This window comes from Rhineura floridana, chromosome 1 (assembly GCF_030035675.1).
Source record: "Rhineura floridana isolate rRhiFlo1 chromosome 1, rRhiFlo1.hap2, whole genome shotgun sequence".
Taxonomy (NCBI): Eukaryota; Metazoa; Chordata; class Lepidosauria; order Squamata; family Rhineuridae; genus Rhineura; species Rhineura floridana.
The window spans coordinates 145,711,703-145,855,881 of NC_084480.1; the positions used below are offsets into that span (position 1 = coordinate 145,711,703).

Below are 144,179 nucleotides of genomic sequence, written 5' to 3' on the forward strand. Positions count from 1 at the left end.
ACAAACTGCACTTCTCGGGATTCTTTGGGGGAAGCCATGACTTTTTAAAGTGGAATAACTCTATGGTGCGACTGGGGCTTCAGTGGGGCTTATTCCTCTGGAAATTTACATTTGAACTGCAGCCCAACAGCCTAACTCCTACTGACTTTAAGTAAGGTGGCCTAATAATTACCGCCTTTAGCACGAAGTCTCCCATTCTCAAAGGCAGCAGGCAGTCCCGTGCTCACTTGGAGGTAATCAAAGGCTGGCAAGAGTTATCCCGTCGCTCCTGGATCTACCAGCACTCCTAAGTTTGCCGCGCGCCCGCTCGTGACAGGCGGAGCGCTGCGGCCCGAGAGCGAACGAGGGAGGGAAGTTACCCGGGCAACTGAAACAAACGGCCGCAAGGAAAACTTGGGCGCGCCGGCAGAGCGCGTGTGTTGCTGGGACGAGCGGGAAGATCTAGAGCAGAAGCCTTCCGTGCTTCTTTTGTGCCTGGCGCGCGCAGGATGATAGAGCCACGGACAGGTGCGTGAAAGGAAGGCTCGACAGAGCCACCGGTTTCTCCGGGAGCAACTTGCCACCCCCTACTGCGTTAAAAAAACAACAGAAGGGAGTAGAAAAAGAGGAAGGCCAAACAAGAGATGGATTGATTCCATCAAGGAAGCCACAGGCCTGAACTTACAAGATCTGAACAGGGTGGTTCATGACAGATGCTCTTGACAGACGCTGATTCATAGGGTCGCCATAAGTCGTAGTCGACTTGGAGGCACATAACAACAACAACTGCTTTCAAAAATCCTGGCACCTCAAGATGTTTGCTTCTTAGTGTGTGCACACTGTGTTTCCTCCAGAAAGCAAAGGGTGGGGGGTTTTATTTAAAAAATGGCCTTAACACAGAGTGAGCATGTGCAGAGTGCATTTATTGCTAACGGAAGTAGTTCTGCCAGCAAATCGCTCTGAGTATGTGCAGAAAGTCCTCTTTTCTGAAGTAAGGCATCTTTTTTCCTAGCAAACACTGCCTATGGAAAGAACAGCAACACTGCAGTTATAGCTGAAACAAGAGGCAGCTTTGTGCAGCCTGAGTGAACTTTGTGGAGCAGGAAATAACCTGCTTTTCACTTTCCACTCCTGTCCAAGGTGTCATGGAGGGGGAACTAGGGTGGCCAGCTACAAAAGAGGGCAAAGTTCCTGTAATACTGGTGTAGAAGAGGGAATTTGTGCAGGTGTAGCTAAGGTGATGTTTGAATTTGAAATGTAGAATTGTATTCTAACTATGCATCTCATTCTGGTCTACATTCAAGAGAGATATTATGTTACAAGCAATCAGAACAAAGAAAAATCCAAACAGACAAGTTCAACTAAAGCCATCACTTCACTTGAATAAGATAACCTTTAATTAGGTAGAGAAATTCCTTGTTAGTGAAAAGTCAGTGCATAGGGGTTATTTCTTCTTTCGGTAATTGCAGGTAATTTGTGGTTAATGATGGTACAAAGCACACAAGTTACAGACATTAAAACCCACCTGCTTTTTTTCCCTTCCCTTGCAGTTTCTTCTCCTGGTTTTCCATTAAATGAAAGGTAAGAGAGAACGTTTGGGGGGCCCACAATTCCAGGCAGCTGTGGTGTTACTTTTTCCTTGGTTGCAGCTCCTCAAACAGCTAATGGGCATTTCTCTGAGTGTGATCTGAACTTTTCCTTATACTTTGTGAAGCACTTACAAACTTCATTTTACCGTATCTAGCCTGCAAGTGCCTTTCCTTCTAATGCGAGAAAGTAAACACAATGGTCTCACTTTTTTCTTCCCCAACAAAATCCTACTAGATGTCTATGAATATTAACATTATTCCTGACGTTCAGCCATGTCAGTCCATTGCTGCACCACCAACAAAACATGGTACCTTAAAAATAATTTTAAAACATTTATTTACATATATGTCTCATCTTTCCTCCAAAGAGCTAAAAGCAGGGCACATGATTCTCTCTCTCCTTTTATCCTCACAACAATCCTGCGGGGTAGGTTAGGCTGAGAGACAGTGACTGGTCCAAAGTCATCCAATTATCTTCAGGGCTGAGTGGGTCTTTCTAGTCCTATTCTGATGCCCTGACTGCTATACCACAAACGGAGCAACACATTTATTGTCTGTTCTATCAAGAACTGGTCCCAATGTAAAGAGATTGCCAGATTAGAACTGGAAGGAGGCCTGGGTTCAAATCCATGTTTGGCCATGAGGCTGTCTCTGAGCGGTTGTTCCACTACTTTTATACTGATGTGTTTTTAACTTTTTGTTTTGCTTAAGCTTCTATACTGGTTTTAACTTTTTTATTGATTGTACATTTCTTTGGGTTCACTTTTGTGAAGAAAAGTGACTAACAAATTCAATAAATAAATAAATATGCCCCTCTGAGGTCCTTGGAGTAGGTTGGAATGAAAATATATAGTTGTGGCATAAGCTTTTGTGGACTAGAGCTGTAAGCTCTTGCTTATATTTTTTTTTCAATTAATTTTTATTCAAATTTTCAAAACCAAAACAATACAAAAAGAAAAAACACAAATCAATAACTAATACAATAAAAAAAGAAAAAAAATATAAAAATATTGACTTCCGATTTGTCGTAGTTCAGCTATAAATCTATAATATATAACAAGCCTGTCTCTTAATAGATTATAAAATCACCTTCCTCCAGCGGTTATCTTAATTGGTTTCAAATCTCATTAACATCATATCATTTTATTCTTCCACAAAAAGTCAAAGAGAAGTTTCCAATCCTTGAGATATATGTCCATCAATTTTTTTTCTAGATAAACATGTCAATTAATCCAACTCATCAAGTCTACTAAGTCCAGTAATTTCAAATCGCTCTTCTTCCATTATCCGTATTGGTTCCATCTTCCATCTTTACGCACCCAAAGATCTTGCTGTCATAGTCATATAATAAGAGTCTGATAGGAATTTCCTTTATCACAGATATTTTCTTGCCATCAATTCCGAACGTATCACTGAAGTATTGTTGCAAAGCCGCATCTCTGTTCCTCTTTTTTACATGATACACTAGCACATCTCTTGAAGATTTTTCCATTGACACAAAACAGGGATTAATTCTATTAACTTTCTCCATTTCAAGTTCCCTCAAGTCCTTCCAGTCCAGGAATTTTTTTGAACCGATAATATCTTTATCTCCAATCTCTTCAATTCCTTCAGGGACAGCGCTGAGTTCCAAACCGTAATATTTGTCTCCAGGATCCATCACTGCCAGGAAATCCAAATCTTTTTCCATGTCCATATTTAATCCAATCTCCATAGTTTGAACCTTGCCTTTAATTTCTCTTTCATCCTTTTTTGGTTTTCCAGATCTATCTTTATTCTCCTTTCTCATAGAATCCTGAGTTTCTTTCAGCTCCTGTCTCATTTCGTCAAATTCAATTCTCCACGCTTGACTATTATTTCTCAGTTCTTGTTTTATTGACTTAATCCCATTCATTATTTTCTGAAACATGTCTAAAGATAAAGTCCCTTCTTGTACATCCATGATCTTCTTAATTGTCATTCTTAAAGCCAAAGGAACAAAACTCCTTCAATTTTCAATGTCCCAAGCAAAGAGCAGTTTATTTCTTTATCCAGTTACAAAAGAGTTAATCTTTCAAACCAACTGGCATCACACTCTAGACAGCCCTTATCTCTTATATGCCCAGAAGTGCAAAAACAGCTTTAGTTCACAGCGTCCAATTAACTAGTAGCAGAAAGAATGAGCAGATTCGTCAAAAAAAAGTAGATCAGAAAAAATAGTCCCAGACATATATTACACAAAAGTCTTATAAATCAAAAAGATTTTTCTTTTCTCTTCCAATCAGAAACCCCTCATCTGTTGTAATCTTTATAATGCTATTTTCCATATCCGCTTTTTGCAATAAGAAAAAGATAGGCTATTTTTATTTTCTTCCCCCTTAGTTCCGTAAGTAAAAAAGAAGTAAAGTTTTGGCTCACCCAGGTTTTTTTTTAATTGCTGGTTCTCTGACAAATCTCTTTAGCTGTATAGATAAGAAAGTAATAAGCATAGACAGGAGGATGCTTGCCTGTTAGTCCGTTCTTCTTTAAAGAGAAAAAAAACGGGTCACTTATTCAGCTGAGCTAGCTAGAAATCCTCGCTCCGTCCGAGCTGCTGGAAGACCTTCTTTCACAGACAATTCTGATGAATTCCAGTCTCCAACAATCACAACAAAGCTGTGTGGAAAATCTCACGTTTCTTCCTTATCCGGAAGAAATTATCCCCTGTCAAAAAAGACCCTTCTGACTGGATTTAAAACTGAAAAAGTTTCATCCAAGACGGGAGCCTGTCTCAGAGCTGCACAGGCGGAGGGATCCTCCTGGGAAGTCCGTAAGCTCTTGCTTATAGAAGCTCATTGCACAATAAGTTTGTTAAGGTGCTACAGGATTCATTATCAATATTGCAGTGAGGAGTTTGGAGTGTGGGGGAGGCAAATAGGTACAGTGGTAGGAAATGTGGGACTGAGAATGACTCAGTTACTTTTAAAAAAAATAATGAATGGGTGGGTGCACAATAACATGCTTCTGCTCCCATTAGGAGCCAGCAAGCAGCCTGGCTACATGCAATACTCTTCCTGTGAAAAGTAGCACCAGGTAAGCCAGGCTTTGAATGTTCATAATTCTGAAGGCTCACCTCGAGTCAGGAAGAGAAAACTGGAGGGGACTGTAGAGCAGCTGGGTGCTTTTCTCCACTTAATCTTCTATGCTAATCTGTGTTTACCTCCCCTTTGGCAGCTGATTGTCAATGAAAGTTGGGAGGAGGAGGGACAAAAGCATGTGAACACTAGTCAGTTACATACTAGCTTTTCACTGGGGTGTGGTACTGCAGAAAATGCATATGACAAATAGCAAAGAATCTGGATAAAGGGAGGATTCGTAGTATTAAGTAAGAAAAGGGAGTGTCAGAATTCTTCTGTCAAAGTAATTATTTGACAGTATGTTTGGATTTAACTCAGATAACTTCATGGTAATACACCAAGGTCAGCTCTTCCCAATCATATTGTCCCGCATAAGAAAATAAGAGTATTTACTCAGAAATTCAGTGTGGCTTATTCCCAGATTGGGAATAAGACTTTCCCAGTGTCTCTTGCAGCTTTCGTTTCCCTATTATGTATCTCTTAACATTTGAGTTAGACTCTTCCTTGGTACCACTCAAGGGCCATCTGTACCCAGTTACAAGTGCTTCATGTCTTTCAACTTTCACAGTAGCGGTGGAACCGAACCTGGAAGCAAAACAGAAAGTAATAGGAAAAGATACCTATTATCCGACAGAGTTTTGGGGCTACCTTTGCCAGTTTTGTAGTTCTAGATTATTCCATGCTGATTTTAAAAGTTCATCAACAATCAGTACAAGGATCACCACACAATTGGTGTCTGGTTGGACTGTATATAGCCAGACATCTGGCTTGAGGATGTCCAGCATACTGTACTGAATCAAGATACTGGTCACCTGCAAATCCTTTGGAGAAAGTGAACAGTAGGAAGGATCTTCGGATTTTGCATGGATCTGTCAGAGACTGAACCACAAAACTCATGATTCATAGCTGGGAGTCTAGTGAACTACCTAGGACTGTCTTTGCTAAGGCCTTAAGTGCTCTCTCAGGGCACAGAACATGGGTGTGCAACATCAACTGTTCTGTTTGACAGGCAGTTTGAATTACTAGGAAATGTTAGGAGCTTGACCTTTTACCCTTGTCAGTTCAGCAGAGCTGTAGTCTCAGAGACTCTGAGATAAAGAACACAGTTCTAGACCTGAGCAGTACTTTACTTGCTTTTGACTGCCCACTTATTGAGCCAACTGCTGAAAAAGGGAACACAGAGCTCTCGGTCTCTCCCCCCCCCCTTTACCTCTAGCTCTGGGAGAGTTGTTTTTTACTCTCATGCTCCTGACTTTCAAAAAAAAGTCATTATAAACCTAACTTGGTTGGGAGGTTCTTGCCTTGTAAAAAGTGTTCTAGCTTGAAGAAAACACATCCTGACTTGAAGAAAAGGCCTCTGGCCCCAGGTGCATAGGTTCCTCTCAATGAAGCCTTTGCTTAGGAGCAAGTTTTATACATGATGGAATGACTTCAGAGCTTAAGTGTAATTAGCCAAGTCCATTATCAGGGATTTTACATCAAATGAACATAATAATCTGTCATCTTCTTGTCATTTTCCTATAAGAGCTCTCAGGGCAGAGCAGTAGGAACGTGGAAGGGGCATACAGGAACCCAAGACTCATAGGCAATTCTGAATCCTTTGTAATAACAAAATAAGCTCTTAGATTAGAACTAATAAGAACATTTCTTATATACTGTCTGGCATTCTGACCCCAAAATTTGCACTGGCATCTATGCTTGCAGTTACTGTCACTGGATCCCTGAACTGGTGGGATCTTGTCATTTTTTGTAAAATATTGCTGACCTGCTCCCTGGTACGCTGTATCCCACACAGTTGTTTTGTAGGGCCGCAAGTGTAAGGAATTTTTAGAACTGTCTAGAATGGAGATGGAGAACCCCAAGCTCGGGGATGGGGGTTGAATATGACTTTCTAGGCCTCTCTCTTCTTGGAACTCTTCTCCAGGCCGCAAACCTCATTGGCCTTGCTCTGCACCCTCCTCAAATGCTTTTGGCTGGCTGAATGTATCCCTGAGATGTAATAATAACTCTTGCTTGCCTGGATCGAGGTGTGTGTGCAGAAACCTCTGGCTTTTGCATGGTTAGAATGTAGCCTATTATACCAAGGTCACCCACTTTTGTCTCTGGCCAATGGCCACACCCACCACTGGCATGTCCCCCAAAATTTGTCTGCAAGGGAATGTGCCTGTCAGGCTGAAAAAGATTCCTTACCCCTGGTAGCAAACATGAACTTACATTCTCTGCACAATGGTTTTATCCTCCTGTGTGTTAATTTTGCAACTTGTAACATTTTGCACATTCCAGGTTTGAAGAGCTCGCAAAACCAAAGAAGGTAGAAGATGTGTGGAACTTTTCTCGGTAAGATTGTGTGGCTTAATAAAATATGTGAATTGTAATTATACTTTAACTTTTGGTGCTTTAAAGTGCTCAGAGCTCAGAATATCTTAGTTGTCTCTTTATCTTATGGGAGAGATGTACAGTAGGCCAATATTAATCACCTTTGTATTGTACACCAGTGGAATTTGAGAGGAGAAGCAGTGGTAGGGGTAGGCGCATGAGGCATAGGCCCCAAATATTTTTCTGACTGCTGCGATCATTTTCTGGATGGGTAATTAATTTTGGGGGAAACTGAATTGGAGGGGATCTTGGTACCAGGTTAGGACATTAATCTTGCGAAATTAGTTTAAGGTGACTCTATCTAGAGCTGGTATGAGGGAGATGATTAAAGGGGAATCTAACTGATTTGGAACAGGATCTGTTGGGAAATTAATTGGAGGTAAATGAAGAGGAATTGATTGGGTGAATTGGGGTACGATGCAAATTAAATGAGGAATTTATATTGGGTGATTTCAATGGGAAATTAGATGGCTTGCCTTCCACGACATTTAAAGCCTAAATATTAATTTTATTTATTGATTACATTTATATCCCAGCTTCCTTCATGGAGCTGAAGGTGCAAGGGTGCTGCCTCATGCATCTTCAAACTGTGCCCTTGACCCGGATTTAGCATTTATAGCCTGATGACTTATGGGTAGCCAGAAAACAACCAGAAGATGGATCACTGGTTATTCGAGAAGATATTTAGAGTTACAGTTTCATCTCTGCCAACTTCCCACTTGGCCATTGGCTGAGCTGCTGTGACATTACACAACATCTGAAAAGCTACCACTGGTACAGGGAGTGAGGCTGTTGGGTCTTGCTGCTCGAATCCCAGATTCAATATTAGAATCTTGTAGTGACCTTTTCCCCCTACGTGAAAGTGCTGGGTTACTACTACTACAACTACTATAATGATGAAGATGATTTGCCCGCCCTTCACCAATAGGTCCCAGGGTGGGTTACAAAATCTACTACTATGATTTCAGCATTTAGAAATTTTGCTTTGGAGCAACTGTACCCTTATTAGTGCATATGGCTTACATATGGTCCCAGGCTATGGTCTGAAGGCACATAAGGCCAACACCCTGGGTCAGGTCTGGTCAGTGCCCGGATGGGAGACTGCCTAGGAACCATATGTAAGCCGCCTTGGGTTTCCATCATGAAAAGGAAGGTGGGTGTAAATGTGATAAATAAATAAATAAAATCAAGGTCATTTGAGTTGGATTGTTCCAAGTTAAGTGCGCTGAGAAAAGCATAAGAACAGCCCTGTTGGATGAGGCCAAAAGCCTGAGTCTCAGCATCCTGTTCTCACAGTGGCCAAATCAGATGCCTGTGGGAAGCTCTCAAGCAGAACCTGAGTGCAGCAATGCTCTCCCCACTTGTGATTCCCAGGAAACCTTTCAGACCGTATATGGTTTAGGTCCAGGATACTTGAAAGACTCTCCCTCCACATAATTCTGCCCAGCTGCTCAGATCCTAAGCAAATACCCTGTTCCATGTCCCAACACTGGCTGAAGCTCAGCTGATGGGTGCATGGTGCACGGTCTTCTCTGAGATAGTACCCAGACTTAGAATGCCATGTTCATCTGGCTCTGTAACTGTTGGCTTTTTTTAACCTTCTGGGCCTTCAGCATTAGGCCTTGAGTCCTGAATTCTGGTTTTGCCCTGTGTAATTCAAATTATTTTTGGTTCTGCTTCTTTATTTTGACATTTTTTAAATATTGTTTTTATGTCACATTTTTAGCTGTCTTGAAGATCTTATAATGGGATAAATAATTGTCACCAGAATCAGTGAGCCACAACCACCAACGTAGTGACCCCTCCAATATAAAAGCACCGTTAATGAGTTTGGTCTTAGCAAATGAAGGAAAATTATTTATGGATGATATAAAGTGAAACCACTTATAATACCATATGTGTGTCTACTTTATATAATATAAAAATATATTCATAATATTATAGCATATAATTGTTTACAGGAGGGTGTAACCATGGTTTCAGTGATGCTTGTGTTCTTTATTCACAACAACAGTAAATTAGTCTGGGGAAATCAAGAGACAATATGGCCCCTCTCCCCACGTGCTCTGACAAGTCGACCAAATTCAAGAATCCTAGCACTGGCAAAACCCAAGACACCATTAGAAGGAAATCTCCAGCGCAGGTTTGTCATTCTTTCTTTTCCTCATTTAAAAGAGTGCAGGAGCTGACTGAGTGAGGCAAGATCAAGGGTTTTGCATCTGGTTTCATAGTGCCCAAGAACATAAAACATAAGAAGAGCTTGCTGGATCAGGCCAGTGGCCCATCTAGTCCAGCATCCTCTTCTTGCAGTGGCCAACCCAGTCTGCCTCTGTGCTGGAAATGCTTTTTAATATGTTTTTAAACCTTTTTTAAAAAAACACCATAATATATTTTTAACCTTTTTTTAAAGATGTCTTGAAACCTTTTTGAAAATGTTTTTAAAGATGTTTTGTTTTAATGTATTTTAAAGTCTGTTTTTATGATGTTTTAAAGCTTTTTTAATGCTTTTGTTTGCCGCCCTGGACGCCTGCTGGGAGGAAGGGCAGGATATAAATCAAATAATAAATTATTTAAAAATAAATAAATAAACCAGATACCTGCAAGCAGGACCTCTCCCCACTTGTAATTCCCCACACATCTTTAGAAACCAAAGGGAGTAGGGCACCTATAAATCATGGATATTTGTCAAATGCAAGGCTGCACAGAGGTGAGCTGCTAATTAACAGATACCAGCCGCAGGCCAGACCATAAAACTGCCAGGCAGTGTGTTACCGTTTGGGAAGTGCTGAAGGAGAGTCGAGTCCTTAAGGTAGTCTGGTGTTCATAAAGCAAGAGATTCATATCAGGCAGGGCAGGGTCCAAGGGTATGGGTCGACAGGAGAGCTGGAGTAATGTCTGCAGCAAGGCTTGACATTGACTCTAGCAAGGAGTCTCCCTTTCCTTCCAGTCTTTTATACGTTTGGTCAGGCTTTGTATGCGTTTGGTCAGGCTTACAAGGCCCAGGTGCTTACAATCAGCCTGTGTTCTTGCGAGCTCTCCTGCTCCTTAATCACGCTGATTGCCTTAGTTGCTACAGGACCTCATAGAATCATAGAATAGTAGAGTTGGAAGGGGCCTATAAGACCAACAAGTCCAACCCCCTGCTCAATGCAGGAATCCAAATCAAAGCATTCCCAACAGATGGCTGTCCAGCTGCCTCTTGAATGCTTCCAGTGTCGGAGAGCCCACTACCTCTCTAGGTAATTGGTTCTATTGTCATATGGTTCTAACAGTTAGGAAGTTTTTCCTGATGTCCAGTCGAAATCTGGCTTCCTGCAACTTGGGCCCATTATTCTGTGTCCTGCACTCTGAGACGATTGAGAAGAGATCCCGTCCCTCCTCTGTGTGACAACCTTTCATGTAGTTAAAGAGTGCCTGTTGGTGTCTTCTCTCTGCTGAGGAAGGGGTAGCCTCTTGGTCGCTTCCTGACTCTGACAGGCAGGCTCCCTCAGGGGTTTGTCCCTGGTCTGGTGAAGGGTCTTGGGGTGTCTCTCTGATTGTCCCCTCTCCTGGGTCTGCGATCTCCCATTCCTCTTCCTCCTCTGATGAGTCCTCTGAGGGGGGCATGACACTATTCCCCACCCCAGGGCCCTCCTCCCCCCAACCCTCCGGCCCTGGTGTGGCCAGGTAAGGTGGAACTGGTGGATCAGACGGGGGTCATGCACCTGAGATGCATCTTCCCAGGATCTTTTGTCTGGGCCATACCCCTTCCATTGTATCAGATACTGGAGCTGGCCCCAATGTCTGCAGGAGTCCAGGATCCGGAACACTTCAAACTCCTCCTCCCCATCGACATTGACGGTGGAGGCTGCGGCTAAGCACTGAAGGGGTGAGGTGGGTGAGCCGGACTGAGCAATGACAGTGGAACACCAGATGGATATGCAGGGATGCCGGGAGCTTCAATTGGAAAGCCACCAGTTTGATCTGGTGGGTGATCAGGAAGGGGCCAATGTGTTGCACATCTAGCTTCCGGGTCAGCCCTTGGGGCCGGAAGTACCTGGTTGAGAGCTACACCCAGTACCCTACTTTTAATGGAGGGCCAGGCTGGCGATGATGGTCCGCAAAGTGTTTGTATGCTTCCTTTGCCTGGTCTAATTGGTTTTTCAGGACTGCCTGGATAGCCCGTAATTCTTGCAGCATGAGATCTGCGGCAGGGACCGGTGAGGGAGGTGAGACTGATGGGAAAAACCGGGGGTGATAGCCATATGTCACAAAGTAGGGGGTTTGTTGCTTGGATGCATGCAGAGAGTTGTTATATGCAAATTCCACCAGAGGCAGCAGATCCACCCAATTGTCCTGCCGGAAGCTGGTATAGCATCGCAAGTATTGTTCCACTGTAGCATTTGTGTGTTCCATCTGACCATCTGTTTGAGGATGATGGGCCGAGGACAAATGGAGCTGGACTTCTAGGGTTCGAAACAGGGCTTGCCAAAATCAGGAGGTGAACTGGACTCCTCGGTCTGATATCAGATGATCTGGAAGGCCATGCAGATGGAATACCTGGGCAAGAAACATCCAGGCAGTCTTGGGAGCTGAGGGAAGTCCGGTACATGGGAGGAAGTGGGCCATCTTAATAAACAGGTCTACCACTACCAGACTGACCACCAGGTTCCTGGGGGAGTCGGGAGTGGAAACAGGGGCCCCGGTGGCTTCCCGGGGCGACCGTTTGCCTGCTGGCAGGTATCGCAGGCAACTATGTAGTCCTTGATGTTTGCATGGACTTGGGGCCACAAGAACTCTCGCAACACTAGGTGGAGGGTCTTGTAGGTCCCAAAGTGCCCCACTGGCCGGCTATCATGGCACAGGCGCAGCATTTCTCCTCTTAGGACCCTCGGGGGCACGTATAACCAGTTCCGGTGGTACAAGGCGCCATGGTGTAGCGAGAGTTGACTATCAGTGGCTGGGGCTCCTGACGCAAGGTCTTGTAGGTGCTTCTGTGCATACGGACCCTTCTGCTGGTGTTCTCTCACCTGGTCCAGTAGGGATTGGGATTGCTGGGTGGCTGCAAAATTTTCTGGACGTAGGATGGGGCACAGGGGAACCTGGCTTGACTCAGACCGGTACTCAGGTTTGCAGGAGAGCACATCTGCTTGTTTGTTCTGACAGCCAGGAAAGTGGGAGATGGTGAAATTGAGCCAGGAAAAGGAAAGGGACCACCGGATCTGGCACTGATTCAACCAAAGGGCAGTCTGCAAGTACTCCAGATTCCGATGATCAGTCCATACTTGCACTGGATGACATGCCCCTTCTAGATGGTGGCGCCATGTCTCGAAAACGACCTTGATTGCTAGCAGCTCTTTTCCCCAAATAGTATAATTTTTCTCTGAGGAGTTGAGTTTCCGGGAATGAAATCCACATGGGAGCAAAGTGTGTCCCTTGGCTACTGGCTACAGCAGTACCGCCGCTACGACTTTGTCTGACGCATCAGCTTCCACGATGAAGGTCCTAGCAGGGTCGGGCTGCTGGAGGATGGGTTCCAAGGTAAAGGTTTCCTTGAGGCGGTGAAATGCCTGCTGAGCCGCATCAGTCTAGTGGAACTTATCTTTAGACCGGAGCAGATCTGAAATGGTTAGCTCGGAGAAGTGAGAGATGAACCTGTGATAGTAATTGGAGAAGCCCAATAAGCATTGCATATGCTTGACACAGCATGGGGGCTGCCACTGTAGTATGGTCTCTGTCTTTGCTGGGTCCATCTGAATACCGGAGGGGGAGATCTGGTGGCCTAGGAAGTCGACAGTGGTCAGATCAAATTCACACTTTTCTAACTTGGCGAACAGGTGGTGTTCCCTCAGATGCTGCAACACAGCTCAGACGTGCTGCTTGTGTTCTTGGGGGTTTTGGAAGTAGATGAAAATGTCATCCAGGCAAATCACCAGGAAATGGTCAAGGAAGTCCTGAAAGACATCATTCATAAAAAGCTGGAAGACCGCTGGTACATAGCATTGACCAAATGGCATCACGGTATACTCGAAATGCCCATATCTGGTGCGGAAGGCTGCCTTCCATTCATCCCCCTCCCGAATGTGCACTAGGTTGTAGGTCTCCATAAATCCAACTTGGTAAAGATTCAGGCCTCACGTAACCGCTCCAGGAGTTCTGGGATCAGAGGCAAAGGGTACCAGTTCCAAACAATGATCTGGTTAAGGGCCCGGTAATCATTGCAAAGCCGGAACTCTCCACACTTCTTCTTTACAAACAACACCGGGGCAGCAGCTGACAAAGTAGATGGTCAGATAAAACCTTGGTGCAGGTTCTTAACAATGAACCTTCTGTAGGGCTGCCAATTCAGGTTGGATAAGGAATAAATCCTACTCACGGGAATCTTGGCCCCAGGTATCAGCTCAATCGGGCAGTCACATGGGCAATGAGGGGGTAGCTGATCTGCCTCCCACTTCCCAAACACCTCACAGAACTCCCTGTACTTGTTTGGCAGTTTGTCCAGTTCAAGGCCCTCTTCTGAGGTACTCATGGCCTGCTCCTTCTGGACCCGACAAGCCATTTGGCACGGTGGGGAAGGGAAGGATATGTGGCCCGTTGACCACTGAATGCACGGATCATGTTGCTTGAGCCACGCTAGACCAAGCAGTAACGGAAGTGGGGGACCACCGCCAGATAAAATTAGATCTGTTCCTGGTGCCCTGCCAAGGTCATCCCTAAAGGCACAGCCAAGGTCAGGAGCCACCCATCAGTGGTTTCCACCAGTACAGGCTGGGTGGTAGGTTGTCGTGGTATGTGGTGCAGAGTGGCAAAGGAAATGTCCATGAAATTGCTAGTGGAGCCTGAATCCAGCATGACTTCCACTTGCAGGATCCTCTGTTCAGGGATCTTCAGGGTGACCAGCACAGTCAGGTGCTGGGCCCGAGGGGGGCTGAGTTGACAGATCCTCTTAATGGTGACATCACCCCAGTCTAGGGGCCTGTTGCGGCCAGGGTGCTGCCGTTTCCCGGAGTTGCTGGTGGTTGGCTCTTGACTGGACACCGTGCTGCAATATGGCCCAGGGCCCCACAGTACAGACAGAGGCCACATTGCCTGCACCGCTGCTTCTCCTCCAGGGAAAGGCGCAGTCGAGCCCCGCCTGTCAAGAATAGCTAACTTTGGTCAAGCTGAAATGGGTCAACCAGAGAGAATTCTGGCAGCCTGTGGTTCCTTGGGACACCCTACTGGGGGAGATCTGCTGCTCAGTGTCAGACAGACAATTTGCAACCTTGCAAGAAGATGCAACTGAACCTTAGCTGTTATCCCTTATCGGCTTCCTGAGATCAAAAGTCAGGAAGAGGGGGTGTTGTAGATCAGGACCCCGGGTGAGGCTGTCTAGCCCCCTTATCTTCAAAGGAGTTGATCATAGGCAGGGGTGGAATATGGCTAATTGCCCCCCCTCCCTGTTGACCCGAGAAACTCCATAAAAATGAAAGATGCTCCTTCAGTTGTTATTCCCTAATTCCATCTACTCTACTCACCTGAAGCTTTACAGAAAAGAAAAGCCGTTTGGGGACCAGGCTATTCTACTGCGAGTATAGGATCTTAGTTTAGTAAACTCTTTGTTATATTCTTTTGTCTGTATTGAACCTCTCACCTTTGTTATGCCAATGTATCTCGGGTAGCCTGGCTGAGGGTGATGAGCTTTAAGGAAACAATTGCTGCTCTCTTTTTGTATATACCTTTCTTTTCTTTTAAATAAACTACTCTTTTATATATGGTGTGTGTTGACTTGAAACAAATGATTCTAAATCTAGTCCTTGACTGCTGAACACTACTGATTACTGATAATTAGTGTGGGTTAATACCCTTAGAACTCACATAGCTCTCTGAGATCCCCTTGCTTGGAGAATGAAGCTGGAAAGAGGGGTGGTGGCAGTTCTACCGTGAAACTGATCCTAAGGAGGGAGAGTTTGCCTGGGAAGCAGAGACCCAAGGGAGTTGGGACTGTTCTCAGAAGCTAAGAACTCCCCTTGGGGTGCTGAGGGCAAGGGACCCCAGGGGGGAAATTCTTTGACACCGCCCAGCTACATGGGCTCCTTGGGTGGTGTTGGGTCCGTGGTTCCTCAGTACCCTGCTTTTTAGCTGCTGCAGGTTGTGCAGCTACACTTTTGTAACATATCCCAATGTTTATCTTAATTTATTTTCCTAGTAAGAACTCATCTAAATCTCCATAATCAGTAGTCCACTTATAAAATTAACTTAAACAGCATAAAGGAGGGCATCAGTTTAACAACACTAAAGTATAAAATTATTTTAATAACCTCCATGTAAACAAATCTTAGTTAGCTTTCACAAAGTGATGTATGCATTGCTTTTGCATTCACAAATTTACTTAGGTTACAGAAATGATTCTTTCACCAATCAAGTGTCATCAGTGAAAATTCTAGTGTAGATACAGTTGTGTCTTCCTCAGGAAAGCTCTTATGGGGAGACCACAAGTGTTGTAGGCACACCATTTAAAAATTCTGTCCACCAAGAGGAGTATCCAGACCAACCAAAGCACTTTCAAATCCTACTGATTTTATTGGGGGAAGACATGGTTAATTTCCCATTCCAATAGATGGGACTTAAATGTGATTGCATCATGCCCCATGTTGCGTTTGAGTACCAACCTTTTAAAAAATCATACAGGAAAAAATTGAGCATGATCCTTTCAGAGTTAAACACTAAAGTCCGTTTAAGTTCGGTGACAGAGGGACTCAATTCACATAGCATGCTAAATTGTGGTTTGCTGTGAATGTGCTCAGCTCAACCACTTTGCTGCTCTCCACTAGTGCACAGGAGAAACAAACCACAATATGGTTTAGTCTTATGTCTCTATGTGGAAAAATGGCAGTATTTGGAGTTTCTTAGTTTAGAGAAAAGATGAATAAGGGGACATGATAGAAGTGTATAAGATTATTGTCCTGGCTTCCAACCAAAAAAGCAGACTCAGCACTCAAGTGGATTTTTCTGCATGAAGATGGTGCAGTTGCACATATTCATCATAAATACATCATAGAGCCAGGAGGAATAAAAGCACAGTGGAACGTACATTTTGGATTTGCTGTTTGAATTAATGCTACACCCCTGCTTTATTTCCATTGATACCTTATGGTTTCTCCAAAGGTCCCTCTATGTGTACAGCTGTGGTCGGGTATCTGAGATCTGGCATCGCCCTCCAGGACTATATTCTATAATGCCATCCAAACGAACATTACAGCTAGCAGAACCTAGAAAATATTCAGAAATGTACCTGAAACAAAGGTGAGACACATTGCTAGCTGTGTAACTGCTGTGTTCTGGATGGGTTTTCAACACAGAATTCATAAGAGATAATCCTTCCAAAGAGGGATCACCAGTTTTCTAAAATGGTGTGCTCAGATTCTAATAGAGAGCCCCACAGAAATGTGGGAGTTACCTGCAGCATGGTGTGGTCCCGAAATACATCATAATGCGTTCATGAAGGAACCATGTGGGAGAAAGGTAGGTGGGAGAAATGTGAGAGAAAGGTAGGTGGAGCGAGGGAATGGCGGGTGGAAGCTCCGCGGATTGTGGAAGGGAAGCAGGGCCCTTGTAGCCCCAGGGGCCCTTGGCCAGGGCCCCACCTAGTCACTCTTTGGAGCCAGCCCTACCCATATGGTTCCTTGCTATATTCTTATGTTGCTGGGGATAGTGTGGCATGAAATCATGGATGATAAGGGCTTTTTCCTTTGGCAAAATGTTTAGGCTGTGCTCAGGTGAGGCACAAACAGAAGTAGCGATATAGCAATAGAGCCCACAACTGAAATATCACCACACACACAATAACCCCCTACCCCCATGTGCTAATGAGCTTCCACACCAGCAATGACTGCAGATACAGAATGGGTTATTTTTATTTATCAGATTTTCCATGGGAAAGGGAAATCTGCAATAAATATACAAAATATATGGGCTCATATTTTCATGACAGTGACATTGTATAGACATTGCAACAATTTCACAATAAACTCCTGTCTGGAAGTGTCTGGTGTGGAATTACCATGCATTCATTCACTTTGTGTAGGGCATCCACACAAGACTATCATCCAGTCTTTGTCATTCTGTATCTTTCTTGAGCCTTTTGTCAGAAAGCAGAAAGTCTGACGTTTCTCAAAAGGATGAAATTGGAGTTCAATCTCTAAAATTATAGGGTGGGGTTTTGACATGGGTATCGTGTATTGGGTAGGTGAACTTATCACGGCTCAGTACACATTCACTATAACCGTGGCAATGGATTCCATTTCACAATCCCATTTCCCCCGCAATTGATCTGTTTTCTTGTTTGTTGTTGTTATGTGCCTTCAAGTCGATCACGACTTATGGCGACCCTATGACTCAGTGACTTCCAGTAGCATCTGTCGTGAACCACCCTGTTCAGAACTGGTAAGTTCAGGTCTGTGGCTTCCTTTATGGAATCAATCCATCTCTTGTTCGGCCTTCCTCTTTTTCTATTCCCTTCCCAGCATTATTATCTTATCTAATGAATCATGTCTTCTCATTATGTGTCCAAAGTATGATAACCTCAGTTTCATCATTTTAGCTTCTAGTGATAGTTCTGACTTAATTTGTTCTAACACCCAATTACTTGTCCTTTTCACAGTCCATGGTATGTGCAAAGCTCTCCTCCAACACCACATTTCAAATGAGTTGATTTTTCTCTTATCTGCTTTTTTCACTGTCCAACTTTCACATCCATACTTAGAGATTGGGAATACCATGGTCTGAATGATCCTGACTTTAGTATTCAGTGATACATCCTGCATTTGAGGATCTTTTCTAGTTCTCTCATAGCTGCCCTCCCCAGTCCTTCTTCTGATTTCTTGACTATTGTCTCCCTTTTGGTTAACAACTGTGCCAAGGTTTTGATAATCCTGGACAAGTTCGATGTCCTCATTGTCAACTTTAAAGTTACATAAATGTTCTGTTATGATTTTTGACGCTCAGCTGTAGTCCTGCTTCTGCGCTTTCCTCTTTAACTTTCATCAGCATTCATTTCAAATCATTATTGATTTCTCCTAGTAGTATGGTATTGTCTGCATATCTTAAATTATTGATATTACTCCAGTTTTCACACCTCCTTCATCTTGGTCCAATTCCGCTTTCTGTATGATATTTTCTGAGTATATATTAAACAAATAGAGTGATAAAATACACCCCTCTCTCACACCCTTTCTGATGGGAACCAATTGGTTTTTCCATATTCTGTCATTTCAGTAGCCTCTTGTCCAGAGTATAGGTTGCACATCAGGACAAACAGATGCTGTGGCACCCCCATTTCTTTTAAAGCATTCCATAGTTTTTCATGATCTACACAGTCAAAGGCTTTGCTGTAATCTATAAAGCTGCCTTTACCCATTCATTAATAGCAGCCTGATATGAAAAGCTTTTTGTAAACAGCCTTATGCATTTCTTATTTGTACAAACAGCCTTATGCATTTCTTGTTGATACAAACAATACGCTCTTTGGCCTTAGCTAAAGGGTCTGAAAACCTTTGATAATATTCCCTCTTTAGGCTCAGCTAAAGGGTCTGAAACTTTATATATTCTCATTTTGGCTTCAGAAAAAGAGTCTGAAAACTGAACTACCACACACGGGGATATATATATATTTCTTACACTTTTTGCACTGTTAAATACCTGCTAAACTTCAACACAAACCTTTCACTTCCAGAAAAGTGGACTTCTAAGCAGCCATTGGTCAGTGTCAGACAGCATCTTAGGCCTCTTCAGCACAGTCACAAAAGACTGGCCACTCTTTGGCACAGTCGCTAAGACTGGCATCATAATCTTACCTCCAGCTATCTTTAGGAGACTTGCTTTGGAAGCCTTATTCAGCAATCTTCGCTTCGGTAACCTTCAGCAGCTTCTGTAGCTCTGGCCAGGCTTCATAATCTTATCTTCAACCTTCTTTTTAGCAAACTTGATTCAATATTCTTGTTTCAGCAGTCTTGCTGTAGCAGTCTTTGGCTGGCTTTTCTTTGGAATGGCCTCTTCAGCACAGTCACTAGGACTGGCCTCAGATATCAGGCTTACAGGCTATTTATAAGCTTTCTCAAGGCTACATCAAGCCCTGTGGCTCAACAAGGCTAAGGGTTGTGCACTTTCAAAAATTCAGCATCTTTGCACATTGTTATCTCCCCTCTTGGTTGTCTTCCCAGACTTTCTAACAACTGTCCTTGACAGTTGTATAAACAAAGACAGACAAGAGAGCTTACTCTTCAGATAGGGGAGGAGGGAGTGGAGAATGAAAAAAACTTAACCCTTACAACAGCTAGGCATCTTACACTCTAGCTGCATTTTTTTATTACATAATACCTCGTCTCCCAACTTTTATACATTTTATTTAAGCTTGGAGACCTCGAGAGGGCCAAAAAGAAAGAAAATCAAAGGGGCCTGTAACAGTACTTGCATTGAATTTCTTTTTAAAGGTGCTCTCACATGGATACAAAAATACATGTGTAAATGCACAGAGTGGAAAAAGGTAGTGAAGGGCAGGGGAGGTGTGATTGAAGGAAATGACAGAAAAGCACACTGTAGATACATTCCATCACGCTCTGCCCACTGATGGGATGGCAAGCTGTAGAGTAGCAATTCATATTACAACAGAAAAATGGGAATGTGTGTATGCTAATATGGCAAACACACAGAAAAATCAGATCTGCATGACCCATTTGTGATATGTCTCCCAACTGAAAGTGTGAAAACGCCCATTGGTAGAAGAAGTCTCAAAGGCTGTTTAGCTTCATATGTAAAAACAAATAAAAAAATGTAAATGTACTGCCTTCAAGTCGATTTTTGACTTATGGCGATCCTATGAATAGGGTTTTCATGAGGCTGAGAGTCAGTGACTGGGGGAAATGAAAAGGGTCAAGGCTCTGACAAGATGGAAAAATGAAAAGCTATAAATGGAACCCCAACTGTACGTACACTCTCTCCCTCCCCCTCCCTCCCTCCCTCTCTCTCTCTCCCTCTCTCTCTCTCTCTCTCTCTCTCTCTCTCTCTCTCTCTCTCTCAACATGACATACACATTGTAGGGATGCCTGGAGGGGTTGCAAAAGTCCCTACACCATCATAGACATGTTCTGTACCTGCAGACAAGTCAATACTAACCTTGGGCTGCCTGAACTATGTGAATCTTTTTAGACACATAAACTTCCTCCGCTAGGGAGCCTAATCAGGAATGCTGGAAGAGGAGTGCTTATCCTTTTCTCCTGCATTATGGCCCCGATGAAAATCGTCCTCCCTTCCAAAGCTGATGTTTGGCATGGGAGGGAAGCTTCTATTGGCAGCAGAGAGGCGGGGGGTTGTCCGAGCCATAAGAGGGGAGAAGGGTTAAACTACCCATGCACCCCACGGTTCTGCTTCTGACTACCTCCCCACCTGTGGCTACTTAAAGTTTTTAAAGGATTCACATACTTCTCAGTGACATATTTAATGGCACTTGTGGTTTGGCTTTTTGTCTCCAAGTGCTGTGCTTCATTTCCCAAAGAAGTGTGTCACAACCATTCATTGATATGGGAGATAGTAAAGGAGCACGCACATTGGAACCAATAGAGCGGAGACTGGACCTGCTCCCTGCCCTTCCCTCTGGTGACTCCAGCCATCAAGTGCGTAGCCCTTTTACTAGAGTTAAACTAGAGTAGAACTAGAGTATAACAGAACATTAGAAAGGGGGGATTATATATGTTGAGTAGCAAGAAATAGTTTAAGAGTGGCCTACTGAACTGTCTTAACGCAGCATTCATCAGAAATGTTAGGAGTATGTGCTGTGCTATACTAAAGTGTGTTTTGTGGCAGGATTTCAAAGCTCTCAACTACAGGGGTTTATGTGGGTCCTTGATATTAAACAAAGAGCCAGCTCCATTTCTTAGAATCAGAGAGGTCATCTAATCAAACCTTCCTGCTCAATATAGAATCTGCAGTGCAGGATGAAATTACAGCATTTTATTTATTTATTTATTTATTCTTGGATTTATTAGTCGCCCATCTGGCTGGTTACCCAGCCACTCTGGGCGACGTACAAAACATGCCTGAGAAATGGCCGCACAGCTTCTCCTCAAGCAAAGGAGAGCCAACCATTTCCCAAGGCAGTCTGTTCTGCTGCGAAACTGGTCTTACCATTAGGAAGCGTCTTCTGATGTGCAGTTGAAAACAATTTTTCTGCCATTTCCTCTCATTGGTTCTTCTAGGCGTGCCCTATGGAGCAACAGGTAACAAATCTGCTCCATCCTCTGCATGATAGTCCTCCTCCCCTTTATAGTCTCCAGGCTAAACACACCCAGCTTTTTCAACCATTCCTCATAGGACTTAATTTTCAGATCCCTCATTCTTCCCAGCAATCCTCCTCTGGGCATTCCACTTTGTCAATGTTCTTCTTAAAATATGCCACCTGGACGTCAGCACAGTACTCCAGATTAGGGTTGGAATCTGTTGGTTAGTGCTGGTTCAAAACCATTCCATCAACCTAAGAGGCTGGCATTGTTTCAAGTTCGTTCTGTGTCTGCTAGCTGCTGCTTTTACCAACCCTTTTTCTTTTCACTTGGAAAAAATATTGATATTAACACTGATATTTTGAAGGGAATATCATTAAATTATCATTCTTACAATCAATGTTTTAAAGGTGGATTTTTTTTTAAAAAAAGTCTGTTTTCAAAAATAGCCACGGAAATCCACTACATTAAAATCGGATCCTCAGAGATTGAGAATAGGCAAATTAATGGAAAATTCATTACCAAATCCAAATTGGGTGGAATTCTAGTACATTCTACTCCAGATGCAGCTTGACCAGTGCAGGATAGAGTGAAACTATTACTTTCTATATACTGGGGGCACCAAGCTCCTGTTAATGTTGCTTAAGATTACATTAACTTTTTTAGCAGTCGCAGCATACTGCTGCAGGCTTATATCCAACTTGTGATCAACTAAGAAACCTAGATCTTTCTCACAGGTATTGCTACCAAGCCCGGTTTCCCCAATCCTATACTTCTGCCTTTGATCTTTTTGTAATTAAATGCAGGACTTTACATTGTTGAATTTTATCTTGCTGGTTATGGCCCAGTGTTCCAGCCTGTCAAGATCAGTCTTTTGCAGGATTTGGTCCCTTGTGAGGAGAGACTATTGGAAATGATAGTGTTTGGTATGTGTGTGTGATAATTTATTTATTTATTTATTATACTTGTATACCGCCCCATAGCCGAAGCTCTCTGGGCGGTTTGCAGTAACTAAGAACAAATACAATTTAAAATGATATCTGTTTATTTACAAAAATGCAAGCTGAGCAGAGGGGAGGAGAGTAGACAAGCAACAGAAAAAAGACATGCTAGTTTTGGGGGCAGCATCTGTTCCCCAAAAGCCGCAAAGCTGCTGCTTCTCTGGCAGCATTCAAGCCACTAAATTGTTTCCTTTAATGTCACACATGCATAGAAACAGAGCGCTACTGTCAGTCCACAACCTTGTAGTTAGACATGATCTGCATTTCTGTCTGTAGGAACAGCTGCTGATTATCTGTGTTCCTTAACCATTTTAGCATGTTATACAAAAACCTAATTATTTTATTTTATTTAACAAAATTCATATTCTGCTCGATTGTGAGAAACCTCGGAGCATTAAAATTATCAATAGAAATAGTTAAAAACAAGTAATTAAAAATTTTATTTAAAAAAACCGTTAAAACAACAGTAGACTAAAAAGAGATTAAAACACATCAGCATCTACATGTCTGGATAGGCTTGCCTAAACAAACATGTTTTAAGCAGATGCTGAAAGGAATACAGCGAAGGGGCCTGTCTGATGTCAGTTATACCTAATTATATTCACTTCCTCACTTGATAGAACTCAATAACATTTCCACAGCACTGTTGTTCATTTTGTCTGCTTTTTGCCTAGAATCACAGGATGACGTGGACAAGGTGGTTGCGACAATGCAGCCAGCAATGTGTCCTCTTGACCCTTGCCCTTCTTGGCTTATTAAAGCTTGCTGAGGGGGTATGACCAAGTGGATCCAGGGTGTGGTGAACGTGTCGTTGCGTGAGGGAGTGGTTCCAGCCGCCCTGAAAGAGGCGGTGATCTAACTGCTCCTGAAAAAGCCCACCCTGGACTGATTGGTTTGTGACAACTACCGCCCAGTTGCAAATACCCTCTTTTTAGCGAAGGTGATTGAGAGGGTTGTGGTGCAGCAATTGCAAGTACTCTTGGATGAAACAGATTATCTTGACCCATTCCAATCTGGGTTCAGACCTGGTTATGGGACTGAATTGACCTTGGTCGCCCTGATGGATGACCTTTATCGGAAGAAAAACAGGGGGAGTGCAACCCTATTATTTTTACTTGATTTCTCGGTGGATTTTGATACCATTGACCAATGTATCCTTCTAGACTGACTTGGTTAGATGGGTAATGGAGGCACTGTTTTACACTGGTTACGATCCTATCTCCAGGGTGGTCTTCAGAGAATAGCATTGGGCAATTGTCTTTTGGCCCTCTAGCAGTTGTGCTGTGGGGTGCTGCAGGGTACCATCTTGTCCCCACTGCTGTTTAACATCTATATGAAGCCCTTGGGAGCAGTCATCAGGAGATTTGGGGTGAGATGTCAGCAGTACGCTGATGACACCCAGCTCTTTTGCTCTGTAACATCTGGATCGGAAGAGGTGGTGCAAGTCCTGGACTCAGTGGTGGACTGGATGAGGGCCAATAAACTGAGTCTGAATCCTAGCAAGACAGAGGCTCTGTGGGTTGCTGGTTCCCAAATTTGGATAATCCGTCAGTTGCCTGCTTTGGATGGGGTCATACTCCCTCTGAAAGAGCAGGCTCGTTTTAAAACTGGTTCTGCTTTCTGTGGTGTACTATTACTGTCTGGGGTGTTCCTGGATCCATCTTTGTCTCTAGAGGCCCAGGTGATCTCAGCGGCTATGAGTGCCTTTTACTATCTTCAGCTGGTAAGACAGCTGTGGCCGTTTCTGGACTGGGGTAGCCTGACCACTGTTGTCCATGCACTGGGAACCTCCAGGCTGGATTACTGCAATGTGCTCTATGTGGGGCTGCCCTTGAGGTTGGTCCAGAAGCTGCAACTGATGCAAAATGCAGTGGTGCAACTGCTGCCGGGGCAGGGTGATGCCAACATGTCACCCCACTGCTGAAAGAATTGCACTGGCTGCCAATTAGCTACCAGGCCAAGTTCAAGGTGCTGGTTTTGGTGTACAAAGCCCTATACAGCTTGAGACCAGGATACGTGAAAGATCATCTTTCCCCTTATATACCCAGTCGATCACTGTGCTCTGTAGGTGAGAGCCTCCTGCAGATACCATCTTATCAGGAAATCCATTCAGCACAACATAGGAAGCAGACCTTTAGTGTTGTGGCATCCTCCCTTTGGAATTCCCTCCCCTTAAATATTAGACAGGCGCCATGTCTGTTATCTTTTCAGCACCTACTGAAGACCTTCCTCTTTCAACAAGACTTTGAGTAGAGACCTTATCCCAGTCTCCATCTGTGTTGGAATTGTTTTTTAAGATGTTTTCAAAGCTTTTTTTTTTTTAAGATGATTTTAAAGATGTTTTGTTTTAATATATTTTAAAGCCTGTTTTTATTTTAGAGTGTTTTTAGTGTTTTTGTTTGCTGCCCTGTAACAAATGCTTTACTCATTCATCATACACAATAGTTTCACCACCTCACATGCTTAGACCTCTTTTTGCTGATCTGCTGTCTGCTGAACCAGACTGTTGTCCACTCCCTTTTCCCCACCAGTTGTGAAACTTGAGGATGAGGCATGAAAAAGCAGCTTAGCAGAAGCAGGGGGGGAAATTGAGACATCAGAGAACAGAGCTAGAAATAATAAGAGAGATACTATGAAACTATCTTCATGTACATAGATATCTCAGCCTCTTGGTTTTCTGAGGTGAGGAGGAGGTAACCTATTTCTGGGCTGTATCAGCTGTAGAGGGCACATGACTGAATGGGCAACCATGTGAGGGATGGGAGGGAAGATGGAAAATGTTAGGAAGAGAAGGCTAAGCTAGAACCCTTCTCGGGATCTGATTTTCAGTGTGAAAGACATTTTGCATGGAGGAGCATTCAGTTATGTGAGCCCAGCCAGCAGCATGAGGTGCTAAAGACCAGAAGCAGATTTACACTTCATATAATGTTTGTGAGAACTAGACCCAAGGCGTTGCTTGATGATAATACACAGTGGGGACTTTAAAGGAAGAATGCACTGGACACCAAGAATGCTTTTTAATCTTGGAGAGAAAGGTAGAACATGATATATTGATCATGACCAGAAGGCAACCCTGCTATGTCAGCGTTCAGGTTGCACCACAAATGTTTGACTGAATGGTGAGGGAGACAAAGCCACTGAGACAGGTGATGTTAATAAAAAATATTTTTAGTAGCTTTAATCTTCAGATTAGACCTACATTGTTTATCTGCTTGTTTGCCCTTCCAGTCACCCTGTGGCAGGGGTTGAGGAAACTTTTTCAGCCCCAGGGCCACATCCCTTTCTGGGCCACTTTCCAGGGCTGACATGCTAGAGGCAAAATTGGGTGGAACAGTAAATGTGAATTTTATCCTTTGCACGCTAGTCTACTTTCCTCATACTTGCACACTCTCCTTCCTCTAGACAAGCAAGAAGCCTTAGCACAGTTCAAGGATACATTCTAGCAAGGCAAAAGCACTCGAGGAGGTACAAAGCAGGGCGGGTGAAGGTGTGACCAAGAAGGATATGTGGCCTGGGGAGAGCCCCATGGGCCATATAAAGAGGCCTGGAGGGCCACACGTCTTCCCCCCCCCCAGTCCTGAAGTTCCCCATCCCTGCCCCGTGGGGTAGGGGACAAGATTGGGTAGAGGCAAGTTTATATTAGACATTGTTGCATGCATCCAGATCTCTGAGTGGTGGGTTACTGCACATACCCAGGGTTTGGTTCCTTTGGAATGAAAGTCAGCAGAGACTGTGGTGGGTTTAGGATATATATATTTATTTTCCCATATATACAGTTGGCGTGCAAGATAGAGGGGCTCACAGCACTAACACTCCAACAGATCCTGCTGCACCATGAAGCTTCTAGGGGAGTCCCCAAAGCCATAGCTTTGGGATGGAGCTCAGAGGACAGACCTTTCTCTGTGTCTTTCTAGTTTCCAGCTTCACCCAGACTGATACTAACACACACAGGCCACCTCTTGACCCCAGGAATTGCTCTCCTGCCAGAGTTCCTATAGCAACAAGATCTTCTAGCTAAGGCCTTACACGTGTTAATTGGGCCACTTTGACAGACTTGGCTAGACCTGTTCATTTATGAAAGGAACTGATTTGACAAGCTGAGCAGGTTCTTCTTCTAAAAACTGCATGCTTCATCTATGCAGGCACAGAATTATAGGCTGGGAGGGGACACAAAGGCATCCACTCCAACCCCACAATCCTATAGCAATATAAAAGAATACACACTCCATTGTAGATATTGTATAGAAATTATAATTGCCGCTAGTATCTATGAACTGCAGTTCTTTCAGATAGTTACAGAACTCCCTGCTTAAGTCATATAACGACATGCTGGGGGGGGGGAGAGTTCTCGGAGTTACTAATATCTTCTGCTTTTGTATGTTTGCAGGCCACGAAGCTCTCCGTTGTGGCCTGTCACCATCTCAGCACTTTATTCTAAAGCTTCTCAGCGAATTCTGACTCTTGCACAACCAAGATGCCTGCTCTCATCCTTCACCCTTCCAAGAGAGGTAATGATGAGAGAACACTATCAGCAATGACAATCTCATTGAGGGTTTCCATATGCAGTTCCATCTGTCCTATGAAACAGTCTGAGCTTCTCTCAGTACTGCAAAGGGAACTGTGACAGCTTTTGGGAAAAGCCGCTCCCAGCTCGCCTTCTTTGTTACAGCTGAACGGTTTTAAAATAGCAGAATCCAAGAAATAGTAGTGTTGTTGTTCCTGGCTGCTCCTCTTTCTCTGAGTATGTAAGACCAGCTTAATTTGAACAGTTAAAAATAATCTGGTACAAAAAATAAACTTGTTTTTAGCTACATGCAGTCTGTTAAAGTGGTCCAGGAAAGGGATGACTCATCAGCACCAGCTCCCATTGTTACTAGATAATGTGAAAATACGGAGGTTGATGTCAGCTGAATCAGCATCTGACATACAAATGCAAGGGGAACAAAAGAAGGCTGCATACACACATCATTTTATTCTAGAATACTTGTTTTTTCTACACGGTCCACATATAATCTAGATTTGTTGCATATTTTTTGCCCCTGAATCATCACTGGTTGATTTTGCATTACCCCGCATTGTGTCCATTTGAAAATGGATGAAAACAGATGTAGGTGGTTCCAGGGGGGTATCCACACGTGCCCCATGGCATTGTGGGCATATGCCAAGATCACAATCACCACTTCCTTCTTCATTCACCTGGGGCATGTGCAGGGAGGAAAGGCATGGATAACTTAATCAAGGGAAGGGTTTTCAAATGCATATCAAGTAACCACACCCAGCCTTGTGGACAGCAGAATTAATCTAGACTGCAAGTTGAGGATGAATCATAGAATAATAGAGTTAGAAGGGGACTATAAGGCCATCAAGTCCAGCCCCCTGCTCAATGCAGGAATCCAAATCAAAGCATTCCCAACAGATTGCTGTCCAGCTGCCTCTTGAATGCCTCCAGTGTCAGAGAGCCCACTACCTCTCTAGGTAATTGGTTCCATTGTCGTATGGCTCTAACAGTTAGGAAGTTTTTCCTGATGTTCAGCCAAAATCTGGCTTCCTGCAATTTGGGCCCATTATTCCGTGTCCTGCACTCTGGGATGATCAAGAAGAGATCCCGTCCCTCCTCTGTGTGACAACCTTCCATGTACTTGAAGAGTACTATCATATCTCCCCTCAGTCTTCTCCTCTCCTCTCCAAGCTTAACATGCCCAATTCTTTCAGTCTCTCCTCATAGGGCTTTGTTTCCAGTCCCCTGATCATCCTTGTTGTCCTCCTCCGAACCTGTTCCAGTTTGTCTGTATCCTTCTTGAAGTGTGGAGACCAGAACTGGACACAGTATTCAAGACGAGGCCTAACCAGTGCTGAATAGAGAGGAACTAATACGTCATACAATTTAGAAACTATACTTCTGTTAATGCAGCCTAATATAGCATTTGCCTTTTTGCAGCCACATTGCACTGTTGGCTAATATTTAGCTTGTGATCAACGACAATTCCAAGATCCTTCTCACATGTCATATTGCTGAGCCACGTATCCCCCATCTTATAACTGTGCATTTGGTTTCTTATTCCTTAGAACTTTGCATTTATCCCTGTTGAATTTCATTCTGTTGTTTTCAGCCCAATGCTCCAGCCTATCAAGGTCCCTTTAAATTTTGTTTCTGTCTTCTGCGGTATTAGCTATGGTCCCCAATTTTGTATCATCTGCAAATTTGATAAGCGTGCTCTGAATCTCCTCATCCAAGTCATTAATAAAAATCAGAGCTTGGAAGATTACTTTTTAAAAGTAATAAATTACAGTTACAATTACTTGGCCCAAAAAAGTAGTAATTACCGTTACAATTACAATCGCTCTGAAAGTAACTGATTGCTTTACTTTTTCTCAAAAGTAATCACTACAATTACATTTCAGTTACTTTTTTAAAAAAACTCCTACAAGGTGCTGGCCTTGGCTGCTGCACATCAAAGTAGCCTAAAACAATATTAAAAATAAACACACACACACACGGGGTAGTAGAATAAAAAAAATTATCCATAAGATTAACATAATGGCATAACAGAATCTCACATCCCCCCAAGCAATGAAGATACCCCAACTCTTGAAATCAAATTTTACACTTGAAATGCTTTTATAATATGTTTCTGTTATGTCTCAAAAGAACAAGATGCTCAAAGAGCATGTCAGACAAGGAATGTCTTTTTACAGTCATTACGTTGCCACCAGTACTGAACAGGCGTTCTACTGCGGCGCTTGAAGGCATGCCTGTGTTGTGCTGCAAAAAACACCGCAGCACACGTGGAAAGCCATGGAGTGATGACACTTCCCTGCTGGGAGACCTCAGGTACCTCACCAGTTCCTCCTCAGCAGCATCCACTGCTGACTTCTTGCCCTGGGGCAGAAAGTTAAAGAAGTCATCTTCTAAGTCATCTCCTTCCTGGTCTTTATCTGAAGACTGATCACTGTCCTCATTAAGTACACCCATCTTTATTTCAGCTTTCAACAAGGCTTCCATTGTGTATCTAAGAAAGAGAGAGGATATGTTAACACATATATGTTAGGAAACCATCATCTGCTCTTCATTTCCTGATACTTGTCATGTCCCCTGGTTCAGGGTCCAGCCTGAGCCTGTGGATGATGACATGGAAGGCAGGAAAGTGACCAAGTCACCACACTCATGGGGCAGCACAGCAGACCCTTAAGGATTACCTGCAGCAACCCCAGGTTGTGATGAGGAGCCCCAGGAAGAAAAGGCCCAGCCCCTGCCTACCACCTTAAGCCGTCTGATGCCTCCCTTGAGACAACATTTCCCTTGGAGTAATCCACCCAAAGGGCTTCCCTAATGTTCTTACTTGTTGGTATGGGTGGTGGCCTGACACGATTCCAGCCAATCTAGTTTGAAGCGAGGGTGTAGGCAGGCTGCCAGAAGAAGCCTCTTGTTCTCCCAGATAGCTGCAAACCGCTTTCTTAGGGCTTCGCGCACACCTCTCAGCAGCTGAAAACAGTATGTGTACCTCTCAGGTTTGTTTTCCAGTCCTTCTAACTTGCGGTTCAGATTGCAGAGCGTTGGTAGCAAATACCCCATGAACATGCCGTTCTCCCGTTGCAGGATATCTAGGGACTGGGCTAGTGGCTCCATAATCTCTGTATTCCTGTACCACTTCAATCTCAGCAGCTGTGATCCTGTACAAGGAGCAGCGGTCCATTATGGCATGCATTTTTAGTGGCACAGTTGACAGGAGCTCATGTAGTTGCTTCAACGCATCAAAGGTGGAATTCCACCTGGTCTTATTCGGTACCTTCAGATACACACCACATTGCGCACAGATATACTCAGCAATCTGGGCTGACTGGTTCTGCTTGGACCACAACTTGCTGCACTTTCCCATCAAGGAACGAAACTGTTTCTTGAAAGGACCAAGAAGACTACTTTTGGAGGAGTCAGAAATGACCTCTACGTCTTGTGTTGCCACAAGGTTGAGGGTGTGGCTAGCACATCTCTGGTGTGGTGGTAAAACAAAATCCTCTCCTGAGTCTGCAGCTTCTTCCTCTGCCTCAGGTCCTGTGTCCAGGATCTCACAGATAGGCACAAACTCCACCTCAGCCTCCTCCTCCTCCTGGTTATCACCATCATCGTCACTGGTGCCTGCAGCTTCCACTGGTTCTTTGGCCATGAAAACTCTGAACGCTTTCACAAAGTTGGAGCCATTGTCTGTAGTAGTGCACATAACTTTGTTGTGGATCCTGTACTGCACATGTATATCATGCAGTGCTTTTGAAAGGACATCGTATGTATGGCGCCCCTTCAGACGCTTACAAGCCAAGGCCCCGACAGTCTTGAATGCTACTGCCTAGGAAATTTAATTTTGCCAGTGGTCTCTTAACTCCATCTTGGCTACTGTTTCTCAAGATGAAATGTTCTAGCTAAGACTGCTGAGATGTTAGCTCAGTAGCAGATAACTTTGTTTCGTCTTTGAATGCATATGGGTGGATGCACATCTGCATCAAGAGACACAACCTAGAAGTTCAATATGCACAGAAAGCTGCTTAAGCAAACATCTCTCTCTTGAATCTAGTTTCTGTCTCACTCAACCTTGTCTGCTCCATGCATAGTCTTCTAGCTACCCTTGCTCCCAGTCTCCCCGGTCCCACAGTGCATGGTTTTAAAAAATAAAACAAAACAACAAAAAAATCCCAAGGAAATCTGCATCCAGGTAATCCATATTGTAGACTTTGGAAAATGGAGTTGCGCTGCCTGTATAAATTGTGCATATTAAGATAAATTATACAGATGTGCTTATTTTGCACACTTTATTCTGAAATGTATACCATTTTTCATAATTTTTCAATCATGGGGACTTTCTTGACTCTATTACATGTCAAAAGAAGACATTTTCCCGCTTTGCAGGCATTATGGATTTTAATGGAGAAAAGAATGCTTTATTAAATATTGTGTGGATCCACTATTCTAATTCTGTGTCTAGCAAGCTGATTGCAGAACAGCAACACTTGAGCAAAATTAAAGGGCCTTAGTGTGTAAGCGGCACAATCTTCATAAAAACTCCCCATGTTATTCTTTGACTTGTCATTATTTCCTCTTCCTTTCTTGTTGCATTGACCCCCACTCTGTAGAGCTAAACTGGGTGGCTAATCTTCCTGCTACCTAAGACTCTTATGTAAGATTTGTTATCCTAGGCTGACATTTCTCAGCTAGACATGGGTTTTTTTCTGTTTGGTTTGTTTGGTTTGAGTTTACTGCCATAATGGAAATTAAAAATATAAGCATATCATACATGTCATGACTTCTAATTCACTAACGTGCAGTATTATTTGGTTTGGTTTTGTTCTTGCAACACCCATGTTTAGACTATTATATATAAAAAAATACAACATGGGTTGCCAGAGTTCCTTCCTATCGATGCAGACATGGGTAGAGAAGTAGCTGTTTCCTCTCTCAAAAGGCAAGGAAGGTGAAGAGAATTTGAATGAGCCATTTTCTCAAGTGTGTGTGTGTGCGCGCACATATGTGTAGGCAGTTCCTAGGCACAAGCCTGTTGCCAAGCCAGCTATTTCGCTCCCATTACAGGGAGCGTGCCAGCCACCATTCACACACCTCCCCCACATTTGCCCCACCCCATAGCTGAGGAAGATATGCTCCTGATGTACAAGCCAAGCATCTCTCCCCTCCTCACATCCCATGGTGGGAAACAAGCCAGCTTTACTTCAAAGGGGCAGGCAGAGCTTCCTTTCTGTCCCCTGCCCTGGGCAGGGAAGAAACGGGCAGAGAAGGCTGCTACTTGACCCAGCCTCTGTGTCACTTCAGCAGACAGACACAAAATGCCTAGGTACAGTCATTTATTCCCTTGGTGGACAAAGTTAGGGCAGCACTTGCACAATCTGTGCAAGACATCAAAAACAGACAACATTTTGGTGGACAAAGCAGCATTTGGCAATAGGGTATGGCAGTGTGGCCACATGGACTATGAGCTGCTTGTAAGAGGACCCACACTGCTTCCCAGATACAGCAACTACCTCCCCTGGCACCTCAGGTGAAATGGAAATGTTGCTTAACTGTAAGTTCCCATTTTCGGAGATGGTGGTAGAAGGCAGTCTATCTTTCTGACCTATCCAATTCTGAGGAGGTAAAAAAGTCTTTCCTCCCAATAATGACCTTCTATAATTTCATCCCTAATCTTTTATTCAGGTATTTGTTCTAGGGGAGAGCCAGTGTGGTGTAGTGGTTAAGTTGTTGGACTACGACCTGGGAGACCAGGGTTTGAAACCCCACATAGCCATGAAGCTCACTGGGTGACCTTGGGCCAGTCACTGCCTCTCAGCCTCAGAGGAAGGCAATGGTAAACCACCTCTGAATACCGTTTAACATGAAAACCCTATTCATAGGGTGGCCATAAGTCGGGATCGACTTGAAGGCAGTCCATTTCCATTCATTTGTTCTAGATATGGTACTGAGTTGGATAAGTGAAATGGAGCCCAATATTGGCTCAGTATGGGAGGCTGGGTGTTTTTAAAAAATGTGCACTTTAATGCATAGCTACATAGCTAACTTAACATGCTGTTGACCCCTGAGAGATTGCTTGTTCATTACAGTGTACAGGCATACCCCGCTTTAACATTCGCAATGGGACCGGAGAGTATACTTTAAGTGAAAATAAACTTTTAAGTGAAGCAATTGTCTTCACTTGTACTGCACCCAATCACCACTAGATGGCAGCGGCATCATGCCGATAAAGTACGTTATTGCGAAGCGCTGCGAACGTTAAGCGGAGTATGGGGACGTATGAAGCATGTACGTTATAGCGAGGCGATGTTAAGTGAAGCGACATTAAGTGGGGTATGCCTGTATACAGTAATATGTTTAAGATGTTTGTTTTTGCTCTGTTTTGCAAAGTGTACTCTTAATTTTTAAAAAATATATATGATGTCTTGGTTTATTTGCTCTGTGTAGCCTCAATCAAGTGTTTCAAAAGCTGCAAGGAGGGCTACAGCATCCACAAGGACGGAGTGTCTTGCCAAGCCGGTATTTAAGAAGTATCCCATGTGCTATGAGAACAGATTCATGGAGGCTCCAATCCGAGAAGTAATTCTACTAAGATACTTTTGGTGTTGGAGAGATTCTTTAATATCTGGATTATCAAGCAGTACATTTTCATTTGCTTAAGTGTGCTTGTTTCTATCACTTATATAAAAATATATCAGCCTGCTGTCTTATGGTAGCAATGTGGCACTTCCAGCCCATGGGCCAATTTAGGCTGAATGTTCCTTGGCAAGCAAGGCTTGCTATCAGAGCCAATCAGCTGACTGGCAATTGCAGCAAGCCCCACAGGAATTGGCTGTACTATGGAATTCCTGATCAGGAATTCCATAGCGCAGCTGATCCATGTCCAAAGTGGAGCTCACTGTAAGTGCTGATCATCTTTGACAGCAAGCTCCACAGGGATCAGCTGCACTGTGGAGTTGCTAGGAATCCTGTAGTGCAGCCAGTTAGGAATCTTCCTTTTCAACTCGGCTTGAGTTCAGACTGAGCTGCAAAGGAAGAAAGGAAAGAATTGGGAACTCAGAATGCACACCCAATTCTTTCCTTTGATGTGGGATCACCTGACATCATGAGGACAGCAAGTGATTGACAGCTGGGTGGCCTTGCTCACCTGTCAAAATGGCCCGCATGGGGTGCGGGAACTTCCATTAGGCTTTCCACTCGGCACTGGTGAACTGCTGTGATGTTATGGAATGCCAGGCATTCTGCTGAAGGGGACGCTCAGCAATTCGGTAAGGGAAGTAAAAGGTTGATTTGAATGGGAGTCAAGCTTTATATAGGACTCAGGAACAGGAGAAGCTGTAATCTTTGGGTGGGAATGTGGGCTGAGGGGAGAACAGAGACAGGGATGCTAAGGAAAACTAGCTATTTAGGGGTGACACTTCATTGCTTTCAGCTTCCACAACCCAGACCAGACAAACAGGAGTGTATCATCCCATGATGGTTCTCCACTAGTCAAAGCTCTGTAGTACAAATAGCTGGCTTCCTCCCAGTGAGTGCTCTTGAAGAAAAAGAACCTAGGACATTTTATTTGTGAAATTTGCTACACTTGTCTGCACTATTGTTTAATGCTCAAGTGGAGGCAGTGGAAGCTGCCCTCTGAATACAGCCATAGAAGAAAGCTGGCTTCCTTCATTTCACACTTGCTTTGTGTACAAACTGTGTATCACTTGCCATTAAAAGACCTGAGCTGTAGGTGAATGCAGACAAACATTTACCAAGTAGTAAATTGCTGTGGTTTAAATACAGCAATGGGAAGAGATTATAATCTGCAGCTTTCCCAATGTGGCAAGAATAATTTTATCATAGGTTTTCGACCCTTCTTAATTCTTTCTACTTGTTTACTTCTGTCTGGGATCATCATAGCAGCTCAACCAATAGCAGACAAAGACTCCTTGTACTGCGGAGCCTGGCAGAAAGGCAGCAAAGGAAGCTGTAAAGTTTAGATGAACGCTAGTTGCTTAAATTTGATTGGAACCTTTAATCACTGCCTTGTTTTTCAGGACTGTTTCTGGGGGGAGGGAAGATGCCCTAAACCTTGGGTGATACATCTGTATACTCTTCTTGTTTAGTTAGAAATATACTGGATTTAATCTAATGTTCAATAACAAGTGTTCCTGCTTCGTTCCACAGGTAAGCCTGGCTGCCCAGAAAGCAGTGCCAAGTCCAAGGATAGTAGAGCTTGCTAAAGCAAAAATGCTCCCGGCTGAAAGTTTCCCTGAGCGTTCTCCCGAGTGGCCTGTGTCAGTTGCTGCAAAGCATGCAGTAGCTTCACCTAGACTTGGTGAACTTGCTCAGCCTCCGAAAAGGTGGGATTCCCTGGGATAGGACTTGATGGATATGTTCTGCTTACTCTCAAGGTCTGATTAATCCTCAAACTGGGGGTCAGGAAAGAAGGGATCTGTGAGTGTCTTCCACTGAGGTGCAAGACTTCATAGAAACAGAGAAATTATGAGGATTTTAGGTTATGATACAATTAGACCTGTTGTTGTTTAAAATTATGTGGAGAACTCAGTAAGGCAAGATCATAAGGAACTGGTGTCTTGTATGGCTACAGCTGCAGGGAAAATGGGTGATAACTATCTAAGGAGGAATGGATAAAGAAAATGTGGAAATTTGCTTCCATTATTAAATTAACACACTACATAAGATAGATATAAAGGAAAAAGGCAATAACAAGACAAATTCAGAATAAATTGGATGTCTTTTAGTGAATACAGTAGGGCCCCGCTTATATGGCAGGTTAGGGACCAGGGCCCCGCCGTAAAGCGGAACCCCATTGACTATAATGGGGCCGTCGCGCAAAAACGATGCCAAAACATCGCAAAAGAGCAAAAATCGGCTTTAAAATGGAAAACGAAAGCCGCCGCATTAGCCGAACGCCGGAAAGCAAAGCGCTGGGAAGCGGGGCCCTACTGTATAATGAGAAGTGTATGTTGCTGCCTGAGTCAAATTATGGTTTCATATTGTTCTGAAAATTGAATTAAAGAAGACTCAAAAAGATGGTGATGATGATTATTTTGATTTATTACCTGCCCTTCACCAGAGCAGGTCACAACAATTCATAATAAAACAGTTTTAAAGCAAATTACAATGACAAGAATAGGGTGGGGTCCTGACATATATATAGGTATCTTAAGTGTCAAAGACCCAAGTGTCTGTAAAATATATATATATTGTTTGAAAACAGGCTTAATTTGTGTATAGTGTTTCTTGTGAATGAATACTTTTTTAAAAGTTGCAGTATAGTGTGAAAGCACTATAGAACCATAATATAGATAGGAAAACTATGGCATTATGATGTTATCTCTCTTTCTATATGCTATATCTCTATCTATATATATACCTCAAAAAGATAGATATGGCATCATAAAATAGCTCCCACTGCAAGGTTGATGGTGAATGCATGCTGAGCGTCGGATGGCCCCATCGCAGCAGCTATGTCACACCCACTGGTATGGATGAAAAATAGAAGGTTTACACATAGAAAAAGCACAATGCTGCTGGTAGTGTTGAAAGTTAATTGCAATTCCACATGTAGTTAACAGTGGAAGAGCAAGGATCGGATAGCCCTAGGAGGCGATGATGGCCTGTGTATAGGCGAATAAATTGAAGCTGAATCCTAAAAAAAAGAGGTATTATGTGTCAGAGTATCTCAAGTCTGGCAGGTGGGGACGGCCTGTCCACTCCTCTGGAAGGAGCCAATCCACAGCTTGGGGATGCTCCTGTATCCAACCTTGTCACTGGAGGCTCAGTGGCCTTGGTGGCTAGGAGTGCCCTTTTCCAGCTCTGGCTGGTTCACATGCTGCGGCCCATTTTGGACGGAGATTACTTAGCCATGGTCTTCCATGCTCTGGTAACTTTCAGACTGGATTATTGCAATACACTCTACAGGGCGCTGCATTTGAGGATGACTTGGAAATTTCAACTAGACCAAAACGCAGCAGCAAGTTTACTGGCTGGGGTCCATTAGAACTCATGTAAACCCCGTTTTCATAGAATCATAGAACAGTAGAGTTGGAAGGGGCCTCAATCCCTTCTCAATGCAGGAACCCAATTTAAAGCATACCTGACAGATGACTATCTTGAATGTCTCCAGTGTTGGAGAACCCACCTCCTCCCTAGGTAATTGGTTCCATTGTCATACTGCTATAGCAGTTAGGAAGTTTTTCCTGATATTTTTAGTCAGGTGAGGAAGAGTTGGATCTTGTTTTTATGTATTTCGTTAGTATTTTAGTAAGTTTTTATATCTGTTTTTAATGTAAGTCACTTTGAGTTTCTTTTCAGAAAAATGTGACTGATAAATAATAATAAATAATATAGTTTATGACCTACTCTTGCTGTGATTGTAATTTGTTTTAAACTATTTTAACGTATTTTACATTGCTCTGACCTGCCTGGACCTTGTGTTGAAGGGCAGGTAATAAAAATAATAAATAGGAGTCACCTATCTGTTAAGTAGCTTAAGTCGCACAGTGGAGCTTTCAGTGAACTCTCTTTTGATGGCATAGTTTTTTAACTCTCTTTTGAGAACTTAGGTTGTTGGGCTGATCCCTACAAATTACAGGTGTAACTTCAGGGTAGGATTGCTCTGTTAGTACTGCTGATCACTTTGTAAAAAAGAACACTGCTTAGAGAGACTAATAGCAACCTTTTCCCCCCCAATGCAGGGCCCCGACCCACTTTGTCCAGTTTGACCCAGAAGCCTTTACTGTAAAGGAAGCTGCTAAAAAGGCATACTGTTCAGAAAGAGTTGTGGAGCTAGCACAGCCAATTACACGCTGAGCTAATTCATCAGATGTGTCTTAACTCCCCCAGCACCTCATTTTAAATAAATTAGGAGAAAACTCTGGTTGCCTTTCTCTGCTTCTTTCCACCACCATTTCAATGACCTTTGAAGATAAGATGGTGCTGGCTTAAACTGACTATTTAACAACACACAGTTATTCTTCATATTAAATGGGTAGGATCCTGGCATTTCTTTCTTAGTATATTAAAGAGGCATTCATCTTTTTTTCTTACAATATTTATTAAGACTGTGTACACATGGCATATTAAAGTGAATTCCACCCATCCCATGTGCTGATGTTTTTTGAATTGTTCACATGACATCTGTATTCCAAACATATCCCATTCTTCTTTTGAATTGAATGTGCTTCTTCTCATTCTCAGTTTAATGCAAAAAGAAAATATAATGCTGTATAAATTTGCATTGTTCCCTCATGAGGACGACAGAAAGCACACTGAGAGAGTACTTGTTTTGTGGGTGGCTCTGTACCTGTTCATGACATCTGTGATGTTCCCGTTGGGTGTTACTAGGGGCGGAGTCTGTGGGCCAGTGCTGGTTCGAAAGCATCCCATTGACCGAACCGGCTGGTATCAGTTCAGGTTAGTTCTTGGTCCACCAGCTGCTGCTTTTACCAATCTGATTTTCCCTTCAGAAAAAAATACTGATATTAATATCAATATTTTGAAAGGAAATATCAACAAAGGAAAGGAAATGTTGATAAAATTGTCATTCTTAATGTCAATATTTTAGAGGCAGATTTTTTAAAAGAAATCTGTTTTTAAAAATAGCCATAGAAAATCACTACATAAAAATCTGATCTACAACTTCACAGAATAAACAAATTAATGGAAGGTCCCAAATCCCAGTTTGGCAGAATTTTAACACATCCCCAGGTGTTACCCACAGCAACACTTGCCCCCTTCCTTTACTACACTTGTGAGGAAACCGGCCAGCATATACTTTGCTTCTGGTAACAGCAGTTTGTGGTAGTGCTTTTTGTCTTTGCTGTTTTCCTGGTACCACTGGTTAGGGAAGGTAATGACAGATGGTCTTGCCAATGCTGCCATTGGCTGCGGTGGCTACGGCGATTCTTGGCAGGCCCAGGAGACTTCAGATCTCCTAGGCATTTGAGGGGAGGAGAAAATACAAGAACAATTGCACAACAGGCAAAGGAAGAGGGATCCCTTTTAGCATGCGGTGCACAAGATGTATCAGTAAACAGCAGTAGAGCACCACAATAAAACTAACGTTTTCTGTTTGGAGTACAAGCCTCTGGTTGCTCACAATTTGAGGTCTTGGATCAACAGAGCAACTTGTCCTTTCTACAGTCAGTTTCACTGGATCCTGCAAGGGCATGTGAATATGAAGCCCAAGCATGTTTCATGAAGCCTTAACTTTCATCAGCTCAGCAGCCACATGGTGAAGGCATATCACCCTGCAGTGGCCTAGCTATGGACCTTTTGCATGATCTACCTGCAATAAATATGGAGGACTATCTTGAAGAGATTGTAGTAGGTATTTTCAGTATTACTTTTTTCTGTATTTGTTTAAAATAATGCTCTAATCTGTGCAAATATGTAACTTTGGAAATACATTAATCTTTTTCTGGGAAGAAAATTGCCACCTTTCTTTGACAGAATAGCATTCTGTCAATTTGCCTTCAGACATACTGCTCTGTGCCTTTTTGGAATGAGCACAACATATAGAGTCCACTGGTTATTTTTTTCTGTTTGGTGTTTAAACAGACAGAGTCTTGAGCATAACCACAACAACCTGGAAGATCCCAATAATGACACTGTTGAAAACCCAAAGAGCACCATGATTGCGGAACTCACAATTTGTATATTTTGTTTGCAATTGTGTCTCCATTTCATTTCTCTTTCTGCTTCTCCTGGTTGTGCAATCAGAACTCCCAGTATGATGTTGTGCATGTGAAGCCTGCAATGTATGTGCACACATCATGTATGTACTGAGTGGATTCTCACATTTTAATTGACCAAGTGTAAGTGTGGACTGTCGTTACAGCTAGCTTTGGAGGGATATGCTTACCTTTTGTACTTCTCATTGCTGCCTAGCAGAAATTGACCGTCTCATGTTATCTGTAGTGCTAATCACATTGTTCCCTTGAATGTTCCCTGCAGGAGTTGACTATGGGGCACTGCTGTGTCATGGGCAGATGACTCAGGATGATGTGGGAGAACATGCAGAGGACAGCATGGAAGTTATTGGTGAGTTTTTAATTGCTCTGTTCAGCGAAAAATATGGACACGTACAGCATTTGTTAGTGTGACTGTATTGTCCAAAAAAAGCATTTCCAATAATTTTAATCCTGCATATAAGAGGTTGATCTGCTTCCAGACACCCAGGAGCTCTTTCCTTTCCCCCCCAAAGTCATCTTTCTAAGCCCATCACAGACAGCGCTTTTAACCTTTGTACTTTTCTCAGCAACAGTATTTAGAGGTGCCTGCGGCACCTCCAAGTTCAATAATGGCTTCTAGTGATGCTGCCTATGAGCACCTATGAGCAACAGTGTTGTGGCACTTGCCCCTTGGAATTCCCTCCCCTTAAATATTAGACAGGCATCATCTCTGTTATCTTTTCAGTGCCTGCTGAAGACCTTCCTCTTTCAACAAGCCTTTTAAGTAGAGACCTTATCCCAGTCTGCATGTGTGTTGGAAATGTTTTAGACACATATTTTTTAAGATGGCTTATTTATTTTTAAAGAAGTTTTAAAGATACTTTTAGTGCTTTTGTTTGCCATCCTGGACTGTTCCTGGAGGAAGGGTGGGATATAAATGTAATAAATAAATAATAAAAATAATAAATAAAAGGTAGCCCTCATTTGGTGGAGGAGAGTTCTTTTCCTTTCACAATAGAAGCTACCACTGAAACACACATGACCACACTGCGCACATGGGTTCCTCTCCCAATCATGTTATTTGCCCAAGCTAGGGATGGGGGAGAAATTAGATTCAGGGCCAGCCAATATATATACGTAAAAATAACATACACAAATGCATTATATGGTGAGAAATCACTTGCAAAAATGTGTGCATTAGTCAAAACTGCCTCAAAAATGTGTTTATCAGGAGAAATTTGCACTGAAATGCTAAAGAGTTTACCACAGGATTTTTTAAAATTGCAAATTGTTGGAGAAATGTGGAGAACTGAATTTAAAATTTGAAAAATGAGAACCTAAGGGAACCAAAACTGACAGAACTTTCCATCCCTAGAAGGCATAATGCAGCTAATCAATATCGCCGTTGGATCCTTCAAATTTAAAAATCTGCCTGCATTTGAACATATTCGGTAATTTTTAACTGCAAGAGATGGCCCTGTACAATAGGAGTATTTGACCTCCACACAGTTTCAGTGTCCCACTCATTCAACACCCCACCCCACCCCATGGCTGTATCATCAGGTTCATGAAGGAATGGGAAATATTAGCAAATGGAGGACACAAAAGCTCCTCCTGAACTTTATTCAGGCAGAGAACAAGGCAGAATGCTTGATGAGCAATACCCTACTGCTCTCTGCCCCTCTTTTTAGGCGAGTAGCCTGCATCCTGCATGAGGGTAGATTTAAAAGGACTCCGGTACAGGTTTGGTCATGATTCAAATGGTTCAAGGCCAACTTTTTCTGGGCCATCCAGCAGTACCAGGAAAAAGTTTGCTGCCTTATTTTAAAGAAATGTATAGGCTTTGGAAAGAGGCTAGGAGTTTTAGTTGGATCGACCACCATCCTCCAGGTAACCCTAGGAATTATTTTTATTCTAGATTGGTAAACTAGGGTGAACTTGGGAAGTAACTTCTAAAGTGTAGTACTTCACTGCAGAGGGTAGTGTGGGGTCAACCATACAGCCACAGTGAGCTGTGTGGTACCATTTCTAAGTGCAGAAACTTTTTTTAAAAAAGTTTGAATGCACTGATACTGTTGCTAAATTGATGCCCCTTTTGCTTTCTGTATAGGACCACTACCAGCGGAGTCAGAGTCCTCCTCTAATGATGTGGGTGGTGACCAGCAGAAGAGGTGACAGCAGCAGCAGCTCCACCAAGAACAAGTCATAGACGAATTAGCCCATGACCCAGTACTTCTGAGGCCGCAGAAGAAGGTTGATCTTATTAAATATATAACAACTATGGCTAACAGTTTGGGTTACTTGTTAGTTCAAACTCTATCTGGGTTGTGTAACACACTTTGTTAAGTGCTGTGAGCTACAATGGCTCTCTGCAGCTACCTTTGGCCGAGTCACTGTGGGAATTGGTGCCACTGGTGGCGGACCAGCAACATTAGATATGATTTTGTACACTTCAAGCCACTGTAGCTGTCATAGACAAGTGCAATATACCAGTGATTTGTGTCTGAGGTGAGGCAAATAAAATAATATGCCTAGGTTTTTTGAGGGCTCTTCATCCTTTATCTCTCTCACTTGAGGCAGCCGAGGAATGGAGCAGAGAGAGGCTTGAGTACAAAGAGAAAGGAGGGATATTGAAAGGAAAAAAGTGGCTGTTTAAAACAAAGGCAGAGATTTGAGTGAAGCAGGAATTGAGAAACACTGTGAGGAAAATGGCAATATAAAACAATGGCAGAGGTTTGAATGAAGCAGGATTTGAGAAACACTGAGGAAAATGGAAGATTTAAATAACAGCAGAGATTTGTCAGAAGCAGGGATTGAGGGATACTGGGGAAAATGGAAGTTTTAAACAATGGCAGAGATTTGAGTAGAGTGCAACCTACCTTCTCTTTTGCTCCTCTACCCCATTCTGACTTCATGCAAATCAGTGATTGTGATGAGGCACTAAAAATCCTCCAGTGGGGGCTACATGATGACACTCTTACATTTTTATTGTATGTAAGAAATAAGCCATCTGTTTCTTGTCTGTGACCTTGCTAAATGATCTAAGCATGTGAACTGACAACTGCTTGTGAGAACTACTCTAGTTTACTTTAAAAGGTTATATGTGAGCCACCTCAGATCTGTTTCTGGTTGTTCAGAAAGGTGGGTTCATGTACACATCAGGCACACTGGCACCGGAAGCAACTGTAAACCTCACCAAAATATGTGCACAGTGCTGTTGCAAGAGAAATCCACATCTAATATTTATGGGATCCCAACAGAACATAGAGGCAAGATGTATAATTTTAAAAAATCATCCAGACTGTGCTGGGGGGGGGAGCTTTTATTAGCAACTAACAAGGCAGAAAAAAATGTTTAGGTACAATTATAAGGAAATAAATTGCTAAGGAAGTGTAGCTGCTGACATTGTTTAAGGAAGAGGTCATGTTTTCTTTAGCAGTCATAAAGAAATGGCCCTCCTTGAACAGTGTTGCTATTACGATATAGACAGTCCTCACCATAGGGTGCCAGCAATAGGGTACAGGCATCAATTGTCTCTTCCAGAGCGTGACCCTTAGATTCACATAAGTTATGAAGCACAGCACATGCAGAAATCAGTCACAAGGTTCTCCTCTGCAGCTGGGAAGTGGGCCATGAGTCTCCACCTTGCCTTCAAGAGGCCAAAGACACACTCCACATTTCTGCATGTGTTAAAAGTCTTGCAGACCGTCGTGCAGTAATCCAGGTGCCCATTATATTTATTTATTTATTAAATTTATATACCGCCCCATAGCCGAAGCTCTCTGGGCGGTTCACAACAGACAAACAATCAATATACAATTAAAACCATATGTTAAACAAGTTAAAATGAGTTCATTATACCAAAGAATCTCCTGTTCATCTTTTTCAGGTGAGGCTGTCAAGGTGCTGAACCGATGCTTGGCTGCGATTATGGACTGGATGAGAGCGAATAAATTGAGGCTCAATCCAGACAAGACTGAGATGCTGTTAGTAGGTGGTTCTCCTGACCAGATGGTGGATGCTTATCCTGTTCTGGATGGGGTTACACTCCCCCTGAAGGAGCAGGTCCGTAGTTTGGGAGTTATTTTAGAACCATCCCTGTCACTTGAGGCACAGGTAGCCTCGATGGCATGGAGTGCTTTCTACCAACTTCGGCTGGTGGCCCAACTACGCCCCTATCTGGACAGGGACAACCTTGCGTCAGTTGTCCATGCACTGGTAACCTCTAAATTAGACTACTGCAATGCACTCTACGTGGGGCTGCCTTTGAAGACAGTTCAGAAGCTACAGCTCGTGCAAAATGCAGCGGCCAGACTGTTAACAGGGACTAGGCGGTCCGATCATATAACACTGACTCTGGCCCGCTTGCACTGGCTGCCTATATGTTTCCAAGCTCGATTCAAGGTGCTGGTTTTAACTTATAAAGCCCTACACGGCCTGGGACCGCAATACTTGATGGAACGCCTCTCCAGATACAAACCTACCCGTACATTGCGCTCGACATCAAAGGCCCTCCTCCGGGTGCCTACTCAAAGAGAAGCCCGGAAGGTGTCAACGAGAAAAAGGGCCTTCTCAGTGGTGGCCCCCGAACTGTGGAATACTCTTCCTGATGAGGTATGCCTGTATATGCTTCATGAGCCATTTGTAGGATCAGTGATGGTATCTGCACACCCCAAATGGTGATTGATTATTTATTTATTTGTTTTACTTATATACCGCCCCACAGCCGAAGCTCTCTGGGCGGTTTACAGTAACTAAAAACATTAAAACAAATATACAAATTTAAAACACATCTTTTAAAAACAATTTAAAACACAATTTAAAAATTTAAAACACATCCCAACAGTCCATGGCCTGGCACAGAGCAGAGCTTCTAAACATCAAGGTGTTGTGGTTCCTTCCACTCCACCCTACCTCAGTATTGATGAAGAGTCTAGTCTGACCTGTCATACCCTTAAGCAGGATAGATTAAAAGGCTTTCCTTCTTGTGTACCCCATCTGGCCAATGGGTACCATAATTGGTATATGACAGCCGTCCATAATCCCCATGCATGGTAGGAACCCCATTTTCTCAAATCCAGCCATGATCTATACAGGCAGAGAAATTGTACAGGGTAACTCAGAAAAGTGTTTGGAAAGTATTTGAGCAGAGCAGCACTTGTTTGTACCTCAGTCCCATAGCGGAGGGGGAAACAAAGCATTCACCACAATACTGAACATTAGTGAATTAGAAGTCATGACGGGGGCATGGCCAGCAGAGCTGTGAAATGGCTGCATAACTTCGCTGCTCTGTTCTCTCCAGATGGAAAAGCCTCCCTAATATTAAATCGGGACATAGTCTTATTCATAAATAAAAGCTATTTCGAGGGGGGAATGCTCCCCAGCATATTCAAAGGAAAAGAAGGCATTTTGGAGGACTATTTTAAATCGCAAGACACAGAAGGCCCAAGCGCAGGAAAGAGACAGCTACTAAACAAGATGGCTCCCAGATCTCAGAAAAGCTCTAAAACAGCACGTGCAGATGTGAATTTCGCGGCTGCTTCATGGAAAGGAGCTAGCTAAGCAATTTCAGTCTTTTAAACTGGACATAGCAAGTACCCGGGATGCCTCTTTTCAGCGCTTAGAGGTTAAACTGACAGACCTCGCTGCACGTTTGGATGATGTAGCGCAATCATCACCAGAAGCACTGGATCTGAGCCTAACCAATTCAGAGGAACTATTGCTACTCTGACATGAGAATAAAATTATAAAAAATAAGCTGGAGGACATCAAGAATCGGGTACATAGATCCCATATTCGTTTTCATGGGATTAAAGAAGGGGCTGAAGAACACTCTGCGTCAATGGATGCCTTTTTGGCAGCATGGTTAAATTCTGTACTCCCAGGCCTAGAAATATTGGTAAACGATTTCGAGCGAGCTCACCAGGCACTAGCTGCAAAACCCAATGATAAAGCACCCCCACGGGATATTATTGCTTGCTTTACAAGGTTCACAAAGAAAGAAGATTTAATGTGAGCCCTCAGAAAGATTAAAGATTTGCAGTTTGTTGGCAAGCCTGTTATGACATTACAAGATTTATGCCCTGATACGCTGCAAAAGCCAAGAAATTTTCAACTGGTCACCACCCTCTTGCAGAAGGTGGGAATCAGGTACTGCTGGGGATTCCCATTTTGATTGATTGTCCCTAAGAATGGAGGGCTGCTGACAGCGAGCACCATGAAGAAGGCTCTATCCCTCCTGACAGCATGCAACATAGAACACCCTGAAGGGATCCAAAACAAAGACCTAGAAGCTGACGAAAATGACACACGACAGAGGTATAACGAGCACTGGGAAAGCAGCAAGAAAAATCTTCACCCTCACAAACACAGCTAATATCCATGCAGAAGCTCGATCTCTCATACCAAGTCCTTCTAATGCAAAATGAAGAGACTGTGCAATACTCACATACTTCTGACAAATCCTCCAGCATTTAAATCGCCAAAATGATGTTGTTTGAGAAATAGCACGCAAGTCACCCGTATATTAATCTTGGTTGCTTCTAATATTAAAGGGAGGGGGTGCATGGGGGGGAAGGAGGGAGGAATTGTAGTTCTTTCTTCTCTCCTCTTTCTTCATTCCTTCTCACGTGTCCCCAAGACTTTTTTCTTCTTTTTAACTCATGTTCCATCTGGGGGAGGGGGCAAAACTAAGGAAATGGCAGCTCTTTGCAGCGGTCTTCTCCTTTCCATATTCTTTTTTACCTTTTGGCCTTTTCCACCCAAAAAGTTGTGTTTATCACAAGGGCCTAAGCACTTTTGCATAGACGTGGGCTCTGTGTTTTCAACCTAGTCTGTCAGGCCTCTAATGGCACCGCTCAGGGACTTTAAGTTTTTCCCTGTAAGGAAAGTGCAGGTGTTGCCACCACTCATCATATGCTCAGAGGCACGTTACCAAATTCTTCCAAGCTACACAGGAAGTGGATTGGACTGTGAAAGACCAACTGAAATGGTGTTTGCATTTTGACCAATTTGTAGGGCAGTCCAATATCTCAAAGAGGAGTTCAGGTCTCCTGCTCCCCTGGTGCATTCACTATAGCTGCCCAATTTCCCTGCTTTTTAAAGTTTGATAGAAATAGCTGTGGGCTATAGGTACATTCTTAAACCGCAAGGTTTTTTGCCTATTAGTGAATACATATATATATAGAAGTCATGATATGTATGATATGCTTATATTTTTAATTTCCATTATTGCAGTAAAGTTAAAAAGGAGTGGGAAAGCAATACAAATGCAGTAGTAAGAGATATGAAGTACCACACTCAGATATAACTATCCAACATGCAGAGGGCACCCAAATGTGGCTTCAATATCCTTGCAAGATACAGAGGGTCATATGCACCTCCTCTGAAAAACATTCCAAAATTTATTCCAGGTGGTAAAAGTTAATATAGCCCAAAACTAAATCTTTTCATCACCTGCCATGAAGATCCATCTTGACCATGTTAAGCCTTAATCTAACTGTTAACTGCCTCTCACTTTGCCAAGACTTGGATCATATCCTGATTGTGATGTCATATGTGACATCAGAATGTAGTACCTACATTCAAACTCGACTATCTCCATGCCAACAGCATTGGCCAGAAAACCACTGCAACTAAGTAACCATCAGCCTGACTCTCCAGCAAGTACAGGATATGTCCATACTAGGGCATTCATATATACGTGGATCACTGTTTCTGTGTGCATGTTTCTACACCTTTGTCCACACATGAGAGCTTTCAATTTTATGCCTCCAAAATCTGTCTTGATGTTTCCCGTCCACACTGCTGGGTGGTGCTTAATGGGATATAGTCACACCTTATATTGTTAACCCTCCCCTCAGTAAGGGGATATAAATCAAATAATAAATAACTTATTATTTGTTTGTTACATTTATATCCCACCTTTTCTCCAAGGAGCTCATGGTGGCACATATGGTTCTCCTCCCTCTCCATTTTATCCTCACAACAACCCTGTGAGGTAGGTTGAGAGGCTGTGACTGGCCCAAGGTCACTCAGCAAGCTTCATGCCAGAGGGGGGATTTGAACCCTGGTCTCCCAGGTCCTAGCCCAACACTCTAACCACTAGACATGCTGGCTTGTCCCCACCCACCATAAGTTTCAGAAACTTGAGGTCTGCTGTGGGCGTGCGCACAGGTGTTTATTTAGTTGTGTGCAGGCACCTTTTAAAAAATAAATATTTTTGAAAAAGAAGTTTTCGCACATACCATGTTTGCGCAAAAGAGCAGTAACAATAAATAAATAACATGTTTGTCAGTCCAAGCCAGTCAAGGTTTTGGATCTGCTCACATGAAAGGCTGCCACTTCCTTTCCTCACCTTCTCCTTTCCCAACTCCTGTACCTGCAAGGGAAAAATTATTTTTGTTTTTAACACAGCTGTTTTGTACAAGAGCAGTTCTATGCAAAAGAGCTGAAAATGAAATTACAGTGAACATGCCTTCAGCAGCAACTGGTGATAAAGGGCAGGCTGTATCCTTTCCTTTGGGCTGATGGAAACAAAATGGGAGTGTGGCAATAGATAGCACTGTACGTGTAAGAAAGCCTGCCCACATAATGTGCTTCAGTGCATCCACACCACAGTCGAGTAACATGAAATTTTATACTGGATTTCCCCCCCCTCACCGGATTATCTGTGAATCAGAGGACAGTGTGGACTGCCATTTGAATGAGGAGCATGTCATGTGTACACCACAAAAAAATAAGAGACACAAGCAGCTTCAAATCCACATTAAACTCCAGTGCGGATGAGCCCTTAATGTTTGATCTCATAACCTAAGCCTGAAGTAGTTTCATGTAACCTGAAAGCCTGGTTTCCAGAATTTTTATTTTTTAAAAAACAAACCCACAACATCAATTGTTCCAATTAAGTGTGTAATCTCACATGATTAATAGTATGGTTCCATTCCACAAATAGGATCAACCAGTGTAATATTGCTCATATTCAGGATAAACCCTGTTATGAGTGTGATCTGAAGATTTTTCTTTATCTCATATAGTTGTCTCAGGTCCTTCATTTTTAGGGTTGTGCTGAATATTCGGCAAGTTCCTTTTTTGGCTATTCACAGGATGTTTGGAGTGAATGAAAGCCTCTCCAAAATCATGGAAGAAAAAAAGAATATTATCCAGAATCTTAGTGCAGAGAGAGCTACTTCTTACCTTAACTGTATGAAGTAGCTGAAGGTGTTTTGTTGTGTTTTTTGCTCTTTTTAAACTATAAAATAATAGCTCTACATTGCTCTGCAGTGCCTGGGGTGGCAGAATGATGTCATAATCCTGTCACCTAATAGGGAGATGTTTTCAGTCTCTTTTCAAGGATTGCGATTTTCAGCTAAATTTAAAGTACATTTTTATGAAAACTATAATAATGTGGGTGTCCCCCCCATTTAGCCATTTATTGAGTAACTGTTAACACACTGAATTCTGAAATTTAGGAGAAATCTCCATTGCCTTGATTCAAATCAATCCACCCTGTCTTGCAGCAAAAGAACAGCATGACATATGTTGTGTTCCCATGAGCATAACTCAAGGGTTGAGAAAGTACTGTTTTCCCCATTAAGTATAGATTTCATAATTTCCATGAAGTTTGCCTAATTTTGGTGAAATATGGTGTTCTGTGAAATAATTATGTTAATACTTCCTTTATTTTTCAACATTTTTCCTGTTGCTCCACATATGACATACAAATTCTTTGCGTCTTTGGTTGCTTCTCCTTGTCATGTGGCTGTACTTTTGCTTTTCCATAATTGATTCATGTGACACTACCAATGGGGAGGAGAGCCTGGCTGGGAGTCCAGAGTCTGTGAGTTCAAATCCCTGCTCGTGTCTCCTGGGTGTCAAGGGCCAGCTAAAGATCACACCCCCCCCCCAGTGAGTGGCTCTGGGGTTATGTGCCCTGCCACCTGTGCAGCCGTGGGCAAGCTACATAGTCCCAAGGAGCCCAGTTGCCCCCCAGCTGGCAGTTGCGGACAAGGAAGGGGCTGGCTTGTGCAGCTGTGGCAAGCTGAGCAGGCCCTAGCCAGCTGGGGAGGACTAGCCTCAGAAGGAGGCAATGGTTAACCCCCTCTGAATACCGCTTACCATGAGAACCCTATTCATAGGGTCGCCATAAGTCGGGATCGACTTGAAGGCAATCCATTTCCATTTTTTTACCAGTTTCCAGAACTTAAAAAAAAATCAACCAAAAATATTAATTTCTAAATGTAGGTATTCCTGCTTTTAATGAAGCCGTTTTCTGAATCCCAGTCCCAAGTTCTAGTTACATATAAGCACATTGATTTAAGAACATGAGCCCTGCTACATTAGGCCAATGGCCCATTTGGTCCAGCATCCTGTTCTTGCTTATAGTGGCCCATGGGAAGCCTACGAGCAGGACTTGAGTCCGACATCACTCTTTCCGCTTGTGATTCCCAGCAAGAGGTATTCAGAACATACCCCCTCCAACAGTGGCGTTTCAATGGCATGTATTCAACTGTCTCATTGAAATAAGTCATTAAACATAGAAATCCTTAAGTTTAGCTGCATCTGAGGGGGTCAAACCACTGCCACTCATTTCAAAATACTCTTCTTCAGATTTTAATCAGCATTCATGATGTGGGTTTTTAAACTTCAGTGAATGCTTTTTTTACTTTCTCAGAATTAGAGGTATAGCTGTGGACTTGCTATATATGCATTGGTTGAAGACTCATTTCTTGCTGTGCACAATATTATAGAACTGGATACATTGTGCAACTGTTATGAAGTCACCTTTTCTTATTTGCATAGCCCCTTCCTGGCTTTTTTCGTGGCCATGTGAGAATGTGATAGAATGCTGGGAATTGGCTTTTAGATGATAGACAGAGTGACCAGATCAGTCAAAGGCACACATAGCTAATCTGAGTAAAACCTCTGTGTTTTTTATTGACACATCTGGCAGAAAGTAGTCCTTTTAATTTAGAGGAATACCTTTTGGAATAAAATAAAATTCAGTCATGGCATGAGCATTCACAAGTTTCATTTAGCTATGTTGACATCCAGTGAACTATGGGCATCACCCAATCCTTATATTGGAGACTGGGTAGCATGGGTCCATATACCTGTATGCTAGGTGCTTTATGCCACACCACCCAAGAAGAAGGGGAACTCCAAGGTTAGTGGACTAATGTCTAGCAAACTAAGATTAGGAACCAGGGCAGGTAGGAGGAGAAAAGGAGGAATCTGGCTGCGCTAGCACATTCTGGGTCCAGTCATTATCAGATGCACCGGTACATTGTGGTCAGTAGGACTTCACATTGTTTCACTGCAAGCAACCTGCAGCTTACACTCTTGGGGGATATTGGTGCCATAAACTCCGCTGCAGGATGCAGAGGGATTTTTCCTAGCATTTTGGTATAGCTGGCAGGAATGCACCATATGATTTTGCTGCACTTGCAGCAGGTCCTGGGAGTTGAATGTGGGTTTAGGCAAGGTACAGTTTGGGCTCCTGGAGATTGCCTTTTTGCATATATCACAGCCTATGCAAACGGAGTTGGATTATGCCCCAACTTTTCCTCACTGCTGTTTCCCTGTGCTCTGGCACTCAGCTCATTTTTGGAGATCACAGGGCGGTGGGGGGCGGGAATACTATTTTTTTCTACTGTCTGCTCATTTATACTAGTTTTGCCACAAAGGAAAATATTATTAATCATAATCCATGCCGTGGCCATAGTAGATGTAGTCAGTGGGATTTGGAGCTTTTTCTTCATAACTTCTTAAAAACAATACATTTCAACTGGTACATATGGTTTTATATAATTATTTATCCCCTTAGGTTATGTACATTTTAAATAAGGCAGCAGGTTAAATAACAGACACAATTAGTTTTGATAGTAACATATTCCACAGCAAAATTAATCACTGAATGCCATCAGTCTTCCAGGATTGTCTCCAGGAGAAAAGTCCAAGTCAGTCTCTGACAGACCCACACTCTGAAGGGAGCCCTTCTGATTTCCTCCACTCCGCAAGGCGCTTCTTGAACCATTTCTGGAGAAACAAAGGAACATGGCAGGATGAAAACAGAGAAACTGAGTTGGCACAAGGGCAACCTATCAAATCACTGAGGGTGAGCTGCTGAGGGTGCAGAGTCTATAACAAATGGACAGTAAGTCAGGCATGGTCTAGATAGGGTGCAGAGAATCTTTGTTTCTCCAGATATTGCTGAACAACAACTTCCATCAGCCCCAGCAAGCCTGAACAATGGTCAGAGATGATGTGAGTTGTAGTTTAGCAACATCTGGAGGGCCAAAGTTTCCCCATACCTGGTATGGATATATACAGCAGAATGTGATGGTGGAAACGGGTAGGGAAGACAGAGTGGATTGTATTACTACTACTTCATACAGCAGATGGGGATTACATTTTTTTTAGAATTGAAAAACAAAATCCTGCAAGTGAACAAACTAGCACATCAAGTAGAAAGGTTGTTGCACAGTCCACTCCCTGCTGTGTTAGTTTCTACATGTAGGGAAGGATTCCCCTCCCCCCAAGTGCAAAGGATATTTAAAAAATGAGAGCCTTCATCTGCAGACTGAAGTGGTACAGTCTATTCTAGAACCTCAAGGCTCTTATCACCTAATTCCTACTTTATTCTACTGCATTGTAGATTAGGGGCCAAACTATAATTCTGTTATGTAGATGCTTTAAAAAGTACGCTTAGAATTAGCCATTCTCTTTCCTCAGCAAAAGCTATTGAGCAAGGGGAAAAGTCTGGATTGGGACCACAACGTATTGGGAGGGAGCATAATTTTCCTGTTTTCTGTTATTTGATGTAAATAGGAATGTCAAAGGTAGTAGAAGGGAACATTGCCGAACAACTATAAACGTATGTCTAGCACAGCAACAGGCTGTTGTTTTTGGATAATAAATCATCAGTTGACTAAATAGGAGCAGTGACTTGTTTAGAAAATAAGCATGGAGGCAACAAGAAGTACTCAGGAAAAAGAAAACAAAGGGCAGAGCAAGAATAGCAAACTAGAGACAGAGGTAAGGAAAACATACACCCCCCTAAATTTATAAAGTGTATATTTCAGATTTTCATACTTTTTAGATTAGGATGATTTGGAAAAACAGATCTTGAATATCACTCAGTGCCAAAACGCATAATTTGTTTTGGCTTCAGCTGACTGAAGTACATCTGAAATATGTGACTCAAAGGAAGGCAGCCTCATGAAAAAGAAGCATCTTGGGCCTGGTTGAACCAAGGACAGGTATAGAGATATACTCACTCACCACAGGAGTCTCACATTTGTGTCAAGTTTCCCACTTGCTATCCTGACCCAATTGTTTGCTTATTGCTTAGAATCGTGCCCACACCATGAAGTAATCCCAATTTATTAATTAAGGCTGCCAGCGGTCATTGGGGTACAAGAACCCACTACATGGTGGGCAGGATTAATTCTACTAAGCGACATAGCTGGAGGGTGGGAGACTCACCACAGAGGTATCCAAACCCTGTTTGACCAGCTCTGTGTCACGATTCCTGGAAGACTTGGAGCTATATGTGTAAACTGTCCCTAATGGAATAAAAAGCACAGGGTTTGAGGGCCAGATTTGACCCAACCGTGGGGCAGCCACAGTTTTTTTTAAAATCCACGCACCTATCCTGTTGGAATATGGTGGAATAGGGGTGGAGGTTTAATTTTAACATAAGGCTGGATCTCCCTCCCCTGCCTTCCGCTTTGCCTGCTTTGCCTCCCTTCAATCCACCACTGCAGGCACTTTAATCCCATCCCAGTTGTAATATCAGACATGACTGGGTTTGGAAGAAAAGCATAATCAGGAAAGTAAGGCAAAACAGTGTTTGTTCTATTTATTGTGAATCAACAAATATGGCTGTCTTCGCCTCACCACATCTAGTTTGTAATAATGTGGGGTAACATAAAAGCTGTTTGGAAGGGCCATTGTAGCTCAGTGGCAGAGCATCTGCCTTGCGTACAGAAGGTCCCGGGTTCAATCCCCGGCATCTTCAGGTAGGGCAGGGAGAGACTCTCTGCCTGAAACCCTGCAGGGCCACTGCCAGTCAGTGTAGACAGAACTGAGCTACATGGACCAATGGGTTTTACTCGGTATAAGGCAGCTTCCTATGTCATACGATCTATGCAGACTCATTCACATGTGTGAGTCCGGCCACTTGCTGCTGTAGTCATCAAGATGTGAATATGGCTGCATGTGTGAACCAGCCCGTAGTAATGAAAGGCAAATGCCTTTTGTGGAGAAAGGGGGAAGAGAGTGGGAGACTGTGCTTAGGAAGAAGGTTTGAAAGCACCGAGACTAATGAAGAGGACATGGTTCCTATGGGCCTGGATTCTGGGGCTAGAGCTGGCCTTTGTGTTCTGTCGCTCAGTCGGTCACTTACCAGGGTCTCTTCCTCAGATAGCCCTGCCTCAGCGGCTATGAGGCAAAGGGTGGCAGGGTCAGGGTGCTTGTTCACTTTGTTGAAGTTATACTCCAAGATCTCCAGCTGCTCCTCTGTAGGATTGATGGCCTTTTCTGTGGACATCTTGTGGACACGTTTGACAGCAACAGTGGGCTAGGAAGAAAGGAATACATACACCAGAGTTAGACTCTGCACAGAGTTCATCACCTGACCACTTATTTTGCATCAGCTGAAACAAATAGTTTTGACAAAATGTAGAATACAGAACACCACCTTATACTGAGTTAAGACAACTGGTCCATCTAGCTCAGTATTGTCTACATGCTGGTGGGTCTTTGGGTCCCCAGAAGTTGTTGGACTACCACTGCCATCATCCTTTATTAGTGTGTTAAACCGTCTGAGGATGATGGGAGTTGTAGTCCAACATCTCGGGACCCAAAGTTGAAGAACAATGGTCTGCACTGATTGGCAGTGGCTCTCCAGGGTTTCAGACAGGAGTCTTTCCCAGCCTTGCTTTGAGATGCCAGGGACTGAACCTGGGTCCGTCTGCATGCAAAGCAGATTCTCTACCACTGAGTCACAGCCCTTTCCCCAAAATATCCAGTTTTGCCACTCACCATTTAAATGTGAAATGCTGAATTTTAAATGTAAAATTTCCCTCCATAAAATCCCAAGTACAAGTGCTTCAGACTTAATGCCAATCATGATTGTTTTGATTTTGGCAGGTGTTGAATATGAAATCTCATAATTGTCATCTGTAAAATGCTATTATATGCCAATAATCCAATACAACCAAATACAAAACATCATTGCATATCAACTTTCAAAAACAATAAAATACTAATACCATGGTATGCCAGCAATCAAATACGGTCAAGTATTAATTAACATTTCATATCTAAAGTAAAGGCCAATGCTAAATACCAATAGGTGACAACTCAAAATCTGTAATATATCAACAATCATATATTAAATATGGAAATTAAATATAATTGAATGTAAACAAAAATCTAAAATATTCTAAGTTGTATCCAACTTAGTCATATTTAGAGTAGTCCCACTGAAACCAATGGACAAAGCATATTGATTTCAGTGGGTCTACTCTGAGCATGATTACGTTGGATACAACCCTCTGTAGATATTCATCATCTGGTGAATATCACATTTAGCTGAGGATAGTTTTGTGCAGAATTTTGTGAGCAAGTTCTATCCTGCATTGAAGAACATAACTCTGGCATTCATAATGCCAGAGAATTCCCAAGTAAATCTAACAAGTGTTGCTGGGTACAGAAGTATTTCTGTAAATGCCTAATCCTAACTTTTCCATGAAAACCCTCATTTCTGAACTTCATGGAATTGTTTCAAACTGTGCAAAGAGTAACAGCAAAGGTTAATCAATAGGCAGAGCACCTTTTAAGCCTACAGAATTTGCTTGCCCCAAGCCAGGACATCTCTTTGTACAAAGGCATATGATAAATGCTGCATTCACCCTGGCATTCTAACTGTTTATGAGTCATAAAGGGCTGTTACCACTGTGAGAGTGTAAGAAAAGCCCTGCTGGATCAGACCAAAGATCTGTATAGTCCAACATCTTTTTTTTCACAGTGGCCAGCCATGCCTCTGGGAACCCCGCAATCAAGATATGAAGATATCAGGCTTCTCCTGCTGTTAATTGCCACTGATTGGTATTCAGAGGCATGATGCCCCCTGATCCTGGAGGTAGTACACAGCCATTCATGAGTAGTAGCCATTGAGGGCCTTTTCCTCCATAAATTTGTGTAAAGCCCCCTTACAGAAGTTTAAATTGGTGCCCATCACTGTGTATGATGGTAGCAAATTCCATTGTTTGACTATGCACAGTGGTGAAATACTATATGAAAAGCCAAATAATGCCTGCTAGCTTCTCCACTCCAAATTACTTCCAGTGGCTTTTCCTTCCAGCTGCTGAGGTCAAAATAATGTCAAAGTTCAGTTTTGGGAAGGTGATTAGAAGAGCTGCAGGCAGGGAAATGGTTAAACATCCACTCTCCACACTACTCCTCCTTCTCCAGATTTCCCGGTTGAAGGCAGCTGCTCTTTTCTCCTTCTCTTTTTTCTCTTCAAAAAGCATATTGGGGGCTACTGTGAATCACAGGCAGTTAAGCCCTAAGAATGCAGGAAGTTGCATTGACTCTTTAAAATGACACAAATAAATAAGCAAGAAACACTGCAGTCCTTTAAAGAATCATGAACCACAGCAACCCTAAGAATATAGTATTTGTTCTGGTCTACTGAATTATTTACTGAGTTACTCATTCCTAATTCACGAGAACCTTTTTGAGAAATGAGGAAATGGGTTCAATTTCACATGCAGATTGGCAAGCATAAAATTAACAGGCTATTTAGAAACAGAGCAGCCAATTCCTAATATTCCTTCTCACTCTAGCAGCACGCCAAGAAGCAGGGCCTGACATGGGTGACCTTGACTGAGATGGGAAGTATGTGTGCTTGCGTGCACGCAATGTGTTTCTCTGCACAAATGTACCTAACATATGAAGGAGCAGGCCTATGGGTAGAGTGATATCACTGTGACATCATGTTGTTGCTACATGTTGATTGGTGCGTTGTGTGGCTAATGTGGTGCATGTTGTGACTGGTGGGTGGTGTGAAGGAACTGCCAGAGCTTCTGTGGAACTGCCTCCCAGTATTACTGCACTGCATCTATAACTACCCCTGTGCTTTCTGCTTTGCTGTCGGGAGTGCAGAGGATTGTGACTTGCCCTGCTGCAGCAGCTGTTGGTATAAGCAGAACCATAGGACTGGCCTGCCTGGATAATGTCTATCTGTTCACTGATCTGTTCATTCATTCTAAAAATGAAATAGGAAATACTAAATGAAATTGTCTAGCTAATCATGAGCTGAATCAAGCATTTAAAGCAATGTGTTTCCCCGTGAATGAGCAATGTGTTTGTGGATGCTGAACAACTAGTATACAGATCTGTTTATAACCACACTCAATATTTGATTGCTTATTTTACAAGCAGATCTCATCCCATCTGCAAGAACTACTGCTGTGGACGTAAGCTTAAAAGGTGCTGTCAAACTAGGGACTGTGGCTTAAATGGCATGTTACCAGTGTCCGGCAATGAAAGGGCTCAAGCTAAGAGACCTGCGAGTCAGGCAGTTTTCTTATGTGCTACCAGGAACAGGTACCAAGGGGTAGGAGAGAGATTAATTGCTGGCTCTTCAAGCCAATGGGCAGAATTCTCTAGTTCTAATCAAAGCATTATGTGATCAGGAGGAACTATTTACTTTCCTCCTCCTCCTACAACAGCCGCATCCTGCTTCTGCTTCCTAAGGCAAGTGGTCCCCAGACTTTCTCCCCATGTACCACTTGAAAATTGCTGAGGGTCTTAGTAGGCCACTAAATGATTTTTGATTTTTGCCTGTTGTAGCAATTGTAATTGCTATGTGCCCCATGATTTTTAATTGTATTTTTACAGACATACCCTGGACCAGCTTTCCCCAACCTTGGGTCCCCAGATGTTGCTGGACTACAGTTCCCACGATTCCTGACCATTGGCCATGCTAGCTGGGGCAGATGGGAGTTGTAGTCCAGCAACATCTGGGGATCCAAAGGTTGGGAAAGGCTGCCCTAGACCATCTGAATGAAGTTCAGACCACAGCTTGTACTAGGTTACTCGCTCTGCTGTGCCTGGCTGGATTCCACTACGTCCATGGCACTGAGTGCCTAACAGCTAGGTTTCTACAAAGCTAGTATCCATTTTCAGCTGCTTCTACAATGTAAATAATTCCTGTTTCAAGAGAAATAAATTCGGTCTGGATAGATGGGCTTAAAATATCTATAACCCAGTCTCAAACGCCTACTATTTGCTGCTGGGCAAAACTTCCTCTTCTTGCATACCTATAACATTCTTAGTGTACTGGTCAACAGTCCCTAGTACCATATATTTTAATGGAAATTCAACAATACCAAGCTAACTGTGCTGGCACAATCTGGAAGTAGAATTACTAAAATGTAGTAATATCAGTATTCATCCCCGCCCCTCAAGATTTCTTAAATTATCTGACATGCTTTTCACCAACAGTCCCTGGAAGTTGTTGGGGTTTTTTTTAATGCAGGTAAGCATTACTGTGGATGCTGATGCATACTACTGTATCAGCATTTCAGAAGCAGCAAAACTGAGGTGTAGAAAGGCAAAGAAACTTTGTCAAGGTTAACAGAGAAAAACAAAGCCACAGAAAGAAATTGATTTTATCTCCTGTCTCCGAATCCATCTAAACCACTGGACATGATGCTCTGTGGCAATATTCAAGCCTCTGCGGAGAGATACAAAAATAACATCAATACATCTTTTGCATCCTTTAAAAGTGATTTCTTACCAGTATGTAGCTTTGATGCTGTTGGTGGTTCTTCCTTGAAGGAAACACAAGTAAAAGTCTTGTGGCCCATTAAAAACTAACAAATTTGTCATAGCGTAAGGTTTGGTGGGCTATAGTCCACTTCATCAGATGCATGAAGTGCTATCCTGAGTTGCAGGGGTGTAGGTAGGTAGGATTGTAAATGGTAAGTTCAGAGTGAGCCCCTCTAGATGCTTTTTTAAACTTTGCATTCATGATTATTTGTGCTCACAATGCTATAATGGCAGTCATATGTGATCACACTTTCAATACTATTTCTGCTTGCAAACGTTTTGGGGCAGTCATACTGTTTCCTTTTCAATCATTTCCAGCCAGTGCATATCCTGTAACTTCCTGCTCAAATCCCATAACTTTTCATACCACAAATGTATGTGAGGTTTTTTGTCCTGCTTTTGTTGCGCTGTAGGCCATCCAGACAACAACAGTGTGGTAGCATTGGGGAAGCATTGCAGAACAACGAATAAAGCAGAGTAAATCTACCACTAATGTACTATTACTGCGTCAAAAACATGTTGCAGAACGTATCCATAATAAAACAGCAGTTGGGAGGAGCCCAATAACAGTAACCTTATTAACAGACCAAAATGAGTCATGGTTAACACAGACATCCTGGCATTGATAAGCGAATTGACACATGTAGTGTGACAAAAGTCCACTGTGCAGATACAATTCCTTGAAGTGGCTTCCATAGTTCACTTCCCTACATGTGGACATGGCCGCTCCCACCCTGCTGATTCTCCTAGGTGAGTGGGGATTTAAAGTGCAGTATGGCCTGAACTTACCAGATCTGAACAGGGTGGTTCATGACAGATGCTCTTGGAGGTCGCCGATTCATGGGGTCGCCATAAGTCGTGATCGACTTGAAGGCACATAACAACAACAAATGGGCAGGGGAGCTGGGAAAATGAGCCTGTTCTTTCTACCTGAAATGAATCGTTTATGTCGGCTTTAGCTTTCCCCTTCCATCCACCCATGCTGTGCTTTAAAAAGGACCCTCATGCCTCTGCGTTTGAAGGGGTGCAGATGCAGTCCTGCACATAAGCAGACTGGCACATCTAGTTTAGCTGGCAGCATAGGCTCATGTCAATAAACTGTGACACCACACCATAATGCCTTCCATAGATAGGACCTGCAAGAATCAATGCTGAAGTCACTGCAGCAAATAACTCCATGGGAAACCTATGGAATGAGGAATTGTTATTATTATTAGCAACTGTGTTGAATGTAAAAGTTATATTTATTTTTGTTGAAATGTAAACCACTTTGAGATTTTTAAAAAAATATAATGTGGTATACAAGTTAAATTATTGTTGTTGTTGTTAATAATAATAATAATAATTTTAGATACCAGTAATTAAGAGGCTATTAAATTTACATTTAACCTGCAGATTTTTTTAAAAAAATACAAACAGCATCAGCTGTGTGGGATTAATAAATTATCTGAATCACAGCAGGCATGGACAGGGAAATGTAACCCTTTCCTTCCCTACTGCAGTACTGAGGACAATCCCTCCTCTGAAGATGCTCTTTGCATTGAGAGGTAATCCACCCTTTGATGCCATTGGGGGATTTCCAAAGCAAATGCCAGATTCAGAAGAGGGATTTTCCCCTGGACTGCAGCAGGGGAGGAAAGGATTAAATTTCCCCTCCATGCTTCCTGGGACCCAGAAAATTATTAGCCCCCCCTCACAGCTGATGGCATTTGCATTTTTTAAAAACCTGCACATTACATGCAAAGCAGCATTTAACATCAAGTCTAATTTGGCCTTCAAGCCATAGCCGCTATGCTTATATGAACTCTAAGGGAGCTCATGTTTTAAAACATGAAATGCATGTTTTGCATTAACAAATGCAAATCAGTATCTTAGAATACAGAAAACACAGCCAATTGTTCTTTTGTTGCCTAGCGATGTTCCCTCCCTCTGTAACAAATGCAGCTTTATAAATCTTTGGCTACTGGTTACATTCAAGCCAACGATCATCATTAGCTACCTGCTAACAGTAACCTGCTGGCCTGGCACTCCTGAGGATGGAGCAGCAGAATACACTGGACTCATTCACCAGAAGTTGTTTTGGGATTGTTCTGTCCCAGTTTTGTATAGAAACGTAACCCTAGTCCAACTTCTCTTCCAGGAAGCACAGCTTTGTTGCTCCCTCTTCTCTGCTCTTGTCAAAGCTGTGCTCACTCAGCTATCCTTTGGCAGCTCTTGTGTCCAGAGGAGAGAATAATTATGCTGATGCTAAGGCACCCTGCTAAGAGCTGGAGTAGGCTAAGTTTGCCTCTGCATATTAATTCACTGAGTGGTGCCAGCAAAGAGAGCTGCGGCAATGTGCCAAGAACCACAGTGTCTTCTTCCAGGAAAACCAGATCAGAGATTTGCTTAGCAAAGATAAGCTGGTGGAGACTTAGGGCTTGCCCATCCAACCATCCTTATTATTATTATTACTGGCATTTGTTAGTCGCTTTTTTTCAACAGTAGAACTCAAAGCGACTTACAATAAGAAAAAACAATAATTGAAATAACTTATAACAAGAGCAAACAATTGCAAAACAATTTCAAACAAAATAATACAACCATAATAATAATAATAAAAAACAAATAGCAAACATTACGACAATACAAGAATTAATACCACACTATAAATATAATATAACATATAATAAAAGGCAACGTTACACATCCAGGCAGTGTTTTCATTGTGTGTTCATTATGATGGGTGCTCATGATGCTATTGGGGTGGTTATATATGATCCCACTTTCAATACTCTGTTGAAATACTGCTTTGTTTCCAATCAGTACATGCCTGCTGAAATCCTATAGCTTTCATAACACAAATGTTCTGTTTTATGTCTTTTGTTTTTGTCCTGCTTTTGTTGTGCCATAGTGCAAGATGGCTCCTCCAAATGGTCATAAGGCAGTAACTCTAGGGAAGCACTGCAGAACAACTAATAAAGCAGAAGAATTTGTGGGCAGTCCAGTATCAATCTACCACTAATGTACTATTATTGCATCAATGGCATGTTGCAGAATATGCCTGCAAAAACAACTCTGTAGGGGCCCTTAGGGGATATACTTCAGAAGCCCCATTCTAGTGGGAGAAGGGAGCTGTGTGTCATCAGAGGCAGGGCCATAGATGTGGCCCCACAGTCCCTTTATTCACACAATGCCCCTTCACATGAGCAACACGTAACAGGAGGGCTAGATTTCACATCAAATTACAAATACACAAATGTGTGTAGCAACCCCCCCTCCCCGTATTCCAGACAGTAAGCATATTTGGGAGGATACACTTAAAAATGGAGGAGTGAGGAAAGGTTTAAGCCTCCCCTCTGCCTGCTGCTTCTCTGCCCCAGTTTGCCCTCTCCTGCAATGGCTTTTCCTTAGAAATAGTCACCTTGACAATGTGTTGCACATTTTGCATGCACTATGTAGTTAAGCTGATTTAAAAGCCAGGTAACCATCCCCAGGTAACCTTATGACTCTGTGGGCGTATGTTTGCATGCGCACACAGCGGGAAAAGATCTTTAACAGAGAAGCCTCACTCAACTATACTTCCCGGGAATCTTTAGGGGAAGTCACTATAGCTAAATGAGGATAAAGCTGATGTAGGGGTTGAAATGTTGTTGCTATTGTTATTAAACTTCTAAACCCTTCCTCCCAGAAGGAGCCCAGGGCAGCAAAAAAGGGGGCAAACACTAAAAAGATCTTAAAACATCTTTAAAACATCTTTTTAAAAAACAGCTTTAAAAACACCTTAAAAAGCAATTTCAACACAGACACAGACTGGAATAAGGTCCCTACTAAAAAGGCTTGTTGAAAGAGGAAAGTCTTCACTAGGTGCCGAAAAGGTTACAGAGATGGTGTCTGTCTAATATTTAAGGGGAGGGAATTCCACAGGGTAGGTGCCGCCACACTAAAGGTCCGTTTTCTATGTTGTGTGGAACAGACCTCCTGATAAGATGGTCTCTGCAGGAGGCCCTCACCTTCAGAGTGCAGTGATCAATTGGTATGTAAGGGGTAAGTGTTGATGGGCAGGATTGCCAACTGCCAGGGGGTCAGGTGGTGATAGTGTAAATATTTTAAATTTTTGTTGTTACATAGACCAGGCTGTTAATTGTTTAACATATATGCTTAGTGTTACTATTGTCATTTTAATGTATTTTTATTGTATCGTATCGTATTTATGCTATGCTGTGCACCGCCCAGAGATCCTTTGGCTTCGGGCGGTATAAAAATTGAATAAAATAAATAAATAAATAAATAAATGACTCCTTTATTTGATTTATTGCATTTCCATACTGCACCATAACCAAAGTTCCCTGGTCAATTTACACTACAAATACTGAAATCACAAATTTTAAATAATACACGTGCATGAAATCTAAAACAGCAAAAGAGCACAGTATAGAGTCAAAACATATGCCAAAAGAGACAGCAATACAGATGCTCTAAAAACAACTGAAACTCTTTCTACAAGGGCCTGGGAGAATAAAAAGGTCTTCATCTGGTGTCATCAGGCAAGCCTCCCTGGAGAGGGCATTCCTCATTCAGGGTGTGCACCCCCCTGAAAAAGCCCTCTCTCCACCGGTGGCCATCTGTCATATGGGCACCTAGGGGAGTGCCTCTGAAGATGACCTTGCAGTATATATGGGAGAACGAAACAATATTCCAGGTACCTTGGCTGTAAGCTCTTTAAGACTTTAAAAGGTAATACAAGAACTTTGAATTGGGCCTCTAAACAGACTCCCTGCCAATTCAGATGGCAAAGCACTAGCCAAGTATGAATGATTGTAGTGGCCAGTCCCAGTTAACAATATAACTGCTCTATTTTGGACAAATGAAGATTTCTGGATCATCTTCAAAGGCAGCCCCATGTATAACACATTGGATTAGTCCAGATAGGCGATTACCATGGTGTGAATAACTAGGTAGGCTACTTCTGCCCAGATAGGGTCACTGTTAGTATATTAGTCTAAGCTAATAAAGGCACTTCAAGCCACCAAGGGCACATCTACCACTAGTGACAATGCTAGGTCCAAGAGCCGCCTCAAACTACAAATTTGATCCTTTAGGAGAGGGCAACTGCCGCCAGAACAGGTTGCACACCCTTCAGCTGAGCAGACAAACATGATCATGCAGATCAAACAGTTGTTGACAGCCTAGTTTTCTGCATGTTGATACCTTGGTACATTGGTATGACAGTGCATGTGTGCGTGCACCAATTGCAAACACACACACAATTCAACTGGGGTTTTTGCCTGATTCTGTATGTTCCAGTTTTGACTACTGGCCCAAATAGTAAAAATCTGGTTAGCCCAGTAAAATTCCTAACAGGTGGCCCTCTTAATTGGTAGCTGGGGGGCAAGATAGCCTGAGCCTGTCCAACTCACAGGAGGGAACCATCTCCAACAACCATAGGTTGTATCCCATGTTACTCCTACCCAGAGCAGACACATTTAAATTAATGCACATGACTACCTTAGGACCATTAATTTCAATATATCTACCTGGAGTATGCTGATTGGATACAGCCTCTGCAGGCAGATAGCAACAAATGTTGTAGGTCACATTGAATTATTACTCACAAGAAGTTACCTTGGCAAATATGTCTTCATCTCCTATTTGCGGGGGCTGAAGCTGTAGGAGGGTTGGCAAGGGGCAAGGAGGAATATTTGGTTAGCTATTTCTCCTGGTTACTCTGATGCCTACCAATTCTCCCCTGTAAATGCCCTTGCCTGAGGGTGTTCACCCCACCCCATCCTGCCCCAGATAGGCTCCCTTCCACAGCCTTGCTGGGGAAGATGACTGGATATCTACAGGAGAGAACTAGCCAATGGAGAAAGGGATATGCTCCTGTCCTCTAATTTAGCCCTGCAGATGCAGCCTATAATGGCATTACAAAGAAAGGGGGAACAAAAGGGTTGGGTGTGATGTTCCTATATATTAGTGTATATATGGTAAGTGCTGGTTGTTTAGAGTATACATGGTAAGTAGTGAAAGAGGAGGGGGAGTGAATAGGCAATAGAATGCTTGATGATTGGCTGAATGTTTAAAATGGCTGACAGTATAAATGAAAGGATGACAGGTAAATCTGGGTGAATGTGAGGTGGTGAATTGTGGAATCTGGGGGGGGAGAAGAGAAAGAGGTGGATGTTGATAGGTGGATGTGGTGTGAATTTGAGAGAGTTGTTTGCCAGGAGAGAGTGGAGAAGGAGGGAGGTGGAGTTCGGATTAGTATTGAGTAAAACCATATGCTTATGTGCCTTAAGAAGAAATCTTGTTAATCTTGTTAGCTTTGTTATCTGTAATAAATACTTAATTTGGTTTACCAAAGGCCTGATCCTTGGCTGGGGTTTCACAGACCAGAAGGGAGGGTAAGGTAATGACCAAGGCTGAAGGGGAACTGTAACAAATGGTGGCAGCGGTGAAGAGAATAACAATACCAGTATTCAGAGTCTCTGGGAATACTAGTATTGGGACGTTACTGGTGGTTGCCTAGCAGGGGGATCTGTTGAGATCTGTGCTAGAGCGGGGAGAGAAATCATAAGAGAGTGCGGTCCGGACTGGTGGAGTCCCTGGTGGTGCCTAGAGACAGGCAGTAACCACGAGCAGGTAGGAACCTGACAGGGAGAGCCAGGGAAAGACGCATCACATTGGGAACCCCATCTTTCCACCTGTAACATCTAGTTCTGTCCTGAGCAACAGTATTACTACTAACAATGAAATGGATCTACAATCTAGGTGCTCATGTTAAAACACACAAATCTCTTTGCTTAAAAAAAAGACGATCCTTTGACCCACATTGCTATTACAAGCTAGCAAAAAGTAACCACAACAAATGCTCTGACAATACACTGTTTGGATTTTTTGCAATTTAATCTTGGAAGATCTTCAAGAGTGGGCCTTTAAACCTTGCCAGCAATCTTGCCCCACCCCAACGGAAATGTGAAAAAGCGTCCAGGAGCATTAATACAGCAGAGACTGGCACTTCTGAAACAGGGCATCTGATCCCCTAAGTTGGGTCCTCTCATGCCACCCTGGTCACCTGCCTTCACAACCTGTCGCTTCAGGTTTCACTTGCTGTTAGCTTTTGTGCTGGCTGCCTAGGGAACAGGTGGAAGAGCATCAAACAAATATTGCTTATCAACTGGCTTGTTTGAATAGCAGGTATTTGGCAGGTTGTCTTCTGAGAACAGCGGCAGGCTTCTCATTTCACCAGGAAGAGAAACTTTTCTGTTACTCTCTCTTTTCTTACCCCCCTCATCATAATTTGACAAGTATACACCTGAATAATACATGCTTCCGGAGTCTACCACCCTGCTGTGTTCAGCACAGTCTTTTATGCGTGGATCATGCTGCAGCCCATTGCTGAAGTTGCTATTCCTAGCCTCTGTTTATTTCTCACTCCTTCCATCTTCTGCATAAAAATGGTTGGCAAGCACTATCCCCGTGGAAGGGGGCACACAGAATCTTTACAGGGAAATATGCCCATTCACTTTTTCCTCCATGGTTTTTAGGACCATGTGGGCTCTCTCCCTAAATAACACCACATTTCAAAGGAGTCCCCTCCAGTTTTACTCAGTGTGTTGAAATAACAAGGGACCCCAAGAGAATGAACAAGGCCAATAGAATTTGGCAAGAAATAAGCAAAACTCACATCCGAAAGCGTTGTTTTCACACATGCTTTTTGTATTTACAGTAATACCTCAGTTAATGAAGTAGATGCGTTCCTTCTTTAACAGAAACTTTGGCACCAGAGGTAGGAATAAAATGGAAAGAACAGGGATAGGTTCCTACACCACAAAAAAGAAGAGCAGTTCAATATATTTCAGCAAACTTTTTCTTCAAAACTGACAATACCCATGTCTGAAATGAAACAATCAGGTGAGGTAAGCCTTGCATACAAACCACTTGAAGGCTTCTTCAAAAATGCATCCAGGGCCTCCTGCCTTGCCTTTTTTCTTTTCTCATGTAACATCTTGCTATAGCAATCTAAAGCTCTGAGCACAGATCTCTTCTTACATTCAAGCAGACAGGCAAGGAGTAGCTGCCAACACCAACACCCTGTGCTCTCTCTCTCTCTCTCGCTCGCTCTGTGCCATCATCTCCTATACTTGAGCAGACACATCTGCAGTAAACAGTACTTCCAGAGTACCCAAAGCACTGTTAACTGTGAAGGCGCCTGCACCAGCTGGCAAAGAGTACCATTCCAGCCACATGTGAGAGAGCTGCCTGTAGCAGCCGCAATCCAGTAGACAAGAAGCCACATTCTGCTATGTCAGAGTGTGCGCCCACCTCCGCACCCAAAAAATACTTTGTTAAAAGGAGCTTCTTTCCTGGAGGATTTGCTAACTGAGGTATTACTGTACATATGATCTCCTCTCAAGGATTTTCTATAACTTGCTAACTGAAGTCATCAAAGTCCTTTGATGGCTGGTGGGTACTAGCTAGTAAAATTTGTTATCACACTATTCCAACCTAGAGGAGGACTGAAGGAAACAGTGTAGCAATTTGAACCTGGGCAGTTCAAGAAAACAAGTCTAACTTTTGCAGCTGATTTGCAAGTAGTTGCCTTGGAAGGATACCAGAGTACACTTTTGCATTTGAAGGAACTCCAAATGCAAAAAGATTAGCATTGCCTTTTTGGGTGTGTGCCTGCTTCCCCCTACTAAGCTGTACATGAAGAGTTTTCTACAAAAGGTACCATAAATTTTCGATACACTTTTCTCACAAGGGGGAAAGGCTGACATGGGGCTTCCAACTGCTCAAAGGGCTGGAATGCACAAAGCAGTATCATGAAACCAACAGAAATACACACAAATTGGTAAATGTTCCTGATTTTGCCAGTCTAAATTGGAAAGTGGGATTTTGAATTGCCATTTTGAATGTTAAATTTTATCTCCCAAATTTAAGGTACTTTGGACTTGTTGACACCTCTTGGTTCTTTTTGCAATCACTATATGAAAGACCATTTCACACCAACCCTCTAATGCTGTTAGATTCCAAACACCATTATGTGTCAACTATCAAAAGGCATGATAGAAATATTAAACTAATTGTTATCAGTGCAGCATGCTCATTTCAGTACATCTGTGAAAACATCCTAAAGAGTGTTGTCTTCCCCATCTCTGTGGTCTGTTATTCTTTCCTTCCATATCCTGTCTCCCTGTCAAAATGTAGATTGTAAACACATCGGGGCAGGAACCTGTCCTTTCTTTCTGTCCTTCTCTATCATCTTCTTATTCTGTTGTTACTGTATGAGTGGCATGCACTTGACCGTACCGTATAAAACAACACTAATCCAGCAGCATCAGCAAGCATCACAGATACAAGGAAAAAGCTCCCTCTCTCGAAACATGCAGTCTGGAAGCGATTGACTTTTCTCTCCTCCTGGATCCTGTTTCCTAAAGCTGCCAGGCTTCACTGCATACTCCTGACCCTTTGCCTTCTGCCTCCATCAGAGAAGGAGCATCACTGACAGGATCATTAACTTCAGTCTGGGCTGTTAGGTCTTATCAATGCGTTCTGTTCAGTTTTGCACTTACCTGGGAACAACCAGCTCTTCTTTAAGCAGCCAAGATCCTACAAGAGTGTTTAAGTACCTGTGCAGGCGGTAACCTCAAACAGCACCTCTATGCATGCATGTGTGTGCGTGTATGAAAGAAAGAGTGTGCGACAGGCAGGTGTTTGTGACTTGAAAAACCTGCACCACAGGCAGGCTGAAACTCAGAGCAGTTGCTTAGCTGTTCAGTCGCTTTCCCTGCTGGCAATTCAGGTTTGGCAGTCAGCTTGCTTATGCAGAGGAAAAAAAGGCCTCCAAATATATCTGCTAAACTCTTCTGGGTTGCAGTTCCCCCGCTCTCTCCATAAAACAAAAGCCGTATTCCTTAGGAGCAGACGAAAGAAAGAGCAAAAATGGAAGGGTGCAGATTCTTGGCTTGCTTATGCAGAGTACAGCATGTCATGAAGTGAGAGAGGAAGATGCTGCAGCCCTTCCAAGAATCTCCTGCTGCCGAAAAAGTCGTTTTCATGCACTCTGCTGGACTTTTGCCACTGCAGATGACATCCTGCCAATTGCTTAATTAACCACAAGTTGTTTCCCTTTGGGGGATGAAATGTACATATGCCAGACATAAGGGGGCACATCTGTTGCAACTTCAGCTCCTCCACAAAAGCTGGCTGAGCTCAGCTGGTGTCCACACCCTGACATCTGAGCAGAGCACATTGGGACTTAGAGAAAAATGTGCACCCAGAGCATGAAAGCAGTCACATGTTGAGTAGAAGAAAACATGTGTGGGGATGACTTACCTGCTTGGTACTCAGGAAATGCACCCACATGTGGAAGGAAAGTGCCACTCCCTTGACATCGCCACGTGAGATACATGAAGGGGTGGTGAAACAGAGTACCTGCATAAGGCGTAGAAGTAGGCTGGGAGACAGTAACACCATAAACAGGATGCTTTCAAGGAACCATTTAAATCTGGGGTCTAGAATAATTTCCTGGCCATCTGGAAAATGAGTCTCTTTATGCCAGATTATATTTCTGGAGTGTGTCTGGTAGGGTCATAGGTAGCTGCCTTATAACAGCTCAGACAATTGGTTTATCTGGCTCAGGGCTCATTCACACAGGAGCTGAACTTCACAGTAAAGACACAGCTTTTGCCATCGCGATAGATTTGCAAGGTTCACACTTCCTACATCCAAATCCGCTGTTTTCCTTTCACACAAGTAGGCGTTCCTCTGGAAAGGTTTAGTGTCGCTGTTTCCTTGTGGCCCCACCCCTAATTTTACATGGTTACTCCCTCTGGAGTACTGATATTGCTAATGGAGGAAGGGAGGGTTTTTTTGTCAGTTTCATTGTTTCTTGTCAATTGCATGCCTCTCAGGCTTTGGGAGAGCCTGGGAGTGCAAGTTACATGAAACTGTATGAAACTGAATAGGGGGGCAGTGAGTGAAAGGCAGCTTTGGCAGGTGGCAGAGAGGGAGCTGGTGATGGGCCACAAGACAGCCCGCCCACTAAAAAAAATTGAGGCAAAGCACCTACACAGGGGAGTGCAGCGAACCTAAGACTCTTTTCTTTCCTTTTTGCATTAAAATTCGATTGGTTTGATACAGAAAAACTGTGGTAGCTGCTGATTGCCTGCAACGTCTTGTGAACCATGCAAATTAAATGGGGATGCAAGTAGCACCAATCTCACAATAAGTAGCTGTGTGAACCAGCCCTCAGTCGTCCTTATTGGTAGCAGCTCTCCAGGAGTTCAGATGTGAGTCTTTCCCAGCCCCAGCTGGAGACACTAGGGATGGCACCTAAAGTCTTTTGCTTGCAAAGCATGTGCTGCTCTACCACTGAGCTATAGCATTTAAAGTTGGGATTCTGACGAATTGACCAACTGAATATTGCTAATGGACAGGCAAACTGATCATTGTCAAATATTGCACAGTCAAAAGAATGCCCTTGTGTAAGTGAAAAATTTGCTTTTTTAGTTCACAATGGTGTTGTCCGACAGTAATGAGGAGAGTGTGAATTCCTTCCTCCCTAGTCCTGTAGAAGTGAAAGTCACTCTCACGCACCCTGGTTTTAAAAGCAGCCACCCTCTGCCTTGCATCTCACTCGGGAGAGTTTCTGCCATCCCAGTTACGCCACATGATCTGTGACATAATCACCTACTGTGTCGTCACTGGTGTAGGCATCCCTGAACAGGAACACAGGAGGAATCAGAAAGCCAACACACAAAAGCTGCCATCACTGTGGGTCAGGCTACGAGTGCTGTTGCACTCAGTCACCCTCATGGATTACTTATGCTGAGGAATATGCAGGGTTGTGTGCAACCCTGTTGATTCTCCTGGACCAACAACATTTGATACCATCATTCTTGGCATCCTTCTGGGCCAACTGGCTGGGTTAGGAGTCAGGACTCAGAGGCATGCTATGATGGCGGCTGCAGTCCTTCCTGGAGGGTCACACCAGAATGTTGTGCTGGGCAGCTGCTGTTCTGCCCCTTAACCATGGTATCTCAGGGTTCTCTTCTATCTCTCATGTTGTTCAACATCTGCATGAAACTGCTGAAAGAATGCATCCAGATGTTTGGGCTAAAGTGCCACTAGTATGCAGATGACACGCAGCTGTATCTCTCTTTTCCATCTACTAGCCCTGGAGGACCTTTGAAATCCTGAACAAATGCATGGAGGTCATTTGGGATGAATGAAGTCAAACAAGCTGAAGCTTAATCCAGGTAAGATGGAGACGCTGTGAGTGTGGAAGTCCGCTCCAGCAAACGGGAGCATGCACGTAGTTCTGGATGAAGTTGCACTCCTCTTGAAAGACCAAAATCGCAGCTTGGGGCTTCTTCTGGACCCAGTGCTGTTGATGGAGACACAGGTAGTGCCAGTAGCTCCAAGTGCTTTTTATCAGCTCAGGTTGATTCACCAGCTGCAACCCTCTCTAGAGAAGGTAGATCTTGCCACAATTACACATGCCCTAGTTACATCCAGACTAGACTACTGTGGGGCTGCCTTTAAAGATGGCTGCTTGGTGGGGGCATGCAATTGGAATATACAAAAGTGTTGTGAGCTATTGAAATGATCCCTTTTTCTACACATAGAAAAGAGCTTGTCCATACATGTGAGGTCTGAGTACTGGCACCTCATTTTTTACAAACACAAAAAGCACTGTACAACACCTATTTTGTATCAGCTGCATAGTTGCCAGTTCACTTAGGGGCCCAATTTAAAGTGCTGGTGGTTACCTTTAAAGCCCTAAACAGTTTGGGACCAAGCTATTTGAAGGACTGTTTGCACCTGTGTAAGCCCTGCTGAGGCCCTGCTTCCTGATAAGCTTGCCACCGAAAAGTATTAGATTGGCAGGCACAAGGGATGGGCCTTTCCAGTGGTGGCTCTATGTCTTTGGAAATCCCTCCCTTGAAGTCCAATATTTTTTTTAAAGTGTGCAGCTACATTTTTTAAACGAGCACTTGAGAAGGTAAACCATGAATGTGACAAACACGGGTCTTCATAACACATGGAAAATGCCAGTACGCTTTGCTAGAGAGAGAGGACTGGCCACAACTCTCAGCTGAGTGTGCACCGGTGGCACTGAGAAACACAGCAGCCTAGGAAGATGCCTTAGACTGAGTCAGACGACTGGTCCATCTAGCTCAGTACTGTCTACACTGACTGGCAGTGGCTCTCCAGGGTTTTGGATAGGAGTCTCTCCCGCTTCCAACAATGGTATGTAATACGTTTCTCAAGCTCTGGCTACACTGCAAAAACCTGCCAATCCTGTTTACCAGAGGGAAGAATGCAATGAATGTGCACCACAAGAATAGCAAGCTCGCTTCCAATCTCCCGTGGGGAGAAAATCTATCTCCAGCCTTGTTCAGGCCAATAACCACATTATTTGGAAGACAGTCTCACTGGAATCACAGTGATTGGGCCATGTGGCACGCTGTGGGGCTCAACACAGAAGGGGCTTAGCTCAGTGGCAGAGCATCTGCCTTGCATGCAGAAGGCCCAGGTTCAATCCCTGGCATCTCCAGGTACCGTTGGTATGTAGAGCCCCTACATTGATGCCTTTTAAACAGGACTTGAAAAATCATTTTTATTATGATTCCAAACTGCGTTTAATTGATATTTATGTTGGTACTTTTCTGCAGGTGGTCTTTTAATATGCTATTTTTGCTGTCTGCTTTTACATGTGAGTATTATTTTAGTTTGTGGGTGTGGCTTGTTACTGCTGTTGTGATGATTTGTAGAGTTGTTACTATGTTTTAGACTTTTTTCTGTTTTATGATTTGTAATATTATAGATCATTTTTCAAATCTTGGGAGCTGCCTTGAGAGGGGGAATCCTGAAAAGTGGCCAATAAATACAGAAAATAATAACTTAATTGTGCTGTTTTGGGAAATGGCCTCCCAGTGTACTGTCCTGGTACGATGCTCTGCACACCTCTTGGGAAAGACTAGAGAAAGCAGTCGTGATTATACTTAGCATAAGTCTGTCTGTTGTTGTTATTGTTATTGTTATTGTTATTATTATTATTTACATTTGTATACCGCCCCATAGCTGAAGCTCTCTGGGTGGTTTACGATTGAAAACATTAAAAACAAATATACAAATTTAAAAACACTTTAAAAAATTAAAAAACACATGCTAAAATGCCTGGGAGAAGAGGAAAGTCTTGACCTGGCGCCGAAAATATAACAGTGTTGGTGCCAGGCGCACCTCGTATTGCAGTAATGTAATGTTGAATTCAGCCATTAGTAGTTCACATAAAATTTAAAGAGCCATGAAGACAGCTCTGTATATTTATTTTTCTAGGAATGCCGTGGAGTAGTGCAACTGCACAGACGCAGCACAAACACAAAGGCTTTGATTTCACCTCTGTCAATACAGACTGCATCAATCAGTTGGTATCAGAATACAGTGAACGTGCAACCAACCTATTGTTCAATGTAGATTCTGCAGTTCAGTAGTACATCTGATGCACAACCAGCATTGTGGATGCATGCTAGAACATATGTTAATCACTAGTGATTTGTTGGTTGACACAGATGTTGAAAATTGGTCAGGTAGCTGTATGTAGAATTTTCTGCAAAATAAATGTTTGCTACGCTCCCCTACTGACACTGTTGATTAAGTCAAAGGTAACATTTAAATCCTTGATCCTGTCTTTCTTTGGGATCCATACACTGACCTCTTTTACATTATCCCTCAAAATGAAGGTGAAGCTGCCTTAGAAAATACTGGCTGAACATCAAGAGATGCTTTAAATTAGCAGTGTATTGGTTAAAATCTTTAGTCAAAATACTCTTAAGAATGGTTTAAGACAGCCTTCCCCAACCTAGTGCCCTCCAGACATTTTTGACAACAATCCCCATCAGAATGAGTCCAAAACATCTGGAGGGCACCAGGTTGGGGAAGGCCAGTTTAAGATGGACAATTTTGCTCATCGTGCAGAATCCTGACTTTGATGGAATAGATTTCTACCAGACCTACAGTGCTGTGGTTCCAGATGTGTGTAAATGCCCGCTTGCTCTGTCCAAGTAGTGTGAAAAGCCACAGCTCTCTGGGTGGACATTTTGCAGATACGAAGCAAACTCTTCCTTCAAGGAATAGCTCAGTTTTGCCATTGCAGTTGACCTTGGGCCAGCTACGCTGCTATTTTATCCAGCAGCCAAATGGATTCAGGGTATTTTAGCAGCAAGAGAAAGAGTGTGCAGTAAATGTCAGGGAAATGCTAAACTCTCTTTTCCCAGCCTCTCTGAATCCTTCCAGATTGAGATCTGACCCTTGGGATTGAAGAGTTTCAGAGACTTATTTAACAGACTGGACTAGATTTATGTCTGGTTTTGATTACTGTACATTTCACTGTGTCCCATTTTTCTCCCAAGCATTGTGTCACTACTGGGCAATGTTTCCAGTAGATTTTCTACATGTTTCCAGTCAATGGTACCTGGGAACAGCCCTGGAGGTGGCTCAATTCTTAGTAGTGAAAGCAAACAAATACATCTTGCCACTTCTGTTTTCAGGGGTGATTTCAGAAATATCTTTCCTTTTGTCTCTCTCAAAAAGACCCCAACATCTGCCGGCATATACAATGCTTAAAGAGCACACATTTACAATGAATTTTTAAAGTGCTTCAGACTGGACTGTTACAAAATTCTACAGAGCACAGTGATGAAAAGAGAAAGGTAATGCAAGAACTTGAATGCATGCATCTCTTTCCTTAAGAAAGAACTCAGTCTCTGCACCATCTTAAGACCTTAAGAATCACCTTCCTGGATTAGACTGGAGGCTAGTCCAGTAGTCCAACAGCAAGTCACAAGCAGGACATAAATTACCCTCCCCTGGAGTTTGTCTCATGAGGTATACTTCCTCTGTCCATGGAGGTTCCACTTAGCTAATTTGGCTAAAAAACCACTGAAGATACCCAAGGCTGGTTCCAGGTTTCTGGGAACCCTTGGGCAACCAGTGAGACCCTTGTCCCTTTCCTCCTCAAATCACACGCCTCTTCTCTCTTGGCCCGAGCCCTTTTAAGTAAAACAAATCTTGACCGATATAGAAACCCCCTATTGTTAAAGTAAAACAATACAAGCTTGGTTCCCTTTTTCACTTTTTTTGTGAACAATATATTTTGTAGGTATAGCTTGATCAGTAATCCTACACTCCTCACCTGGGAGTATGTTCCACTGAACTCAGTGGGGCTTATCGCTGAGTAGGCATGTCTTTTATGGGGATTATTTATTCTCTTAGAAATCCAAATGGTTGGGGAAATGCGGATAACCCCCTTCTCTGTAGCACAGTCAAGTCTCACTTGTTCCAAAATGGTTTGGGGGAAGGGCCATAGCTTAATGGTAGAGCCCCTGCTTTGCATGCAAAAAGCTACAGGTTCAGTCCCTGCCATCTCCAGGCAGGGCTGGGAATGCTCCATTCTAAAACCCTGGAAAGCTGCTGCAAGTCAATGTTGACAATACTGAGCTAGGTCTGACTGGGTACAAGGCAGCTTCCTGTGCTGCTATGCCCCTACTTTTGTAAAAAATATATTGCTAAAAACAAAATGTGGATAATCTGCCTAGTTTCTCTAATTTGGGAAAGTGGGAGGGCTGGAGGAAGAGAGTGGAAAAGCTGGGAATCAAAAGGGTTAAATGATGAGGGGAAGGGCAGGGCTGGGCAGAACCTGCTAGAAAAATATAAATGTCTATATAGAGCCGAGTGTGTGATGGCCTTTGCAGCATAGGCAGGAATGACTGTGGGAATCTCCAAAGTCCCCTCCCCCCACTTCTGTCCTGTTTTCAGAATATGCCAGCAAAGAAGTAAGTGGGATGGGAAATGAGACAGGTGTTGTGTTCCAACCAGGAATGGACAAGAATTTTGATTCAGTCTGCATTTCAAGCCAAATTTATCCAATTCGTACGTTCTGAAACAGTATGAGAACCAAACACAGCCATCTTTTGAAATTCAACTTTTAAATTATTCATCGTTTGCCATGCACTTTGCCAACCAAACAATACTTACAAAAATGGGGAAACTGTGCATAAAAATAAATATGAGTGAACTTAACATGCAAAAATACATTGTATGACAAGAAATTACTTGCAAAAATACATACATTAGTCAAAACTGCCTACAAAAATGTGTTTATTAGAAGAAATTCACACAAAAATGTTGGAGAATTTTCATGAGGATTTTTTAAATTGCAAAATACTGCAGAAATGTGGAGAACTGAATTTAAGATTGGTAAAATGAGAAACAAAGAGAAATGAAATTGACAGATCTTTCCATCCCTACCAACTCTTCATGCTGCAAACATAAGCATGTTTACGCAGAAGGAAGCCCCACTAAAATTAGCGGGGCTTAAACTCAGATAAGTTTGTTTAGGACTGGAGGGAGAGTGAGGTGAGAGTGAGGCTGTAGCAAGCAAAGCTAGAGGGGAAGAAATACAAAGAAAGACAGGAAGGAAGGCAATGAATGGGAAGGAGGGCTGCAAATGCGACAGAAAGCCTGAGGGACAGGAAAGCAGATATGCTAGGGCTGCTGCATGTTCTCCCACCTCCACTTCTCTCTCTCTCTCTCTCTCTCTTTTATGCAAAAGAGCAGGCTGGCTGCTGGCGCTACATTCCCTGGAAGGAGCCCCTTTCTGCCTTTTCTGCAGCAGCAGCTGCTGCTGCCTGCACTGCAAATCCTAAGTCCCATGCACTTCTCCATCTCCTGTGGCTGCAGCTGCTCCTCCCCTTGCTCCCCTCTTCAAACCATTCTGGCCCCACCCCCGTAGCCTCACATCACTCACTCCAGCTCGCTCCTGCCCAGGCAGCAGCAGCATCTTCGCCTCCTCCTGTGACTGTTGGCACCTGTGCACAGCCAATTGGGGCCTGCGCTATGAGTCACCCAGAGATTGGGCTCATCGCCCCGGCAGGCCGGGGGCAGAAAGCAAAGCCCATGAGGGTAGGAGCTCCTGTGAGCTCCTGGGCCCTCAGCCAGTGCCCCACCTGGCTGCCTGCTAGCACCGGGCCTGAAGATACCTGTTCTTCATGAATGTAAGAGTTGCCTGCATCTTCTCCTTAAGACAGGTGCATGCACCATCCTTCTTACATTACATTCGCAAGCAGCTTGAGATGAGGGCATGTGCATCCGTGTCTTCATAAGTAACATGGGATGCAAGTCCCTCAGCAAAATTCCAGTCCCATCATTCCTGTTTAGGAAGAATGTTAAACAAGTAGGACAAAGTCTCCTCCCTGTGTTGAAAATTTTTTGGTGGAGCCACCTGATGGCTACAAAGAGTATCATAGTGTGGCTGCAGTGAGGTCTGTTGTAGGGTTGCAAGGTCTCCAGTTTTCTCCCAGAGATTCTGTTTCTGGGGGGTACTCTCTAGATCTCCAGGTGAGATACCCCAATCTATGGTCTCTTAGCTTCCATTTAAAAAAAAAGTTAAGTTCCTAGGAGGTGATCTGATTCAAGAGATGAACACAAAATGTCACACACCCCCACAGCTTCTGTTAAATGAGCTGCTAGCCAGCTCCTCTAAAGCCTGCCATTTCAGGTTTTTAGCCAATAAGTGAAGTCAGGATTGTGATTGACAATTGATAGAACCCATTGCAAGTCCTGAAAATAGCTTCCTTTTCCTGTTTATTTACACATCACGAGTTGATTAAGTTTATAGCGTTCAGCAGCAGCAAGAGTACCTTTTCTCTGTGTGCAAATACTGCACAATAATCAAACAGGAGATCTAAAACTGAAGATCACAGCAGGATCTTGGCAGGCATGCACAGTAAACAATTTCAGTTATGATTATTATAAAAGTGTACATGCAGGGTTTTTTTAGTTACATGCAAAAATAGCATATTACACATTTTATCTTTCAAATAATTTCTGAACAGAAATTTTAAAAAGCGTACATGAATCTTACGATGTGTTATACTATATAAGGAGCCAAACAAGTTTAAATTTTCCTGGGCTGCTGAAGAGGGCAATTTATTTGTCTAACTCATAGCCTGTTTTGAAAACCTTCCCAATATGAAGCTTAAATCCTATACTCACTTTTCTGGGAGTAAAGCTGCAATGCTAATCCCACATACCTGGCAGTAAGCACCATTGCTTTCAATGAGACTTACTTTTGAGTAGGCATAGTTAGGATTGTGCTGTAAATTAATGGGACTTTTGAGTGAACATAGCAAAGGATTGTGTTTGTGTTGTAAATCTTTCTCTCCCCCTCTAATCCTATTTTTAAAGCAATTAGGCATGGTTTAGGTATCACTGCATTTATTATGTAGGAAACTAATACTAATTTTATTTTTTATTTTTAATGTTCTGCAATGACCAACTAGTTTTGACAATAAACTATTATATATAGTGCATGTATTTTTAGAAATCCAGTGTGTGTGTGTGTATACAGAGACTTTCCAACAACCCTGTGAGGTAGGGTTGCTGATTGGAAACCAGGGTAGCCCACAACAAGAAATAAATCCATTTAAAATCCAATACTCATAAAATGGGTATGAAACAGGTACAAAACAGCTTAAAGTGGCATGATTCTGAATTTTGGGTTGGGTGAGTGAAGTTCTTTATCATTTGAGGTTGCAGGCCTGTGCACGCTTCCCTGTTTGAGTAAGGCCCATTGAATACATTGGGACTTGCTTCTGAGTAAGCATATATAAGATTGCACTATAAATATCTTTACAGGTTGTGTAAATAATAAACATCTTTGATAGTCATGCTTATATAAATAAGCATGACATACTATATCTCAAGAAGTATCTAATTTCACACTATGGTTGTACATTATTATTTCCTCTACATTTTAAGTGTGCCCTTCTTCCTTGGGGTGGTCATGATTCCCCTCTGTTGTTTTCATCCAAGGGGCAGATTAGACTGAGAGATGGTGAGTAGCCCATGGTCACCCAGTAAACTTTGTAGCTGATTTCCATTTTAAAAAAATTAATTAAAATGATGCACATGCAGGAAACGTTTATGAAGTAGATCCACACAATACATTTAAAGCACATCCAACCCACATTTAAATTGCATGAGTTCCGCTAAAGAATCCTTGGCAGTATAGTTTCCGCCTCACAATTATAGTTCCCACCACCATTCACAAACTTCAGTTCCAATGATTCTGTAGCAGGATTCATGTGCTCAAATGTATGTTGAATGTGCTTTAAAGGAATTGTGTGCTTTGCCCTATGTATGATGTTCATTCATTAGTGAATTGAAAATAACAATTTTAAAAGTTACTTTTTTAAACAGGGGAACAGCCGTAGCTCAGTGGTAGGGCACATGCTTTGCATGCAAATATCCAAAATCCAATCTCTGGAAAAGACTATTGCCTGGAATCCTGGAGAGTCAATGCTAGTCCTTGTCAACAGAACTGAGCTAGATGGTACCAAATAGCCTGAGTTTGTATAAGGCAGATTGCCTTGTTCCTAAAAGAGGAAAGAGACCCAAGGGCCACAACGACTCAGAAATTTATTTATGTATTTTATTTACCACTTTATTGTAAAAAAACCTCAAAGTGTTTTACAGAAACAATTAAAACAATAAAATTATTGGCAAAAACAGTTAAAGACAGGTTTTTTAAAACATTCAAAATAATAAAACCAACAATGAGTTAAAAACAGATAAAAAACAATAGCTTCTACATGCTTGGGTAGGCTTGCCTAAACAAGAATGTTTTTAGCAGGTGCTGAAAAGAGTACAATGTAGGTGTCTGCCTAATGTCATTAGGTGCTGCCACACTAAAGGACTGGTTTCTTACAAGAGCAGAACAAGTACTATGTGGCACCCATAACATAGAAGATACACCTTTAACTTGGCCTGGTAGCAAATGGGGAACCATTACAGATTTCACAGCAGAGTTATTATGTGCTGATAGCGTCTCATTCATGTCAGCAATCATGCCACAGCATTCTGCACTAACTGCAGCCCCTGGGTAAGGTTGTGCTGCTTGGAGATTTCTGTGACCTTGGCTGACTGACTGCCAGGATGTTTTTTAGTTTTGGTTAGGAATCTTGACTAGTTGTGGGATACTAAGTTTTCCGCCTTACTCATAGGAATCTTGTTGCGGTTCGTATGGTATTGCATTTAGGAAATCATCACTGTCTTTTTATTTTATGTTTTCTTTTTCTTTTTCTATTTGTATTTCATTTGCCTCTGACCTCACTCCTTTACATCATAGAAGCAACAACAGTGGGTCCATGTGCTCAACTCTACCTCCTTAAACCCACTGATGATGCACCTTGTTGGTTGCATGACAGTTTGTTTCCTGCCCATAGTGGTAAAAGAGAATTCACATACTGGGAAGTATGGCTGCAAATGATGTTGTTCCCAAGCTACTGCCTGTGAACGTAGCCCAAACCATGTGTGTTTTCTCTCTGACAATTAATACTCACTGGAATTGGGTTGGCTGTCAAAGTGAGTTTATAGGAGCCCCCAAGGTAGGCAGGGAAGGGTAGAGAATCTTCTTATTCATTTCTCAAACCTCTCTCTTCAGTGAAGGGTCAAGTCTGTGAAGAAGTTTGGAGCAGCCACATTAAAAGGCAGCTGGATATCTTTGCAGAGGATCCCTAAGTCAAGCCTTACCAACAGCACAATCCTAACCATATCTACTCAGAAGTAAGTCCCAATGAGTTTTATGGGGCTTAGTCTCTTAGTGTGTTTAGAATTGCAGCCTTCAAGGGCATCCATCTTTAGTCCTGAGTGCTCCCATCTAACATCTCCACAACACTAGGGTCCCTTCTTCATACAGTGGTCTTCTGGTGACTGGCCTGGCCTGAGGGCACTTCTTGCCAGAAGCAAGTCCTTCTTGCCAGAAGCAAGTCCTTCTTGCCAGAAGCAAGTAGACTAGATTTAGCAAGTGAGAAGGAATGACCCTGTCACTTCAGCTAGACTCAGGAACACCCTCTTTTAGTTAAGATTTCTATCTGAAATTCCAATCAGAGAATTTTTTGTTTGTTTAAATAGTATGCTCCAAGCAACTGTGGTTGATGCTTAATGTATCATGCTTAATGACATCACTAGGGCCTGCCCCTGAAATCGCAGGATTGCTTCTCACCTGGCAACCCTAGTCTGTTGGTGTGATCTTAACAGTTTTGTGCAAAGAAATTTCAAATAATCCAAATTAAGTCATTTTGCTGATTGTAGCTTTTGAAGCAAGGATGGGGGAACCTCAGGCCCTGGGGCCAAATGTGTTTCTCCACGCTTCTCTGTCTGGCCCTCAGCACTCTTCCCTGTCCATGGTCCCCCCTCTCACTCCCCTGAGGGTTTTTGCCTGTCTAGAATTTGTCCATGAACTATGCTAATACCTCTTGCTTGCCTGGATGGGTGAGGGGGGGGGGAGAGAGAGAGAGAGAGAGAGAGAGAGAGAAAGAAGAAACCTCTAATTTCTGCATAGCTGGAGTGTAGCCTCCTGTATGAAGGTATAAGTCTCATTTGTTGCTCCACCTACTTTTGACCAATTTTGCCTCTGGCTCCATCTGCCACGAGCATGTGGCCCCTGGAAGCTGGTCCACCAAGGAATGCAATCATTGAGTAGAAAAAGGTTGCTCATGCCTAAGCCTTCCATGGCCTGAGAACAATAAAACCTTTGAGTCTGCTTCTCTCCAGGTTGAGTGACCCCTTCTCTATAATGATGATCTTGCTAGGACTCTTGAATTGATCCTTCTGGTACCCGAGCAAAGCAGGCTTGGGAGCAGAGCTCAGAGCAAGTGGGTGTGGGAGAGGCCAAGGGGGGGGGGAGCCCGGTGGTTGGGAGAGGGCATCTAGGAATGTGGCTGAACATAAAACCTGTCTGTTGAGCTGTAAAGGTGTACAGCTTTAAAAAGAGAAGCTAATGGGGTTCACCCTCCACTCTCAGCCCTGCTGTTCCTTATTTAACAGGCATGTGCCCTTATTACATAATGTCTGGCAAGCTGTCTGTTGTCTCTCTTGATATATTTGTTTGTTTGCTTCCCACATTTTTATTCTACCTTTCTTTAGAAATAATCAGGTTGGCTTACACTGGTTAAATGAACAACAAAGCAATAGTTAAAAACAGATTACCACAATGAAGCAGCAACAGCAACAGTCAAAGCCTTATTTAAAGCTGTATCTGGGGAAAGATCACTGAAATGAGATTGAAAAGTGAGCTGTGATGGGGCTGGGTGTACCTTCTTGGGGACGCTATGCCAGATTTGGGGCACCACAACTGAAAGAGCCCTATCTCTAGCGTCTACCACTCTAGCGCTATTAGTAGTATTACTGCTGTGACAATGTCTTCTTCACCACTTCTCGTGGTAGGGTGTTACCAAGGTTCTTGGTTCCACTGCTGTTTTAAGTATGCCCCTACCAACTTGACTTCAGAAATCTCCATATTGCCTGCAAGTGCTATATCAAGCAGGGGCTTGAGCCACCAAGGACAAGGCTTTAGTTTGAACTCGTGATCCTCCTAGTAGCTCTTATGCTCAAAGAGACTTTTGTTTGCTATGCGTACTAGCATGAGAACACCAGAAAATCCAAATGCCTTTCTCTGGCCTGACCCCTAACCTAGGTCCCATCAGCACTATACACAGTATTATACCACTTTAAACAGCCATCACTTCTGCCAAAGAATCCTGTGAACTGTAATTTGTTAAGGGTGCTGAGGGCTGTTAGGAAGCCCTCTATTCACCTCACTTCATGGGAGCTAATTTCCCGAATGGTTTAACGGTCAGTCTCTCTTCCCAGGGAAGTGGGAAAGCCATCACTGTTTAAAGTGGTATGATGCTGCTTTACATGTATAGAGCAGATGGGGCCCCAATCCAGTAATCCTATTCCCAGGCACATCCTGGTTTAACCTACTTAGAACTGTGATGAGGGAAACTTCATGCCCAAGGCACTGTCACCACTGGTAATCACATTAGTGCTCATTAGTGTTAATTCAGGTTTTTTACACAAGGTACCCTACTTGCACCACCACCTACCTTTGTAATCACTAGTGGCAAGAGAAACGTATATCCAAATAGTGTCCAAAAGCTTCATTCTCCAACACCTTATGTGCTCTAGATCACAGTTCTTTAACCTTGAGTCCCCAAATGTTTTTGGACTACAGCTCCTACAATCCCCAGCTAACTTAGCTATAAGTCAAGGGTATGATGGGGACCCAAAGTTGAAGAACACCCCTTTCTTCTAGATAAGCCCCTTTACTAGGTCACCAAGAAAATAAGAGTTATCTACTTTAAAATCTCAGCTGTCAGTCTTCTGGGCAAATTGTTGAAAACAAAGGAAGCAGCTGCTGGGAGACAGTAAGAGCTTCTTCTTTTTTAAGTGGACCCAAGACAGGCATCAGCAATGGGCCCTGCTGAGGCACTTGACTGGCAGCTGCCCTGACCCTGTATATCCTGCAAGCTACCCTTGCCGTGAGCAGAGCTTGTGCCCTTGTTCATGGCAGAAGCAGCCCATCATAGAACTGGCCTGCTCCTCCATCCAGGGACGGCCCAACTGCACACAGGTGAGGCATCCCAAAAAGATGGGTGAGGACAGCAATTTTTTCCAGAGGCACCAGTCAAGTGTCCTATCTTGTGAGCTTCATGGAGACACCAGGGCCAGCCACAGTTGGGAACATAATGCTGAACTGGATGAAGCTTGCTTTGGCCTGATCCAGCAGCAAGGCTTTTCATAAAATCTCCTTTTTAAAATATATTTTTTGTTAATTGTGCAGTGACTCCCTGCTGCAATTGTAAAAGCAATGATACAACTTTATGTGCACATCAAAGGCTTGCAAAGCTTTACTTCTTGTCACCTCTGGCCACTGTGAGATGGAAGTATTTCTCACTCTACCTCTTTACTACCTTTTATGGTAACAAGAACGAACCTTTGGAGAAGGGGAAATGCCTTCAAAGAGAACCAGAACTTTTTACAGCAGTTGCCAGTATGGATATTTGGATCTGGTACACCAGAAGCTCCCACAAGTAGTAGTAGTAGTAGTAGTAGTAGTAGTAGTAGTCTGCCCTGGGCTCCTACTGGGAGGAAGGACGGGATATAAATCTAATAAAATAAAATAAAATAAAAATAATAGTAGCAGTATATACAATCAGCAGAAATAAGTAATAAAGCTTTTCTAGATGGCACCACTTCAGCTGCAGGTTGAAGTTACGTTGCTGAACAAAACTTTCTGCACATAGAAGATAAGCACATCAGAGAATAGTTTCATTTCACCTGCTCCCTGATATGCTCTTTTTCTGTGTGGAGGGATGTTTTTCCATGGGGGACTATTCAAGGATGCAATCCCCCATCTGAAGCATAAGGTAGAACAGCCCAGAAAAAGCCTTATCGCTTCACTTCATTTTGCTGACTGAATAAGCTGATCCTGAGTAGTAATGCTACCTGAAATATTTTAGTGTTCTGGGGGTGTGTGCTTTCTCTAAATATTCAAATGTGACACATCAAGGATCTCTATAAGAATAGGTATGGAAGGCTGGCCACTTCTGCTGAAAGATTAGCTCACTTTGGCTACTCCTTTCGCTGAACTTTTTTCAACCCAGCTGGTCATTATAAGAACTCTGTAACTTTAAGAACAGGTGCTTGACTTTTATATTGGAAGCCTGAGGGCAGATACCATCTTGTTTTTCATTGATCTTTTGGAAGTTACCCTACGAGTCATTTTGGCTAAAGACTGGGGTAAAAATACTAAAAGTAACAAACACCAAACCTCATTCCCTATATTGCAGATAGGGACGAATCTTAGGCTGAGAGATGATGATGTATTTATTACTATTAAGTTGGCATCCGGACCTTCCTTTATGCAGCACAGGGTGATATTAATTTTATCCTCACCAGAACCCTGTGAGGTAGGTAGGATAGAAAGATAGTAACTGATCCAAAGACACACAGTGCGAAATGTAGCAGACACTGATCACCCTCCTCAGTTGCAAATGGGCTGAGATTTCAACCAGGGTATCCTAGCTCAAAGTTGGACAATCTAGCTATTCTGTAAAGTGGTGGTTCCCCACATCTACACATCCCCTCGTACCCCCTCAAAGCTATAAAGTTGCCACCCTGATTTCCAAGGCCTGCTGCAGTCAAGAACTGTGAGCTCAGAGCAAGAGACATCTATGCACTTCAGACAAATTATAACACTATAGAACCGAGTCTAATATTCTTCATGCAGATATATATAACCCCACCCAGGAACCAGGTCAAAGCTAAGAACCAATCCCTACAAAAGAACAAAACACCAGCCCTGACCTCAGCCTTTCATTCTGAGGACTAGACATCTTGACATCTCTCTAATCCTCTCTCTTAGCAGCATGCCAAACAAAACAAAACAAACAATTCTTTGTAAAATCACAAATGAAGCATGTTCTGCTACCAGTGCAAGTCTCATGCTGCCCCATACAGTTGTTGCCATCATCAACTGAGAACAGGACAATCAAGTGGTGGAGGCAGAATTGCCCACCGATTGTGAAGCGGCTAGATGTGGAGGACCCAAGTTCTAATATGCAATTGCAGTGAAACTTAGAGCTGCTTTGCATATAATATGGCACCCACAACCAGGTTCCACAAGCATTTCATCAGTGTTTCCTATAATAAGCATTTAAAGTGCAACGAGATAAGGGTGGGGAACCACCTCTACAGGAGGGACTGCAACTTCCATCAGCCCCAGTCTGCATGGCCAATGATCAAGAATAATGGGAGCTGTAGTCTAGCAACATCTGGAGGGCCTCAGGTTCCCCAACTCTGCTGTAGATCCAAGGTGGCTGCACATGCTGCTTGATGGTACACTAATTCTTAAATTATTATTTTTTTAAAAAATTAAGAGATAATTATTATAAGAAAGAAAGAATGTGACTTGGCATTATATCTATATATGTTATTCCAGTACGGCACAAAAATAGACTAGTTTTCCATAAACATTTTTCTTCCTTTGATCTTACAAGATTTGTCAGTTGCATAATGAATGGTCCATACTTTTTTTCCCCCTTGTTGTTGTTACTATCCCAGTTGTAGGTTATAGTCAGTTTGGCTGCTGAGAATGAATTCAATATTAATTCTAGATGTGATTTGTGAATTATTTCTTTTAGACATCTTATTGAGTAACAAGGGCAATTTGGGAGTCATGAGAGATGTCTCAATGATGTCCTTCATCACATTTAAGATTTTCTTCTAGAATATGTTTAAATCTTTGGACAGTAATATTCATTATTTTAATGCACTGTTCATAATGGACCATAGGACTATTTGTGAAGTAGGAATCAGAAGAGACATACACTTGGCAGACATCAGAGGAAATATTAACAAATGACACCAAGGGTCTAACTAAGCATGAGGCAGCCATATTTATTTATACATGTGTGTGCCATGTGCACATATAAACTGGGTCAGAGGCAGCTGACAGGAACTTAAACATCCTTCTTCCTCCACTTAACTTGCTGTGCTCATTTGTTTGAAGCACTTTTCTCCTAGGCCAGCTCCAAGAGTAGACATGATGTGGGTTGGGGAGAAAAGTGCTTGAAATAACAAGAGGCAGCAAGGTAAAATGGGGGAAGATCTAAGCAAGACTGTTAGCATCTTGTCTGAGATTAACAAGATACCAGTGTGTGGCAATACTCTACTGTATCAAATACATCTTAGATGTAGGGTCAGTATAGTTGTTGCTCTCCAATACGTGCCACTCCTGGTCATGAAAGAAGATATAAAGCACAATGGGACAGGTGGAACTGCAAGCTAGGAAGAGCCACGCTAGCATCAGAGGCCAGATTGGGACAGGAGGGTTAGTGTGGTTCTCACGTCATCCTGCCCCTTCCTCCCATGTGGTTTCTATATCCTTTTGTTAAGAGGAGCAGTGTGAGATATAGAACCACAGGGGTATGGCAACTAGGCCATTCTTGTAACATAGGAATTGAGCCTTACAGTATCATTGAAAATGGACATTTTTAAAAGTTATCTGAGAAATGTCTTGCTTGGCAATTATCGATCCATTCTATACTATACAATAATCTGTTTTAACTATTTTTAATGTTGAATTGTAATCTACCCTGAGCCCTGCTGTTGCTGGTGGTATTAATATTAATAGGTTTACTTCCCTGCCAGCCCACTCAGCAGATTTAGAACAGTGTGCCATTTCCATCAGGCTTCTGTAGTTGACTTCAGAGCTGCCTTACCCAAGCTACCCTTTAAGAACAGTGCAGAACAGATCACTAATAGTGTAACTAGGGAAGGACAATGATGTCAAACTTGCCAAGTGGTCATCAAAGATAATGTAATATAGAGAGATTAAATTTTATCTTTTGTATTGGTATTGGTAAACGAGCGTGTTTTCAAGCTGGTAGATGAAAAGCCAAATATCAGCTTGCTCAGAAGCTCAGTATGGATGGAAGACTTTCTATAAGTATTACTAAGTGGAAATTTCTCTTCCTGTTCCTGCCCTCCTCCCTGCAGGTCCCCACACATCCTCAAAATCTACTCCAGAATGTTGGGAGATGCTCCAGAGCAGACGGGGGGGGGTGAATGGAGAGAGAACGGGAAACCCCGTTGTGAGAAGGGACCTCTGCACTGCCTTGGATTCAAACCGCTGTTGGAGCAGCTTCTCATTGAATTTGTGCCTGCAGCCTAACACAGCGAAGCATATCCAGCCATTAAATTCTGCTTGTGGGAAGGAGAAATGGGGGACATGTGATAATAGACAGTAGCAGCCAGCGGGGCTTTTGTACGACAACTTCTGAGCAGGAGCCATCCACCTGAGCACTGACAACTTCAAATTTCAGCAGCTGTAATCCTCAAAGATTCACAACCCTTTCAAACTCTTAACTCACCCCAATGCCACTTCTTGGGAAGAGGTAGGAATAGGAGACTGCCCTACGGGTAGAAATGACTGGCTATGGTGCTGAAGATCATTCCTGAGTGAATGAGATTCTGCCAGCATGTATTCATATTTTCCTAAAAGGCGTGTGCCCGCAAGTCAAAGCACTCCAACAAAAATCACATGCATTCAACTGCCCAACCCAGACAGCACCGAAAAACATTCTGTAATGTCTTCCATAATGATAAAACTAGAACCAAGTTTTCTAGTTTATTTTCATGTCCTGGGTTTTAAAGTATGCATGCGCACCTCAAATACTGTTCCCAAGAAAGAACATGTGATGTTACTCAGTAGAGCATATTCCAGCTTGCCAATGCCACTAGGAGCAAACTTAGCAAGGAGCTGTATCAAATCATAGATATCTGATTAATATACCTGTATGACCCGTTTCCAAGCATGTATTGGTCTCATTCACATATAAGGTACATGCTTTAAAAAACCCTCACTGCACACTTAAAATGTAATGTGTGAAGTGAGCCTCTAAGATACTGTGGTGGCTTACCGTAGATGCATAGCATACAAACATACATTCTGTCCATTCTCCACATGTCCCTAACAAACTTTATCACTTGTGCAGTGCATGGTCAGCAGGCATTCTACGTTGCAGCGCTCTCTCTGCCCTCTGGTGGGCTTTGACACAGATCACAGTGCCTTGTTACTCTTTGCAAGACCAGCATCAGTTGCTGTGAGAGGCACATAGAAAGCAAGTTAGTTCAAGATGAAGATTTGTAGTCTATCAACACAATGTGTTGTTGTTAACCAGCATGTTCTAGTATTCGGTATAACTTGGAAATATTGATAGTCAGATTAAGTAGAACATTATCTTAGTCATAGTGCGGTAGCAAAGTTATTCAACATGAAAGAACAGATTCAGAAACATATAAAGGAGGAATCTGCAGAAGTCAAAAGAATGAGCAGACAAGGTTTCTAGGTTTACAGAACTTTCCCATTAGGCAGAGTGAGGCTGTCTGCCTTTCCATTCTAACAATTGTATGCATTTTCTGAAATGACTATATTCCCTCTAAAAGTTTGCATAAAGGCTCATCTGCTGTCTAAGGTGGTGTATGTGGAGTATATATATTTATATATCAATATCACTGTACTTTATCTCTGTCTCATTATGTGGGTTCACCTCTCTCTATCAATAAATCATCCACTCCAACTTGGGTGGTTGAGTGCCAATCGGTTTGGAAGTGAACAGGGCGATACAAAAATAAGGAGTGGTTTCTACATGCTGGTGGGACTTCCTTGGTATGCAGATGTCTAAGAGTTCTGTAAATTAAAACAATTTTTTTAAAAAGCAACTCAAATTGGCCTGACAAGAACTTGTGAATTTCAACATTTACAGATGTTGATTTACAGTTCAGCCTATAGAAATAAGAAATTTTAGAATAACTCACCCCATTGTCTAGAGATGCAACTTCCTGGTTCCTTAGATTATACTGTTTCCTTCCATGAGCCTATTACAGGTTATGGGGACAAACTGCAACATTTTGTTGCAGATCCTGACTTCTATCAGAATAATCCCCAGGGTTCCATCATACCCAAGAATCATGACAAGAGATTAAAATCATGATAGGCAAATGCAAAGGAAAAGTCTAAGCTATGCAAGTAGAGGCTGGCTCAGTTCTCACTTTACTCCATTGAGTTTATTGATCGATAAAGGGGTTGCAATCTGAGACACAGGTGAGAGGAAGCAAGATCTGAACTGCAACCGTCACTGGATGTAGGGAACAAATATATGCCCTCTCACCTAATAGTGTCCTCGAGTGCTCCCTTTTACATTCTCCCATGTAAACAAGTATCAATGAATCCCATGACATTCAGCAAAATGAAAAGAGACATCCTACACCCTCAGGTGTCCTTACAATGTACAGGCCCTCCCCACACACACCACACACTCATTACAATGATAGGCATTTTGCTAGTTAAACAGAAAGGATAGTAGAAGATAGGGCACTGCAGGCAATGGGTGGGACTAGCAGCTGGGTTCCAAGCAAAGATAACAGATTATTAATACAATCCTGCACATGTCTGCTCAGAAATAAGGCCCACCAAGTTTGGTGGGACTTACACCCAGGTAAGTGGATACACTTTGCAGCCAAAGTCAATGACTCAGCAAAGAGTTTAGGAGCCACTGAGCCGAGTATTAAGGCTCACAAAGATCTTATCTGTTCTACGCATTTCCTTTTTCTCCTGGAGGCAAGGCTGAGTCCTTCTATGGCTCCACGCTACATGGTTCTGAAGTGGGAGTTAACGTCCTCATGGAATGTCGAAAAGCAGCTTTCCTCACATGGCTAAAGAAACATATTTCAAACTGTGGTGACGGAGGGCGGTTCAGCATGTTCAGCTGTTGTGAGCTATGTGGCACTCCACGCTCTAGGGTCTAGGACAGGCTTCTTGACGCCTTTCTGAGGGTGTATGCAGTACACATTTTGCTGCTTTTTTTTGTGCATATTCTTCAACTTCTGATACTGATGTTTTTTTGTCAGATCTGTTTGGGAAACCGTCAGGCATTGTCTTTAAGACTCTAGGATGACTGTGAACAAGGTATGACTATGGGACCATGGAAGAGAAAATAAAGCTCTATGAACTCCATAAGATAAAATTGTTGTAGATTATTTGTTTTGAACAGCTTGATGTAAACTGCATGTAGGTGAAGGCCTACTGGAAATATAGCCAATGGCATGAAGCTGAAACTAATGCCCATTCTTTTTCCACAAAAATGACAATGACAATTCTATAGTCCTAGAAGATTACATGTGGGCTTTGCCCACATAATAAGATGGAAGACAAGTAGTGCCTTGTCTCTGTAAACAGGTCACGGCCATTTCTCTACAAAGATAGGGTGCTTCCAGAACAGTGGCTCCTATTGCTACCCAATCATGGCTCTTCTGTTGTAAGCTACAAGCAGTGGGGAAAAACCCAAAACAAACAGAATTGCATCTGACTTTCCACGCTATTGGGCATATTGCACTTACATGTGTGCATCCCACTAAGCTCCATCAACACCAGTGGATGTAACATAGCTGCTGTGGGTGGTGCCATTGGGAGCTCACCACACATCCACTTGACATGGTTTTGATGTCAGCTGTGACATGTCAGGAAAGTGAATGTATCTCACTGCTCAGCACACAATCATTGTAACATTTGTGGTTGGAGCCATGTTATGACTCCATTTTTTAAAAAGAAATAATTTAATTATTGTTGAAATGATTTGCAGCTTAAAAAAGACAGAGAAGCACAATTCTATAACACTATAATGCTATAATGTTACTTTTTGTATTATAGTATTGTACTGTGGGGTCATAACACTATTCTACTATAAAGCTATTTAAACAAAAGACTGAAAAACCCTTTCTAATCACACAGTTTTACCCAAAGGGTTAAGGACAGTGACAGAAGATTTTTTTTCTATTTTAAATAATTAAAAAATAACATTATTGCATCGCTGTTATAGTGCTATGCATGTTTTTAATAAAAAATATTGCAATAATGAAGAAATTATTGCAATAATGAAGGGTCATAAAATAAGGAGCAAACAATGTATTACATACCAATATGTGCAACAATGCTCCAATGGCCTTTCTTTTAAGAAGTGGGGAAAACAACCTTCTTCCAGTTTCAGGAGATTTTGATTTAGAGTGAAGCTGGGAAGGGAAAAAAAGATATTCACCCTTTCCTCACCAACCATTCTCTGTTCCAATTTTTCCACCACCAATCACATCTGGAATCCCACCAGAGGAAAAGCAAAGGTGTGTGTATGGTGTATGTCAGAATATGGAGGGGGAAACCAGTAGGATGGAAAGGGTGAAAAAACCCTTCCCTCATTTCCCATTCAAAATTATGTCTTTCCAAAGCTGTTTTTCTAAAATAAAATAAATAAAAATATTGTTACATATTGTTTGGGGCATGTAATGTGTAGTTTGCCCTTAAGTGATAAGAGGCTGAAGCAATTATGTGCACTTGTGATGTGAAATACCTATGAAGACTGGAGAAATTCAAGTCCATTTTGAAGTTCTGGATTTGTTTCATGATTTTTTGTTATTTATTAAAATATATATATATACAGTACCACTATTCATAAAAAACCAAAGCAGTTTACAACATATATAAATACACAATAAAACCATGTAAAAATTAAAATAAGAAATCATTAACTAACCACTGCAAAAAGATATCTTCTCAATTGACTTCATAAACCTGGTAACAGAAAAGTTTTCAGCACGCATTTAAAAGTACAGGCTGCAATCCTAACCAATTTCAATTTCTCATTGAAATCAATGGGGCTTGCTCTCAAGTAAGTAGGGTTAGGATTACTGAATAATGGGTTACTAAATATGCTGCCACTCTTAATATATTGGGCAAACGAAGATACCTTAAAAATGTCATAAGTAGCTATGCTCTACGGGCTCTGCAACCCCTCTAATCTATGTTCTGTCTCTCATGTTGTTGCTGGCTGATAAACATTTCTAAAGTGGTAACATGCATACCACCTTGTGCATATAACGATGGGCTTAATCTATTTATGTTATATTACACTTCTATCCCATCCTCCCTCCCCAAAACAGCCCAGAACACATGTCCAAGTGTTGAGAGAAATCTGACATTTCTGCATGTGATCAGAAAGCTGGGGAGGCATCAGAGGAGTGGTAAGATTCTCTCAATCCTTGACAAGACAACTGAGACAACCAGATTAGCAGAATCACACGCTCGCTGAGCGTTATCAGTTGGTAAAATGCTGTTCGTATTAATCACCTGCTCCATGTCCCTTGTTGAACTTCAGGTGCAGAGCTTGGAAAAGTTACTTTTTTTGAACTACAACTCCCATCAGCCCCAGCCAGCATGTGCTGGCTGGGGCTGATGGGAGTTGTAGTTCAAAAAAGTAACTTTTCCAAGCTCTGTTCAGGTGCATGATTAAACGTTCTTGTTCCAGCAGGCATTGTAAGGTAATGTTTGGTTTTATGGTGATTTTATTGTTCTATAGTTTATTTCATGTATAACTTGTTTTTACGTACTGTGCTTAGAAACAAAAATGATTAAACAGTATATAAGTGTTTTAAATAAAAAATAGTATGTGTGTGTGTCCTGGTCTCTCATACCCTCTGTGCTCCATGCATCCTTCATGCACCTGTTTCTCATATTCACTCTGCCTCCTGTCTGTGCCTTTTGTCATGAATATGTACAACAATCACTTTTATTAGTTCTTTCTTCCTCAACTATAAACCTAGTTTGGTTCCTCTGTGGTGGCCTGATTAGCATGGGATTGGGATTGTTTGGTGGCAAGACTTATAACCACATGCAATAGCTGTACACCTTAGGTGAGCAGACTGTTTTATCTACGGGATCTGCCTCTTGGCCCTGCTGGGTCCTACCCAGATACCAGATTTTTAAAGTTATTTTTTAAAAGAGTTGGCAACCCTGTGCTAGAGCTAAAAAAACTGATGTTATATTATTATTTTGCCTCCCAAAAACTTAATTTCACCCTGTCGTAATACCACTCATATTCATGAATGCTATGCTTCCCATTTTGCCTGTTCAATGTCAGGTCCATCTTTCTTTCATTGCTAGACTAGTGCCCTGCATATATCTTACACTATTAAATCCTTCAGTAATAGTTCTACAAAGGGAATGACATGAGATATCGCAGAGTCAAGTTCAAGTGGTTTTATAAGAGACACTTGGCTGTGTGGGTACGTGGGCAAGGGGCTCTGAAAGATCCAGGCTGCTTATCTTTGGGTTCGCTACTGTCACCTTTATTTTTAAAAGGGCTGAGTGCCCCCTTGTGATTGAACTAAATGATACAGGAAAAGGGGCTCATTGCACTCTTATCCATGTTGTAGGGTGTTTTATTTATTTGTTTGTTTATTCATTATTTGATTTATATCCTACCCTTCCTCCCAGCAGTGTTTTTAGAGCACTTTTTTCACCAACAATATTTATTGCTGCTAAAAATTGTCTTCTCAGAATATTAAATAGTGTAGTGAAGGTGGCCTACAGCAGCCTAGAATACAATAAGAGCTTTATGTGTAAAGTGTTCTAAAAAAAATTAAGGTTATAGCAAACTGGGCTATAGAAACCAAGAAATGAAAAAACTTTCAAAATTTAATACTCATGAATACCAATTCACAGTATTATCAGCAGTTTTACCTCTCATTTATTCTATTGAACTCCCAAAATCAATCTCTACAACATATTGCTGAATGGACATCCAAGAGTAGGTTGTAAATCCCACTGTGTACAAATAGAATGGCAGCCTTATAGGACCGGTGATGGGCTGAAGACATAGTCAGAAAGACCAGAAACATATTTTGAGCAGACATGGCTTAAAATGACTCATTTCTACTTGAAATTATATTTCTCTCCTTTGCTAAAGATAGGCACAGATTCCAAGAAAGATTTCCAAGGAACTAAAAAAAAAGGTTTAATCACCAGGAATTTACTAAGAGGGCTGATGACGTCTTACATATGGGCATGCATGCATACAAACACACACAAACCAGGAAAGTGCCTTATTCTGCTTCATTTACATTATCTTGATTGCAGATGGAACTCCTTCCTTTAGGTAGGTAAAGATAGACAAGAGAGGGGCCAGGTAAGAACATGAGAAGAGCCTGCTGGATGAGGCCAATGGCCCATCTCGTCCAGCATCCTGTTTTCACTCCGGCCAACCAGATGCCTGTAGGAAACCCACAAGCAGGACCTGAGCACAAGAGCACTCTCCAATCCTGCGGTTTCCAGCAAGTGGTGTTCTGCTTCTGACTGTGGAGGCAGAGCATAGCCATCATGACTAGTAGCCCTTGATACCCTTTTCCTCCATGAATTTGTCTAATCCTCTTTTAAAACCCTCCATGTTAGTGGCCATCACTGCCTCCTCTGGGAGCGAGTTCCATAGCTTAACATTGCACTTTGTGAAGAAGTACTTTCCTTCATCTGTCCTCAATCTTCCAGCATTTAGCTTCATTGGATGAGTTCTAGTGTTATGGGAGAAAAACTTCTCTCTATCCACTCTACCCATGCCATGCATAATTTTATAAACTTCTATCATGTCAGCTCTTACTCACCTTTTCTCTAAAACTAATACCCCCCAATGCTGCAACCTTTCCTCATAGGGGAGTTGCTCCATCCTTATGGCGACCCTATGAATCAGCAACCTCCAAGAGCATCTGTCATGAACCACCCTGTTCCAGTCTTGTAAGTTCAGGTCTGTGGCTTCCTTTATGGAATAAATCCATCTCTTGTTTGGCCTTCCTCTTTTTCTACTTCCTTCTTTTTTCCCCAGCATTATTATCTTTTCTAATGAATCACGTCTTCTCATTATGTGTCCAAAGTATGATAACCTCAGTTTCATTATTTTAGCTTCTAGTGATAGTTCTGGTTTAATTTATTCTAACACCCAATTATTTGTCTTTTTCGCAGTCCATGGTATGTGCAAAGCTCTCCTCCAACACCACATTTCAAATGAGTTGATTTTTCTCTTATCAGCTTTTTTCAGTCCAACTATCACATCCATACATAGAGATCGGAAATACCATGGTCTGAATGATCCTGACTTTAGTGTCCATTTGAGGCGAGTTGAACATTTTAGACCTATTTTTCTGGATCGGACCTGGAACAGGTGTTAGCAGCCACTGGAAGCCAAAGTGAAAGGGCACATCAAATAATTCTTTACAGGAGCTGTGAGCAGAGCACGAATTGTTTTAAACATGTCTGCACTTTTTGCTAGTCTTTATGTGTTTTCATAGTACTAATTACAGAACTTGTTGGGAATATGTGTATAGCCCAATGCTGGCAGATTTTTAAGGGGAAAGGTTACATTTGGATTGAGATATTTCCTCCCTATATTAAGGCCTGCCTATGAGGCAAACATGCCACTTTTTCCATTTCCAGAAGTTTTCCATGTAGAGCTATACAGTGTAGAGTTTCACCTCATACTCTTATTTTTATTTGGCTTCTGATGTTCTCCTGTTGCTTTTTTTGTTATATATGAATTATATGTAATATTAATTTGTGGGTTTTGAAATGATGGTGTAAAAAGGATGTGTTTGGCCAATGAAAATATTTTAACTTTCTCAGAAAGAACCATTTCTGCATGATTCTGGTGAGAGCACATCTAAGTTGCTGTGGCAAGTGATCTCTTTGGCTAGAAAATTACAGTGTAGATGAACAGGGAACAGGAGAAGCCAAAAGGGAAGAAGTCCACAGTTAGGATGGGATGTATCAGGAGTAGTTACTGTGAGGTAAAGGTTGAAAAGGGGAAGATGGCATAGACACGTGATGGACTTTGCTGCAGTGATGGCAAAGGTAACATTTTCTTTTCCAAAAAGTGTTGGCTAAAGGAGCTGTTCCATATGGCGAACAGTTTATTGAAATGAAAGACAAGCATCAAGTATTATGCAACAGTTTGATAAGCTAAACACCATTGCTATGTTTGAGTTTACTAGTTATAACACCAACTTTGTCTGGATACATATTTGGATGGCATATATTGATGTATGTGTAAACTAAATTGTATGTATAGATGTTTAAATGTTCTGTTAATGTGAGCTGACAGGGTTTTTTGTTTTTTCTTTCTTAATTAAATTGCATTTAAACAACCAATTAAAAAAGAAAGACCTAGCCTAGCGTAGCCTAACTGACAATAAGGTTGCTGAAACATGTTTCAAACCACTTTAGTAATAAAATCTTTCATATCCAGGCAGAGAGACACACTTCAAGTTCAGTCCAAGGTAGTACTGGTACTCCTAGCCCTCTGCCACAACTCTTTGGGGCACATCTACTCCCCTGATTCAATAGTAATTCCTCCAATCTGAGGCAACCTAGAACTACTGTAGCTCTCAGGGAAGGGCATCTATATCTGAATCTGTCAAAGCTTTGCAGAAGGTTCTACTAACGATTTGCTGATAACTAAGTGGCTACTTCAAAGAGCATTACCAGCAAGATTCTTTCTAGGAAACTTTAATAGTAAAATGGAGCAAACCCAATACATTATCAGTAGATATCCTCTTCAGCCCTGGGTCCTCCTGACAGGATGCTTGGGAATGTGTGTTCATCAGCACGGGTGCAGCTACCCTCCCCCAACACAATTCACTCCAGACATGCTTCTCCTTGCATCAGGTTACAAATGGTCTATGGGTTGCATCCCAGCCAGCATCCCTTAAAGGCTAAAGAGAAGGACCATCCAGGGAACCCTGCCCCTTTGTCCTGCGAGTGCTACTGCCACTTCGCACATTGTACAATTGTACTGAATGCTGCTTTTGGCTTAGTCAGCAACAGCCCTCCCTCATTGTAATAGGTGGATGGCAGCACAGCACTTCTAAGCCAGAAATACCCCTCCCATCAGCAAGACCTCTATCGCAAAAGCTTCTAGAGTGCTTTTTAATGCCATGCTGAATGAGACTGAAGCAGTGTGCAAGGAAGCAGGAAAGAGGCTACAGGTTTCCCAGGGGTGGGGTGGGAGGAGAATGAAATATGAGACACGCATCCCCCATCACATGCATGAGCTGTGAATACTCTAAATCAAGGCTAGAGCATTTACCAGTGGCAACATGAGTTATTTGTTCTGTAAAAAAAGAAGTTGAAAAAACCTTTCTCCACCGCATTCCTGAGTAATCAGATCCAGGTATCCTCAAAACAGTATGAAACTGAGTACAGTAGGGCCCCGCTTTACGGCATTCCGCTTTAAGGCATTCCGCTGATGCGGTGGCTTTCATTTTCAATTTTAAAGGTATTTTTCGCTCTTTTGCGATGTTTTGCGCGACGTGGCCCATTATAGTGAATGGGGTTCCGCTTTACAGCAATTTCCACTTTATGGCGGGGGTCCAGAACAGAACCCAACGTATAAGCGGGGCCCGTCTGTAATCCATATAAAACAATTAACCAAACTAGACCTTAAGCCAGTTCCTAAAGCCATTTACAAGCAAACTAAAATCAATTATGGGCTTAACCCATAATCATATTATAAACAAAAGTCTGTTTGCAAGTTTGCTAATACATTAAGATTGATTTTGCATACAAGACCTATCATTTTTGTGCTTCTCCCATGTTATTTGAAAGTAATTATTGCAGTAGAACAAAAACTAGAAGGCAGGCATTTGGAAATGTAGATTTTATGTTCTCATTAGAAGTGAAGCAAGTGAAAACACCCAGGGACTGTCAAATAAATCAGTGACAGCTTTAAATATCAAAATGCAAAGTCTAATGCCAGTTTTCTAAAAATGTAAGTTTATCCAAAAAATACAATTTTTGGGTGGCCCACAACACCAAGAGAATCTACTGCAGAACAATTCATTTTACTAAATGCCAAATTCAACAAGGTTCCTCCCTGTCCCTCCCATCATACAGCAGTTTAAAAAGAAGAAGCCAGGAGACAGTTCACAGATCTCCCATGTCACTTGCATTTGGCCTTAGGTGGCCCAAACAGTGACGTAAGTAGATTTATGTGGAATTCAGCATGTGTTTGCAAAATTGGTGTGTGTGTGTGTGTGTGTAATATCTGCTTCAGACCAGAGAGTTACAGAACTACCCAGTTGTTTGTCCTTCTGCTCAGACTGTCCTCCAAGGCAGATCTGATCCCTCCAGAGATTCCTACTTGGCTTGCTGACACAGCTATGCTGGATGCACACATTCTTTCCCTCTCCCTGAGGCCCTGTGAGACCATGCATTGTTGCTCAAGAAGGAACCACCCATTAACAAGTAAATGCTGTTGGCAATCCCAAGTGGCCTCTTCCCACTACAGCAATCCCTCTACATGTTCCACATCAGCTTAAAGCAGCCACACGATTCCCATGTGTTCAGCTTGCAACTTGTCTCACATTTATCACATGTAGAAAACAAAATCATTGTGACTTGAAACACAAGCCCTGGACTCCTACTGGGAGGAAGGGCAGAATATAAATGTAATAAATAAAATAAAATAAATAATGTGGGCAATTTCCTAAGATTGTAATTTATGGCTGTACCACAACACACAGACAGCATCCTATAGATATATCAAGCAACACACCTGTTTGTTCAACAGAATACCTGTATTAAGCAAATTCAGAAGTTGGATAAGGGCAAATGAGTTTACTTCTGTTGTAGCAGTTTGGAAGGTACTTTTAAAATGTGGTTTCAGCTACTGAGCAGGGTACATATGTCTTCTCTTCCTTAAAGCTTGTCTCATGTGCATGAGGTCTTATAGGCAATTTGTACATCTTTCTCATGTTCTCTGTAAGAGAATGAAAATAAAGGGAATGTTAAATGCATTAGGGTGCGAAAAAAATTGATAGTACCTAACACATCACAATAATTAGTCTTCCACTCTAAGCTACCTGTAGAACTGCAGTTGACATTCCACGTGTATGTGTTGGGGGGGGGAGGTGAATAGCACTTTGTATACAGATCCTGCAATATTCCATCCATGCTAGCGGGTACAAAAGCCATTTGCGCAGAAAAGGGACAATTCTGAGGATGCCATTTCCCCCCAGTTTTTCGTCCTATCAGTTATTTGTGCGTAAAGTACTTTTTTATTTAGGAGGCATTACACAATTTGCTAACTTTTTTTAAAAAAAAAAGTATGTTGAAGTGTTTTAGAACTAATTGAGCAATTGGTACACACACAAAAACGTGGTGTGCTAATCTGACAACAAATTTTTAAAAGTGATTTTGAAGTGCTATTAATATTTCAATTTTTTTTAAGTTGTGAAAAATATTTAGGGCAAATTTTAGAAAATTAACAACAAACAGAGCAATCAGGCCCATGGGAAGCCAGTGGAAGAGCCGGTGGGAAGGTCTGTGGCATCCAATTGCCATTTGGGAGCATCCGGGCCAGCAGGACATGGGCTCAACTGGGAGATGCGTGCAGGGACCAGAAAGTGAAAGCCTGTTCTCACAAATACCCTTACAGGGGAGTAAGCAATCTCCATAGATTTACATTGCAATTATTTTCTTAAACTGACCTTTTTCTCAGTGTAACTTTGGCCTGGATCAGGACCCATAAGAGCTCACCAAACAGGAGTTGGATGTTGCATAAGTCTCCCCAGCCCCTCCTACAACATGCACCCGGAACACCCCTTTTTCAGGCCTTCCTCTGGCATCTACTGGGCTGGGCTTCCCTGGTGGACCCCCAGCTGAGCCACCATGGCTCACCTAGGGCAAGGGGTTTCTGCTGGTGGAGCCCGGCTCAGCTGGGATCCTGCCAGCTCAGCCGGGAGTCCACCACATCCATCTCCCCTCAGCCTGGTGTAAACATGAGTAGGATTGTGCCCCAAATTGACAAAATGGCACTAACAGAAAAAGTAATTGTTTTGTTGTGTGCTGCCTTGGTTTTCTTTTAGTGAGAAGCAGCATGTAAATATTATAAATAAATAAATGTATATATTTGCCAAAGTCAATGCAGAGTCATAAGCTCAGTGACCCAGTATGTCACTGCACACATCAAAAGTTACCTCTTTCAAATAGAAAAAGATGTAAGAGTAGCACAAAGGAGATCTAAACCTCTTGGACATTGTGCTACTTTGCCTTTCCCACAAAAAACAAGTTTGATTTTCTCAAGTCTGAAAAGACACCCAAGAACACACCGGGGGGGGGGGAATGGGACACAAGAGAATAACAAATTTGATTTACCACATAGTGTAGATGCCCCATAAAAAGTGAGTGAACAAAGAATGATTGTTCCAAGGTATGCAGCTAGTGTGGAAGCGGCCAAATTCCCAACCCAGAGAAGAATAATTTTTTGCAAGAATACTAATCGAATCACTTCCCCCTTCTGTTTATGTTAAACGTCACAACTATTTTCCTTCACTGGAGAAAAAATACCATCCAGCTACTATCCTTCACTGAAGAATAGGCACCATGCAGATATTATTGTAGTGATGTTATAGGTCTAATAAGGAAACAAGGGAAGGTTATAGGATAAAACTGATACTTACCCAACTAATCTCAAGGAAATGAAATAATGGAAAGATACATGGAGCATTTTTAATACTGCAGAGATGGCAGAAAACCACCATAGCTTTCATGTAGAGACCATTCCTACAATGTGTAGTTGAGACAAGTGCTCATACGAGAATCACACTCAATCAGTGCAGTGGTGGCTGGTGTTCATTGGGACTGGTAAAGTGGAGCCAGAGCCAATTATAGGTGGAACAAACTGAATATAGTTTTGTCCCCACCCTCCTCTGTGCAGAGTTCTACAAGGGCAAAATTTAGATTGAGGAGGAAGCTGACAGCCAGGTACAGCTCCTGGGATGGCTATAAGTAAGAAAGCAGGCAGATGGGGCAGTGCTCCATTTGTCCTAATGGACAAGTCTCCACTGCAGTCGGTAGCTTTGCCATCATATATTACACTTATGTTCTAGCATTAGGGTTAAACATGTATTGCTGCAGCTACAAGCCATGTGTTGGGTAGCATAGAGGTGAGCACAAAAAAAATTCCTTTGGGATGACTCCATATCTGGACTTGCTCTCAAACTCTGACTGGCTGCCATATTTGGAATAGAAAATTAACAAGCTGGGGGCCTGAATGCCAAGAGCAGTTGCCCATTTAAGCTGGACAGCATAGGAATGGGTGTTTAATAATATCTCCCCTTTCTGTATCACCCCAAACCTGATCATTATAGCTTTATATCACTATTGGAATGGGGGGGGGTATCAGGCTTGGCTGTGCAACAAGGTGTTTAGGCCAAGTAGTACTGCATTGGGAAGAAGAGCAGTTGATGCATAGGAACCTGTGCAGTCCATCCTATGTCAAGAAGGCTCAACATTCTCACCGGGGGGGGGGGATCAACTCCCAAGCCCAGGGCAATTGATCCCAGCTAGGCACAACCCGTGTCTCCCTTACCAGAGCTCAGTTAAACCAACACCAACCCTGCAAGTTAGGTAGACTGCCACCACCCCTTAAACCTGGTCACCCACTCTGGGCCAAGGGGAAAATCAAAGTGCCAGAAATAGACTTGCCAAGGATTCCAAAAGACAAGAGCCAAGAATGAACTCCTTGTCTTGGAGACTTAAGGCAAAATACCCAACTATACGGTAGTCTGTGGCTAAATGGCCAACATGCTGGATTCATAGCCAATTTCCCCCTGAAATGAACACACTGGTAAATAAGAGGTAGCTTTATTGAAATAAAATATAAGCACAAAAATATAGCAGCAAAATAATTCCTTAAACCAAGCACCCCTAGGGTTAGGTAAAACACAAAAGGCAGAAAGTTCAAGTCATAAGCAAAAATAACAAATCTTTCTAGCCTAATCCATACTCACACAATATAGGTAAACCAGCAGAGTAACTTCATGATTCCACATTTCCCCAGAGGTGTATAGCCTACATAGCAGATGGAAGATGGAACCCCAACATCAGGTAGCACCAAGAAAATTGGGGAACAAAGACCCAGAATCTTAGTTCTATTTTTATGGGAAAATGCCCAGCAACAGCCAGGAATTAATTAGCCAGTCAGGGAGCTTTCTGATGAAATCTTCTAGAGCTTTCACACGTAATGATTACACGCTTCTCCAGCCTTTCCAGGCCTGTGGCCTTGAAGCACCAGACTCAGGCTGATAAGCAGGTGTTCTTGCCCTCTGCCTAATTAACTGAGTTCAGCTGTGAGAACCAATCGTCTCATGGCCTCCCAGAGGCCCTAATTCAGGCAAGATGTTCCCACCTCAATTCCTTGCCACAGAAACATTTTAGTTAACAACCTTACAAACCAGGCATTCTTGACATCCTGAACCTGAACACTATAGTGTAGATTTGTAGAAGGCTCCAGGTTCAATTCCCACTCCCTCTTTTCATTGCTGTCAGGGTTTTAACTTCTTCTAATGTTCTGTTCACACAGGATGGTGTAAAACATATACAGCCCTTCCCAGAAGGGTTTTTTTTAGTCTTCCAAGGATGCAGGAACCCCTGCCTTGTCTGTTACTGCCCTCTACTGGTTAGTATGGGGCCACCAAGTTTGCTATTAGAATGATTTATGACTATCTTGTTCATTTTTCATGTTTTCCTTCCACCAGCAGCGTGGGAATCAACTTGACAGTGTGAATCATATGGACCTCTTAAACTTTTCTGCAGTGCACCTGTACCATTTGTGCTACACTGTAATCTGGACTGTGTTTTAATCTATGAATGGCTAATAAGTAAATGCCACTGACTGGCTTGACTCTGGGGACTGAACTTGCTGGTATTTTAGTCCCTTTCAACTCTATTAATCCATGATTTTCTGAGACTGGCTAAGGTGGAGAGGGGATATCAGAATTAAGAGATTGTTCATTTAAACAACAATGAACATTTTGAACACTTCCAAGAGCTTCAAAAGTATGAATTAACTAAAAGCTCTGGTTGACGATTGACTAAGACTACCTCAGACAGAGGATAAGATCAGTTCGTTTCTAGTTACCTGTTTGAAGCACAAAGTATGCACTCATTTGCGTATGTTTCTCCATCAGTCCCACAAACTGGATTAAAGTTCCTTGGGCATCCAGGCAAAGAATACAAGTCACATCTGGGCTGGGAATGAACAGATTTACTGACATTTACTCAAAATCTTCATAAAGCAAGCATACCTACTGAGGATCAATTTACACAACTCAAGTGGCATGCTGAAAACATAAACTGAATAGATCTGAGGAGACTGACATGTAGCAAAGCTATCCAGTGATAGGTTCTCTGCATGTTCAGTTTCCAAGTCCATCCACATATTACATTAGTTCCATTCAATTCACATTTGGCAGCTCTGTAGGGATATAATCACTGCAAGCTGAATTCCACACTAAATATGAAGTGAATCAACAGCATAGTTGCACCAATATCCTCAACATGCCAATTTGGTTTTGTGAATTAGCCCTTGTATACATTCTGGACTTTAGACTGGAGAGACCCAGTTGCAAACCACAGCCATGAAACGTACTGGGTGACATTGGGCAATTCACTTCCCCTTAATGCAAGGCTTGGTGGAAGGCTAAAATGGATGCAACTCTGAGCTCCTGAGAGGAAGCATAAGATACAAAAGCAATACATAAATGCAATTATCATCCATTCCTTTCTCAGCATTTGTGCAGGGCTATTAGACACCACATGTCTCAACAATTTGAGGGAGTCTGTGTCACTACAGTACCTGCACACTGATTACTCATCACCTGCTCAAGCTAAATGTACACACACATATGAAAATGTACTATTTTTTCCAAAGTACAGCAGTTTTACAAATAAGTCTATCAAAGTTACTAGCCCACAAACTATCTTACTAGTCCACCAGCTAGCATATGTGTATATGTCAGTCATATGGAGCAGAAAACCCAGAAGGTGTTCAATAGGTACTAGGAAAGTTTAATAAAATGAGTACAATACAATTTGGGTATAAAACCTCACTTTGGGACTACTGTGAAAACATTGCTATGGACAGTGATTCAAGACAAATTGACCCCATAACAACAAATATCCTACTCTTGTTATAATCTTTGGACATAAATATTGACTTTGTATACAAAATAACTCAATTATTTTAAAATTTAACCTTAAGCAGTTATTTCCTTTCGTGGTTTCAGTTTTTAAATGTGTCTTTCTGTCTTAAGCACATGGGCACAGAGGTAATGTAGTTAGAGAAATTAAAAATAAAATATCAAATAATATCACTGAGGAGACCCAAAAGTAAAGTCACGATGTGGTAAAGCAAATCTCCGTTAAGCACAAAGAAATTGGAGATATACTGAATACTGTATAAAAAGTGATTGCGAGAAGGATTCAATTTAGATGTTCTAGGTGAAAATACTAGCAAAACAGCCACTATGTGTGACAAGTAAATGTAAGAAAATAAGTATTGCGTTTGCTTCAAGTAGGCTATTAACAAGAGTAGATTAGCTCCTTTTAACAAAATGCAAAGACTTAAGTTCATGATGGACCTTCACCCCCATCTCTGGTGTTCACAAAGGCTTTCTCATCAGTGTGTCTTTAGTAATCTGGAAATCCTTAACCATTCACCTTATATAAATCTCCACTTCTATGATTCTGCTAGTTAGAAGGCAAGGACAGCAATCCTATTCATACTTACAAGGGAGTAAGTCTTCCTGAACACCAGGGAACTTACTTCCAAGTAGATAGGCATAGAGGATTATACTGCAAATTAATCTTTATACATTACGTCAATTAAACTTGGAATGACTGCTAGAAGTTATAATATCTATCTTAGATTAACTAACATGCTTAAGCCTCAGATAAATAAGAAAAAATGCAAAAATTACAAAATCATATAAGCAGGTCCAGTAAACAAACTAACAATTCCATCAGAAGGCAGGCAAGCAAAAATACAATAAGTTTTTAAACCTTTAAAAAAAAGATTTTAAAATATTTTTTTCATATGTTTTTAAAGATGTTTTGTTTTAATATATTTTAATATCTGTTTTTATGATGTTTTAGAGAATTTTAATTTGCCACCCTGGGCTCCTGCTGGGAGGAAAAGCTGGATATAAATTTAATAAATAATAATAATAATAATACAATTGCTTTGAGATTTTTGCCCAATTGAGGATAAAAAAGGACAAGGAGTTTTAATGAGTTGAAGGGGGTGAGAGCAGCTAGAGCTCCAAAGCTATTTTCATAACTATCATATTGCAAGAACCTTTTTTCTGGTATATTCTAACTGTATTCTAAGCTAAATATTTGGCTACCCCTCCGAGTGTGTGAATTACCTTTCCTTCTCTACTGACCAGCTATCTGTAGTCCCCACACACCTACCATTAAGGGGCACAATTTCCAGCTGAGAAAGAAACACTTTCAGACACCTAATGAGCTTGCATAGACCTTTTTCTTTTTTTGGATGATTGTTAATATTTAGAGAAGTCATGTTCATAAGCTGTGTAACTATTTTTGCTGTTGTGAGATGCCTTTATAAGAAATGAAATTCCAATGGATAACAGATAACATTTTCCATGACTCACAGATCATTTGCCACTTTCTTCAACTTAGTTAGGGGGCTAATTCATTAAATTCTACATATTTATTCAGAAGTTGTGTTTAATGGGACTTATTCTTGAGAAAACATATAAGCATCGGTTTGGACCTTAAGTCATCCATCAACATGGTCCAACCCACAAGATCTTCAATCTTGCACCTCTTCTAAATTGGTTGTGTTGATATATATATGTATTGTTTTTTACTTTTGTTGTACGTCGCCTAGAGTGTCCCTGACCCGGATAGATAGGCGACTGAAAAATAAATTTTATTTATTTATTTATTTATTCTATACACTGAGTGCTGATATAAGGAAATTTCTGTTCCATTTTTAGTCACTGACCTCCACAATTACACCATGGTTACACAGACTTTTTGATACTCTTTGCCACTATCTGACTAGCTTGATGTCCAATACTGCATGCTAAGCTTAGGGATGGACAATCAGTTTATTGCTAGTCTGCATCAATTTCATGGGTGCTTCTTCATAAGTCTGTTCCCTTCCGTTCCTGCAGTAACTTGGGATATTTTAATCCACACAAAATTTATTTAAATACATATTTTATCACAAATTGTGTATTTAAATATGTATTTTATCTCAGTGTATGCATTTCTAAACGTATTTTATCATAAAATACTTTCTAATATACATTTTGGTATGTTCTTGGAGCAGAGAATTATACTGAACAACTAGAGATGTGAAGTCCAAATAATAATTATGTTCCTATTCATGTATTAGTCCAAGAGGTGTGAAATAGGTCAGTTTCACTTAAATTGGTCAGTTTCACTTTGGACTGAACAAAGTTTAACCCCTAGCTGAGGTGCAGCACTACACTTCTCATTTTACAAACTAAGCATTAGAACAATCTTCCCCAACCTGTTGCTCTCCAGATGTTTTGGATTATAACTTCAGCTGACAGGAGTTATTTAAATACTGGGCTCTTCTTGGTAAGTTTGCCCCTATTCCTAAACTTACATCTTCAAAGGCACTTTCCCCAGGAAGAGGCATCAACAGGAGTCCTAGGTGGGGGGGGAAAGTCACAGGTTACTGGAGCCACACGCCATTCTCGCACATACCATGAACACACCTCCCTCCTCTTCCCCCGTAGGCACTGTCGTAGAGTTGCCAGCTGAGTAGGAACCACCGCCCATCTCCTAGGTTGCTCCTGTGCCCTTAGCTTGATGTGGAAAACCTTACCGTACCGAGGTTGCGACAGGCACGGGGAGAAACATGATTCCCCTGCTCATATACACAGCTCAAAAGGCTGAGGAGCAAAGACTGGTTGAAATAGTTGACAACCCTGCCCTGGTTACCGTGGCAACGCATCCACTTCTCCCCCTTTCCCCCCTCCTCAGCGTCTACGGAGGCAACCGCGGGGGGGAAGAAAAAAAGGGCGAAGGAGGCCCGCGACGGTACCTGCCATCGCCCACAACAGCAGCGGCAAAACCGACCGTCTCATCCTAGCGGTGGGAAAAAGGGAAAAGGGAGCGCCGCTTTAAGGAGTTGGCGCGCGAGGAAAGACCCCGCCCCCCTCTCGTGCCTCTGCGCTCCCTCGCGCAGCGCGTGTGGTCCGAGTGACCCGCTGAGGCGAGGAGGAAACGCCGCGTGACGGCTGGGGAGGAGGCGGCCGGCGCGCGGACTCATCGGCGGGGGAGAGCCGAGCTTCGCCCCCTGCCCGACCGGCGGCGTCCAGATCACGTCAGTTTGAGCGTCTCTCTCCCACCCACGACAAGCTTCTTCTAAAATAAAATAAAAATCAAAGACAAATAGAAGAACACCACACCCGCACTCCCAAATGTCCTCCAAGCGCCATTCATTTTAAACTCAGAGAAGGAAGTCTCTAAAAAAAGAAAGAAAGAAATCAAGACATTTCTTTTAGATGTGTAGAAATATCTCTTTTCAAAAACCACAAAAATTTTGCTCTAGGTCAGGGGTTCCCAAACTGGTCCGTAGTGGTCTGCGAGCTTCCTTCCGGTGGTCCACAGCATGTTCACATTTAAAATACTGATTTTTAATTGTATTTTTATTGCTGCTTTTGTTTCTTATATTTTGTATTCTATTGTGTTACAATTAGCTTCCCGTAGAACTCATATTTATAAGAAATAAAAGAAGCAATAACAATGCAATTACAAACCATATAGCACCTAGCAAAGCACATTACAATTGCTACAACAGGCGGGGGGACATTAAGTGGTCTGCCAAGACCATCAGTAATTTTCAGGTGGTCCATGGGGGAAAAAGGTTTGGAAACCACTGTGTGATGATCCTGTATTAGTGTAAATAGGGTAAGTGCTGTTTGTTTAGAAGATACATGGTAAGTGGAGTGAAAGAGGAGGGGGAGTGAATGGGCAGTAGAATGCTGGATGATTGGCTGAATGTTTAAAATGGCTGACAGTATAAAAGGAAGAGTGACAGTGGAATCTGGGGGAGAAGAGAAAGAGTGGGTTGTTTGGTGGGTTTGAGAGAGTGGTTTGTCAGGAGAGCGTGGAGAAGGAGGGGGGTGGAGTTCGGATTAGTATTAGATAAAACCATATGCTTATGTGCCTTATGAAGAAATCTTGTTAGCTTGTTATCTGTGTTATTTAATAAATACTTAATTTGGTTTACCAAAGGCCTGATCCTTGGCTGGGGTTTCACAGACCAGAAGGGAGGGTGAGGTAAATACCAAGGCTGAAGGATAATATGGTGGCAGCGGGGAAGGGAAGAATAACACCACAAGTATTCAGAGCAAACCAGAATTATAAGCAGTCTGAGTAAATCAAAGGGATTGGGGACAGCTTAAGCACTCAGTCACAGAGGTAACCAGATTGAGGGAGACTCAGGCAGAGTCTCTGGGAATACTGGTTATAGGACGTGACTGGTGGTGCTGCCTAGCAGGGGGATCTGTTGAGATCTGTGCTAGAGCGGGGAGAGAAACCATAAGAGAGGACGGTCCGGACTGGTGGAGTCCCTGGTGGTGCCTAGAGACAGGCAGTAACCACGAGCAGGTAGGAGCCTGACAGGGAGAGCCAGGGAAGGGTGTCACACACTGCTCTAGGTCTTTCAAAGTGCCATTAAGGCAAAATAGCTAATGTTTATAACGGGCTAGTGTGTGAACATGCATTGACGGCCTATGGCATGCTAAAGGCAGCCTTATTCTACAAGAGTAGCTTACAAGGTGTTTTACTAGCCAGGACTGCCTGCCTTGCCAACTCACAAAGGGACATCAAGGTAATATAAAACTTGTAGGGGATTCTCCCTCCAGGTTATGCAGGACTGGCCCAACTGTGAACAAATCCAAAATGTTGTCTGCAATCTTTCTAGGAATGAGCTTGAAAAGTGTATGACCTGAAATCCTGTGCAATAAACAGAGATGTTCAAAAATCCATATTAGGGCAATACCTTTATTAGGCCAACTAAATATCACAGAACAGCTTTCCAGAAGCCTTCATCAGGGTAGATGATGAAGCGGGGGGTGGGTGGGTGGAGTTGGCTGATGGTGAAGTCATGAAAGTCTGCATCCCATCACAGTTTCAAGATGGAACATGGGAGGTAATGCACAATGATGCATGACCTTAGAGTTATGCCACAGCAATCTCTGTGGCATTGGATGAGATCCTGGGGTGTACCTTTCTCACGATATATGTACACTACCTTGAGACTTTGGTAAAGAGGCAGTATATTTTAACTTTAAAAAATAGTACAGCTTCTTGGGGTCGGAAAAGGTCTTGGGCTGGCTCTGTCGGGTTTGTATGAAGCATGATTAGATGGAGGAATAACACCTCAGGACATCCTGCCTCAGACAGACTGGGATGGTTCTGGACAGCTGGTTAGCAACACATTTTTAACTAGACTAAAAGGCCAGCAACATTGGCTCTGGTCATTTACTTGCTTCCATGGGAGCCAGCATAGGCAAAGAGCATATTGGTCTCAACAGAGTTTATTTTTTAAAAAATAGATCCCATCACTGGCAGTGGCATGCAAAGCAGATTTGCCTCAATTGACATAAATAGCGTCTTTGGCATTATTGAGGGATAGGAGTTGCTTGTGTGGCTAGCAACATGTATTTGGAAGTATATCGAATGGATTTCAATGGATCAAAGGGCAGTGCTAGTCTGATGCAGATGTAACACTTGGGCACTGAAACCATCTGGATTGCTAGGGCAAAAGTACAGTTTTGCTATGCTGAAAATTGGACTGGACTAAGGAACGGGGAGGGGGGATTTTCTTACTACACTATAAATCCTGCAAATGTTGTTAGGAATGTGTGTGGGTTGAGCCTGGAATGTGCCTCTTGTTATCCCCCTTACCTCCTCCTTATCTCAGGATTTCTTCATGATTTAACTTTGGATGAGCCTATATAATTTCCATAATCGGAAACAATATTAAAAATGTCCCAATTTTTTTTAAGAAAAGGTAAGATAAGACTTTCATATGGGAAGTATGCAGTCCAATCTCAGGATTTAAAAACAAACAAACTCAGAAGCAGTGTTGATTTGGTGGGTGGGATAACTAAAGGTCAGGAGCTGGTTTCAGTTCCACTGCAATGATGTCAACATGAGGAAAAGTAAATATTGGGAAGGGGGGGTAGTAGGTTCTGTTTTTAAACAGCTTTTTTCCTGGCACAGTTTTAAAAAAATCTAAATTATCCACTCCCTGAAGCTGCTATTTGCCTCACGGGGGAAAATGTGCATACACGTGGAAAGCCCCTTTCACCCAGGACATAGTCCTGTTACTATTGGGGATGGTAATGGTGGCAGTATGGTATGGCTCCTTTTAAGAAAAAATAGACAAGTTGGGATATTCAGGATTTCCTGAATCCTGTCCAGTTTGACTCTTTCTTAGATAGGATGTTGGAAGACAGTGTTCACTGGATACTAAGTATATTAAAAGGTCATTGAAGAACTAATTGGTTAATTATGGCTCACATTTGTTGGTACATGAACTTCCAGTAGAAAAACAACTAAACTGGAATTTCCAGAGACCTGAGAATCGTAGTTAATAGTTAGTGTTCATGTAAGTTTCATTTCTTATTTAAACACAATGTCTGCAGGAAGAAAGGAGACAGAAATGCAATTCCTGATAAGTCTGATACACACTGTATTTGTACATCACCAGCTTGAAGGTTAGCTTATATTGAGTTCCAGCTCTTATCTACTGTATGTGCTAAAATGATCAAGGATGCTAATTGTCAACTTTCCAATAAGCTATTTATCTCTGAGTCTAACAAAGTCTCTTTGTAGAAAAGTCATCAGGGAATGCCTTACAGACATTTCTGTTCTTTAGGACATTAATATCAGCAAACTTAAATTTCCAGTCATACATAAAGGTAGTTTTGTTTCTGCTCAACAGCAAAAATGCAAATCATTTATCAAAAATAGTGTGGTATGTAGGTGACATATGGGCAAAACATACATGAGGAATAACTAAATGTATCCTCATATGAGTTTAATACAATTGATGTCAAGAAACAAAACCATGAAGGTACAATCCAGTAAAAATTAACCACTTGGAAGGCTCATTGATTTCAAGAGGAGAATTAAGCAACTGCATGTACCCCTAGGAATAAGTCCTTATAAACTATGTAGGGTTTACTTCAAGAGTACACAAAAATAATGGATGGCCATGTTGGCCCATTAGGGGAAAAAACCCCAAAGCCTCAGTGAGGTAACAGTTGTTTTAGGACCAAGCAAAACGTCACAAAACTGAGCAAGCTTGAGCTCTTCAGAACTCTTCATCAAGCTGGAAATTGCACAAAGCAGGGAGGAAGAGGAGGAGGAGCAGAAGGAAGAGGAGAAAGAAAATTGAGTAATCCCGGTGTCTGCAGTCAGTGCATGAGTCCCAAGATGGAGTGCTGAAGATGTCAGGTAGACAATAAGATTAGACCCTGCTAGATCAAAGATCTGAGTAACTGATAGATTTTTAAACATTTTAAAATGGGGAAACTATCATTATTGTTACTTTGTCCCATCAGCTCTTGGCCAAGTATTTTGCACATAGCCTTTGGATTACTTCAGAGTTCCATGCATAGGCTCAAACTGACCATTTCTTCTGCCCAATAAATGAGACTTTATGGTTGAGTAGTGTCCTGTGGATGTCATCCTGCAGTTTGATGTTTTAAATCCTATGGTTATTAAAATGGCTCTGAAGAACTCAGAGGACAATCAGATTAAAACTTGATTATAAAAATCTTTCTCCTGCGCAGTAATCAGCAACATGTAAAAGACAGTGGGCTACTGCTCCAGTAGCACAAGAGACGTCCACTTGCAGAATGGAACGTTCCCCTCCTCTCCTCTCCCCTGCAGAATGCCCTCAAAATCAGCTCTGGGAGGCTAGAGGACCCTACGAAGCTAATTGGGGTGTGCTTGGAGGCAGTGAAGAAGTCTCGCTGCATGAGTGGAATTCTGCTTGCAGAGCATTGGATATAACCCATTATCATGAAATAACCACCAAAACTAATAATACCACTTATAAAGAACATCTTGGGTATTTGAAAAATACTGTTAAGTAGTAGTTAAGAGAATGAAGCACGTGTCTCACTTTCAAGCCACCCTCTGTCAGCCTCAGCTCATCTCCAATATGGGAATAATAACTTCCAGAGGGGTAGCCCTTGCAGTCTGTTGCAAAAAAAGGAAGGGGGAAAAAAACAAAGAGTCCAACCTTTCCCAACCTTTGGGTCCCCAGATATTGTTGGACTACAACTCCCATCTGTAGATATCACGACACAGTGAGACACGGTGAGACCAGAGTTCAATTTCGGAGCCCCCCTCGTAATTCTCGTCTCCGCTTTTATTTTACCTCCCCTTGGAGGCGTGGATTATTTTCTCTCCATAAACAGCCTATGACCTTTAACTATTGTATAACATCACGTACATACATAGTACAACAGCATTATCTACGTGGCAATATGCAGGCAGTTATTTAACCACTACAGATGTCAGTATCGTTTACAGCCATAAAGTTAACCACATCCTGTTTTTCCACTGGTCAGATCGCAATGTCTTGAGAGATAGTGTACTGAGAACAGCAGCGTGGTTTGCCAACGTATGCTGTTCATTCAGTCCACCCCACATCTCCCCCTTTTTTATTTTTTAGCAAAAAGTAATTACTACGTAATGGTCGCGGAGCAACAGGTGTACACGTCTGGAAAAGGTATTGTAAAAAACAGCATAAGCCTATACTTAAAATGAGTAAAAGAATAGCATATCTAAGAATCTGACTTAGCCATCCAGTGGGCAGCCAACTCCAAAGCCACTGCCACCAAGTTGTAGGGGCGTCCTGCAAAATGTTATTAGCTAGATCCTTCAAGTTTTTTACCTGTGTTCTGATTTCAAAACTGTTGTCAGTTAAATTAAAACAGCACATATTCTTTATAGTTTCGCACCCCAACTGATGTTGTAATAGCAGGTAATCTATAGCTGCACGATTATCCAAGATAGCTTGTCTTAATATACCCTGCTCTTCATTTAACAAAGCAATGGCTCGAGAGGTGGCATTTATCATCTTAACATAATTACAGGCTAATTTATGTAATTGATTGCTGTTACTTACTGCCAATGCAGGAAGTCCAACAAGGGAGATGGCTAGTGATACACTTTCTGCTTTATTAAGCAATTCCACCTTGTCATTACAATCAGCCGGCATGGCAACAGCTTCTCTTTTCCTACGTTGGGCTAGCAACTCCCTTTTATGAAGGAAAATGGGAACCAGTCGACTCAGGCAACAGATGGTATCAGAAATATTAGCGGGAACATAATTAAAAGTGGTTTCTCCACATGTCCAAAACCATCCACCTGGTAAAGGAATGTGTCCGTACATACTGGATATGTTAATGTGCTGTGTACAATTCCATGTGGGTCTCCCAACCTTTAGACATCCCTTCTGCACCTTATGTCGACTACAATTAACCATCCGAGCACACGTATTATTAATGGAATTTGCAACATGTGATGTAAATAATTGAAAAGCATTAACAGGCAGCTGGAAGGTTGGAGTTCCCCAATTCGAAACAGTATGATATTTAATCTCTGAAGTATTCATGAACCGCCCAAGTCCTGTAATGTTCCCAATATCCCCAGGTGCTTTGCATACGGGTATTAAACATGTTCCCAACATACCCATTTCCTGTACATGTTCAGTCATGCAAAAGTCACTCACATTTGTCATTCTTGCTAACTGAACCCAGATATTGTGTTGAAACCGCATCCCCAACTCCTGCCCCAACCTGTCAGCCCCGGCGCTTCCTAAAATCCAACAAATGCAAAGTACAAAAATAGAATTTGTATTTAAAGACGCAATTAAAGCAAGAATGGTATTCTCAGTTGTCTTGTCCACCCCGGCTTGTTCCATTGCTTTTTCTGCTTGTGTTGCTAAGTTCTTTATTTGGCCCCAAGTCACGGGAGGTTGCGGAACATTCCGACCACGCTTCCTGGAAGACATCCCAGTATCCTGGAGTTGCAGAGAAAAATTAGGGATGGGATTCTTAAGATTATCGTGCCAGGACATCGTCTTTCCAGGGCCGGATACACCTAGCAGGTACCCACACAGGACCGTCAGGCGTAGACACAGCCGCGTAACCTCGACCCCACGTTATAAGCGGAACTGGGCCTTTCCACTCTGGATTTGGTAGTTGCCGAAACTGCACCCGCGGGGCAGGTAGAGACTCCGACTGCTGAAAATGCCGCTGCGCTCGAGTAGAAAAGGAAAAATGAGTATTGGGAGATTGAGACAAATTTAAATGATTAATGGTAAACAACACTTGTGCCAGCCACTCCTCTTTGGTGGCCAATCCCAGTGGTACTCCTCCTTTTTGTTTTTGTTTAAGCAAATGCTCTTTAAGGGTACGATTGGTACGTTCGACGACAGCTTGACCTGTAGAATTATAAGGAATACCAAACAAATGTGTAATGGACCACTTAGTGCAAAACTGTGCAAATTGCTGTGAAACATATGCAGGACCATTATCAGTTTTTATCGTCTGAGGTTGGCCCATGATGGCAATAGAACGAATGACATGATTAATAACATTCTTAGTTTTTTCCCCTTTCTGAGGAGTTACCCATATGTATCCGGAATATGTATCTACTGTAACATGCAAATACTTCCATGGGGAGAAAGTAGGAAAATGTGTAACATCCATTTGCCACAACTGGTTAACTATGAGACCTCGTGGGTTCACTCCTGGTTCTGGGGATAGAGTTAACTGTGTGCATTGGGGACATTGTTGAATAATGGCAGAGGCTTCCTGGGCAGTAAGATGGAATTGCTTCTGGAGTGCTTTAGCATTTTGATGATGAAGGGCATGACTTTCTATGGGTGTGCAAAGGAGGGCACGAAGAGCCTGATCAGCATATTGATTACCTTCTGTTAACAATCCTGGGAAAGGTTGATGACTGCGAATATGAAATATAGCAAATCGACAAGACCGAGTATGTATGAGTTTTTGAAGTGTAAGCATAAGAGCAAGTAGATTAGTGTCCAGCATGGGAGAGACATAACTACCGGGTAATGCAAGTACAACATTCTTAACATAAAGACTATCGGTAATAATGTTAACCTCCTGATCTGCAAAAGTCAACAGCGCCATACTAACAGCGGCCAACTCAGATCTCTGAGCGGAAGTTTGGGGTAAGGTGAAAATTGTCTTCCAAACCCCCTGCTCGTGCCATGCAACAACCCCTCTAGTTGGACTGCCATCAGTATAGACCGTGACCGCAGGTAAGGGTTGTAAACTGATTACAGATTGAAACTGGATAGGAATTTTTTGTGTAATTTGAAGCCGTGGATCTGATGAGGAACGACATGAAATTGTGCCCAAATAAGAGACTAAAGCCCATTGAAGGTCATCAGAAAGCGCAACAGCATTTTCCCATGTGTAAAGTTTAAGAGGCAACGAAATTTCAACCGGATCGATACCTAATACTTGCCTTGATCGTAATCGTGCTTTTTGGATTATTTCTGCTGCTTGCATTGGCAAAGTTGTGATAGATGACTTTGGTGTATGGGCTAAGTAAAGCCACTCTATTATATGTGTAGCATTGGAGCCTGACTCCTGAGTGAGTGCAGCAAAAAGTTGGCTTCCATCAAATAAAACAAATAAAATCAGTGGTTTATTCAATATTTGTCGATCCACCCAAATAGCTTTTAACGTTGTAGAAACTAATTCTAGGGATTGCCTTGCCTGTTTCGTTAAAGTAATAATATCTGCAGGTTGACGTCCTTGTTTTAAACATTCAAATAAAGGCCCCATGTCTTGAGTGGTAAGTTTACAATATGGTCGAATCCAATTAATAGAACCCAAGAATTGTTGTAGTTCTACATAAGTTGGCTTCATTGACAAAGTAAGACAGGGCAATACAGGAGTGGAGTAGGATTGCATTAATTTATGTCCTAAATACAGAAATGGTTCTTTGAGTTGTACCTTTTCAGGGGCAATCTGCAACCCTGACTGTGACAAATGATCAGTAAGGTGTTGTTGCCACATAGATGGGAGGGTTCTCCCAGCCACCAAGATGTCATCCATATAATGGTAGACCAATAATGTAGGGTATTGAGCCCGAAAGGGTCGCAGGGCCATGTCTACAAACTGTTGACATAGGGTTGGACTATTTAACATGCCCTGAGGTAGCACTTTCCATTGATATCGTTGCGCAGGGCCAGAGTTATTATATACGGGAACAGTAAACGCAAATTTCGGTGCGTCTTGCGCTTGTAACGGTATTGTGAAAAAGCAATCTTTCAGGTCTATAATAGCTAAGGAATAGTCATATGGAATTAAATTTGGATTGGGCGTCCCACATTGTAGCGGACCCATGGGCACAATTAATTTATTTATTTCTCGTAAATCATGTAAGAGCCTCCACTTTCCAGATTTCTTTTTAATCACAAACACTGGGGTGTTATAAGGGCTATTACTTTCTGCTATATGATCAGCTTCCAGTTGCTCCTTTACCAGTTGGTGCAGAGCTTCTAATTTTTCTTTGGGTAAGGGCCATTGTTCTACCCAAATGGGTATGTCTGTCTTCCATTGTAAAGGAAGAGCTGCCTTTTGTTGGCTAATCATTAATAACAATGGTGGTCTGGAATTGCTCCAGTAAATCCCTTCCCCACAGATTTACTGAAATGTCCAAAATACAAGGGCGAATGTGGGCTATACGATCACCATCAAGAGCAACAACTTGTATCCAATCCTTACTCCGTTTTGAATCCTGAGCTCCGCCCACTCCCCACACAGAAGGGGCCACTTCTACTGGCCAAGAGGATGGCCAGTTATGTTCAGCAATTACTGTGACATCTGCCCCAGAATCTATAATACCTTCAAAAATAACATTGTTTAAACAATACTTACGAACCGGTTTCTCCCTGGTCACTTCTGCCAGTACTGCAGCTACCTGTGGATGGAAAGGATTACCTGAAATACTCACACTCGGCGATTTCGTCCTTGTAGATCCGAATCCACCAGTACGTTTTTGGGAGGAAGTGTTCGATGTGAAAAGACGATATGGCAATAACAATAGTTGCGCAAAAGAATCTCCCTTCTTCAACTGAAGGGGAAGGTGACTCCAATACTGAATATAAATAATTCCCTGATAATCAGAATCAATAACACCAGGTACCACCATTATATTATTCTTGGAAGCAGAGGATCGCGGTAGTACAAGGCCTACGGTGCCTTCTGGTAAAGGGCCAGTGAGTGTGGTAGGCATTAAAAGAACTGCTCCAGGCAAAGGAACATCTTTTGACTCTGCATGTATTAAATCAATTCCAGCGCTTCCTTGAGTAGCAGGGGTGGGTACACTTCCTTGAAATTCGGGGCTGGAAGCCTGCCCCAAGTTCAGTTTCCCTCAATAGGACGGGAAGACACGTTGGTATTGGTAGTGGGAGCTGAACGACACTGATTAGCCCAATGATAACCCTTTTTACATTTCGGACAGATTTTCTTTGGCCGGTTTGTAACAGTGCCCCCACCTTTAAATGCTCCTCCGCCAGGAGCCCGACATTCCCTTCTGAAATGACCAGGCTTTTGACAATTAAAACAATTGCCTGTAGGTTTGTTACCCTGTCTTAATGCCCCAGCTAACAATGTCATGGCATGAACATGTGTACCTACCTCTGCACAAGCTTGAATCATGTCTCCCAATTCATATTGCGGTCTATGAATAATGTTTTTCAAAATCTTTTTACAGTCTGTGTTAGAATTCTCGTAAGCTAATTTTAACAATAATTCCCCTTGTGCCTGAGGGTTATCAACCTGCCGTGTCAGAGCCTCTTTCAAACGGTCAACAAACTGAAAATAGGGCTCTGTTGCTTGCTGCCGTACATTCGTAAAAGAACGTAAGGGTTCTTTCCCAGCAGGCACCTTTTTAAATGCTTTCTGTATACACTCAGCAGTTCGATGAAATGCGGCTTCAGGCAATACCCCTTGTTGTGCTATGGTAGCAAAATTACCTGACCCATAAATTTGCTCGGGAATGATATTAGCATCCCCAGCTGCTATAGCAGCATGTCTAAATTCTTGGTCCCAAACTACATATTGCGAAGGAGTCAAAATCATCCTAAAGAGATCCTTCCAATCTTGAGGGATCATGTTATATCCAGTAGCTACTCCTTCCAACATCCCTTGTACATAATTAGCCGTAATCCCATATTCTCTTACTGCCTTATTTATTTCTCTAATAACAGAAAACGGAAGAGCTGTCCAAGTTGCTATGCGATTATTAGCATTATTAGGATCTGGCTGATATGTAACGGGAAAAGCTGAAATTGTACCCTCCCAGTCTCCCATTTCTTCCATAGATAATAATCCTGAGGCTGCAGCCTGAGCTATGGCTGCTTTAACCTTCCCAGTAACCTGTTCTTGTTGAACTGGAGGGCTATATGGAGGAGCATTTACAAATTTCTCAATATCCTTTTCAGGTGTAGGTAAAGAAAGTTGGGGATAAAGAGGAGTTTTCTGGTCAGAATTGGCAAACAGCGATGTCTCTTTTATTCCTAAATGACTAATGGCCTCAGCACACTTTTGCCATAATAAGAGATGGTGAATAGGTGCTCTTGGTTCTTCATGTAATTTTCTCCCTATCTTTATCCAATCTGACTGACGTAGTGATCCTTGCTCTGGATACCATGGACATTGACATTGAATTGTTTTTAACAATGATTCAATGTGAGAACGACTTATAAAAGCTGAGGTATCCTGTTTTAAAATTTTTTGTAGCTCTTGTGCATGAACCTTCTGCTGAGCTGACAATTCCCCCCCCATACTCACGAATGGGAGCTGTACGCTGAGGTGCACCGTTGGCTGATCCTGCCAGTGGGTACGAGGGTGTTTGTTCTGAATCACGTCGGGGTCACCAGATGTAGATATCACGACACAGTGAGACACGGTGAGACCAGAGTTCAATTTCGGAGCCCCCCTCGTAATTCTCGTCTCCGCTTTTATTTTACCTCCCCTTGGAGGCGTGGATTATTTTCTCTCCATAAACAGCCTATGACCTTTAACTATTGTATAACATCACGTACATACATAGTACAACAGCATTATCTACGTGGCAATATGCAGGCAGTTATTTAACCACTACAGATGTCAGTATCGTTTACAGCCATAAAGTTAACCACATCCTGTTTTTCCACTGGTCAGATCGCAATGTCTTGAGAGATAGTGTACTGAGAACAGCAGCGTGGTTTGCCAACGTATGCTGTTCATTCAGTCCACCCCACACCCATCAGTCCCAGCCAGCATGACCAATAGTCAGGGATAATGGGAGTTGTATTCCAGCAAAAAAAAAATCTGGGGACCCAAAGGTAGGGAAAGGCTGGGTGGAACTTAAGACTAATGGATTTATTCTGGCATGAGCTTTCATGAGCTAGATCATCAGATGCATGGGGTGATATCCCAGTTGGCACATAATATACATAGAATTTAAGAGAGAGAGAAACCACAGTTTGGCCAAATGACCAGGAAATTCAAAGTACCATCTGTGGCAATTCTATGTGAAGCCTGAAGGTCAAACTGCATGTTACAATAAACATATTTTATAAGAGTATGCTTAAACTGGTCACTTTCATTTGGAGGAAAATACAACCACGGAGCGCCAGTCTAAAAGTGCTTCCTGGTCTGAATGGGAACCCCCACATTGGTTTCTTGCTGAAAATCCCCTCGTAGCTGCTCTCTTTGATCCCAGATGCTTGATCGCTTTGATCCTAAAGGTGCTTTTTGCAGTGAAGAGCAGAGCACCCTCAAGGAGGAGGAGTGAATAGGAGCTGGGGACTTTGGGTGTTCAGGATTGGGTCTCCATGGCCAGTTTAATCACACTTTTTAAAAAGCAGTTTTATCTGAAGGTTTGGCCCTGAGATAAGCCAAGTGATTATTTACAACCAAAGTAACACCATCATTTTAGCATTCCTAAGTGAGACAGGAAACCACTGTTTCCACTTTAGCCAAAAGAAACAAGAATCCTGACAAGTTCAAATTCAGCAATTTCATGCTGGAGTCTCCCCATTAAATTATTTTGTTGAAGAGTAGCAACTTTCAGGGCAGCAACAGAGTGTCCAAGGAGACTGAAATGTATTTGCACTAGTTTCTGAATGTAGCCATTTCTGGTGCTAGATTTGTGTCCATTGATTCTTTTTCGTGGAGACTGACCTACACAGAATGCAGAAGGGCACTGCTGGCATATGATAGCATACATCACAGTGGAAGATGAGCAGGTGAATGAACCCTTGATGTTGTGGCTGGTGTTATTAAGTCCTATAGTACTGTTGCCTGATATATATAAGAGCAGAATTGATACCTGGTTTTGTTGTAGGGTGTGGTCCCTGTGTTTGTGACCCTATTATTGATGTTGATGGTGAGTGGCTCTTTTAGGCTGGGGGGCTGTCTGTAGGCAAGGACAGGCCTGCCACTCAGGGCCTGTAAAAAGGTAATCTGTAGATGATCTATGATAAATCTGAGTGGTTTTAGCTGAGAGCTGCAAATGATGAGAAGTGACAACAAATGGGGATAAGGCCCGGTCCCTAACAGCAGAGGTGAGGAAGCCGTGCCCCTCCAGATAATGCTGGACTCTAACTCCCACTAGCCTCAGCTGGCATGGTCAATGATTGGGGATGATGAGAATTATAATCTGAGAACACGTAGAGGGTGACAGGTTCCTTACAGGCCTGTTTTAAAATGTTCTGAAATTTGAGGCACAATCCAGACAACCACAAGCTAAGCTGTGCTTGTGCAACAGGGTTTTCCTACCTATGTCATCCCCCTGCAGCTTCTGTGCATGTTGTTCCTCTCCCACAGTAGTCAAATTACAAGGGTAGGAGGCAGAAAGGGCTCGACACCCTTAACTTTTGTGGCACTCTGGCAGCCCCGTTAAGTTTGTGTATGTAAAAAGTCTGCAGAGGGGTCATGATTTGGTTACATGCCTGGAATTAGCAAATAAATAGGACGTAGTCCTAGTGAGTGGGGTCTGTGGGTTTTATCAAAGGCCCCCAATCTCTATCCCCATTATTTGAGCCTTGGGGTGCTGAAACTGCATGCACAGAGGCATCTTCAAAAATCGCTGATTGCATCAATGCGGAGGGAGAGTGAAAGTGCTCAAGTCACTCTTTCCCAAACCTCTAATTAGCTTGATTACTGCTTTTTGAAATGGGCTCTGCCTGTACAGATCCAGCTGTTACACACACACACAATTTGATCTGCACTGCTAAGTAGTAGTAGTATTTCCTGACAAATATACACTGGACAATTATTAATGTACAAGAAAATATTCAAATGCAAATATTTATTATAAAAAAGAAGTAAAACCTTACACAGGTTAACCCATGTAACACAGAAATCCAACTGGGTTTATTAGGTTTTATTTCTTTTTCTCTATAATAAATATTTACATATCAGCATTTTAGCCATTTTTTGTCTTTATACATAGTATAGTTTGTACATATTTGGGCACCTTTGACTTTTTCTTTTGCATTGATATTGTACCAGCCAGAGTATATTTCTCTTTTTTATATATATTTGTTTTGCTGGTTCTACTATTAGGCATGATGAGGCAGAGTTTGTCTCAGGCATCATATTTTGAGATATCATTAAAGCACTAGTGAATATTTATCAAATTTGCTTTGGATTGGCTCAGGAAGGTTCTTCCTTTGGATTTTGCATAAGCCTCACCTTTATTTCCCAGAGCAGGCCTGGCACCAGCAAGTGGCCAGGCTGAGAACTGGCCAAGGGCCCCTGAGGTGGCCAAGGGCTCTTGCGGCTGGTTGAGGACCCCTGCAGCTGGGAGGGTGTAGCTCCTGCTCCACGATCCCTGTCAGCATTGGGTCACAGGGCATGACTGGACAGTGGGACTGATCATGGAATGGGAGCTCCACTCTCCCAGGTGGCATCATCCCCTGCACACACATGCAGCTGGTGTGTGCTTAAATACACCCAGTCACATCACCTCTTGTGTTGTAGCATGCCTGCTGCCAAGCAAGATGGTGGCAGGGGTGCCACCACATCAGTACCAGGGGTGTACTGGTCCAGGGTCTCGGAGGGTCTTAGACCCCTTACTTTTTTTGGAGAAGGGTCCTTATGTCTCCAGCATCCTATGAGACAATCAGCATGAGAGGGGAGTGTGTTAGCCACTGAGAAGAGTCTTCTAACATGTTTCCTTGTCCTTTTCTGCTGATTGGAGCTAATCAGAATGAAAGGAGGTGAGCCAGCCACTGAGAATACTCTTCAGTAGCTAACACTCTCCCTTTTCATTGGCTCATATGGACTTCTGGGAGAAGGTGCACATGGGAAGGACTGAGGAATGTAGAGATGACAACGAAGAGCAAGCAAGTCAATGACAGGATGGGGCTATGAGGGGGTGTGGCATGACTTATCATGAAGGGACCCTGCACTTCTGAACTTGTCACTGCACTACTGATCAACAGTCATGCTTGCCATCACCCAATATGGTGGCGGGGGCGTGTTGACACTCCTGCCACCACCTTGGTTGATAGCAGGCATGCGTGCTGATGCACCAAGGCAATATATAGTGCGACTGGGTGTGTTAGTGCGAAGGGGGCTGTGGTGGTCTCCTGCCCAAGGGCCTGCGGTGGTCTGGTGCTGTCCCTGTCCCAGAGCCTCTGTGTCTGTATGGTAGAATGGCCTCAAATTTCCACTTAGCCATGAAGCTTTCTGAGTTAAAGTGGCCCTGGGAAGCACACACAGCTGTAAGAACATAAGAACATAAGAAGAGCCTGCTGGATCAGGCCAGTGGCACATCTAGTCCAGCATCCTGTTCTCACAGTGGCTAACCAGGTGCCTGGGGGAAGCCCGCAAGCAGGACCCGAGTGCAAGAACACTCTCCCCTCCTGAGGCTTCCAGCAACTGGTTTTCAGAAGCATGCTGCCTCTGACTAGGGTGGCAGAGCACAGCCATCACGGCTAGTAGCCATTGATAGCCCTGTCCTCCATGAATTTGTCTAATCTTCTTTTAAAGCCATCCAAGCTGGTGGCCATTACTGCATCTTGTGGGAGCAAATTCCATAGTTTAACTATGCACTGAGTAAAGAAGTACTTCCTTTTGTCTGTCCTGAATCTTCCAACATTCAGCTTCTTTGAATGTCCACGAGTTCTAGTATTATGAGAGAGGGAGAAGAACTTTTCTCAATCCACTTTCTCAATGCCATGCATAATTTTATACACTTCTATCATGTCTCCTCTGACCTGCCTTTTCTCTAAACTAAAAAGCCCCAAATGCTGCAACCTTTCCTCGTAAGGGAGTTGCTCCATCCCCTTGATCATTCTGGTTGCCCTCTTCTGAACCTTTTCCAACTCTAGAATATCCTTTTTGAGATGAGGCGACCAGAACTGTACACAGTATTCCAAATGCGGCCGCACCATAGATTTATACAACAACATTATGATATTGGCTGTTTTATTTTCAATACCTTTCCTAATTATCGCTAGCATGGAATTTGCCTTTTTCACAGGTGCCGCACACTGGGTCGACATTTTCATCGTGCTGTCCACTACAACCCCGAGGTCTCTCTCCTGGTCAGTCACCGCCAGTTCAGACCCCATGAGCGTATATGTGAAATTAAGATTTTTTGCTCCAATATGCATAATTTTACACTTGTTTATATTGAATTGCATTTGCCATTTTTCTGCCCATTCACTCAGTTTGGAGAGGTCTTTTTGGAGCTCTTCGCAATCCCTTTTTGTTTTAACAACCCTGAACAATTTAGTGTCGTCAGCAAACTTGGCCACTTCACTGCTCACTCCTAATTCTAGGTCATTAATGAACAAGTTGAAAAGTACAGGTCCCAATACCGATCCTTGAGGGACTCCACTTTCTACAGCCCTCCATTGGGAGAACTGTCCGTTTATTCCTACTCTCTGCTTTCTGCTTCTTAACCAATTCCTTATCCACAAGAGGACCTCTCCTCTTATTCCATGACTGCTAAGCTTCCTCAGAAGCCTTTGGTGAGGTACCTTGTCAAACGCTTTTTGAAAGTCTAAGTACACTATGTCCACTGGATCACCTCTATCTATATGCTTGTTGACACTCTCAAAGAATTCTAATAGGTTACTGAGACAGGACTTTCCCTTGCAGAAGCCATGCTGGCTCTGCTTCAGCAAGGCTTGTTCTTCTATGTGCTTAGTTAATCTAGCTTTAATAATACTTTCTACCAATTTCCCAGGGACAGAAGTTAAGCTAACTGGCCTGTAATTTCCGGGATCCCCTCTGGATCCCTTTTTGAAGATTGGTGTTACATTTGCCATTTTCCAGTCCTCAGGCACAGAGGAGGACCCGAGGGACAAGTTACATATTTTAGTTAGCAGATCAGCAATTTCACATTTGAGTTCTTTGAGAACTCTCGGGTAGATGCCATCCGGGCCCGGTGATTTGTCAGTTTTTATATTGTCCATTAGCTTAGAACTTCCTCTCTCATTACCACTATTTGTCTCAGAATCCCTTCCTGCAAATGTTAGTTCAGGTTCAGGGATCTGCCCTATATCTTCCACTGTGAAGACAGATGCAAAGAATTCATTTAGCTTCTCTGCAATCTCCTTATCGTTCTTTAGGACACCTTTGACTCCCTTATCATCCAAGGGTCCAATTGTCTCCCTAGATGGTCTCCTGCTTTGAATGTATTTATAGAATTTTTTGTTGTTGGTTTTTATGTTCTTAGCAATGTGCTCCTCAAATTCTTTTTTAGCATCCCTTATTGTCTTCTTGCATTTCTTTTGCCAGAGTTTGTGTTCTTTTTTATTTTCTTCATTCGGACAAGATTTCCATTTTCTGAAGGAAGACTTTTTGCCTCTAAGAGCTTCCTTGACTTTGCTCGTTAACCATGCTGGCATCTTCTTGGCCCTGGCGGTACCTTTTCCCATTTTATCCCATTTTATTCTCAAAACAGTTCTGTGAGGTAGTACCTGTAGCTCAGCCTGACCTACCACACAGAGCTGTTTTGAGAATAAAATGGGACACAGTTGTGTGTACTGCTTTGCACCTACCGAAGGATGCTTTTGTGAACTACAAAAAATACTGAGCATGTGCAGCCCACCTCTCAGTAAGACACAAATAATTTTGCTAACCTTGGTATACACAAAGAAAATACTCTGAGTACACACAGTTTCACATTTTAAACTATTTAGCTTATCTTTTCCTCTCTTCACTCCCTGCCTTGGGCCAGGCACCAACTCTCACCTTAGCCTACTTCACAAATGGCTGTTACGAAGATCTGATATAAAATGGCTGCGAAAGGGGACGTTGTTTGTAGCATATCAAAGTGTTACATCTTTGTACTATAAAGGGCTATGTTTTAATTAAATTAGTACCGTTCCAAGGCTTCATCCAGTCTTTGTATGTTTTAGATGTATAAGGCCCACATGTGTTCAACTGAGCCTCTCAAGAGATTGATTCCTAGGAGGAGTTATTTTAAGGACTGTAGCCACTGGGGATGGGGGCTGTTGAAAGCAGAATGATCTGCTTTCATTTTTAAAATGATCCTTAAAACTTTTTTTTAACTTTACACTCAGTATTTTTCCTAATTACTCAGTAAAATAAAAAATGTTTCCACTTTCCAATGTTCTGTCCAAGTGACAAAACCATTGAGGTAACTAACAGGATTTTAAACTATTATAGAATATTTTTATATTATTATTAATAATGTAATTGACAAAATATATTTTATTTTATACATCTCTTTATAAAATAATGTTAAACACAGAGGGCTGCCTATATTTAAGTTCTGTTTGTTGTGCTGACCCCCTCTGCCTATTCCTCACAAGAAACCAGTGCTGCAGTCCTCTACCCACTTACCTAGGAATAAGCCCCATTAAACACAAATAGACTTACTTCTGAGTAGATGTGATGGATGCCATTGTACTGGGAGTTAATTAGACAAAGAACTCTTTATTAGTTCCTGGACTTCTGCTGCTGCACAGCGGGAGGCATGCCTAAGCCTCTGCCTTTAGGAGAGAGGATCTTTTAACATCAACCTGCATCCCATATAAGATAAGTATGTATACGGGCTGGAAATGCAGATTAATCTTAATCAAAACTTCTGAAACAACAGAAATGTCCTTAACCATATAAACAAATTTAGATTTGCAGGCACGATGCTGTTTTTTAAAAAAATATGTCTCAGAAAGTCTGGACTCAATCCAGTTGAAACCTTTCCTGCTTGCAATATAGTATGATAGTACTCTTGAACATTTCCCATTCACCCATTAGACTATTAAAAACTCAGAGCCAAGGGCAGTCAAGGACCCAGGGTTGACCTGCTGCAGACAAGCTATACAGTGATAGGAGAACAACTGGCTACAGCAACAAGCTACTACAATCAAGAATAGAGCAAATTATATTAGGCAGTGACACGGGATTGGCTCTCTAGTAAGCATCACCTTTTTCCTGGAAGCCTGGACTATTGTGCTAATGCCCTTGTGTGTGTGAATGACCTGCAGTTCTCTCCTCCAAGCAGTGGCCCTGGTGGAGCAGAGAGCAGGAAAAAAGTGCCTGCTTATCATTTTAAGCACTGCAAGCATCTGACATTAGCTTCTGCTGAAGAACTTCATGCCCCCCTTTTTGTACATCATATTGATGGCAATAGCTAAATAGTTTTGCAAAACTCGTCAGATGTAGATATAGGATTGTCCTTCCTCCTACAGCACTGCCCATGAGTCACGTCATTCAGATGACTGGGAATAAGTTAGAGAGCAGTATCTTATTCACTCTACCTGCACTTTCTTTTCCCTGTTACTGACACTTAATTCATCTCATTATTAGTCTGTGGAGCCCCATAGGCATGGGAAAAAACAGTGGTTTTGTTTCTGAAATTACTCATTCCTAGCTGACCGCTCTCAGTGCTGACTTTAGTCTTTTATGATACATTAAAAATAGAAATGTATACAGAGAATTAAGCTTGCATTAACAGCATGAATTAATACCAGGATCCAGCTTAAGCATAGGGGAGATGGGCTTCCAGGAGAGAGTGACAAAGAAACCAAACTGTCCTGCATAGAAAGTGTTGTTATCTTAACCAACCAAAATGCCCATCACAATGCAGGCAGGAAGCCAGGCCCTGTAGATTGCAGGTACCAGACTCCAGTGCATTTCCAACTGGGAGATTCTGGCTCTGTGTTCTGATGACTCTGGCTGTGAGCAGCTGTGCCATGGCGGAAGAATGAGACTATATTGCTTTGCCAGATTCTAGCATGGCTCACCACATTGGTTCCTAGAGCAGCCAGGTGAAAAAGACAACAGGGCTCCTGCACCTTGAATTGTCCTGCAAACATTGTGTTGTCCTGCAAACCATACCTGCTAAAATTGCCTTTGCACAGCTATTAAAGGTGCAAGAACCTTGTCCCTTTTTGCATCTGACCACCCTATTCCTACAGGCCTGGCCTGTATATTAATACTTTCAGGTGAGGCTTGGGTCATTGCTTGAGCACCCCGTGCTGTGCTTTGTTTCCAGCCTGTGGCCCCTTTGCTTTGCCTTTTGATGAATTGCATGGCACCTGGCCCTCTTGGGTGGTTCTTGGTCTCTGTAGTTCTTGTCACTCTGATTGGACTACTTACTCAGTTCCAGACCCTGCCTCAACAAACTCTGCCTGCAACTTTTTGTGTTCTCTCCAGTGCTCTAGTCTTCCTTCTGTTGGGACTTGTGCCTGTGGTTTCTTATGGACCTCTGGAAGAGAGCAACACATCTGTACATGTACTGTGACCAGTTGAGTTCCTGTATTCCATATTTCAGGGCACATTTTGCTCTAAAGCAGGGGTGGAGAACTTGCAGCCCTTCAAATGTTGTTGGACTCCAACATCCATCAGCTCCAGCCATCATGGTCAATGGTCAGCGTTGATGGGAGAGCCATGGGTTCCTAATCCGTGTTCTAAAGGGGTTCTGAGTCTGCAGTTGCAACATACTGACTTTGTCTCATAGTACCAAGTCCATCCACATCTCTGTTGTCTAGGGCAGCCTTCCCTAACCTGGTACCCTCCAGATATTTTGGACAACTCCCATCATCTCTGACCATTGGACATGTTGCCTGGAGCTGATGGGAGTTCTAGCCCAACAACTTCTGGAGAGCCTCTGGTTGTGGGGAGCTGGTTTCAGACAACACCTACCCCACCCCAATCTTACAATTAGAGAGAAAAAGACAATGAAAGGGGTCCCAGTTTGGGACAATACTGGGGTGGCAAATTGAAAAGAGGACAGGGCTCCTCCACCTTTAATTGTTGTGTAGAAGTGGGGATTTCGGTCCATGTAGCATCCATAGCAAGGTACGCCTGAGAAACTACGTCTGCTATAATTAGTGTTAAATAGCATTGAGTGAGTCTTGGGTATCTTGACTCCCAGGAAGATAAAGCTTGATGAAGCTATCAAGAAACTAGTGGCTTCTGGAATACCAGCCTGAGGGTCTAACTACATAGGGCGTTAATGATGTAACCATCATGGATTTTGAAAACTAAAGACCAGGGGATTGTCCTCAGGAAGGCAGTATGCAAGGAGGAGAGGTTCCCAGCCTCAAAGCGAATGGCCACAGCCAAAAACAGAGTTCATTTTTTTCTAACAAAACTGTAATTACATGCAAAAAAATGCTATTTTTTCTATGTAAACATTTTTAAACAGACAAACCTGCTGATGCAAACATAAAGGACATCACTGGCTTTAAGCCTTCCCTTCCCAGCCATGAGATCAGTGAAGATCACCCTTCTACAGCAATTAGAGTTAGGAAAAAAGCTTCCTTTGGCACAAATGGGAGCTTTCCCCCCAAATTCTAATTGCTGAGGGGGGGATTTTCATGAAAATCACAGCTTGGATGGAAGGCTGGAATCTCCTGTCCCTATTCGCTGTGTTTCTCAGGACAATTCCCCCTCCCACACCTGGTATTTAATTTTTAAAAACTCATGACACGATTGCTAATTGTTTCATTAATGTAATGTGCCATTATGCCCAAGTCTCTTGGGTACTCTGCTACGTTAATTAAATGATGCCAAGTTTGTCAGGCTGGTTTCCTTTCTATTTGGAAAATATGCTAGTTTCTGAGCCAGCTCTACCAGACAGACAACAGCCTGTCAGTTGTAACATACTTCAGAAGCAGTTAATTACAGGCATGCCAGAATAAATAAGAACAAAGGATTAGATTTTAATATGGTTGGATCATTCTTTCTCCAATCTTGTGCATGTCTATACACAGCGATAGCTACTGAAGCATCTCCATTTGCTGTCTTCAGTACTAGATTAGAATTATGTTGAGGGGCAGGGGGAATCAGTCAGTAGTCTGAAAAACAACAAAATCCCTCAGTGCATAAATGGAGGCTAAACTCTGTGTTTCCAGAAGGGTGGAAAGCACACATTTGTTCTGAACTATACAGGTAAAAGCTTGCTGATGCAATGAGTTTTGGCCGCTTTAATTATGATTCGCTAATAGGCAAAAAACCCTTGCAGTTTAAGAACGTACCTACAGCCAACAGATATTTCTGTCAAATTTTTAAAAGCAGGGAAATTAGGCAGGTATAGTAAATGCACCAGGGGCGCAGGAGACCTGACTTCCTCTCTGAGATATTGTACTGCCCTACAAGTTGGATTGGTCTTTCACACGTCCTGTGTAGCTTGGAAGAATTTGGTAACATGTGCCTCTGAGCATATGGTGAGTGGTGGCAACACTGGCAATCAGGACTACATCTCCAAAGATGGACAATTACATTTTTGGTATGTTTGTTGTTGGTGGTGTTGCTTTGCTTCTTTCCTGTGTTACTACTGTTTCTACAGAGAATCTAACCTAGAAAATTAAATTTCTCTCATTATTCATCCTAGAAATCTGTGTCAAATATATTTTTAATAATTTCAAAGCCTTTTTATTGGCCAGTATCACATAATAGTGAAGATAGCATTTTGTGTTTCAAACTGCAGGTTATGGTCTATTTTTATTTTGGGTGCATTAACAGTTGAATCTGAAACTGCAGTTTGAGATCAAATCAGACTAATTACAATATATTGCTACTTAAGTAATGAATCTAGCTGTTGGAAAAAACAAACTTGGCCTGCCCAAGATGCATGTGTTCAGCCTGCTATGCTTAAACCACCACACTTAAGGAAGGATAGGCATGGTCAATTAAAAACATAGAGCACACCTAGAAATTTACTAGAATATATTTCACCTCCTATTGTTTTATCTTGTGCAAACTTAGACACTCTCCATGTCCATTGGAGACTATTCTGCAGAATAGTCAGTGTCATTATTCCGCAATTGTTTTTGGAGGTTTTTAGTGTAAATTATGCAAAGTGTTGCTGTACTTCACATATTCACAGAAACAGAAGGAAAAGAAAATGCTTCACTAAAATTGCAAAGTAAATCAAACATATTTAAAGTGACTATCTGAATTATATCATCTGTCTTAATATTGTTGCTTCCTCCCCGCTAAAACAAGATCAGCACAGCACATGTCTTGCTTCTGTTATTTGGGCTGACTGCAGGTGTTGCCACCACTCACCATATGCTCAGAGGCACATGTTACCAAATTCTTCCAAGCTACACAGGAAGTGGATTGGACTGTGAAAGACCAACCCAAATTATGTTGGCATTTTGACAAATTTGTAGGGCAGTCCAATATCTCAGAGAGGAGGTCAGGTCTCCCCTGGTGCATTCACTATAGCTGCCCAATTTCCCTGCTTTTTAAAGTTTGATAGAAATATCTGATGGCTATGGGTACATTCTTAAACCGCAAGGGTTTTTTGCCTATTGATGAATTTCTCTGCTTTTTAATCTGGGAGGTAAGAAATGGGATCCTGTGCAAGTTTGCTGACAATGAATTGATCTTTTGCATGCTTATTGAGTTCAGTGAGATTTACTCCTCTGCAATCATACTTAGCATAGGTGAAACTAATCATGGAGAGGGAGGGGGAGGGAGGGGAAGCTGGAGTGGACAGGGGAGGAGGAAGAAGGAAGAGGGGAGGGGAGAAAGAAGGGAGGAGGAGGAGGGGAGGGGAGAAAGAAGGGAGGAGGAGGGGGAGGGGAAAAGCAGGTCTGATCACTGCATGCTTATTGAGTTCAACGGAATTTCCTCCCATGCAATCATGCTTAGGATAGGTGAAACTGATGACAGAAGGGGGAGGGGAAGGGAGAGGAGAGGGAAGGGAAGGGAGAGGAGAGGAGAGGGAAGGGGAAGGATGGGGGAGGGAATTGGAGGGGGAAGGATGAGGGGATAGAAGGGTGGAGGAGGCAAGAGTAAGTTTGATCATTTGCATGCTTATTGAGTTCAATGGGATTTACTCCCATGCAATCATGCTTAGGATAGGTAAAACTGAACAGGGGGGGGAGGAGAAGGGCAGGACAGGGAAAGAAGAAGGGAGGGAATTGGAAGGGGAGGAGGAGGGGAGAAGGAAGGGGAGGGTAGGTTTGATCATTTGCATGCTTTTTGAATTCAGTGGGATTTACTTCTGTACAATCAGGATAGGTGAAACTGACCTGGGTAGGGTTGCCAGGTTCTTGGCCTGATCCTGTATCTTTAGGAGAAGAGAAAGTCAGCCAAGTGCAGGTGTTCTTGCAACGCTGTAATGAGAAAAACCACAAGGTGCTTTCTTCCCCTTACACAACTTTTAAAGATACAGAAGATCTCTTGGTTGCCAGTCCCGGCCTCCAAGAGGTCTTCTGTATCTTTAAAAGTTGTGCAGGGAGAAGGGAGAATTCCACCTTGTGGTTTTTCTCATTACAGTGTTGCAAGAACACCCACACTTGGCTGACTTTCTCTTCTCCTAAAGATACAGGATCAGTCTCAGGCCAAGAACCTGGCAACCCTAGACCTGGGGAAGGAATGGGAGTGGGGAGGAAGAGAGGTAGGGAGGAAGGGGGAAGAGATGGGGTGGGAAAGCCCCTTTTCTTTGCAAGGAAAACATTGTGAACAGTATCATTTTCAGAGCTTGGAAAAGTTACTTTTTTGAACTACAATTCCCATCAGCCCCTGCCAGCATGGCCACTGGATTGGGCTGATGGGAGTTGTAGTTCAAAAAAGTAACTTTTCCAAGCTCTGATTGTTTTTCAGTGTTTCCCCCACCTTTTTATTCTATAGCTGGCACATGTAGTCTCCCACCCAAATTTAAACTGAAGCTGTCATTGGCCACATCCAAGCCAGACCTCTATTCCAGTTTAGACAGTCATGGCTTCCCCAAAAGAAGCCTGGGAAGTGTAGTTGGTGAAGGGTGCTGAGAGTTGCTAGGAGAGGCCCTATTCCTCTCACAGAGCTTCAGTCAGAGGCTGACAGTTAAACCACTCTAGCCACTGGAGCTCTGCCAGGGGAATTGGAGTCTCCTAACAACTCTCAGCACCCTTCACAAACTACACTTCCCAGGATTCTTTGGGGGAAGCCATGACTGTCTAAAGTGAAATAAAGGTATGTCATGGGTCTGGCCCCCTGATTAGCCAAGCCAAACAGCTGTGAGTCTGGCTTTTAGAACAATGACAATTGGTTCTTACTGAGCATGCCTGTGCTTATCATTGGCTTCAATGCTACATTTCTTAAATTAATTAAAAATCAGCCAGACTTTTAAAAAAACTTTTAAACTGCAGAAGATGAAGGTCAGAGTATAAGACAAGGTCAGTAATAGGATTACAGGTACTCTGTGAACACGGCTGATTTTTAATGAATTTCAATAGATTAGGAGAACTCTGACAGAAAAAAGTCCAAAAGGGCTCTGGAGTTTTTTTCTCTCTATTTAGACTTTGAACTCTATTCTCTCTGACTGTTTTGTGTATTGCCATGAAAATTTAGAGGGTTGTTAAGCAAGCATTTCTGAGTTCAGGACTATACGTTTTGTAAGGTCTTGTTTTGAAATGAGCTTATGGGAAGCATCAGAATGGCATGGGGGTATTTTCAATTTAACATTGCAGAATGTGAAAAATCCATACTGGCTATAGTATACAGCCACTCTTGTTGCTGTATAATGATAGTAGCACAGCATATAGTGGAAGGGCAGCAACTGCTCCAGTGCCGACCCTATAGGGTAGCAGAGTAGCAAATGATACCCTGTCTTATTTCTCTCTCTCTGCTGCCACCATCCACTTATGTGTCACCTAGGGCATGGTCACCAATAAGTAGGGAAACAGCCAGCTAATTCCAAACTACCTGCTTGTCAACTTCAGTCCGTCTCCCCTCCTACTGTCCCAAATACGTTCACAACCATTAGTGTGGCCCAAATAGTGGAGGGATTTCCAGCCTTTCAGTGTGTCCTCCCAAAAAACAGTATGGCCGAGGAACCCAATTCAGCAGTTTATTCAAAAAGTGTATATGCAATCAGGAAAAGGGGAAGAAACCGCAAGTACGCAGATCAAAATTGAAATAAAATGCTGTGCCTGAATATTGGTGTAACTCAGCCTTTCCCAACTAGTGGGCCACCAGATGTTGTTGGACCACAATTCCCATCTTTCCTGACCATTAGCAATGCTTGCTGAGGCTGATGGGAGTTGTGGTCCAACAACATCTGGTGGCCCACTAGTTGGGAAAGGCTGGTCTAACTAGTTCTACACGCATCCAAAGTAACACGGGAAAACTTACTCTCGATGGTCACCTCTGGCACCCACAGCTTCAGACATCAGTTGCAGGCTGGGGTGAGATCAAGAGGGACAAAGAGTCTTATCACCTGTCCGACTTTAAATGCCTATACCCAGGTGGCCTTAATTGACAGGTGGCAGTTAATCAGCCAATGGAAGGTGGGTCAGGTAGCCAGGAAAATGTCCAGGGGCTAAAGCAGTGGTTCTTAACCTTTTTATGGGTCACAGACTCCTTTGAGAATCAGATGAAAGCTATGGACCCCCATAAATAAACAAATAAATACAATTTATTTTATTGAATTGAAAATGAATTCTATTTGTGCCCAGTTCACAGACCCCCTGAACTCCATCTATGGATCTCCTAAGTATTTCAGATTTTTCTGTGCTTATGCAGAGCCCAACAGTCCTGCTCCTCTAAAAAAAATTCAGCATACAAATTTGACTTCTCTGTTTGGGAACATTACTGAAGACAAACATTTCCTTTCCCAAAATGTTGTATATGCATGGGAACAACTCTCTAAAATTCCACATAAAAAAAAGAAATAAGTGACCCAGTTACAGAACCTTTTTGAAAACAATTTTCTGAATGACTCAGTGAAAAGAACTGGAGCTTCCCTGAGGGAAGAAATTATTTCTACACCCCACACACACTTCTGCTGAGGTGGATTATTCACCATCTTGAAGTACATCACTACATGGAGAAGTTTCTTTTGACTGGGATTCATCTTGACTTTTCTACTTTCTGAAGAGTTTTCATAGCTTGACTCACTGACTTTTCCACAGAGTAGCCAGGAAATGCTTCTAAACAGAGGTCCACACTCAGAATTCTGAATGTTCCAGCCTGTGCATTGTGCAGAATTCCAGCAATCTCCCATTTCCATTGTCCTCTGCAGTAAACTGAGGATGTAATTTGCTTTATTAACACGTTTACAGAAAGAAAATAACAATGAACGAAACTGGTTCAGGTCTTATGGAATACTGTCAGAGAACAGACAGATACATGGTCAAGAGATACATCAATTAGGATACAGATACATCAATTAGGTACAACATGTCACCTTCATTATATAGCACTTGAAAACTACCAAAATTCCACCTACACTGTAAATGTCTTTCCAAAATGAGTTGTTTGAGCTTGGTGGCCATACACCACCTACATTACCATTTATTTATAAAAGAAATAAAGGAAAACCTAACCATCTCAAAGGCATCACTTTCAATAGGAATGCCCTTTGTGAATTTTGTATAATGTGTTATTATTTCAGTTGTTGGTACATCCATCTATGTACCATAGACACATGTACCAATAACTCAAAAAGGACTATCTCTGAGGATGTTTTCCAGCCCCTAGAAATCAACATTCCAACCTCTACTGGAAGAAACATCAGTAACTTTCAATGCATCACCTTGTAGTCCTCAGAAATGAACAAAAGAGCTACTAAAGGAGTTTGTTGGTACCATTTCCATTGTTTTCCTTGATATGTGTTCAAACACCTGATCCCCAAAGACCATCACATAAGGGCAGTACTGTCACTACATATGATTCAAGGTGCCTTGAGCCAGACACCCCCACCAACAATTATGAGAAAGAGAGTTGTGTACATAGCTTATCATTCCCCTTCATCCTTAGGTTCCCAGATGTTGTGCGACTACCAATCCCATCATCCCCAGTCATCATAGTCAATGGTCAGGGATTATGGGAGTTGTAGTCCAACAACATTTGTGGATCCAGGGTTGAAGGACACTGACTAGAGGTAGACCAGGAATGAGAGGGGACATACTTTAACAACAAAGTACATGCTTTGCATGCAGACTGTCCCAGGATCAGTTTCTGGGGTCTCCAGTGAAAAAGCTCTCAGGTAGCTGCTTGGAAATGCTTCTGTCTGAGTCCCTGCAGAGTTGCTACTAGTTAGATTAGATAGTACCAGGCTAGATGGTCAGAATCAGTTTAAGGCAGTTGTTCTGTTAGACTGACCAGGAAATTGGGGATAAGAAAACTGTACAAGCATTACAGATGCTTAATGTGGATTAGGGCAGAAGTAGCCTGTGTGATGTCCTTCAGATGTTGTTGGATCTCCACTCCCATCAGCCCAAGCCAGCATGGCCAGTGATCATGGATGAATGGAGCAACATCCAGCAACATCTGGCTACCCTTGGATTAGGCAGCAGATGGAAAGCTTTGGGCAGTACAGAGAAGAGATAATCTAACAACAGACACAAAGGAATCCATATGCACACCAGGCTAGCATCATTGCTGACATCCCAAAGTAGAGTTTTATCATTCTAAAACTGGGAGCTAATCATATCAGGTTGATGAATATAAGCCTAGTTCATCACCTTTTTAACATATGGAATTCATTACTACAGGATATGGTTATAGACTCTAAAACTAGAGCCTAGACTGCTTTTAAAAAGGGTTACCCAAATTCACAAAGGATAGGTTTATCCATGGCTGGTAAGCATGACAGCTAATAGATCTTCCATATTCAGAGTTTGTATATCTCTGGGCACAGATACAGAGGATAAAAAAGAAGGAATGTCTTCTTCATTATGCCCCAGTTAAGGGACTTCCCAGAGGCATCTGGCTGGCTACTGAAATCAGAGTGCTGGTCTGGAGGGATGTTTATCTAATCCAGCAAGGCAAGATTCTTATATTCTTATGTTCATTCCTGTAGATATTATTAGAATATGAATGATCAGTGTTGCAGAGAAGAGATTTATCGTGTCATGGCAACAATCACCATAGCAATCAATAATAAACTGGCTGCCAATGGAGTTTCACTGGAAATATGGTTCCAGTGAAAAGTGTGGTACAGTAATTACAGGAATTTATTTCACTGAGTCCATGGGGTAGACCAGATATACTTATATGGCTCTGAGGAGTCTAGTTGATCTAACAGACATGAAAGAACAATTTGCAGTGCCAAAGCAATGCAAGTGGCTGCACAAAAGAATCCAATTATATATATATATATATATATATATGAACGTAATTGTGATTAACCAAACAGAGGTTTTTATTATATTAACAAAACATTTCAGCTTCCGCCCTCATCAGCTGCCAACATATGATGAAGGCAGAAGCTGAAACGTTTTGTTAATATAATAAAAACCTCTGTTTGGTTAATCACAATTACGTTCATATATATGTTTTAGGTGATTAATGGAATCCTTATAGGGATCCAGAGCAAGCTTGAGTGAAGTTCTGTTTGTTCCTTTCAAAACTGTCTTACTGAGGACAATAGCACAACTACTTAGCTTCTGCAAGTGAAGCCCCTCTGAGCATTCCATCCTCAAAGCTCTATAACTGCCACCTTGGTAACAGCATTTGTATGTTGGCAGCTGATGAAGGCAGAAGCTGAAACGTTTTGTTAATATAATAAAAACCTCTGTTTGGTTAATCACTATTACGTCCATATATATACATATATATATGGTGAATGTTCTAAGAATACAGATTGGTTAACAATTCTGTGAAGAATAGCTTGCATTCTTGTTGAATTTCATACAAAGAAAAACAGGTGGTTCCTCTGCCGCTGCTGCCCCCAATGACAAAAAACACAAGTCTAGCCAACTTGGCCTATTATCCTCCCCAGGCAGAGAATATATTTACTTTGCTTTCCCTGTGCTTTGCCTTTGCAGCATTGTATATCTAGCCTTGCCGTGCTCCAACAACCTTGCCACTTGACTTGGCAAAACTGGATTCTAAGACGTTTGTAGACCCTGCAAATGAATTGTTCTCTTCAAGTGAAATAATATAACAGAAAAAAGTAAGCTTACTATTCCGCATGACTGTCTCCTCTTGTTTTCCAAAATAAACAATGTTTTCCTGGCATCCCCCTTTGCTTCCTTGGAGCTGTCCCTGGTGCTGATCAATTGCTGGAATTAGTGAGAATGAGCAGACCAAGGCTGTGAGCACACTAGTTACCTACAGTAAAGCATTTCCATTGGCCACACCTGGAGGGGGAAAAGATTGATCTGCCAATCAGCTAAAAAAAATTATTTGAAGCGATTAAAAAACAGCAACACTCAAGAAGCTTCCACCAGGTTTTACAGTAAAAAAGGTTGCGGTTTGAATGGCGTTGTGTGCCCCCATTTTCAGAAGAGAGAGAGGTGAAGATGCACTGGAACTGGCAGAACAGTAAGTGTGACTCTACCCCAAATCTTTACCTATCTGGCTTCAAGGAGACAGAGGGTAGTAATGGTTGATGCTGCTGCTAGAAGATAGCTGATTATGCTCCATCTGGAACGAAGGGGCTGTTGGAAATGGGTAAGTGGAGAAGGAGGAAGACATGAGTTAGGAATGAATGACTCACACAATACTTCTATGGTGTGGCAGGTTGGCTACTAGGCATGTGAATTCACACTGGAATGGTAACCTGATTGCTTCACTACACTCCCAAATTGCTAGTCACCCTATGAGTTAATTTTCTCATGTGGCTCAGAGGCAGTGCAGACTTGAGCACATGCTGAAGTACGCATGCATTTATGTGTGGCAGTATGAACTGGAAACATTCTTCACACTTAAACCCTGAAAATTATGTAGTCCAATCCCATACAGGTTTACTCAGAAGTTAGTCCCACAGTATTCAATGTGGCTTACTTCCAGGTAAATATGCAAAGGACTGCAGCTTTAATTTTAGAGCAGATAAGACGAAGAATGATCTGACTTAAGTGCGAGCCACCGTTTGAGACACACTTCTCAGTTGAACAGTGACTCATGTAGGGATGCAACATGCAGATTCCTTTGAGGGCAGATGATTCTGCATAAAAAACAATTGAATAATCTAATCTCAATCACTATGCAAAAAATGTAACAGAATTATCCACTCTCAGTGGAGAATGATTGGAAGGAAGGAAGGAAGGAAGGAAGGAAGGAAGGCTAGAACAGAGATATAATAGGCAGCCTCTTTTATTGGTAATTATAAGAACATAATATAAGAGCCCAGCTGAATCAAAATTTTATTTATTTATTTTTAAAAAATATTTCTATTCCACCCTTCTACCCTATAATAGGGAACTCAAGGCGGCTTACAAAAATAAAATCAAACATGTACATAATAAATTTGTAAACAGCAAAATCACAAAAACATTAAAATAAATTAAAATACATAAAATACAATTAAAATACATAAAATACAATATATATATATATATATATACACACACACATATACATATATATAGGGATTGGTACTAAAGGGACTACAAAGGTAAAACTTAACGTAGAAGGCATAAAATCAGTGTCAGGCGTAGAGGTAGACTTCAGTCCCTCCCAAAGGGTCTCTGGCACAAGATCATTTTCAGAAGTTTGGAATGCTGGACTACATATCATAGAATAGTAGAGTTGGAAGAGGGCTATAAGGCGATCAAGTCCAACCCCCTGCTCGATGCAGGAAGCCAACTTAATGCATACCTGACAGGTGGCTGTCCAGCTGTCTCTTGAATGCCTCCAGTATTGGAGAGCCCACGTGTCTTTGGGATTCTTTTTGGTTCATATCTGGATTCTCTATTGTTCGTATCCCACCACTACTGCCACCACCTGTGAGGCTTCCTTCCCTGGCTCTCCCTGTCAGGCTCCTACCTGCTCGTGGTTACTGCCTGTCTCTAGGCACCACCAGGGACTCCACCAGTCCGGACCGTCCTCTCTTATGGTTTCTCTCCCCGCTCTAGCACAGATCTCAACAGATCCCCCTGCTAGGCAGCACCACCAGTCACGTCCTATAACCAGTATTCCCAGAGACTCTGCCTGAGTCTCCCTCAATCTGGTTACCTCTGTGACTGAGTGCTTAAGCTGTCCCCAATCCCTTTGATTTACTCAGACTGCTTATAATTCTGGTTTGCTCTGAATACTTGTGGTGTTATTCTTCCCTTCCCCGCTGCCACCATATTATCCTTCAGCCTTGGTATTTACCTCACCCTCCCTTCTGGTCTGTGAAACCCCAGCCAAGGATCAGGCCTTTGGTAAACCAAATTAAGTATTTATTAAATAACACAGATAACAAACTAACAAGATTTCTTCATAAGGCACATAAGCATATGGTTTTATCTAATACTAATCCGAACTCCACCCCCCTCCTTCTCCACGCTCTCCTGACAAACCACTCTCTCAAACCCACCAAACAACCCACTCTTTCTCTTCTCCCCCAGATTCCACTGTCACTCTTCCTTTTATACTGTCAGCCATTTTAAACATTCAGCCAATCATCCAGCATTCTACTGCCCATTCACTCCCCCTTCCTCTTACATTCCACTTACCATGTATCTCCTATACAAACAGCACTTACCATATATACAATAATAGAGGATCATCACATTTCCCCCCCCCCTTAAACAACGGCAGAGTATTATTCCTGTTCCAGGATTTATACGTCGCGTTAACAAATAAAAGTCTCTATGGGGAAAATGTCTTTCTTTGTTCCTCCATCTGGTCACGTCACTGCAGTCCCGGCCACTTGCCTGGAAAGTCCATCGGCCAGTACATTGTCCTTGCCTTTGATGAACTGGAAGTCCACTTGATAGTCCTGTAGGGCCCAGGACCACCTCTGCAGCATAGTGTTATGGTTTTTCATAGTCTGCAACCATAACAAGGCCCGATGATCCGTTGTTACCGTGAATCTTCGTCCCCACACGTATGGGCACAACTTGTTCAGTCCCCACATGACCGCTAGGCACTCCTTCTGGACCGACGAATAGTTCTTCTTCCTCGGTGTCAGCTTGCGACTCAGGTACGCCACTGGATGTCTGGTGCCTTCTCTCTCCTGTAGCAAGACGACTCCCAGCGCTAGGTCCAACGCATCTGCAGCCACGATGAATGGTTGCTCATAGTCCGGTGCTATTAATATGGGCCCTTGGCACAAGGCTTGCTTCAGCAGATCAAAAGCCTTCTGACATTCATCCGTCCATACCACACGCTCAGAACACTTCTTCTTTGTTAATTCATGCAAGGGGGTTGCTATTTCCCCAAAATTTCTCACAAAACTCATAAAAACCAGCCACACCTAGAAATGCCCTAACTTGCTTTTTGGTTAAGGGGATAGGCCACGCTTGTATTGCCTCCACCTTGCTCCATAAGGGGGTGATTTTCCCACTCCCCACCTTATGTCCTAAATAGATTACTTCCTTTAGTCCAAACTGGCATTTCTTAGCTTTTATTGTGAGGCCTGCTTTTCTTAAGGCCTCCAATACTGTTGTCAGGTGTTGGACATGCTCAGGCACCGATTTGCTAAAAATGGCCACGTCATCGATATAGGCCACTGCAAAATCTGACATGCCTCGCAACACAGTATTGATTAGCCTCTGAAATGAACTTGGTGAGTTCCTTATTCCCATGGGTAAGGTCACAAACTCATATAACCCATCTGGTGTACTGAAGGCAGTTTTGGCTCTGGATTGCTCGTCTAGTTCCATTTGCCAAAATCCTTTACAGAGGTCTAGTGTAGAGATAATGGTTGCTGCCCCCAATAACTCTAACACTGCATCTACCCTAGGCATAGGATACGCATCTGGGACCGTAATTTTATTGATTAGCCGATAATCAATGCAAAACCTTGTTGTTCCATCTTTTTTCGGAACCAGGACAATACTTGAGGCCCAGGGACTGATAGATTCCCTGATCACTCCTAATTCCAGCATATCTTCCACCTCCTTTTTGATCTCACTCAAAACTTTCCCATTCACATGGTACGGCATAGATCTAATTGGGGCATGATCTCCAGTATTAATGGAATGTATAACTATACTGGTTCGGCCAGGTTTGTTACTAAAGAGATTCCTATAGGTTTTCAAAACTCTCAGAATCTCTTCTTTTACTTCTTCCTTCACCTCCTCTGACCATTCCACTTGATCTACCCCTCCTTTGTCTTTGCTTTCCTGTACCAAATCTGGAAGTTCAGGCCCACTTCCCTCAGGGAATAAGGTAACTTGCAATACCTGTGCATCCCTGGTATGGTAAGGCTTCAACATATTTACATGAACCACTTTGCTTTTGTTTAATTGGTCTGTGGTGATTACATACGTCACTGTGTCAAGCCTTTCTCTGATGGTATATGGTCCTTCCCAGTTAGCCTGTAATTTGTCATGTTTCCTGGGTATGAACGCCATAACCATATCTCCCACATCATACACACGTTCCCTGGCTGTTCTGTCATACCAGTAACGTTGCTTCTCCTGTGCTTGACTCAAATTCTTTTTCACCACCTCCATCATTGATGTTAATTTATTGCGGAATTCCAATACAAAATCTACGACAGATGTTTTGTACTCTCCCAGGGTTCCTTCCCATTAATTTTTTAACAGTTCCAAAGGTCCCCTCACTTTTCTAGTGAACATGAGTTCAAAGGGTGAGAAGCCTGTTGACTCCTGAGGGACTTCTCTGTATGCAAATAAGAAGCATCCCAACCGTTCATCCCAGTCTTGTGGGTGATCTTGAACATAGCTTCTGATCATGCCCTTCAAAACGCCATTGAATCTCTCTGTTAGCCCATTAGTGGCGGGATGGTAAGTAGTGGTCTTTAGATGTTTTAGACCACAACATTTCCACATACATTGCATCACTTCTCCCATGAATACACTGCCTTGATCCGTCAGCACTTCATGAGGGAAACCCAGCCTCATAAAGATTTTTAATAAAGCCTCTGCCACTACAGGGGCTTCTACAGATCTCAGTGCTTCTGCGTCTGGGTACCTGGTGGCAAAATCCACCACCACCAATAGCTATTTCTTGCCATGCCTTGTGGGTTTGGAAAAAGGGCCCACCAAATCTATTCCCACTCTATAAAAGGGTTGTCCAATTATAGGAAGGGGCTTTAAGGGTGCCTTAGTCTTTACTCCACTTTTTCCCACCTTTTGGCATATTCCACAAGATAGACAATGTTGTTTTACATCTTTGGAGATGTTTGGCCAATAATAGTGTGCAGCCAATCTCCTCTTGGTCTTTTTTATTCCCAGATGTCCTGCACATGGGACATCATGGGCTACCTCTAGCAACCTGGTTCTGTATTTGCTAGGTACTATCAATTGCTTCACTGGTTCACATTCATCCTTTCTCTCAGCAGGCATCCACAGTCTATATAAAATCCCATTCTCACACACAACTTGACTCCTCAGCTTGTCAGTGAAAGGAATCTGTTGGGTCAGGGCTTGTTCCTTTATTTGGTTCAAACTTATATCTTTATGCAGCTCTTCCCTGAATTGATCTGCTTCTTTATTATCAGAGACCACTTGATACAGTTTGTCTCCTTCAGCAGGCCTGCTAGTGGTTGCTATGGTGACCTGAGGCTGGCTAACAGATTCCACCCTGTTTGCTTCAGCCCCCCTTAACACAGCTTCTGTTTCTCTGCCAAGTTGTTGTCTGGTCACTACATATATTTTCCCTTGGGCTCCCATAACATCTCTTCCCAGTATTACTGGTTCTTGTTGCTGGGCATTAATGCCTACTTTATATTCTCCCCCTTTTCCTCTCCACTCCATTTTCACCAGGGCCACAGGCAAGCTTTCTGGTTGACCCCTCACTCCTTGGATAGTCACAGTTTCCTGAGGTAATATTTCCTCAGATTTTATTAAATCTGGCCTCAGTAATGTCTGAGCGGCACCAGTATCAAGCAATGCCCAATAATTTGCCCCTTGAACACACACTTCCTCTCTTAGACTTGAATCCAAGTCTGTTACTTTTGTCCAGTTTATCTGGCAAAACTGAACCTTTTTCGCTGTTTCTAAAGCCTTGGGCTCTGTTTTCACTGCCCTTGTCTGAGCAGGATTACTAATGGGGTTGGCAACCTCACACTGAAAACGTAGGTGGCCTGGCTTCCCACATCGGTAACAGATTTTCTCCTCTGTTTTAGGGAACACAGACCCAAACTGAGGTGTCTTGTGCCCTTCTGATTTTATTTGAGGGTTTACTCTCTGTGGTACCACATCTTTTCTGCCATTGTTATTTGGTCTAGCTTTAAAATCTCTTTGTGGTTTTGCCATCCACCCAGATCTGTTTGATGCGAAATGATCGGCCAGCTCCGCTGCTTCTGTTACAGTTTTAGGGGAACGATCTTTCACCAGCAGCCTAATTTTGGGCGGCAATTGATGGTACAACTGATCCAATATCATGAGGTTTTTCACCTCCTCCACAGACTGAGCTTTTGCACTTGTCAGCCATTTCCCAAATATGTCCATCAGTTTTGCCCCAAGCTCCACGAAAGACCTCCCTGTCTGTATCTGGCAGTTTCTGAAAAGCTTTCTAAAATAATCAGGCCCCAGTCTGAATCTTTTAAACACTGCTTCTTTGAATTCAGCATAGGTGACGGGCCTGTCTGAGGGGAAATATTGGTATACCTCAGCCAATTCCCCTTTGATCAGATTTGATAAATACTGCATGTATTTATCTTCAGGTAGCCCCCACAACTGAGCTGCCTTTTCAAAGGTTGTGAGATAAATTTGAGGATCTTGACCAGGCTCATAGACAGCAAAGTCCTTTGGAGTAATTTTTATTTTTGCTCCATCTCTGTCTTTCCTTGTCTCATCAGAATGAAGCTTCTCTCTTTCAAATTTTAACTTTTCTGCCTGTAATTCCGCATCCACTCTCATTCTCTCAGTTTCCATCCTCAATCTCTCAATTTCCAACTCCCTCTGCTTGTCTTTTTCCTCAGCCTCAAAGACCTGCTGTTTATCTTTCCCATCAGCTTCCATCCTCAATCTCTCAGTTTCCAACTCCCTCTGCTTGTCTTTTTCCTCAGCCTCCCATCTTAACTTCTCTCTCAGGTACTCTATATAAGCGGGATTGCTTAAGTATCCTTCTGGGATCTCTTCTCTGACAGGTTGTTTTTGCTGGGCAGTTGCAAATCCTATAAGTGCTACCCTCAATTCATCTACCCCTTTACCCTCGTGAGGTAAATTGAATGTTATGCACTTCTCCACCAGCTCCTCTCTTTTCATTTTTATGTATTCAGCCATGGTGTTTGAGTTCACTCACTCTTTGCCACACACTCTTTGCCAGTCACTCTCACAAATAATCTTGTTTTGTTATTTCTGTTTGCCACACCACTGTTAGGGATTCTCTAGTATTCGTATCTCACTGCTACAGCCAACACCTGTGACGTAGTCTCCTTTGTCACCACGTGTCTTTGGGATTCTCTTTGGTTCATATCTGGATTCT

General features: G+C 42.5%; 3 protein-coding genes and 1 long non-coding RNA gene across 7 annotated transcripts; 2 read left to right on the plus strand and 2 right to left on the minus strand.

Moving 5' to 3' along the window:
* The first annotated feature begins 243 nt into the window (after nt 1–243).
* SPMAP2L (sperm microtubule associated protein 2 like) lies at nt 244–43,411 on the plus strand. Of its 3 annotated transcripts, XR_009762160.1 has the most exons (11): nt 244–507; nt 1,530–1,560; nt 6,947–7,000; nt 9,054–9,182; nt 16,166–16,303; nt 26,659–26,779; nt 33,226–33,357; nt 34,948–35,123; nt 39,745–39,831; nt 41,572–41,714; nt 43,351–43,411. XR_009762160.1 is itself a non-coding variant. In XM_061622844.1 (9 exons), exons 1-9 carry the CDS (start codon nt 489–491, stop codon nt 37,597–37,599), a joined length of 915 nt encoding a protein of 304 aa, XP_061478828.1. In that variant the 5' UTR covers nt 244–488; the 3' UTR covers nt 37,600–37,809. The 3 variants fall into 3 exon arrangements, 2 of the variants coding, with proteins under 2 accessions (XP_061478828.1, XP_061478966.1); XM_061622844.1 differs by lacking the exons at nt 39,745–39,831; nt 41,572–41,714; nt 43,351–43,411 and adding an exon at nt 37,485–37,809; XM_061622982.1 differs by lacking the exons at nt 244–507; nt 1,530–1,560; nt 6,947–7,000; ... (2 more) ...; nt 41,572–41,714; nt 43,351–43,411 and adding exons at nt 10,202–10,278; nt 37,485–37,809.
* Nucleotides 43,412–50,370: 6,959 nt separating this feature from the next.
* On the minus strand, nt 50,371–68,445 carry HOPX (HOP homeobox). The gene is made up of 3 exons (XM_061635301.1): nt 67,859–68,445; nt 53,869–54,042; nt 50,371–51,497 (listed from the first exon to the last, which is right to left on the minus strand). The coding sequence occupies exons 2-3, from the start codon at nt 54,010–54,012 to the stop codon at nt 51,420–51,422; spliced, it is 222 nt and encodes a 73-aa protein (XP_061491285.1). The 5' UTR covers nt 54,013–54,042; nt 67,859–68,445; the 3' UTR covers nt 50,371–51,419.
* A 3,187-nt stretch (nt 68,446–71,632) lies between these two features.
* LOC133383080 (uncharacterized) lies at nt 71,633–72,875 on the plus strand. Its single transcript, XR_009762175.1, has 3 exons — nt 71,633–71,857; nt 71,966–72,006; nt 72,630–72,875. It is a non-coding gene; the product is annotated as an uncharacterized LOC133383080 (long non-coding RNA).
* A 25,250-nt stretch (nt 72,876–98,125) lies between these two features.
* SPINK2 (serine peptidase inhibitor Kazal type 2) lies at nt 98,126–106,587 on the minus strand. 2 transcript variants are annotated; one of them, XM_061623213.1, is made up of 4 exons: nt 106,457–106,587; nt 106,016–106,059; nt 102,491–102,600; nt 98,126–98,326 (listed from the first exon to the last, which is right to left on the minus strand). In XM_061623213.1, exons 1-4 carry the CDS (start codon nt 106,497–106,499, stop codon nt 98,278–98,280), a joined length of 246 nt encoding a protein of 81 aa, XP_061479197.1. In that variant the 5' UTR covers nt 106,500–106,587; the 3' UTR covers nt 98,126–98,277. The 2 variants fall into 2 exon arrangements, with proteins under 2 accessions (XP_061479197.1, XP_061479281.1); XM_061623297.1 differs by lacking the exons at nt 106,016–106,059; nt 106,457–106,587 and adding an exon at nt 106,117–106,301.
* Between the last annotated feature and the right edge of the window lie 37,592 nt (nt 106,588–144,179).

What these genes read in the sequence shown, in the direction of transcription:
- SPINK2 (XM_061623213.1), bottom strand. Translation starts at nt 106,499, where the DNA reads ATGAGACGGTCGGTTTTGCCGCTGCTGTTGTGGGCGATGGCAG. An exon ending in GCTGTTGTGGGCGATGGCAG is followed by an intron (nt 106,060 to 106,456) that starts GTACCGTCGCGG and finishes CCCCCCACCTAG; the next exon opens with GACTCCTGTTGATGCCTCTT. An exon ending in ATACTTTGTGCTTCAAACAG is followed by an intron (nt 98,327 to 102,490) that starts GTAACTAGAAAC and finishes ATTCTCTTACAG; the next exon opens with AGAACATGAGAAAGATGTAC.
- HOPX (XM_061635301.1), bottom strand. Translation starts at nt 54,012, where the DNA reads ATGTCCACAGAAAAGGCCATCAATCCTACAGAGGAGCAGCTGGAGATC. An exon ending in TATCTGAGGAAGAGACCCTG is followed by an intron (nt 51,498 to 53,868) that starts GTAAGTGACCGA and finishes TTGTTTCTCCAG; the next exon opens with AAATGGTTCAAGAAGCGCCT.
- SPMAP2L (XM_061622844.1), top strand. An exon ending in GGTTTTCCATTAAATGAAAG is followed by an intron (nt 1,561 to 6,946) that starts GTAAGAGAGAAC and finishes TGCACATTCCAG; the next exon opens with GTTTGAAGAGCTCGCAAAAC. An exon ending in CCTTCACCCTTCCAAGAGAG is followed by an intron (nt 26,780 to 33,225) that starts GTAATGATGAGA and finishes TGCTCTGTGTAG; the next exon opens with CCTCAATCAAGTGTTTCAAA.